Source organism: Lepus europaeus, chromosome 1, assembly GCF_033115175.1.
Source record: "Lepus europaeus isolate LE1 chromosome 1, mLepTim1.pri, whole genome shotgun sequence".
Taxonomy (NCBI): Eukaryota; Metazoa; Chordata; class Mammalia; order Lagomorpha; family Leporidae; genus Lepus; species Lepus europaeus.
This window is the reverse complement of record NC_084827.1, coordinates 10,495,920-10,619,266: the sequence shown is the minus strand read 5'-3', so window position 1 is coordinate 10,619,266 and position 123,347 is coordinate 10,495,920. Positions and strand designations below refer to the sequence as shown.

The following is a 123,347-nucleotide window of genomic DNA, read 5'->3' as shown; positions in this document are numbered from 1 at the left end:
TAGAACATAAAGAAGGCCGGCGCCGCGGCTCAATAGGCTAATCCTCCACCTGTGGCTCCAGCACACCGGGTTCTAGTCCCGGTCGGGGTGCCGGATTCTGTCCCGGTTGCTCATCTTCCTGTTCAGCTCTCTGCTGTGGCCCGGGAGTGCAGTGGAGGATGGCCCAAGTCCTTGGGCCCTGTACCCCATGGGAGACCAGAAGCACCTGGCTCCTGGCTTCGGATCAGCGCGGTGCGCCAGCCGTGAACCAACGGAAAAGGAAGACCTTCCTCTCTGTCTGTAACTCTACCTATTAAAAAAAAAAAGCATCCCTAGGATCTCACCAGGAGTAGTCCAATACAGTAAGGATTACAAATTACGAGTAAACTGTGACCTTACAAAAGTTAATGTACAGCCGGCGCCGCGGCTCACTAGGCTAATCCTCCGCCTTGCGGCGCCGGCACACCGGGTTCTAGTCCCGGTCGGGGCACCGATCCTGTCCCGGTTGCCCCTCTTCCAGGCCAGCTCTCTGCTGTGGCCAGAGAGTGCAGTGGAGGATGGCCCAAGTGCTTGGGTCCTGCACCCCATGGGAGACCAGGATAAGTACCTGGCTCCTGCCATCGGATCAGCGCGCTGCGCTGGCCGCAGCGCGCCTACCGCGGCAGCCATTGGAGGGTGAACCAACGGCAAAAGGAAGACCTTTCTCTCTGTCTATCTCTCACTGTCCTGTCAAAAAAAAAAAAAAAAAAAATTAAAAAAAAAAAGAGTTAATGTACAATGTAAACAGTCTGGAAAATAGAAAATGATAGTATTTAACAAACTCTGCTCAGAAAATATTTAAAATTTTTTCTTATTGTCATTTTATTTGAAAAGTAGAGAGTCAGACAGCTCTCATAGCTGGTTCACTCCCTAAATGTGGTCAACAGCCTGGGCTGGGCCAGGCTGAAACCAGGATCTTGGAATTCAGAGTCTCCAGTGTTGGTGGCAGGAACTCGAGTACTTGAGCCATCATCTGCTGCCTTCAGGCTCTGATCAGCAGGAAGCTGGCTTGAAAGCACAAACAGAACTAAAACCCGGGCACTTTCTCACAGGAGATGCAGGCATCCCAAAGGTTCTTTAACCACTGCACCAAATACCTGTCCCAGAGCCTGACATTCTGACAGCTGGTTTCATGGGGAAACAGTTTAAATAAGTGGGACTCAAGTTTCAGTGTACATCACTCACCCGGGAAGTTTCTTAAAAAGAGTCTGGACAGGGTGGGGAGGTTGGGGATTGGCACTTGTAAAATATTCCCAGGAGATACTCTACTGGCCTGGGAGTCAGCTTCCCACAGCTACTTTCCACTTCCATGCTCTGATTTTTTTTTTTTTAAAGGATTTATTTATTTGAGAGGTAGAGTTACAGACAGTGAGAGGGAGAGACAGAGAGAAAGGTCTTCTTTCTGCTGGTTCACTCCCCAAATGGCTGCAATGGCCAGAGCTGTGCCAATCCAAAGCCAAGAGCCAGGAACTTCTTCCAGGTCTCCCACGCAGGTGCAGGGACCCAAACACTTGGGCCATCTTTGACTGCATTCTCAGGCCATAGCAGGGAGCTGGATGGGAAGTGGGGCAGCTGGGACTCGAACCGGTGCCCATATGGGATGCCAGCACTGCAGGCAGCGGCTTTACATGTTATGCCACAGCACCAGTCCCCATTCTCCTATCCTTAAAGGGCAAGTTCAACAGTCACCTCTCAAAGCTTTTGAATTCTCACAGGCATTAGCCTCACTTAAGACATATACTTTATCTTGTACTGGCTCCCTTTTACAGCCTGCAAGTGCCCTGACTTACCCTTGTACCCCTCTGAAGAGCTTTGCACACAGAAGATACCAGGTATCTGTTGGTGCACAAACCCTAGCACAGAACAGAATACTGGGCCAGACTAGGGAAGTGCTGTGCAAAGGTGCAGCAGAGGAAAAGGATTTTGACTGAAGAAAAACTCCACTAGAGCAAGATCTTTGCATCATTTACGGATGTATCCCCAGTATTCGAAACAGTGCCTAGCAAACAGGTGCTCAATGAAATGGATGAGGAAAACTTTCACTGAAGAGGCCTGCAAATCAAAACAGTGAACAGTGTTGTTTCATAGAGAATATTCCTGGGAGAAAGCAATGCTTATTCAATACATGACAAGGCCACGTGGCAGAACGTAGAAAGATGGGTGCTCAGCGTCCTGAGTCCTATACTAAAAAGTGTGCTCTTTGTCAGCAGTTGCAAATGCTGCTGCTAGGTTTTGGGAAAAGCCCATCTTCAGTTATATACTCTAGGGCGGTAACACTGGTAGCAAAAACAACATTGACAATCAGGTGGCCAGTTAGATTACCAAGTAGTTTAGGTGAGTGCCAATTAGGACGCTAATTGTGAGAACAGAAAGGGGCAAGAAGGCAGGACACATTAGAGGCACTGTTTGGTGTTTCCCTCTTCCCTGTGTGTTGACCAGATTCTAACTTGACCATCTCTTTCAGACAGTCCGTTTCCTGTTTTCTTCTCAGCAATCAGCGGAGCAGCCTTTCAGTGAAGGACCAGAGTTAAAGCAGACAAGAGGCTATTTTGTTGTCATTAGGATAGTGGCTTATGCATCACTCAAGATCTTGCTAAAATGCAGATCTGGATTCAGGGGCTGAGGTGGAGTCTGAACCTGCCCTTCCCTCCGCTCTAGAAGATGCCAATGGTGCTGGTACAGAGACTACACCTGGCTATTGGGAACTCAGAATCCAATCTTGACCTTGCAGAAACAAGAGCACCCCAGGGTGAAGTGTGTTCACTCTGCTACAAGGTAGTCTGGGTTCATCCCCTCTGCTGAACCTCACTCCTCAGGTCTCCTCCACAGCTCTTCAATAAAATGGGGTGAAGTCATGGAGTTGTGTGAAGACTAGTTTTTATGTAAAGAATGTAAAACAGTGCCTAACACAAGTGTTCAACAAATGTTGGAAGTGCTCCAATTATTTAATACAATTATTCCCTCACCCCAGGGCAAACAACCTGACTGCAGAAGCAGGAGCTTATCTTGGACTTTTTTTCTCCCCCAAAGCAAGGTTACATTAGAGCGCTCAATAATTGGGAGATATGCATAATCAAAGATGGGAAAGGATATCTGCAGTATAAAGGCTTGGGAGTAGGAACAGACTGTCGAAGGAATTTAGAAAAGCAGCTGCAGGGGTTTCCTATTCACCGTGAGGTTTTACACCTCACACAGTGCCTGCCCAGGACAATCTTCCTCCAAGTTCCATTTCTCTAACAACAAGACAACCCCATACCTTACAGTAACCACTTTCTTTTTATCTATTTATTTGTTCCTTTGTATCACCATATCTTACTCACTGTCCCCACAGGCAACTATAATGTCTTTAATGTATATCTTTTGGTCCCTAACAAAATGTTTGGTGGATATGTATTTTAATTCACACATATGGTGTTATAGATCTGTGTCACACTTTCTACACAGATTAATACCACATTGGCTACATGTGCATCTAACCCAATGTTTCCAACAGCTGCCTAGTACTCCCTTGTATATCTCCCGTACCTTTGGGAAGGAGAAAAGGGGCAGGATGGAGAGAAAGAGACAAAGAGAGCAAGTGTTCCCCCAACCCAGCCACTGGCTCACTCCTCAAATGCCTGCAATGGCCAGGACTGGGCCGAGGCTGAAGCAGGGAGCCAAGAACTCAGTCCAGATCTTCCACATGGTGTCAGGAACCTAATTACTACTACTTGACCCATCACTGTTGCCTCCCAGAGTCTGCAGCAGCAGAAAGCTAGAACCAAGAGCCAGAGCTGGGTTATCAAGTCCAGGGATCTGATATGATACATAGGTGTCTTAACAGCTTGGATAGGGGCCGGCACTGTGGCTCAGCTGGTTAATGCCCAGGCTTGAAGTGCCAGCATCCTATGTGGACACCAGTTCGAGACCTGGCTGCTCCACTTCTGATCCAGCTCTCTGCTATGGCCCAGGAAAGCAGTGGAAGATGGCCCAGGTCCTTGGGCCCCTGCACCTGTGTGGGAAACCCAGAAGAAGCTCCTGGCTCCTGGTTTCAGATCGGTGCAGCTCTGGCTGTTGTGGCCAATTGGGGAGTGAACCATCGGATGGAAGACTTCTCTCTCTCCTCTCTCTCTCTGTAACTCTGACTTTCAAATAAATAATAAATCTTAAAAAAAAAAAAAGAAAAAAAAAACAGCTAGGTTAAATGCTTATCCCACTTATCTGCCATATTTTACCTAGCCATTTTTACCTCCCAATAACCAACATTCATATTATCTCCAGCTATCCATCACCACAGAAAGAATCCCCTTAAAATTCTCATCTATACCCTCTTCTTGTCCTAAATTTAAGTCAAAGTGCAGATTAGGCTTAGGCACCTCTTCCTTTTAGCCCAAGGAGAATGTTCTTGACAAATAGAGAAAAACAACAGATATGTATCTTTTTTTTTTTTTTTTTTTTTTTTGCTAGTAGCAACTTTTATTCTAGGCAATGGCAAATCATCCAAGGGGATGCTCAAATGTGATCCAAGAACCCATTCTCATCTCCCTAGCAACAGCAGGGAAGGAATTCAACACTCCTGAGACAAGCATCTGTATGCTTTTTCTCCATCATTTCTGGCACAGATTTGGCAAATGTAATCTGAGCAACTTTAAGTGAGGACTGCTGTAATAGGAACAAATGTCAAAAACAAACAAAAAAACACTGATACAAGCTGAACAAACAAGTAACAAAGTAGTCTTCTACCCCAGGAGGCTGTAGAACCACAGGACTGGGTTGGTAGAGGAAGAGAAGGGTATGATGAGACTTGGAGACTCATCAAAACTCCCACAAGAATGGGACCCTCAGCTACTTTATAGGAATTTTTACTCTTAGCAGGGGCTTTGGGTTTACCCATGCTACTCTCTTCCCCTTGGTCCTTTAGAGACAATTAGCCCCATTTAAGAGCACCAAGCACCCCGAGAAGAGAGAGCCCAGCACTGTGTCCCCTGTTCTCTGGCCTAAGAAGGTGTGGGTGGGCTAAAAGAGCCCCATAAACTATTCCCTCCCAGAGGGTAGGCCTAGTCCCCATGTTAGGAACAACTTCTACAATTTCTCAATTTAAAGTGTTGGGATATATATATATATATGTACATATATATATATATATAGTCAACTAAAATCTAATTCCAAAAAATGGTCATTAGAACAAGGGACGCTGTTCATTTAAATTATTTCTTCTACTTATTATTAACAGAGACTACAGAAGAGGAGGAAATGGAGGTTAATGCTTCCCAGAACTCTTCCACGCCATCTGCCCACTCCTGTGGCCTGATTCAACCTTGCAGGAAGACAGGAAACGCTGGTATAGGCCCTAGAACTGGCCACCAGTCCCCATGGGGTCAAAATGCCAACTCCAACCCATGAGTGACAGCCTGGAATCGCAACCAGAAACCTGAGGAGCCCAAAGAGATAGCAACTCCGGCAGCAGGGTCAAGACAGCAGGGAAAGGCCTGGCCCTAGACTCCTCTTCCACCTGGTTTTCACCAAAGCATTTAGGTTTGGCCTGGTTTTGGTTAGGGAAGGCAAGTCAGAAACAACTCCCTTTAGGAAGGAGTCAGTCCTTGATTCTGCAGTGTCTCTTGGGGGGACTAATGCCACCCCCCTCCGCCCCCCAGACGGGCGAGGGGCTGGCACCCTTAAAGCAGGCCATTGGGCCTTCCAGACTCCAAGGCCAGCCCACCCCGCTCCCGCTGATGGATCTTCTGGTGCTGTAGGAGGTGCTGTTTCTGGACAAAGCTCTTCTCACACTCGGTGCAGCGGTAGGGCCGCTCCCCTGTGTGGATGCGCTGGTGCCGCACCAGGTCAGATGGGTGGCTGAAGCTCTTGCCACAGTAACCACAGATGAGGGAACTCCGGCTTTTCCTCCAAGGGATGTGACCAGGCAGGGCAACCAGGCTGTTCGGGGAGAACCTCTCCTGGATGTACTGGCTAGCACTGGGCCCCTCCTGCAGGTGGCAGCGCTGATGGGTCACCAGGCTCACCCTACAGCTGAAGCTCCTCAGACACACATCACACTGATGCAGCTTTGCCTTCTTGGACTGGGGTTTGAGGCGTGGCCTGGGCCGAAGGCTCTCCACTGGCTCTGCAGCTGTATAAGACTCCCACCCTGAGTGGCTCCGCAGATGAGTGGCCAGCTGCTGCTTGTAGCGGAAGCTGAGCTCACACTCTGAACATTGATAGGGGCCAGAAGCATCCCTTTTTAGCTTCAGGCCCTGCCCACATTCCTGACCCAGTTGCACCTGCCTATGAGATTTCTGCTTTGGGGGGCAGCCCAGAATTCTGCCACTGCTGGGGTCTCTACTGCCGACAGGCTCTTCTAGATTAGAGTCTCCAGGGCCTGATTCCAAGAAGACAGACCCACCCTGACCGTCCCAGAGTTCAGTCTGTTCTGGGTTCAGGAAAGCCTGCTCTTCAGCGACACCCGAGAACTCTCCAGGAAGATCTGCAGAGCCTTCCTGCTGGTATTGTAGCTCCTGTCTGAGCACGATTCCGTCTGCTGCAAAGCAAAAGATCAACATTTAAAAAAGATCACATTCTAGCACCGTTGGTTTCTCTGAAGCCAAGCAAACACCCATGAATTTCAGAAGAGCTCAAACCAAAGCACCCCAGGAACAAGTGAATTAGGACAATCTACACAGGGCTGACTTGGTTCCAAAACTCATAAAAAACAAAACCTGCACTTGTGTGTGAGCAGACATGTGGACTAGAGATCCAAGTGTACCACTCTTATAGAATGTTTTAAATGATAGTTCTCCAGGCTTGTCTATAAATATGTGTGAAAAATAACAAAATATACTATAACAACTATACTAATTTGAGGTAGTGTTAAAATAACAAACTTGAATGCTTAAGGGAAAATAAATTAGGGCATACCTTATGATTTCATGCATCAAGCTCTGTTCTTCCTGCATATTCTCCACAAATGAACTGCTTCCAAACACTTCCCCTGAATTTCCTTTCCTCCCCACACTCTGACCCACCCATTCTCGGTCCCAGCAGGCTTTGACTGCAGCATGTTATGCACTCTGCTTTGCAGGGTATGCAGGGTGATACAGTCATTAGTCTTAAAGACCCCGGAGTGGCAGAGTTAAGACAGACACAGAAGTGGTGAACTGATGACACAAGCAAATGCCACAGATTATTGACAGTAGGTATTTGGCAGTTTAGCAGTGGGAAAGTGGACTATAGCCTATAGGGAGCTATGAGGTAACTGTGGGATAGGGAGATAGGATAAGGTGGAGACACTCACCTGGGTGCGCACCACCAGGGCCTGCTTCTTCCAAGTCACCCAACATCTCTGTACCCAACTCCGCTTCTCCCTCTGGCTGGCCAAGGACCTCTGGGTTGAAAATGGTACAAGTTAAGTCTAGGAGAAAATAAAAGCTCATTCATGCTGGTTAGCGGCCGATGAACCAGGTGACCAATGGCAGGGAGTAGATAACTATAACTTCCAAACTTCAACGGCTACGATTCTTGCAACTTTCCCCTATTAGAAAATACTGGCTGGGGCCAGTGTTGTGGTCCAGCAGGTTAAGTTGCCACTTGTGATGTTAGTATCCATTATTGAGCACTGATTCATGTTTTGGCTGCTCTACTTCCAAACCAGCTCCCTGCTAATGTGCCCAGGAAAAGCAGCAGAAGATGGCCCAAACACTTGGGCCACTGACATCCACACAGAAAACCCCGATGGAGTTCTTAGCTTCTGGATTTGGCTTGCCTCAGCAAAGGCCATTGCAGCCATCTGGGGACTGAACTAGCACATGGAATCTTTCTCTGTGTCCCTTCCTCTCTTTTTGTGTCACTCTTTCAAATAAATAAATAAATCTTTATTAAAAAAAGAAAGAAAGAAAGAAAGTTCTGGCTAATTCTAATGAAGAAGTCGCTGCTGCTCCTCCATTAGGGATACCTCTGATGGAGGGAGACAGACTGCCAAGCAGTTCTCCTATCCCCACCAACACCACCACTATCTCTCCACATGTACTGGCGGAAGTTCAGTCAATGCTTCCTTTCAGACCTAACTCCAGGCTTGCCAGGGCACTATAACAAGGTAAAGTAAGTACTGTGACAGACAAGGAAATAATCAAGGTCACACTCTCCTCTCTGGCCCATTTGCTACTTCCCCTCACTCTGCTCCTGCCACATTGGCCTTCTTGACATTCCTCCATGGACTTAACATTTTAAAAGATTTTGTGTACCAAGCAAAATGTATTTATTATGTAATAGATAATACTTCACATATAAAAATTTAAATCTATTAGGCAGTACTTTTTTTTTGGAAATATTTGTGTTTTTGAAAGGCAGAGTTACAGAGAAGCAGGGGCAGAGAGAGAGAGAAAGAGAGAGAGAGAGAGAGAGAGAGAGGTCTTCCATCTACTGGTTCACTCCCCAGATGGCTGCAACAGCCAGATCTGGGCTGATCCAAAGCCAGGAGCCTGGAGCTTCCTTCAGGTCTCCCACATGGGTGCAGGGGCCCAAGGACCTGGGCCATCCCCCACTGCTTTCCCAGGCCATAGCAGAGAGCTGGATCAGAAGTGGAGCAGCCAGGACTTGAACTGGCACCCATATGGAATGCTGGCACTGCAGGAGGCAGCTTTACCCACTATGCCACAGCACCAGCCCTGACAACACCTCTAATCAACACAAAAAACAAAGGAGTTCCTATCAAACAGACATAAATATTAAAAACAGCATAAGGAACCCCGGTAATATTACACCACAATGCATGAAAATATTAGTAAGTACTCTCCAGAACTGACTGCAACAGAGAGAAGAAATACAAAGGCACAAAACTGAGGCCTTTCCAAACTTCTCTGTAAGTGAGAGGACCGGAGATGCCTATTTCTCCACTTGGCACAGGCCAACAGATGATCCAAAGCCAGCTAGAGTCACAGGTATGGTCTAAGTCACAAGCTACCCACCAGGAATTTCAGGGTATCTGAAAGAGCGCTCTAGAGGGAAACCTGCTACTCACTCAGAGAGACTAGTGTCTCGTAGTTGCTCTGCATTACGTTTCTGTAGAGTTCCTTCTGCCAGTCTTCCAGATTCTCCCACTCCTGCTCAGTGAAACAGACACCATCATTCTCAAGCGACCTGGACATCTGAAATCACAATTGGCACACAATGAGCACCTTGACTCACATCCAGGAAGGAAAAGCCAGCAATTTATAAACTTGGATAATAAAGGCCTGGGTTCCCTTCTTGGCTGACTTTTTTTTTTTTTTTTTTGACAGGCAGAGTGGATAGTGAAAGAGACAGACAGAGAGAAAGGTCTTCCTTTTTGCCATTGGTTCACCCTCCAATGGTCGCTGCGGCCGGCGCATTGCGCTGATCCAAAGCCAGGAGCCAGGTGCTTCTCCTGGTCTCCCATGCGGGTTCAGGGCCCAAGCACTTGGGCCATCCTCCACTGCACTCCCGGGCCATAGCAGAGAGCTGGCCTGGAAGAGGGGCAACTGGGACAGAATCCGGCGCCCCAACCGGGACTAGAACCCGGTGTGCCAGCGCCGCAAGGCGGAGAATTAGCCTGTTAAGCCACGGCGCCAGCCTCTTGGCTGACTTTTAAGAGTTAATGAAGCTACCTTGGGGGCTTCCCCCTTGCTGCCCGGGGGCAGCCGCAGGACCCAGAAGTTCCTGTTGCGCAGCAGGTTCTCCACGTTCTCCAGGCGCCGCTGCAGCAGCCCGTACTCCTGCAGCAGGGTGCCCAGCACAGCCCACTTGCCCTCCAGCTGGTTGCCGAACTCCACGGCCGTCTTCTCGCAGTCGGCCAGCTTCTTTTCGGCTGTGCCTGTGCGCCCCTCCAGGCTCTGCAGCCGGGCAGCCTGGGACTCCATCTTCTTCTCCACGGCCTGAAGAGCAGCCACCACTGTCCAGAGTGAGATCTCTGTGGTCTGAAAATATGAGCTTTTCTCTGTTGCTTGTGAAGGAGGTGTGGAAGAAGTTAAAGGAGTGGAGCGTCGTTTTCTCCTGTGCTGAAAGATCAAAGATATAGGGTCAAAGTCATTTCCAAATATCAAGTATAGAAAGCATGTCCAAGTCCAGAAGTGCTCACAGCTATCACGTTTCTTGCCTTTTTTTTCTTTTTTTTAAAAGCATGTTCTTTTTAAATTCTGATACTGAAAATTATATGTGCACTGTAATGATTTTAGAAGATACCAGGAGCTGGTGCTGTGGCATAGTAAGCTAAGCCTCCATCTGCAGCTCCAGCATCTCATATGGGCACCGGTTCATGTCCCAGCTGCCCTTCTTCCAATCCAACCCTCTGCTATGATCTGGGAAAGCAGTAGATGATGGCCCAACTTTGGGCCCCTATACCCACGTGGGAGACCTGAAAGCAGCTCCTGGCTCCAGATCGGCCCAGTTCCAGCCGTTGCAGCCATCTGGGGAGTGAACTAGCAGATGGAAGATCTTTCTCTGTCTTTCCCTCTTTCTGTCTCTCAAACAAATTAAAAAAAAAAAAATCTTTAAAAAAAAAAGATACAAAAAAGTAAAAAGAAAAAATTATGTAAATAATCACCATCGGAAATCAGCTGTTAAAACTTTGGTGTACTTCCTAGAAGCTTTTTTCAACAAAATTGAAATCATATTGTACATTTTTATACAAGTCTATTTTTAAAAACTGCCAGATAATAACTGTCCACTTTTACGGGATACAGTGTGATGTGCTGGTGCATTCACACCATGTGTACTGATGGACTCAGGGTATTTAGGTTACCCACCGCTCAAACATTTATCACTTTGTAATGAGACCTTTACATGTTTTGTGCCATGTGTTTCACACTTAGTACATTCTATGAGATGTGTTCATTTCTTTCAGTCTGTTTCTACTTGCTATTTTGGACGATTTGATAAACATGTAAATCCCTACCAGGCTTTACTGCTGATCATGTCCCCTCTGATGAAAATCTTCCAATGGCTCCCAATAAAGACAAAATTCCACAACAGGACCAACCTACAAGACCTAACTCATTCTTTGCACCCTAGCGGCTAGCATAGTGAATAACACTTAGCAAATCATTAATAAACATTTACTGTAATGATCTGACTAAGCCTACTGACATTTTCCTTCTGATTCTAATTTTTATGCTCTGTCCCAGTGCGGTTAAAGCTCAAAAGTACTAAAAACCAACACTGGGGCTGACTTTCCAAAGCTGCCCTCTCACTCTCTTTGCCCTCCACACGTTCATGTCATTCATATTCCTTCATATGGCACACACTGTATTCAAGGCTGCTTCTCTATAGTAAGGACACTGAGACCAATACCCAAGAGGAAATATCTCTGCAAGAACTGCTGGGGCCAAGCATCACGGTCTTAGAGAAACATGGGACAAATGAAATCAACTAGAACAGAACGGAACACTTAACGTTTGATCCTGACCTACTCAAGTTACTCAGTTAATTCACCGTGGAACATATGTGACAAAAGCTCGCATATCCCCCCCTAAAAAGATTTAATTTAAAATACAAATGATACAACATATTAGATTGGATAAACTTATTGTATCACATTTATTTTGCTTTTCACTTGAAGTCTCTAAGTCTCATTTTTAAGATTTTCCTTTTATTTATTTGAAAGGCACAGCCAGAGAGAGGGAGAGACGGAGAGAAAATGAGGGAGAGATCTTCCATCTGCTGGTTCACTCCCCAAATGGCCACAAAGGCTGGGGCTGGGCCAGGTTGAAGTCAGGAACTTCTTCCAGGGCTCCCACATGGATGCAGGGACCCAAGGACTCGGGCCATACTCCACTGCCTTCCCAGGCACATTAGCAGGGAGCTGGATTGGAACTGGAGCAGCCAGGACTTGACCTGGCACCCATATGGGATGCTGGCATCATAGGCAGCAACTTAACCCACTATGCCATAGTGCTGGCTCCGTCTCCAGCTTTTCAAAGAGTCTCCTTTTTTCTGTTACTTGCTAGCATTTCTTTTCCAGATAGGCAGGTAGATCAGGATCTGAGCAGAGGAATAATCTCTCTCCTCTTCCACACAAGAGGCTGAAAAGAATGGGTCAAGTAAGTTTCTTTTCTCTTCTGTTCTGAGTTGTCTAGCATGATGGAAACAATTTAAACGTCCATCAATGAGTGAATGGCTAAACAAATTACGTCCACCCATATGTTTTCAGTTGAACTATGTCATTTAAAAAGATATGCTGAAGATCCATCTTTCAGTCTCTCAGAATGTGACTTCATCTAGAAATGGGGTCTTTCTAGAACTAATCAAGTAAAATGAGGTCATTATTGTGGTGGGCCTTACAAAACAGGGAAAAATCTAGACACAGACACAAAGGGGTAAGATGATATTAAAACAAATGCAGGAAGTAGATGGCCAAATGAAGATGGAGTCAGATTGGAGTTATGCTGCCACAAACCAAATGCCTGGGGCCACCAAAAGCTAGGATAGAGGAATGAACCTCTTAAAAGGCATGAACTTTAACCCTGCAGACACCCTGATTTCAGATTTCTATGCACTAGAACAGTAAGACAACACATTTCTGTTGTTTAAGCCAACAGTATGTGAATACACAACACAATAACCTACTACTCAACAATAAAATGGAACTACTTAAAATGCTAAGTGAATAACATGCTACATGAAAGAGGCCAGACAAAAAAGGCCACATAATGTATTTCATTCCTCAGTATATGATACAGAGAAAAAGGAGAACTATAGATCAATGGCTGCCAGGGCCCAGGGATAGGAGAAAACTGGTTATAAAGGGGCACCACAGAACTTTCTGGGATGATGGGAATATGCTCTATCTTTGTAATATGATGGTTAGAACTATAGTAATATGTGGCATAATGCAGTTCAGCCAGTGACAGATCACATAGATGATGGCTGTTCTGTATGATATGCCCACGAGTGAATGTTCAGCTTAGTGGTTAACACAACATTTGGGACACTCACATCTGCTCTGCTCCCCATTCTAGCTTCCTGCTAATGCACACCCTCGGAGGCAGTGGAGACGGCCCAATTAGCCCTGGCACCCACAAAGGAGAAGTGAACTGAGTTCTGGGCTCCCTGCTTCAGCCTGGTTCAGCCCCAGCTGTTCTGGACATTTGGGAAGTAAACCAGTAGATGGAAGATACCCTCTCCACCTCCCCACCACCCTGCTTTTAAAATTGAAATTTTAAGAAAGATTTTGGGGGGGCCAGTGCTGTGGCAAAGCAGGTAAAGCCACTGCTTGAAGTGCTAGCATCCCATATGGGTGCAGTTCAAGCCCCGGCTGCTCCATTTCCAATCTAGCTCTCTGCTATGGCCTGGGAAAGCAGCAAAGATGGCCCAAGTGCTAGGGCCCCTGCACCCACGTGGCAGACCCAGAAGTTCCTGGCTCCTGGCTTCAGACTGGCCCCACTCCAGCTGTTGCGGCCATTTAGGAGGTGAACCAGTGGATGGAAGATTTCTCCTCTCTGTAACTCTGTCTTTCAAATAAATAAACAAATATTTTTTTAAAATTTATTACAGCACTATTTCTTGAATAGCCCATCAGTTGTCTATTGATTTAAATGACAATATTTTACATAGAAAACATTTGTATTTTATACATGGGTCAGTTTCTGGAAAACTCTGTGTCTTCTGGCTCTATTTATCATTTTTTTTTCCTCCCAGAAACTTTTTATTTAAGGAATACAAACTTCATACATTCATAAAGACAACTTTAGGAACATGGTGATTCTTCCCACCGTCCTCCCACCGACTTTCCCACCCCTCTTTCTCCTCCCTCTCCTGTTCCCATTCTTATTTTTTTGCTAAAATCTATTCTCAATTAATTTTATACAAATGTGATTAACTCCATGTTTAGTAAAGAGTTCAACAAATAGCATGGAAAAAAAACTGTTCCTCAATAGTCGAGACAAGGGCTGTTTAAAGCCATTGCTTCTCAAAATGTCAATTTCACTTACACAGATTACCTTTGAGGTGCTCTATTAGTTATCACAGCTCAGGGAGAACATATGGTATTTGTCCTTTTGGGACTGGCTTATTTCACTGAGTATGTTTTCCAGTTTCATTTGTTTTGTTGTAAATGACCGGATTTTTTTTTTTTAAATTCATTTATTTATATGAAAGTCAGAGTTACACAGAGAGAGAGAGGTCTTCCATCCATTAGTTCACTCCCCAATTGGCCGCAATGGCTGGAGCTGTACCGATCTGAAGCCAGGAGCTTCCTCTGGGTCTCCCATGCGGGTGCAGGGCCCAAGGACTTGGGTCATCTTTACTGCTTTCCCAGGTCATAGCAGAGAGCTGGATTGGAAGTGGAGAAGCTGGGACTTGAACTGGTGCCCATATGGGATGCTCACGCTTCAGGCCAGGGCGTTCACCCACTGCGCCACAGTGCTGGCCTGAATTTTTTTTTTTTTTTTTTTTTGACAGGTAGAGTGGATAGTGAGAGAGAGAGAGACAGAGAGAAAGGCCTTCCTTTTTGCTGTTGGTTCACCCTTCATTGGCCGCTGCGGCCGGCGCATCATGCTGATCAGAAGCCAGGAGCCAGGTGCTTTTCCTATGCGGGTGCAGGGCCCAAGCACTTGGGCCATCCTCCATTGCCTTCCCGGGCCACAGCAGAGAGCTGGCCTGGAAGAGGGGCAACTGGGATAGAATCCGGCGCCCCAACCGGGACTAGAACCTGGTGTGCTGGCGCCGCAAGGCAGAGGATTAGCCTGTTAAGCCACGGCGCAGGCCGCTGGCCTGATTTTTTTAACTATTGTATAGTATTCCATGGTGTACATATACCATAATTTCTTTATCCAGTCTTCAGCTGATGGGTATTTGGGTTGATTCCATGTCTTAGCTATTATGAACTGAGCTGCAGTAAACATGAGAATACAGATACCTCTTTCATATGCTGATTTCATTTCCCTTTCATAAATTCCCAGGAGTGGGATGGCTGTGTCATATGGTAGGTCTATTAAGATTTCTGAGGTATCTCCCTACTGTCTTCCATAGTGGTTTTACTAGTTGACATTCCAACCAACAGTGGATTGGGGTACCTTTTTCCCCACATCCTCACCAGCATTTGTTATTTGTTGATTTCTGTATGAAAGCCATTCTAACTGGGATGAAGTGAAACCTTCCTGTGGTTTTGATTTGCAATTCCTTGATGGCTAGTGATCTTGAGCATTTTTTCATGTGTCTGTTGGCCATTTGGATTTCCTCTTTTAAAAAATGTCTGTTTAAGTCCTTTGCCCATCTCTTAAGTGGGTTGTTTGTTTTGTTGTTGCTGAGCTTCTTGATGGCTTTATATATTCTAGTTATTAATCCTTTATCAGTTGCATAGTTTGCAAATATTTTCTCCCATTCTGCTGGTTGCCTCTTCATTTTGCTGAGTGTCTCTTCTGCAGTATAGAAAGCTTCTCAATTTGATGTAATCCCATTTGTCAATTTTGGCTCTGATTGCCTGTGCCTCTGCCTCTGGGGTCTCTTCTAAGAACTCTGCCTATGCTAATGTCTTATAGGGTTTCCCCAATGTTGTCTAATAATTTGATGGTATCAGGTCAAAGATTTAGGTCTTTAATCCATTTTGAGTGGGGTTTTATACAAGGTATAAGGTAGGAGTCTTGCTTCACACTTCTGCATGAGGAGATCCAGTTTTCCCAGCACCATTTGTCAAAGAGACTGTCCTTGCTCCAGGGATTGATTTTAGCTCCTCTGTCAAAGATAAGTTAGTTGTAGATGGGTGGATTGATTTCTGGTATTTCTATTCTGTTCATTGGTCTATCCATCTGTTTTTGTACCAGTACCAGGCTGTTTTGATTAGAACTGCCCTGTAGTATGTCTTGAAATCTGGTATTATGATACCTCCAGCTTTGTTTTTGTTGTATAAGATTGCTTTAGCTATTTTGGGACTATGTTTCCATATGAATTTTACCATCATTTTTTTTTCTATATCTGAGAAGAATGTCCTTGGTATTTTGAATGGGATCTCATTCAATTTGTAAATTGCTTTCAGTAGTATGGACATTTTGATGATATTGATTCCTTCAGTTCATGAACATGAAAGAATTTTCCCTTTTTTGTGTCTTCTTCTATTCTTTCTTAATGTTTTGTAATTCTCATTGTAGAGATCTTTGATGTCCTTGGTTAGATTCATTCCAAGGTATTTGGGTTTTTTGTTTGTTTTTGTAGCTATTGCTAATGGGACTGATCTAAGAAGTACTTCCTCAGCTGTGGCAATGTCTGTGTATACAAAGGCTATTGATTTTTGTGTGTTGATTTTATTTATTTATTTATTTATTTATTTATTTATTTATGACAGGCAGAGTTAGTGAGAGAGACAGAGAGAAAGGTCTTCCTTCCATTGGTTCACCCCCGAAATGGCCACTACAGCCGGCGCACCACGCCGATCCGAAGCCAGGAGCCAGGTGCTTCCTCCTGGTCTCCTATGCAGGTGTAGGGCCCAAGCACTTGGGCCATTCTTCCACTGTCTTCCTGGGCCACAGCAGAGAGCTGGACTGGAAGAGAAACAACCAGGACAGAATCCGGGGCCCCAACCGGGACTAGAACCCAGTGTGCCGGTGCTGCAGGCAGAGGATTAGCCAAGTGAGCCGCGCATGTGTTGATTTTATATCCTGCCACTTAACCAAACTTATCTATGAGTTCCAACAGTCTCTTAGTGGAGTCTTTCAGATCCCCTATATATAGAATCATGTCATCTGCAAATAGCGATCATTCGACTTCCTCCTTCCCAATTTGTATCCTTTTATTTCTCTTTCTTGCCTAACAGCTCTGGCTAAAACTTCCAGGTCTATATTGAATAGCAATAGTCAGAGTGAGCATCCTTGTCTGGTTCCAGATTTTAGGGGCTGGCACTGTGGCATAGTAAGCTAATCCTCTGCCTGCAGATTCACTTCCAATCTAACTCCTTGTTAGTGTGCCTGAAAAAGAAGTGGAAGATGGCCCAGGTGTTTGGGCCCCTGCACCCATGTGGAGACCTGGAAAGCTCCTGGCTTCAGATTGGCTCAGCTCTGGCCACTGTGGCCATTTGGGGAGTGAGCCAGCGGATAAAGACCTTTCTGTCTCTGTCTCCTTCTGTTTATAACTCTTCCTCTCAAAGAAATAAATAAAATCTTTTAAAATAATTATTTATTTGAAAAGCAGAGTGATAGAGAGTTGGAGACAGAAAGATGGATCTTCTATCTGCTGGTTCCCTCCCCAAATGGCTGCAATGACTCAGGTTGAGTCAGGCTGAAGTCAGGAGTCTGAAACTCCATCCACGTCTCCAACATGGGTAGCAAGAGCCTACACACCTGGGCCACCTTCCATTGCTTTCCCAGGCACATAAGGAGGAAGCTGGATCAGAAACGAGAGATCCAGAACTCAAACCTGTGCTCTGATATGGGATGCCACCATCATGGATGGTAGTTTAACTTGCTGTTCCACAATGTCAGCTCCTATATATGTGTGTGTGTGTGTGTGTGTATATATATATATATATATATATATATATACATATATATATATGCTGTTGGTTCACCCTCCATTGGCCGCTGCAGCCGGCGCATCGTGCTGATCAGAAGCCAGGAGCCAGGTGCTTTTCCTATGCGGGTGCAGGGCCCAAGCACTTGGGCCATCCTCCATTGCCTTCCCGGGCCACAGCAGAGAGCTGGCCTGGAAGAGGGGCAACTGGGATAGAATCCGGCGCCCCAACCGGGACTAGAACCTGGTGTGCTGGTGCCGCAAGGCAGAGGATTAGCCCGTTAAGCTATATATATATGTGTGTATATATATATATATATATACACACACACACACATATATATATTAAAGATTTATTTATTTATTTATTTGAAAGGCAGTTACAGGGAGGCAGAGGCAGAGAGAGAGAAGTCTTCCATCCGTTGATTCACTCCCCAGATGGCCGCAACAGCTGGAGCTGTGCAGATCTGAAGTCAGGAGCTAGGAGCTTCCTCCAGGTCTCCCATGTGGGTGCAGGGGCCCAAGGACTTGGGCCATCTTCTACTGCTTTCCCTGGCTTTTGGCTTCAGATCGGCACAGCTCTAGCCATTGCAGCCACCTGGGTTGTAACTCCCTCTCATTGTCTATAACTCTACCTCCCAAATAACTACATAAAAATCTTTAAAAAAAAAAAAGATGTAAAAAAAAAAAAAAAAGAAAAAGATACCATAAAGAAAATCTAAAAACAAACAGGGAGATAATATTTCTAAATAGGATATAAGGGGCCGGTGTTGTGGCTCAGTGAGTTAAGTTGCCACCTGTGATGCTGACATCTCATACCGGCACTGATTCATGTCTCGGCTGCTCTACTTCCAATCCAGCTCCCTGCTAATGCACAAGCGAAAGCAGCAGCAGATGGACCAAGAATTTGGGTCCCTGTACCCACGTGGGAGATGCAGATGAAGCTCCTGGCTTCAGCCTGGCCCTGCTCCGGCCATTGTGGCCATCTCAGGAGTGAGTCAGCAGATGAAAGATCTCTATCTCTGTCTCTTCCTCTCTCTCTGTAACTCCGCCTTAAAAAAAAATCTTATTTAAAAACAGGATAACAGGATATAAAGTGAAAAAAAATAAATAACCCAAAAATAAAACTGTGGACTAGAAATCATTCATGAAAGTAGAAACAGAGGAAATTTGATAAACAATGGAAAGATAATCAGTGAGGAATGTATACAAAACCAAGTGACTTTTTTTCTAAAAAAAAGTATTTATTTATTTATTTATTTGAGAGGCAGAGTTATAGACAGAGAGAAGGAGAGTTAGTGAGAAAGTCCTCAATTCACTGGTTCACTCCCCAAATGGCCACAATGGCCAGAGCTGGTCCAATCCAAGCCAGAAGCCAGGAGCTTCCTCTGGGTGTCCCACATGAGTCCAGGGGCCCAAGCACTTGGGGCATCTTCTACTGCTTTCCAGGCCATACCAGAGAGCTAGATCAGAAGAGGAGCAGCTGGGACTAGAAACAGTAGCCATATGGGATGTCAGTGCTGCATGTGGAGGCTTAGCCCACTATGCCACAGCATGGGCCCCTGAAACAAACTTTTTAAAAAAATATTTTATTTATTCAAAAGGCAGAGTGACAGAGAAGAAGAGACAGAGAAAGAGATCATCCATCAGCTGGTTCACTCCCCAAATGGCTGCAACAGCTGATTCAGGCGGAGCCAGAACTCCATCTAGGCCTCCCACATGAGCAGCAAGGCCCAAGCTCTTGAGCCATCTGCTGCTTTCCCAGGCACATTAGCAGGGAGTTGGATCAGAAGCAGAACAGCTAAGACTTGAACTGGTGCTCCCATATGGAACGTCAGTGTCACAAGCAGTGGCTTAACCTGCTGTGCCACACGCTGACCTCTGAAACTAGTTTTTACCCAACAGATTGACCAGCATGAAAGATAAAGACAAGAAGTAACATTCAGAACTGATCCTGATGTGGTAAACTGACATTTTCATAACACTCTTAGGGAAGGTAATTCAAAAAGTCATTAAAGGGACCGGTGTCCCACATGGGTGCCAGTTCAATAGGGGCTGCTCTGCTTCTGATCCATCTCCCTGCTAATGCACCTGGGAAAGCAGTGGAAGACGGTCCAAGCCCTTGGGCCCCTGTACCCATATGGGAAACCAGAAAGAAGATCCTGACTCCCAGCTTCAGCCTGCCCATCCCCAGCTGTTTCAGCCATTTGGGGAGTGAACCAGCAGATGGAAGACTTCTCTCTGTTTCTTTTTTTTTTTTTTTTTTTTTTGAATTTATTAAACTTTTATTTAATGAATATAAATTTCCAAAGTATAGCTTATGGGTTACAATGGCTTCTCCCCTCCCACAACCTCCCTCCCGCCCGCAACCCTCCCCCCTCCCGCTCCCTTTCCCCTTCCATTCATGTAAAGATTCATTTTCAATTCTCTTTGTATACAGAAGATCAATTTAGTATATATTAGGTAAAGATTTCAACATTTTGCCCATATAGCAATATCAAGTGAAAAAACTACCATTGGATTACTAATTATAGCATTAAATAGCAATGTACAGCACATTAAAGACAGAGATCCTACATAATTTTTTTTTCAAAATAATTAATTTTCTATGCCATTTCCATTTTAACACCAGGTTGTTTTTTTTTTTTTTTTCATTTCCAATTCTCTTTATATACAGAAGATCACTTCAGTATATAATTAGCAAAGACCTCATCAGTCTGCGCCCACACAGAAACGCAAAGTATAAAAATACTGTTTCAGTACCAGTCATAGCATCACTTGGCTTTAACTCTGTTTCTACATCTCCCTCTAATGCTTTCAAATAAATAAAATAAATCTTTTAAAAAGATTTAAAAAGTCATTAAAAATGCTTTCATTCGTGGGGTTAACACTGAGGCCCAGTGGATTAAGATGCTGTCTGCAACCCTGACATCCCATATCAGAGTGAGCCCCAGCTGTTCCACTTCTGATCCAGCTTCCTACTAACGAGCTTGGGAAGGCAGTGGAGGATGGCCTATGTACTTGAGCCCCTGCCACCCATGTGGAAGATGAAGTTCCAGGCTCCTGGCTGTTGTAGTCACTTGGGAATTTAACCAGTAGATGAAAGGTCTCTCTCTCTCTCTCTCTGTACCTTTCAAATAAATAAATAAATATTTTTTAAAAAGAAAAAAAGAAAAACTTCTTAAACCTAGCAATCCCAGTTAAGGAATTTATTACAAAAATAACTGGTATTAGTACTTAATGGCACTCATGAAAAGATGATTACTGGTAATACTTTTTGGAACAGTCAAAACCTGGAAATAACTTAGATTTATTTATTTATTTATTTTTTTTGGGACAGGCAGAGTGGACAGTGAGAGAGAGAAAGGGCTTCCTTTTCCATTGGCTCACCCTCCAATGGCCACTGTGGCCGGCGCACTGCACTGATCCAAAGCCAGGAGCCAGGTGCTTCTCCTGGTCTCCCACGTGGGTGCAGGGCCCAAGCACTTGGGCCATCCTCCACTGCACTCCCGGGCCACAGCAGAGAGCTTGACTGGAAGAGGGACAACCGGGACAGAATCCAGCGCCCCAACCGGGACTAGAACCCGGGGTGCCGGTGCCACAGGCGGAGGATTAGCCTATTGAGCTGCAGTGCTGGCCTAGATATCTATTAATAATGGAATGGTTAAATAAATTATGACACAATCAAGGACAGCATTATACAATCACTTAAAAGACTGAGTTAGGGGCAGGCTTTTAGCCTAGCAGTAAACATGCTTTGGTCTCATGCTGGACTACCTGCATTCAATATAGGGCTCAGTTTCTTAATGCAGCTGCCTGCTAACGCACACTCTGGGAGGCATCAATGATAGCTTAAGTAACTGGGTTCCTGCCATGCACATGAGACCTTGACTGAGTTCCCAGGGCCTAGGTCAGCCAGCCCAGCCTAGCCTTTGTAGGCCATTTAGGGAGTGAACCAGTAGTAAATGAGAATGCTGTCACGGATATACACTCTTCCTAAATTTTAAAAGAATGAATTATACCTGTATGCTTGGCTTGGAAAAGCATTCGTCATATATCAATAGGTTAAAACTATCAAACTTTTAGAGAAATTTATTTTTCATTATGATCCAGTTTTCTTAAAGAGAAATTTTAAGTACATATGTTTTTTTTTTTTTTGAGGGTTAATGATCATTTAATACTGTAACATTTTCACTTATAAATATACAAAAATATGGAACGTTTCACGAATTTGAATGTCATCCTTGTGCAGGGGCCATGCTAATTTTCTCTGTATCATTCTAATTTTAGTATATGTGCTACCAAAGCAAGCACAAGCACATATGTTTGTTTCAGCATACAGAAAGGTTTGGAGAGATATTTACCAAACAATTGTTAACATGGGATACATTTAGGTGAATGGGAAGGCGACAGATGTATTCTATTCTTTCATTAAAAACAACTGGGGAAGCTGGTGCTGTGGTGCAGCAGGTAAAAGTTGTTGCTTGAGACGCTGGCATCCCACATGGGCACTGGTTCAAGTTCTGGCTACTCCACTTCCGATCCAGCTCCCTGCTAATGCACTTGGGAAAGCAGCCAAAGATGGTCCAAGTGCTTGGGCCCCTGCCAATCACATGGGAGACCCAAATGAAGCTCTTGGCTCCTGGCTTCAGCCTGACCCAGCGCTGTCCTTTGCAGCCATTTGGGGACTGAAACAGCGGATGGATGATCTCTCTCCGTCTCTCTCTCTCTACCTCTCTCTCTGTAACTCTTTCAAATAAATAAATAAGTGAATCTTTTAAAAAAAAATAACAAAAATAACAACAACAAAAAAAAATCAACTGGAGGTGGACATTTGGCACAGTAGTTACGATGCGCTTGGGATCCCTGCATCTCATACCAGAGTGCCTGCGTTTGGGTCCTAGTTCTGCTTCTGATTCCAGCTTTCTGTTAATGCATACCCTGGGCGGCAGCAGGTAATAGGTTCCTCCAATCATGTGGGAGATCTGGACTGAGGTCCAGGCTCCAGGCTTCAGACTGGCTCAGCCCCTGGCTGTTGTGGGCTTTTGGTGAGTGAACTAACAGATGAAAGATCCCTCGCTCTGCCTTCCAAATAAAATTATAAATAAATAAATGCTTTCTAAAAATAACTATTCGGGCTAGTGCTGTGGTGTAGTAAGCTAAATTTCTGCCTGCGGCACCAGCATCCCACATGGGTGCCATTTCAAGTCCCAGATGCTCCAGTTCCAATCCAGCTCTCTGCTATGGCCTGGGAAAGCACTAGAAGATGGCCCAAGTCCTTGGGCCCCTGCACCAGCATGGGAAACCCAGAAGAAGCTCCTGGCTTCAGATCAGCCCAGGTCCAGCTGTTGCAGCCATCTGGGGAGTGAATCAATGGATGGAACACTTCTTTCCCTCTCTCTCTCTGCTTCTGCCTCTCTTTAATTTTGCCTTTCAAATAAATAAATAAATAAATCTTAAAAAAAAAAAGGAATACTTATAACACATAAAATGTATACTGATAACTGTTCATGTAACCACCATTCAGTTTAAAATATATATTTTTATATATATTATATATATAATCACTGAAGTCCTTTATGTGACCCTCTGAACTATTATTTTTTACTAGTAATTGCCTTTTTCCATGTTTTTACCACATTTACGTAACAACATATTCTTCCATTTTGCATGTCCTAGGACATTTTATGTAAATAGAATCATTCATCCACAACTCCTCGAAATATTTCGTTGTTGACTGTGGCTGTAATTAACTAATTTCCACTGCTCTATAATATCCATTGTACTGGTGTCCCATAATTTGTTTCTATTGCACCATTTCTTGTCATTATTTACAGTGCCAGGATGAACAGGATATGCATGGTTGCTAGCAGACACAAACTGACAAAGACGTTCCAAGAAGGAAACTGTTGAGTTACAGGGTATGCATGCACCATGACCTCAAGTGGATAATGCCAAACATAACATCTTTATGTTTATTGGTCCTTCTAATTTCCATTTGGTCAATTATCTGCTCAAGTATTTTATCCATATGCCTTTGGGTTACTGAAAAATATCTTCTTGGGGCTGGCCCTGTGGCATAATAAGTAAAGCCACCACCTGCAGTGCTCCACTACCGATCCAGCTCTCTGCTATGGCCTGGGAAAACAGTAGAGGATAGCCCAAGTCCTTGGGCCCCTGCATCTGCGTGGGAGACCCGGAGGAAGCTCCTGGCTTCAGAGCAGCACAGCTCTGGCTATTGCTAGCAATTGGGGAGTGAACCAGCGGATGGAAGACCTCTCTCTCTCTCTCTGCCTCTCCTTCTCTCTGTGTAACTCTTTCAAATAAATAAATAAATCTTAAAAAAAAAAAAAAAGAATAGATATTTGTGTGCAGAAAACTCCATCATTTACTCCCTATCAATAATGTTATTTATCTTTTGTCATGAATCAAGTTTCATACTTAGCTTGTCTCTGGCATTTTTAATCTGTTTTATGTGTCAATTTTTCTGTTACTTCAATTTTTTTCTGATATCTTAATGACTACAATTTTATGATCATTACTGATATGTGGTAAAGCAAGCCCCACTTTCTTATTTACACATGTTTCTTGACCAGTTTTTGGCCCATTGTTATTCTACAAACTTGAAGAGTTTTCCTAAAATATCTTTTTTTTTATTTTTATTTTTATTTTTTTTATTTTTTTTTTTTATTTTTGACAGGCAGAGTGGACAGTGAGAGAGAGAGACAGAGAGAAAGGTCTTCCTTTGCCGTTGGTTCACCCTCCAATGGCCGCCGCGGTAGCGTGCTGCGGCCGGCGCACCACGCTGTTCCGATGGCAGGAGCCAGGTGCTTCTCCTGGTCTCCCATGGGGTGCAGAGCCCAAACACTTGGGCCATCCTCCACTGCACTCCCTGGCCACAGCAGAGAGCTGGCCTGGAAGAGGGGCGACCGGGACAGGATCGGTGCCCCAACCGGGACTAGAACCTGGTGTGCCGGCGCCGCAAGGCGGAGGATTAGCCTGTTGAGCCACGGCGCCGGCCAGTTTTCCTAAAATATCTTTGGAGTTTGTCTGAAATTGCATCAAACTGACAGATAAATCAGGGAAATGACATCTCTAGGATAAAATGTTTCAATCCGTACACATAACATGCCACTTCATTTAAACAGTATTTTCAGTATCTTTCATTTTTAAAAATGTTTATTTATTTGAGAGGCAGAAAGAAACAGAGTTCACATCAGTTGGTTCACTCCCAAAGTGTCCACACTGATCTGACCTGGCTAAAGCCAGGAGCTGAGAACCCTATACCAGTCCTTCCACAGGGACAGCAGTGAGCCAGCTACCTGAGCCATCCCCTGCTGCCTCCCAAACTGCACATTAGCTGGAAGTTAGAATTGGGAGCAGAGCCAAAACTCAAACCCAACCAGCATCCTAACGGCTAGGCCAAATGCCCACCTCACCTTTTGATATTTTACACATTCCCTAGGCAACTGTTCTAACCATCCTCTGCTATTTAACAACTAATCACAAAATATAGTGGCTTTAAGACAACAATAGTTACTTTGCTCGTGAATCTGAGTAAAAAGAGGGTCTGGTAGGACAATTTGTCTCTGTTCTACTTTGTGTCCAGTGGGGCAAATCACAGGCAGACTGGTACTGGAATCTCTTGAGGAACCCCCATCCACCTTTGAGGAGCTACATGGAGGTATTCTGTTCAGGAATTCCACCTAAGGTCCCAGTCTACAGCCAGCATCAATCAACAGATATGTGAATGAACATACCATCATTCCCAACAGGTTTTTTTTTGTTTCTTTCTGTTGTCTTCACTGTATATTTATATACTGACATTACATATTGATAGATACATGGATAAAAAATTAATCATCTCTTCTGTACCTGTGTTTCCAACATAATGGCCACTAGTCACACATGGTTGTTTACATTTAAATGAATTAAATATTTAAAATTCAGTTCCTTGGTCATACTAACTACATTTCAAGTGTCCAACAGCAACATAGTACTAGTCAGAAGAGAATATTTCCATCACCTCAGAAAGCTCTGTTGGGAAAAAAAAAAAAAAGAAAGAAAGAAAGAAAGAAAAGAAAAGAAAAGAAAAGAAAAGAAAAGAAAGCTCTACTGTATATGCTATCCCCTTACTAATTTTTTCTGCTTGAAAAAATACCAAGGTTGTGTTAAAATCTTCTATTATGTTGATAGCAGATGATGGCTCAAGTACTTGGGTCCCTGCCACCCACATGGGAGACCATGATGGAATTATTGGCTCCTGGCTTTGGCCTGGCCCAGCTGTGGCCATATTTGAATAGTAAATAAGGGGATGGAAGTGCTCGCTCTCTCTCGCTCGCTCTCTCTCTCTCTCTCTCCTTTACAAATAAATAAATAAATATGGCCAGCACAGTGGCTTAACAGGCTAATCCTCCGCCTGCAGCACCGGCACACTGGGTTCTAGTCCCGGTTGGGGCGCCGGATTCTATCGCAGTTGCCCCTCTTCCAGGCCAGCTCTCTGCTATGGCCCGGGAAGGCAGTGGAGGATGGCCCAAGTGCTTGGGCCCTGCACCCGCATGGGAGACCGGGAGAAGCACCTGGCTCCTGGCTTCGGATCAGCGTGGTGCGCCGGCCGCAGCGGCCATTGGAGGATGAACCAACGGCAAAAAGGAAGACCTTTCTCTCTGTCTCTCTCTCACTATCCACTCTGCCTGTCAAAAATAAATAAATAAATAAAAAATAAAAATAAAATAAAAATAAATACAAATTTTAAAATATAGATAGCCTCCAATACAGAGAGTATGTGTTTTCCTTCTGGAATACCAATTAAACGAACATCAGACTTTCTCACTCCATTTTCCATACCTCTTACTTCTCATGTTTTCCATCTCTCTCTCTTTTATTCAGGGCTGCTTTCTGGGTAACTTCTTTAGCTCTACCATCCAGTTCACTATTTATCACAATATATCTAAAGTGTTGATTAAGGTTCCCTGTCTTTTATTTTTTATTTTTATTTTGACAGGCAGAGTGGACAGTGAGAGAGAGACAGAGAGAAAGGTCTTCCTTTTCTGTTGGTTCACCTTCCAATGGCCACTGCAGCCGGCGCACCACGCTGATCCGAAGCCAGGAGCCAGGTGCTTCTCCTGGTCTCCCATGGGGTGCAGGGCCCAAGCACTTGGGCCATCCTCCATTGCCCTCCCGGGCCACAGCAGAGAGCTGGCCTGGAAGAGGAGCAACCGGGACAAAATCCGGCACCCCGACCGGGACTAGAACCCGGTGTGCCGGCGCCGCAGGCGGAGGATTAGCCTATTGAGCCACGGCACCGGCCTCCCTGTCTTTTAAATTTTTTTCCTACATTTTAAATTTTAATTCTTTTTTTGCTTCTTTCATCTTACAACAATGAAAAAATGTTTTTTCATTACTACAGTCTCTTGGCCTTTATTATACTTTTCATTCTTTCATTTATCTTTAAATATACTAACCATAGTTATTTCAGGGGCTGGTGCTATTGCACAGTGGGTAAAGCCGCCACCTGCAGTGCAGCATCCCATATTGGTGATGGTTCGAGTCCTGGCTGCTTCACTTCTGATTCAGTTCTCTGCTATGGCCTGAGAAAGCAGTGCGCCTCTGTACCCACGTGGGAGAACTGGAAGAAGCTCCTGGCTCCTGGCTTTGGATTGGCGCAGCTCTGGCCATTGTGGCCATCTAGGGAGTGAACCAGCAGACAGAAGACCTCTCTCCCTCTCTTTTTGCCTTTCTGTAACTCTGCCTTTCAAATAAATAAATAAATCTTAAAAAAAAAAAAAACATACTTAGTTCATATTCTCTGCATGATAATTCCACTATCTGAAATCTCTGGGGGTCTAATTTCATTGTCCATTATTTTTACTGGCTTTTCCTGGTGATTTTTCTTGCTTGGTAAGTTTTTTTTATTGTGAACTCATACTTTTTTTTTTTTTGACAGGCAGAGTGGACAGTAGAGAGAGACAGAGAGAAAGGTCTTCCTTTTTGCCGTTGGTTCACCCCCCAATGGCCGCCGCGGTAGGTGCGCTGCGACCGGCGCACCGCGCTGTTCCGATGGCAGGAGCCAGGTGTTTATCCTGGTCTCCCATGGGGTGCAGGGCCCAAGAACTTGGGCCATCCTCCACTGCACTCCCTGGCCACAGCAGAGAGCTGGCCTGGAAGAGGGGCAACTGGGACAGGATCGGTGCCCTGACCGGGACTAGAACCCGGTGTGCTGGCGCCGCAAGGCGGAGGATTAGCCTAGTGAGCCGCGGCACCCGGCCTGTGAATTCATACTTTTTGAAACTTTATCTGTAGTAGTTGAAGTCTGAGTTAGATGACAATTCTTTGTGTTTTTTATGTTTATTAGTGAATGGCTCTACTTTAAACCCTTGGCTTGAGGTTTCTTGGTCTATTTAAGAAGTGTGAATTCAGGCAACAAACCCACAAGAGGCTCACCATGATTTCTCAATGGGCACCTCATACCCATCTCTCAGTATCAAATTTTTTTTTTTTTTTTTTTTTTTTTTTTTTTTTTTTTTTTTTTTTTTTTTTTTTGACAGGCAGAGTGGACAGTGAGAGAGAGAGACAGAGAGAAAGGTCTTCCTTTTGCCGTTGGTTCACCCTCCAATGGCCGCCGCGGTAGCGCGCTGCGGCCGGCGCACCGCGCTGTTCCGATGGCAGGAGCCAGGTGCTTCTCCTGGTCTCCCATGGGGTGCAGGGCCCAAGCACTTGGGCCATCCTCCACTGCACTCCCTGGCCACAGCAGAGAGCTGGCCTGGAAGAGGGGCAACCGGGACAGGATCGGTGCCCCGACCGGGACTAGAACCCGGTGTGCCGGCGCCGCAAGGCGGAGGATTAGCCTGTTGAGCCACGGCGCCGGCCTCAGTATCAAATTTTAATACAATTTTATTTACAATCACCTGGGGTAAGTGCTTACTTTCAGTTCACCCTCACACAGAATGCTGCCTTTTGAAGTCTCAGCTTTACAGGACTGGGGCAGCGGATTTCTTCTTGGACTCTCCACCCTATGCTCTGAATTTTGTCTTCTATTTTCTAGGATGCATGACGTCATAAACACCAAAGATGAATAAATGTTCAGCCAATGTTCTCAACGATGGCTTCAGAAATCTGCTTAGCTTTTTTTTTCTTTTTTTTTTTTTGAAAGGCAGAGTTACAGAGAAAGGTCTTCCATCCACTGGTTCACTCCCTGAAATGGGTGTAATGGCCAGACCTGGGTCAATCTGAAACCAGGAGCGAGGAACCTCTTCCAGGCCTCCCATGTGGGTGGCAAGGGCCCAAACACTGGGGCCATCTTCTACTGCTCTCCCTGACACATCAGCAGGGATCTGGATCAGAAGTGGAGCAACCAGGACTCGACCGGAAGCCCATATAGGATGCCAGCATCACAGGTGGTGGCTTTACCCACTAGGGCACAATGCGAGCCCCTATACTCACTTCTTGAGTTCCCTCATTCACTTAGCTTTTGTGCTCCAAGTATTCTTTAAAACATACATCTAAAATACATTTATGTGGGTTTTTTTCTGAGCATTTTCAATTGTCTCATCAGGACACCTACTTGGTCATACAGTTAAACGAGAGGTACCTGAATCCTTATCTGAAGAAATATTGCCTGACAATAGAAATATTTTTTAAGAAAGGCAGGCATTTGGCCTTGCACATAAGATGCCCACATCCCATATCAGAGAGCATGGGTTCATTTACTGCTCTGGCTCCTGATTCCAGTTCCCCCAAAGGTAGCAGGTGGTGGCTCAAGTGGCTGGGTCCCTGCCAGCCATGTGCATGATCTGAATTGAGTTCCAGGCTCCCAGCTTCAGTCTGCCCAGTCCTGACCATTGTAGACATGTTGGGGAATGAGCCAGCAGATGGTCTCACAATCTCTCTCTCCGTCTCTAAAATATTTTATTTAAAAACAAACAAACGAAGATGTATACTTAAGAGGGGCCGGCGCTGTGGCACAGCAGGTAAGGCTGCCACCTACAGTGCCGACATCCTATATGGGCACCAGCCAGTTCAAGTCCTGGCTGCTCCACTTCCCATCCAGCTCTCTGCTATGGCCTGGGAAAGCAGTAGAAGATGGCCCAAGTCCTTGGGCCCCAGCACTCGTGTGGGAGACCTGGAAGAATCTCCTGGCTTCGGATTGGCCCAGCTCCAGCTGTTGCGGCCATTTAGGGTGTGAACCAGCAGATAGAAGACCTCTCTCTCTCTCCCCCTCCCTCTCTGCCTCTCTGTAACTCTGCCTTTCATATAAATAAATAAGTCTTTAAAATATATATATACTTAAAGACTTAATTAAATTCTACAGCGACAAACCCATAAGTTATTTAAGGTGTAATTTTTTTTTTATTTCGGTGGATTTTTTTTTTAAAGATTTATTTATTTGAAGGGCAGAGAGAGAGAGAGAGAGAATATTCCATCCATTAGTTCACTCCCCAAATGGCTGCCACGGCTGGAGATGGGCCAGGTCGAAGCCAGGAGCTTCTTCCCTGAGGAATGGGGCCGGTGCCCACATAGGATGCCAGCACTGTAGGTGGTGGCTTAATCGCTAAGCCACAGCACTGGCCCCATTGGTGGAGCTTTAATGCTTCCTCTTAACTGACATGTAGGTGGCTTAAGCTGTCATGTAGGTGGCTGTGAAAAAATCACTCTAGTAGGTTCCTCCTGCCACACCCTGGCATTAATTTGGTCTTAGGGAAAAGCCAACTCTGACTTCAAAGGAGTCAGATGAAGTAAATATTGCCAACCCCTGTGCCTTGTCTTCCCAATTTAACTGGTAAATTCCTTGAAACCAAACACAGTTTTCTCTAGGTCTTTCAATCCCTCACTTCCCCCCCCCCCCAAAATCCCTTACTTCTTACCCACTTCCTACAAGAACCAAACACAGCGCACCTTCCTCATGGTAAAGTGTCCACCATCTCGGCACCCACCGTTTTCACAAAGACCCCACATGCATCTGAAAGTGTTTCTGCATTAGCACAGTTCAGTTCCACCTGCCCTCTCCATACCCGATCCTCCTGCGTTATTAACCACTCTTCTGGAAGACCGAGAACGCCAGGGCTGGAGGGAACCTCAGGCACCATCAACCCAACACCCTCCAGTCACCGTCAGGGACGCAGAGGGCCAGAGAGGGGAACACGATTGCCTAAAATCGACCCGGAGTTTACAGCCCGCGCCACCGCGCCCGTCTGGAAACGCGCTCTCTCTGGGCAGCGAGGGACAACGTGCGGGCGGTCACAGGTAACGCGGAACAAGCCTCGGAGAAGGTCCTGCGCGAGGGCGCGCGGCGTCGAGGCTCGGACCCCGCACCAAAGGAGCCCGGGAGGAACAGGGCAGAGCCCGAGGGCGGCGGGGACGAGGGTCTGTGCTCCCTCTCGGCAGCCGGAGCCCCCCTCGCCACCCAGTCCGCGAGTCCCGACCGCGGAGCCCCACCCTGGGCAAGGCGTCCGCCATCCCGAACGCGCCTGCGCATCGGTGTAACGCGGCCTCCTACCCGAGCAGGTGCCGACTCCGCCATGGCTCCAGTCGCCTCTCAAAGCCCCGAGCCCCGCCTGTTAGCCCTCAGGCTGCGTTTCAGTCAGCGAGACGGCCCGGACGCCCCTGGAAGTCGCCGCAGCCGCCGTGTTGACACAAGGTGCATTCTGGGAGCCGGGCCCTCCCCGGCCCAAGACCGGCTTCCGCCGCCTGTGCTCACCGCGCTGGAGTTGCATCGCGCCCCCGTGCGGCCGGAGGGCGGAGAGCATCGTGGCGCAGAACAGAGGACTCAGACCCTCAAACTCGAAGGCAAGTTGTGAATTCAGGACAAACCCGCTAGCCTGGACTTCCACTTAACCAGGTATGGGCCGGGAGCATGCCTTGAGCTTCTCGGTGCTGCTGTCTCCTTGTTGTTAATGGGAAATAATAATCATACTTAGCTCACGGAGATGTGCGGACACGATGAGCCATTTCAAGTCAAGTACTTAGAACAGTACCTGTGCGCGAGTGAGCGCGCAGGGAGTGCTCATGTTCATTACTCTCTTTGAGTGCCAGCTCCGTCCCTCACCAAGCCCCTCACCAAGCGTGTGGCTCAGGATTGCTCTGCCTCAGTGTCCTAGTCCTCCGGCTGAGAATGGGAACACCTCACCCTTGGGGTGTTAATGGGACTGAAGGAACTAATTGGCATAAATTGCTTATGTAGCTGAGTGCCTGGGGTGAGACAAGCCCTCAGTGGCTGGAAATCTCTTGTTTCTCTCTTGCATTTGCAAGGTCCAAGTCTTGTACTACCATGAATTCACCAAGACCAATGTCACTCTGTGGGGCTCACAGAAGCCACTGATTTGTCTTTTTCCACTAACACGAATCTTGACATAGACATTAAAAAAAACAAAAAACAAAAACAAAAAAAAACACCTTTATCTCAGGTTCACAGTTAGTCCCATAGGTTGTAGTGGAATCGGACGAATCAAGAAAATAGACAGCCTCAGTATGTGCTTGCTATCGCCTCCACATCTCTAGACCATAATTGCAGAGCTGAGAGGGAGCCCAGACATCATCCATCCCCACTCTCAATTTTTTTAACGATTTATTTATTTATTTGAAAGTCAGAGTTACACAGAGAGAGGAGAGGCAGAGGGAGAGAGAGGGAGGTGTCTTCCATCCGTTGGTTCACTCCCAAATTGACAGCAATGGCCGGAGCTGTGCTGACCCGAAGCCAGGAGCCAGGAGCTTCTTCCAGGTCTCCCACATGGGTTCAAGGGCCCAAGGACTTGGGCCATCTTCTACTGCTTTCCCAGGCCATAGTAGAGGGCTGGATCGGAAGTGGAGCAGCCGGGTCTTGAACCGGCGCCCATATGGGGTGCTGGCACTGCAAGCAGCAGCTTTATCTGCTACGGTACAGTGCCGGCCCTTAGATACTTCTTTTTTTTTAAAAAAAAAAATTATCTATTTATTTTAAAGGTACAGTAAATGAGAGAGAGAGAGAGAGAGACTTCCATTTACTGATTTACTTCCCAGATGTCCACAACAGCCGAGGCTGGGCCAGGTCCAAGCTGGGAGTCCCAGAGTGGTTAGGGAATCTTTAGGGAAAAGGTGGAACCAGAGCTGGGGCTGGAGAGACCACAACTTGGATACAGCTTGGATTCCACAGCCTGGGATCCCTTGGGAGCAAATGTGGGAATGACCATGGTGTGATTTGGAAACGGTCACGAGACAGGTCTGGCTGAGCACTGGCAGCAGGTGGGGGCCAGGGGCAGCAGACCAGCCCAACTTCCACTGAACGGCTAAGTGCCTGTGTTGTCACCACCGGTGCAGTGAAAGAGAAGCAGCTGCTAGGGACACGGCTGCTGGGGGCAAGCATTGTGGTTTAGTGAGTTAAGCTGCTGCTCGGGACACCTGCATCTCATATTGGGGTGCCCGGTTTGCATCCTGGATGATGGCCCAAGTACTGGGTCACCGCCCCAAGTAGGAGACTGGGATGGAGTTCTAGGCTCCAGGTCTCGGCCTCACCCAGTCCTAGCCATTGTGGGCATTTGGGGGAGAACTATTAGATGAAAGATCTCCCTGCCTTTCAAATAAATAAATCAATATATAAATCTTTTCTTAAAAAAAAAAATACAAGGCGACCAAAAGAGAGATGGTGAATAAAGCCCTTCCATTCAACTAACACCCTGCAGCTGGAAAAGGAATGAGGAAGTGTCTGACTTCCTGTTCAGAATGGTCTCCCAGATGCCTTAAAAAAGAAAGCAGCTGCGCCTCTTCCCATCCAGCTCTCTGCTGTGGCCTGGGAAAGCAGCAGAAGACGGTCCAAGTCCTTGGGCCCCTGCACCTGTGTAGGAGACCAGGAAGAAGCACCTGGCTCCTGGCTTTGGATCAGTGCAGCTCCCGCCATTGTGGCCATCTGGGGAGTGAACCAATGGAATACTTCTCTCTTTGTCTCTCCCTCTCACTGTCTATAACTCTACCTCTCAAAAAAATAAATAAAATCTTAAAAAAAGAAAGAAAGCAAAATTCAGACCAAAGTATACAAGACTACTTCAAAAACTTCATGGGAAAATGGAATTAAACTATAAAGGGCTTTGTGGCACAACATACTCCTGAAATCATACATATTTTTCATAATATACATTCTTCATGAATTTTTGAAGATACCTTGCATAACACTGAGCCATCTCTGCAGAAAAATGAGATAATTGGAACATATATTTGACTGCATTTATAGAAGGAAGGACAACTTGGATGCTGCTACATAAGGGTCCTGGGTGACTGGGTGACAAGGAGGTTCTTTTTACCACATACCCTTTTACAGATGTTGAATTTTGATTGTATTGATGTAAAGTCTATTCAAAGTTTAATTAATTCATGAAAAACTGGTGCAGAATTCCTCTGAGGGAAAGAAAAGTGTTTTGTTTATCAAGTGTTTCTTTGTTGTTAATAAACATATTTTAACTCCATTTTAAAAATTTACTTGAAAATTGAGAAAGAGAGGTGGGTAGCTTTCATCTGCTGGCTCACTCCCTAAATGCCTGCAATATCCAGGGCTGGGCCAGGCCAAATCCAGAAGCCTGCAACTCAATCCAGATCTTCCACGTGGATAGCATGGATCCAAGCACTTGGGCCACCAGCTGCTTCCTCCTAAAGTGTGCATTAACAGGAAGCTGGAATCAGAGTTGAGCTGAGACTAGAACCCAGGCACTCTGATATGGGACACAGGCATCCCAAGCAGACCTCTTTTGTTAAAATCTATGTATTTATCTGAAAGGCAGTGTGACAGAGAGACAGGGACACAGAGAGAAAGATCTTCCATCTGCTGGTTCACTCATCAAATGCTGGCAGCGGCTAGGACTAGGCCAAAGTCAGGAGCCAGGAATTCCATCCGGGTCTCCCACAAGGGTGGGAACCAAGCACTTGGGCCATCATTCACTGCCTTCCCAGGCACAGTAGCAAGGAGCTGGACCTGAAGCAGAGGAGCCAGGATTCCCAACAGAACTCCATCGCAAGTGGCGGCCTAACCTGCTATGCCATGATGCCAGCCCCAGGGACCAAGCACATCTTAACTGCCGGGCCTGGTAGAAAGCGTCCTACCTTTCCCCCTCACTCTCCAACACCCAATACCCGGAGACCAGATCTGAGACAGCCAGTTATGCTGCGCGAATCCTTGGCCGTAAACTGTTTACCTGTGGATTTTCCAGTGGCGTCTGGCTTAAATCTGCCTCCTCAGCACCTCATCCTCCCTGACCTGCTCCTAGAGCTGTGTTCTCAGCTTCTAAGGCATTCCACGGGGAGGTGCAGCGCAGTGGGTCTCCCCATGGCCTGCCTAAGCCTCACCATCCAACACTTCACAGTCCCTGCCTCCGGCCATGCGTCCCCTGCCTTACAATCCCGGGTCCTGTCTCCCCACCCCACTCCCTCCGCCCCATCCAACTCACTCCTCAAGCCAATTCCTCTGTGAAGCTTCACCTAACGCTTAGAGTGTGAGCCCCACTCCTCCTCCCATCGACCCCACTGGCAAGCAAACTGCGATGCCTGGGTCTGTCTCCAGCTTCTACCGCAGGTCCCTGCTGCAGTGCGGAACCCTGCAGAGGCCAGCATGCTCTGGGAGCAGAGCTCGCTACAGGTGGAGCCTGTGCTGAGAGCCAGGGAGACTCAGGCTGTAGGCCAGGGGCACCTGCCGCAGCAGAACCCACCGGACTAGAAGGCAGGAAACTGGACGCAACCCTGGCTCTCCCACTACTCAGGCACTAAAGCTCTTTGGGAAATCAGCTGCCTGAGGGTAAAATGAAGGGAACAGACTTAGGCGATGTGCTCAAATATTTCAAATCTATGTCTCAGTAGTGATTTCTCCCTCTTCCTTATACTCCCGAGGGTGAAAAAAAAATAAAACTTTTATCTTTTCCATGATTTGGATTATAAAAAGATTTTCTGCATATGCCCATCAGCTCCCTCCTGACCACCCCTGAACCAGAGGGTCCCCGCTTCTAAGACACCACCGAATTTTACTCGTGTTTGATTTCCCATCCCAACTTGCTTTCTTATACTTTGCAGAACAGGGAAAAAAAAAAAAAAAAGCCCAGTTAATTGGATTCCAGTTCACGGAGGCTTTACTGTAGGAAGCCACGCTGGAGAGCCTTCCAGCTCTCGGAACATGCAGTCTGCAATCTGGATACCTTTTATTTAATTTCAAGAATTCCCTTTGCACGGCAAAAAGGGGTCTGAGAAAGCAGAGCAGCGCAGATGAGGGGCGGGGCAGAAGCAGAGCGCTCACAGAAGAGGTGGTGCCGAGTGCGGGCTGCCCACCGTGCTCCCTGGCTCGGAGGGAAGCGGGATCCACGGGGAGAGCAGGAAGTCGTTTTGGACACGAACAAGGGTCCTGGGGCATGCCACCCCACCCGGGTGCCTGGCCATGCAAGACGCTGAAGTGGAGACTGCGGCCCCTGTGGGCGTGGCGCCCGGAGCCGGGGAGCGACGCACCAACGTGAAAGCAAGTCCTCTGGCGCTTCCTAGGGCGCCGGCAGGGTTGGTGCATAGTAGGGTCTGTGTCCATGTCCATGAGCACGGTCAATTAACAGATAGCACCAATTGGGAGGCCCAGGGCAGGAGAGACTGAGGCTAAGGCTCTAGCACCCACTTGCCAGGCCCTCCTGGGAAAAGACTCACTTCCTTGACGGCTGCTCTTGCAGCCCAAGAATCCCCCCAGCCCTCTGCCCTGGGGAGGTGAAGCAATCGTGAGTGAGGTCTGATCCAGGGCACCAGCTGCCTCTGGAGGGCCAGGCCACCAAGTGTGCAGGGAGAAGATGCGCTGCACCCGACTGACGGGTGCGAGGTGCAGAGGACTGGCTGGGGTGAAGGGGTACCACCCAGGAGCCTCCCGTGGGAAGAGCGGGCCAGACACAACCCAGGGCATTTCGTAGCCAATGTGTTCCCTCTTGCCAGTCACCCCATGAGTTGGCCCCCCGTAGCTTCCGATTTGGGGGTGGGGGCATGAGGGAAGGACAGGGAGAGCGCGGGGACCAGGAAGGCCAGGCCGGGCGGTCTCCCCGGCGCGGAGGTAGGCAGTGTGTGCGGCGGGGACGCCGCGCCGCAGTGTGCAGCTCTGGCGCCGCCAGCCCACGCGTGGCTCTTGCGGTCGTGGGTAAACCATCTCACCTGTGTCACTTCCCTCAGGTATTGGGCCAGGAAAATCCTGCCCCACCTATCTCAGAGGGATAGGCTAAGGGCGAAAACAGATAACGGATAGAAATCGCTTTTTAGAGAGTATAAAGCGCTACTCCAATGCGAGGCAGTGTTGTCACCATTGAGGTGGTGCCCTTAGCCCATCCCTCAGCTCACGTCCCGCCTTGGCCTCCTTTCTCAGGGCGCCTCCTGGGGGCTCACTGCCTTATCTCACGGGGGTGCCAGGCTCCTGGCCACTTCCCTGACCACGACGTGCGGCCACTGGGCACACTGGGTGGTCCGGGGCAGGTGCCAGGGACTCCTGCGCCCGTGCTGTTCTTCCAGCCCCTTCCCCGGCAGCTCGGTCCACCCTCGGAGCTGAGCTGGGCTCTCCACTCAGGCCGGACAGAACTGGGGTGCCCCCGTCCAATCCTCGAGAGACCCTGTCTGGAGTGCAATTCTCGTGTCCGATTTCTGGCAGGTGGAGGGCGGAGGGCGGGAAGGTGCGCCGAGAACCACAGGACCGGGCGGTCGGGCCGCTCCTCTCCTGGCTCCAGTGCGCCCCCCTCCCCCCAGCCCAGTCCTAGTCTCGCTCGGGCGGCGCCTGCTGCGGCCGCGGTGCGCCGAGGCCCGGGCCGCTGCTGTGCACGCGCAGGTGGTCCTTGAGCGACTCCTTGTAGCGGAAGCTCTTGCCGCACTCGCCGCACGTGTAGGGCCGCTCGCCCGTGTGGATGCGCTGGTGCTTGAGCAGGTTCTGCTTGCGGATGAAGCTCTTGCCGCACAGCGCGCACTGGAAGGGCCGCTCGCCCGTGTGCAGCCGCTGGTGGTTCTGCAGGTGCTCCTTGCGGCTGTAGGTCTTCTCGCACTCGGAGCACTTGTAGGGCCGCTCGCCGCGGTGCGTCATCTGGTGGCGGATGAGGCCCGAGTGGCAGTTGAAGCTTTTCTCGCACTCGGCGCACTCGTATGGCCGCTCCTTGGTGTGGCTGCGGTGGTGGATGATGAGGCTTTTGCGCACGCCGAAGCTCTTGCCGCACTCCGGGCACGAGTAGGGCTTGCTGCGCGCGCCATGCAGAAGGAGGCTCCGCCGCAGGCCGCCAGGGCAGCAGCTGCCGCAGCTGCCACCTGCAGGGGCACCTGCGCCTGCGCTCGTGCCGCCGCCGCCGCCTGCACCACCCTCCCCGCCAGGCTGCGCCTCGCCCCCGCCACGCTCTGCAGGGAGCACGGGGAAGTCATCCTCCAGCAACCCGCGGCTCGGGGGGCCACCCGGGTTCTCGGCCACAGGGAGGGAGGGCAGGCTCTGCTGATGGGGCTGCGGCTGCGGCGGCGGCTGCGGCGGGGCCGGGGCCGGGTTCTTCACCAGCAGCAGGCTGTCACCTGTAGGGTGGAGACATGAAGTGACATGTTGACAGCGCTCTCACCTAGGACTCCAACCTCCCTGGGTGGGGGCCCAGGTCACATGCTAGCTGGGGCCTCAGCGTCTCTAAAACCAAGGAGACTGAACAAGATCATACTGCCCAGAGGGCCAGCGCTGCAGCGTAGTAGGCTAAAGCCTCCACCTGCAGCACCTGCATCCCATTTGGGCGCTGGTTCGAGTCCGGGCTGCCCTTCTTCCAATCCAGCTCCCTGCTGTGGCCTGGGAAAGCAGTGGAAGATGTCAAGTCCTTGGGCCCCTGCACCCACGTGGGAGACCTGGAAGAAAGCTCCTGGCTCCAGGCTTCGGATGGGCCTAGCTCCGCCAGTTGCAGACATTTGGGGAGTGAACCAGCGGATGGAAGACCTTTCTCTTTGTCTCTCCCTCTGTCTGTAACTCTATCTTTCAAATAAATTAAAAAATAAATCTTAAATCAACCTGGCCAACTGCCTGGCTCTCTGACCTGCCCTACGCCTACAGGGGAGCAGCAGAGGCTGTCAAGCAGCTAACAGCACAAGGGACGACAGGGCACCCCTCAGAGTGCAGACGAGTGGGGGGGGGGGGCTTCAGCTACCTGGAAGTCAGAATTTCCCGGACAGAACCAGCTCGATTGCAGAATCCTTGCACCCGGAGCCTCTGGCCCATGAGCCCACGGCTATCCACTACTCTGGAGTCCCAGGGGGACAAGGCCCAGGCTCTAAGCATTGGGAATACTGAAGGCCTGTCGCTCAAGAGTTCTGAGTGCTGCCGCAGGTGCCTGGCACACACAGATGACATTCAGGAATCCTCCTGCGCCTCCACGCACCAGCCTCCTCCACTCTCCACTTCGCACTTCCTCCTTCCCCCATATAGGGGCAGCCTGTGTACACGCAGGTGGTCCTTGTGAAGAAGGGGACGTTTGCTTCTGCCCACCTCTTCTTGACAGCCCTTCCTCCCCTCTGTGCCCTCCCCCCCACACACACACCTCTGCTGGCCTCTGGAGGCCACTTCTCAGGCTACCCTGCCCTCGTTTCCACTCAACCGTTCATCTCCCTGACCAAGGCCTGCCATTGAACAACAGCTTAAACAGACTGGGCCCACCTCGCCCTTTTGTCCCCATCAAAACTGACCAGGCAGAGAACCATCTTCCTAGACCATTGGCCAGGGGCACAGGCCAAAATATTCCTCCTCTATTCAGGACGCTTTGGGAGGGCTCTCCCAGCTCCAGAGCATCCTGTGGGGCTGGCTGTGGCCGCTGGGGGTCTCCCTCTACCCAGGACAGCTACTCAATCTTCCATAGGCCACAGGCGTTATTCCCATGAGGAGTAGATGCACAGAAACCACATGCATGGACAACTCCCTGGAGGCTTCCCAGGAACCCATCCTGACAAAGCCCAACTCTGACAATTCTTCCAGCTCAGCGAGAGCATCAGGCCCCTACTCCCAGCCTCCTTCCTCTCTGCCTGACTCAACTTGGCTTAATGAAGCAGCACCATTAGCACTTGCTGGCAGGTATCCTTATCCTCTATTCTCTCTCCTGGGCTCTGCTTGCCCTGAGAACCCCACTCCTGCAGCTACACTGCAGCAACTGGATACTAATGCAAAGAACTGTACAATCACACAAGGGCCCCACACAACCCAGCATCTGTTTTTTCACTCTGGAACTATAACATCGTAGTTTCTCCTCTAGCTCCCACCCTACTTCATGCATGGCCATGGGGGCGTCTCATGTCCAGTTAGTACCGGTAACTGGGACACGAGCCTGTGACCTAGTTCTGGCCAAGTGTGCAGACGCTTCTGGAAAGGTTTCCTCACTCCTTGGAGCATGCAAGAAAAGATGGACACCTCCCTTCCCACTGGGTCTCTCTGTGATGTCGGGAACTGCTGCAGCCTTCATGCTGCTGGCCTAAGGATGGAGCCACGCCAAGTTGGCCAGGTAAAACATTGGAAAGAACCTAGGTCCTTGAAAACATAGCTGAGACCTTGAGTCAACTAAGCCTGAACCTGAGCTACTTTAGGACTTCTAGTTTCCTAAGAGAGCAAATTTCTTTATTCCCTAAGGCAGGTTGAACCTGGACTGCAAAGCAGATGAGAGCATCCTATCCACTACAATGGTGTAGTCATCTCCCAGCTTAAAGGAACGCCTGCCTAGACCCCACATGACCCTGCCCCAGGTACCATCTCATCTCATTCCTCTGCCTTTTCATAGCAATCTTAATCAAGAGCTATCTTTACTTGCCCGAACCCTTCTTCACCTCTGTTCTTTTTTCCAACTATTAGGTTGGCATCTGTCCCCACCACTCCACTGAAACAACTGTCACTACCTCCAACTGGCCAAAACCAACAGGCTCTTCCCTGTCCTGCACACTCCCCACTCTTCCCACCAGTCTCCTCTCCAGGTCTTGGTGAGGCTACCTTCTTGTGCTTTTTTGGCCACACTCAGACCTGTGGTCTCGTTCATTCTTTGTCTGCACGGTCCTCAGAGCTCATAGTGCCCTCAGTATTAACCGATGTGTTAACAATTTGATTGGCCCTTGTCTCTGGCATAGTAGCCTTCCAATCTTTGGAGTTGCTTAAGTGATAGGAGTGTCTTTGCAATTGATGGTGGGCCCCTGGACAGTTTAAGCTGATGAGATGACTCCGGATGGCCAGGTCTGGGCACGTCAGAAAGACCAGCCCCATCATTAAAGGGTTGGGGCTTTTGAGTCCAACCTGCAAGGAGGGGATGGGGAGCTGGAGATTTCTCATGTTGAACTTCAGGGTCAACGATTCAATCAACTGCATCCATGTCAAGAAACCTCAATAAGAACTCAGGACTCTGAAGCTCAAATGAGCTTCCCCGGTCGGTGATGCGCTGAGTGTTGGCACACACTGACAACGCGAGGGAAGGGAGACACCCTGACTCCACAGGGAAAGGACAACAGAGGCTTTGTGGTTAAGAGCCGCCTAGTCCTGGCCTACAAGTCTCCTTTTGGCTGATCCTGATTTGAATCCTTCTGCTATCATCAAACTGTAATTATAAGTACAGCACTTTCTGGTGTTATGTGAGGCATTCCATCAATTTCTTGAGTTTGAGGAGGTAGTGGACACCCATGAATTTACAGCCAGCTGGTCAGAAGTGAAGGTGGCCTGAGACCCCCAGACTTGTCTGTGGCTGTGCCTGGTCTGAGAGCAGTCTCCCGGATGAGAGTGTCTTCAATCTGAACTGTGGCTCGATTCCAGCAGAGTGGCGCTGGAGGGCACTGCTTAAACCTCCCAAACCAATCTAGCCCCAGGCTCTCTCCTCAACTTCAGTTCCCTAGGTTCATCTACTCCTGCATAGCACATAACAGTCAGTAAGCAAATAGGTGTTAGATAAGTAGAAACTAAAACGCTTGCAACCATTTTAACCTAAGGTAGTGAACAATGTGGCAATTTAAAGAGAATGATTTCAAATCACATTCTGTGGGTGGTGGGTGCTGCCATCTGGGTGGAGAGACCCAGCTCCAGGCTCCTGGCCCACCATTCGCTCCGGAAGCATGGGGTAGCCACCGGACTGCACAGTCTTACCCATACTTCTTGCTTCAACAGACCCCCATGTGTATTAACTTTGAGTGAGCTGGATTTTTTTTTTTTTCCTGTCTTACACAAACTTTCTGAGGGCAGATTCCCACACTGAGATCTCTTTTACTAAAATGCAGTGTCCACTTAGTCTGCCTTGGAGTCACACAGGACTCCAAGACCAGTTCTCCTCTCATGCCATCCCAGCGCTGGGGAAGGATGCTGGCAGGGACAGGTGTCACACATTTCTGCATTTATTTTCTGTGCCCACTACCCTCTCCCCTCCAACCCCTCTCCTGAAGTTTCTTCTAAATAATTCTGTGTCTTACCAAAAGTCCATCCCGTTGTCCCTGGCAACCAGAACACTAGGTTGGTTTTAAACATCAAAGAAACAGTACACAAGATACTGATTTCAAATTCCAACGATCACTAGGAGGCAGGCTCACTTGGGAGGAAGACCAGAGGCCCTAGTAAGAGGTTGTTGTGACTGGGCAGGTGGGAGACGTCTCCCAAATGCTGGGCACTTCCTCCCAGAGATAAAACACCATGAGGCAAACCATGCCACGAGTGATCTTATCCAGACTGGGGTAGCAGAACTACTCCAGTAGGTTTGGTCCTGTGCAAAGCCTGGCAAATTTCCCGGATACCTTCCCAGATCTGTTACCACGATGGCACAGGTCCCAGGAAGAGCTTCCTCCAGGCCCATGCTCTCCTAGTTGGCTTGGAAGAATCACAAGGTAGCACTCAGAGACTGGACTGGGAGAGAATTTCCTGGCACAGCAGCCGATGAGCTGGTTCTCGTGCCTTCAAGGCCAGAGCTAAAATCGGAAGCCCAGGGATTGTTGAGTCGCCTGCTGCCATGACCTCCTGTACTCACGGTCAGTCTCCTGGCTTTCTCTTGTACACCACCATGCCAACAGGTTGCAAAGAGGACTCCTTTAAGTTCTATTTTAAGCAAGCACATATGCTGGTCCTCTCCTGTCCCCTGTCAACTCCTCCTGTCCCCCCTTACTCTTCCAGAACTGCACTGGAAGAGTGTGATCTGGTCGTCCGAGTTCAGAGCAGTTCTGCAGATTCAGAAGTAAGTACGTCCTTGGCTCTTACGTGGCTACTTAGCTCCTCCAGGCTTCAGGAGGCTGGACACAGAGAGTGTCGCGCCCTCTCGTAAACACTGATCAACAGAGGCACCAAGGTGATGGTACTGGGTCTACCAAGGAATGTTAGCCTGATGCTCAGAGTGAAACAATCCACAGACACAGGCCTAGGTCATCACGTGGACTTTCAAAACACCCAAGAGACTCAGGTCTAGTGAGACATTTGATTCCATATCTGTTGGGGGAGGAAAAAAAATCCCCTCCCCCTACTTGAGCCTTAGTGCCTTTACCAGTTACTCTGGAATGTCAGCCCAGGGCCCTGGGTCCTTCGGCTGTTTTTTTCTAGCATTTGCGCCACATGCTGCTTTCAACTGTGCCCTGGGCACTCTGGCCCTGTGGGCCACTATCATTCCCTGCTGCTATAGGCTGAACTTTGCCCCCCCCCCCAAAAAAAAAGATGTTAAAGCCCTAAGCCCCAGTATCTCAGAATGCAACCTTATCTGAACATAGGGTGATTGCAGAGAAGTTAGTTCAGATGAGGTCATCCTAGAACAGGGTGGGCCCCGACCTGACACACTGGTATCCTTACAAGAAGAGAGAGAGGTGACCACACAGAGACCCTGAGAGAACAGATCACCATATAAAGACAGAGGGCTAGAGGAGTAAAGCTAAAGCCAAGGGATGCCAAGGGTGGCCAGCAAGCCGGAGAGGCAACAGGGCTCCACACAGGTTTCCGAGCAGGGGCCCGACCCCTTCCTTGACTTTCCATTTTTCACTTGGAGAACACTGAGGTAATACATTTCCCCTGTGTGAGCCACCCAGTCTGTGAGACCTTCTTCTGACAACCCTAGGGAATTCTCCTATAGCAAAGGGACAGGGCCAGCACTGTCGCATAGTAGATTAAGCCTCCGCCTGCGGTACTGGCATCCCACATGGGTGCCAGTTTGAGTCCTGGCTGCTCCACTTCTGATCCAGCTCCCTGCTGATGGCCTGGGAAAGCGATGGAAGATGGTCCAAGTGCAGAGGCCCCTGCACCCACGTGGGAGATCTGGAAGAAGCTCCTGGTTCCTGGATGGCCCAGCTCTGTGTGTTGCAGCCATCTAGGGATAGGGAATATACCAGCAGATGGAGGACCTCTCTCTCTGTTTCTCGCTCTCTCTGTAACTTAGTCTCTCAAATAAATAAATCAAAAAAAGGCAAAGGGATAAGTGCTTTGGAACAGACCTTTGAAAAGTGACCACTGAGCGAACCTCACTGCGGAAGGGCTGGCTGAGGCGAGCAGCCATCGCCATATCCAACCCAGGACAAAGCGCCCAAGGGTCCTGGTGGGCACATTACTCACTGGGGCCAGAGTCCAAGCCGAGCTCTCCTTCCACAGAGTCGCGGGGGCCCCACGGGTACGGTTGCTCCTCCTGCTTGATCCAGGATAAAATGTCATGTGCTGAGATGAGAGATTCTGGTGTCATGGAAAGAGGCAGTGTTAGACCCCATTCGTTTCTCCTCAGCATCCCATCAAGGGTCTGCAGACCACCGCACACCAAGGCACCAGGCAGGGCAGGTGGCGGTCTGGGCAGCTGTGTGGCATTTAAGCTCAGATGAGCCTCAGAAGAGCCCTCCTAATCAGCAGCTCACTGCATTCCAAGGTGGCCAGAGAGGAGACCCACACAAGTCTGAGCAAAGGACCGGGGGTGGAACGGGTCTGCCAGCTCTGTCTACTGAGCCCATGGGGACCCACGGGGCCCGGCCAGAAGCTGAGCTCTGACAGCCATGGCATAGGGCTGCCTGAGAACTCAGCCACGGCTACTGCGGCAGTGATGCCTGGGGACGCCCTGCCTGGGGACACCCTGCCTGGGGACGCCCTGCCTGGGGACGTACTGCCTGGGGACACCCTGCCCACCCTGTCTGGGGACACCCTGCCTGGGGACGCTCTGCCTGGGGATGCACTGCCTGAGGACACCCTGCCTGGGGACGCCCTGCCCACCCTGCCTGAGGATGCATTGCCTGGGGACACCCTGCCTGGGGACGCCCTGCCTGGGGATGCACTGCCTGGGGACGCCCTGCCAGGAAGACTCTGCTTTCCTGTTTCCCTGGGTCCCTTGAATATCTCTGTGTAAAGGTGACAAGCGATAAGCGGTCCCAGACTCACTCCAGTTCTCACCTTCTCTTCCTGCGACAGGCTGTGGCATGGGACACTGGTACCCCAGCTACCAGGGGGGATAACACTGCACTCACCCAGCTCTGCAAACACTATGTGCAGACCTGGCCTAGACAAAGGATGCCCCCCTATTCTTTTACACTTCCCTGAAAGCCTGGAGTCTCCCCAAAAGTTTGTTGAGACACTGAAGTAGTTTTCACTCAAGAGAAACTCCAGCGAACATAAACTCCCTCCTGACCTAGACAGATGTGCAGCTCTTAGAAGCTTTCTGGTTCTTTCGAGTGTTTCTCAAAATCAGTGCTGGGTTAACGTTAGTATCAGTTCCACTGAGACAATAAATTATGGTTCCTTTTTGAAAACGGCTGGGTGCCCTCTGCGCGCCTTCTGGCACCTTCTCACCTGAATTGGGGTCCGTGGGAATATCTCTCTCGGCCAGATCTTGCTGATCCCATACACACTGGTGCTCCTCCTGTTTAATCCGGGACAGCAGGTCCTGGGCAGAAATCGGGGAGTCTACTTGTGGGAACAAGAGCAGCAAAGGCATTAGAGGGCAAGGAGCTGCCCGCACGTTTGTGTTTTTGAGTAACTCGCTGATGTCATGCAATTATGTTTCCCCTAAAAATCAGGCATAGGTGTAACTAAATTAGTCTCATTAACCAAAGGTTGAAGTCAGCTTGCTCCAATTAGCTTCAGGGGATGCTACAGTGACACAACAGTGGCTTTCAGATAGAGTCTTTCCATGCTCAGGGACTTCAATCTCCCAGAATGAGGTTCCCCTCTGGTGCTAAGACCACTACAGAATGAAAGATTTTCCGGGGAAATGACACCTGCCAGGAAGCCTTCTATCTCAGTCATTTGAATGGGACTTTGCTAAAACGCAAGAGAAGATCCTACATTCTCTTCTTGCTACAGTCTACTGTATTTATTGCCTTCTTCCCTCTTAAAGATCTCTGTCAAGATAGTAAAACTGGATGCTTTCAAGGGACATGCCTGAGGACAAGTGAACAGGTGTCCCTCTACCCAGACACTCTAGTCACTTACCTATGGCTTTGAGGCTTTGACTAAGGGGGATGAGGTTTGTGGAGCTCTAACCTGAGATAAGTAAAGAGCTGCAGTATGTTAACGCATCTTGTGATGGTTAATTTATGTATTGACTTGGCTTGGCCACAGCACCCAGATATCTGGATAAACATTATGCTAGGTGTTTCTATAAAGCTTTTTTTTTTTTTTTCAATTGAGATAACTTCTAAATCAACAGCCTTTGACTAACACAGCCCACCCTCCAGGATGGATGGGCATCATCCAATCAGAAGGCCCTGACCTCTCCCAGGGAAGAGGGGACTCTGCCAGCCTCCAGCTGCTGTCACCTAGGTCTCCAGCCTGCTGCCTGCCCTGTATGTTTTCCACCTGCTGGCTCCCACGGCTGCAGGAACCATTTCTTAATCTCCCCACCGTGCACGCGTGTGTGCACATGTAAGGCCGTGTGTCTCTGCAGAACTCTGACTCACACATGTGCTCTAATAGAGACCTCCTCTCCAGTAGGGCAGCTGGCAACACCATCTAAGAGGAACTCCCTGCAGGCACAGCGCTCACAACTCTTGTTTCCAACAATGACAGCTCTTCCCAGCCAGGGAGCAGGTCTTCCTGGCCAACACATCCCCAGCCCGCGGAGCCTGGTGCAGCACCTATTACTGAGGAGCACTAAGTACTGCTGCCATGATAGTGGTTTCAAAGGGAGGCCGGGAGGGTTCAGACCAGATTGATACAAAGAAGAGAGGAGACAGAATGACCGTCAATGCCGCGTGTCACGTCTGCACCCTGGAGAAATCCCGTCTCAGCTCAGTCCTGGACTAGCTCTCATCTCTAGCTCAGCTTCTATCCTGGCGTACACAGCAGACACCCCTGGGGCCTTGCAGGCCATGCTGAGCCTCCCTCTCCCTCCTGGGGTAGGAGCTCACTCACCAGTGATGGATTCCGTGGGGATGGCTCTGTCCTCCAGGCCCCGCTGGCCCCGGACACACAAGGCTTCCTCTCGCTTCACCTGGGAGGACGTATCCTGGGCGGGCACCAGGGGCTCTGCTCCTGGGGACAGAGTCACATCACGTGACGCCTTCTCTGCATGGCGGTCACCAGTGTTCAGGGCTCAGGAGGCACGCTGTCAGCACTTGCCAGGGGAGGGGGCTGGGGTCTTGGGTTCATGTTGAAGCCATGGGGGACCCTAATCCAGGAGAGGCTATGAGCGTGACCTCTATGGAGGGGTCAACTTGTCCTAGTTTTTCATCTCATTCAGGAAAAGTTGGCCTGGCTGTGGCCAGACAGACACACACACACACACACACACTATTAGCAAGAAATTAAGCTGGGGGCCGGAGCCATGGCACAGCAGTTAAAGTGCTGGCCTGAGGCACCGGCATCCCATATGGGTGCTGGTTCTAGTCCCGGCTGCTCCACTACCCATCCAGCTCTCTGCTATGGCCTGGGATAGCAGTAGAAGATGGCCCAAGTCCTTGGGCCCCTGCACACACATGGGAGACCCGGAAGAAGCTCCTGGATCCTGGCTTCAGATCAGCACAGCTCTGGCCGTTGCAGCAATCTGGGGAGTGAACCAGCAGATGGAAGACCTCTCTCTCTCTCTGTCTCTACCTCTCTCTGTAACTCTTTCAAATAAATAAAATAAATCTTTAAAAAATAAAAACAAATTAGGCTGGGGGCCGGCATTGTGGCATAGCAGGTTAAGCTGCTGCCTATGATGCCAGTATCCCATATGGGCGCTGGTTCAAGACCCAGTTGCTCCAGTTTGATCCAGTTCCCTGCTAGTATATGTGGGAAAGCAGCAGCCGATGGCCCAAGTGCTCGGTCCCCTGCACCACATGGAAGACTTGAAAGAAGCTCTGGGATCCTGACTTGGGCCTGGCCCAGCCCTTGCCATTGTGGCCACTTGGGAAGTGAACCAACAGATGGAAAATTGATATCTCTCTCTCTCTCTCTAACTCTGTCTTCCAAATAAATAAAAAATAAATAATTAAAAAAAAGAAAGAAAGAAAGAAATTAGGCTGGGCCAAGAGACATAACCAAGCCCTATTCTTGGCCGGATCACGCATCACATCCTTATTTCCAAAAGACAATGACACATCTTTACATAGAACCCCAAGACGTGGGACTAGAACCCTCGTACCTCCACCCCAGGGAAAGCGAGAACATCATACTTGGTCTGCAGGGTGTGTCTGCATGTAAGGGTGTGTCTGTGTAAGAACAAGGTGATGACACTACAGACTGTAACCAAACAGTGGGCCAAGGCAGCTCGCGCATCCATTAGTCTCTTTTTACCTCCTCTGTCAACTCCCTGAACCTGAGCTGGGTGTGTGTGTGTGGGGGGGGGGGTCTTCAGTCACTGCCAAGCCCAGGTCCTCAACAGGTCTGAAAGGTGTCACATCTCCTAAGCCATTCCTCACACATCTCTCCACCCAACCTGCCTGTGAGTGCAGTGCCACAAAGATTTGATAGAACAAAAGGCAAATATGCATGATGTGGTTTCTGGCCCTCTAAGTGAACATCAAATTTCAACGATGGCAGAACTGGTCCCCAAGAGCAACTCAAGAGATGATCCCTCTTGAAACAAGCATTAGGGGCCTGGCACTGTGGTGTTACGGGTAAAGCTGCCACCTGCAGTGCCAGTATCCCATACAGATGCTGGTTTACTTTCCGGCTGCTCCACTTCCGATCCAGCTCTCTGCTATGGCCTGGGGAAGCAATGGAAGATGGCCCAAGTCCTTGGGCCCCTGCATCCACGTTGGAGACCCGGAAGAAGCTCCTGGCTTCAGATAGGCACAGCTCTGGCTGTTGCGGCCTTTTAGGGAGTGAACCAGCAGATAGAAGACCCCTCTATCTCTCTCTCCCTGCCTCTGCCTCTACCTCTGTAACTCCACCTTTCAAATATATAAATAAACCTTAGAAAAGAAAGAGGCAGTAGCACCCCCAGCACACTGGGCAGGTGCACTGCTCTCTGCCTGCCCTCCCTGGCATCCTAGTGCCATCTTCAGCTGCCGTCACCTGTGTTCGGATCCATTGGGACATCTCTATCTTCAGGGTGGCGTTGCTCCCACACGCAAGGTTCTTCCCTGGGCTCCACCTGGGCCGGAGCGTCTGGCTTGGGCACTGAGCCCTCTGAGTCTGGAAGACAATTGGGAAGGAACCAAGAGCTGAGTGGGGTTGACTGATGAATCCAGATCGAGGGTGAGGGGAGTGCTCTGTCACCACAATTCTCCATCCCCCCTACATGCCCCTCTACGTGGTAAGTTATGCACGTAAGGTAGCTAGGTCATCTCTTATAGGAACCCCAGATTCCTAGTGTAGAAAGAGCTGGTCCCTGGAAGCCAACGTCAGCTGTGGCTTTGCCCAGACTGTTGAGATGCGCTGAGAGTGAGGTACAAATGGTGCTGTTATGCTGTTGTCCAAGACAGCAGTACTGTAATGTTGACACCTACAGTGTTAGGCCTTGTTACTGGAGTTCTAATTCTTAATCTCACTATAAGTTATTCTACCTCCCTAGCATTATAAGCAAATCATTTCTTGAGTTTCCACCAGGTGTAGATATGAAACACCTTGCCCAGGAAGTATTAACATGGGTTAATACACATTTCATGGCCCTCTCCAGACACCACTCGCCAACAGAAGAGCAGGCGTCCTTACCCAGCGACATCAGGGTTTTGTAGTTCTCCTTGACGAGGTTGTTGTAAAGCTCCTTCTGCCATTCATCCAAGTTCTTCCACTCATCCTCAGAGAAGTAAACAGCAATGTCCACGAAGGTCACGGGAACCTGGGCCAAGGAGAGCTTTAGTCTGTGCCTCCTGCTTGCTCCTCCCCACACCCTTCACTTGCAGGCCATAGGAGCCATCCTAGCTCAGGGCCTGGCCTCCCTCATCCCAACCTCTGCATTCTAGCCATGTGGCTAGAAGCTTTAAAATAATAAAAGACTTATTTATTTATTTGAAAGGCAGAGTTACAGAGAGAGAGAGAGAGAGAGAGAGAGATCTTCCATCCACTGGCTCTCTTCTAAAAAGGCTGCAATAGCTGATGCTGGGCTGATCCAATGCCAGGAGCCAGGGGCTTCATCTGGGTCTCCCACATGGGTGCAGAGGCCCAAGCAACTTGGGCCATCCTCCACTGCTTTCCAGGTACATTAGCAGGGAGCTGGATCAGAAGTGGAACAGCTGGGACCTTGGGACCCATGTGGGATGCTGGCGTCGCAGGAGGAGGCTTTACCCGCTGTGCCACAGCACAGGGCCCCAGATCATCTCAATAGGGTCAGTCCTCTCTACCCCTGAACTCATGCTTTCAATAACAGCGATGGCCATGCTGCCTTTTCTCTTTTTTCTTAAGGCTTTCACCACAACTGAAAGCTGATGAGCTTCCTTCAGCATTTTGGGCGCAGGAGATGTGGTAGGTTCTCAGCAAGCAGAGCACAGTAAAACCCTGTGATGAAACCTGTATTTCAAGTCAGACCACCTCTGTGTACACAGTGACATTTTCCCCATGTGCTCATGTTCCAGGAGCTTATGTTTTGTAGTAGAAAGTTCCACTGTGGCCTGCGTCATCGCCCAATGTCAGCCACTTGCAGCCAGGGTATTCTACTCAGTACACAAAGCTGCTGCTACAGTCTGACAAGGATCCTGGTCTACACTCATTTCAGCAGCTCCCCAGCGAGACCTCACCTTGGACCAGGTTGTTCCAAGTGGCTTCACCTGCATGACTTTAATAACCCAACCCCGCCCTGCTTCACCACTTCCAGATCCACACCAAGGACGCTTTCACTCTCATTCAATTACCCTCTTCTCTTCATCCATTAGTCCCTGCACCTGTACAAGGTCAAAGCTGGCCTGCCTTGCACCTTGGGACCAATTAGGAAAAGCACAGTCAGGCACACAGCTGCTGGGACAAAGCCGGATGAGTGGGCGGCCCCTTTACACTTGTCAGCCTCTGAGCCAGGTGCACCTGATTCCAAGGGCACCCTTCACAGGTGCAAGGCGCACACTTGGATGGGGTGGTCCTGTCCCTACCCATAAGAACCATTCACCTTTAGAACTGGAACCAGAACGTTCAACTCCTTGGACCTTCCATCAGACTCTGGCAAAAGAACACCAACACAGCTCCCTGTCTTCATAAAATGTCCAGGATCTTGCAGAGAGCATCCACCATAAGTACACAAACACCCCTTGTCTCGCCTTTTGTTGATCTCTTGTTGAAGAGGCTTGTTACACACTTTTCTTTTGGGAGGGTGGGGAGGTGGTAAGAGGAAAGGGTTTATTTCAAAAAGGCAGCAGCCTTGGGGAAAGAGGGCCTCAGTCCAAAACGAGCTCCTTTCCCTGTTAAAATTCTCCCTCCTCCAACCCTCTATGGGCCTTCCTATCTCTGATCTCAGGCCGACGCTGGCAAGCCCCTCCTTGCCCGTCCTCTTGCCACCACGACTGCCGACACGTGCCCTTCATTGCTGCGCCGCTGTCTTCTCCTCCACCCTCAGGTTCTCCCTCTCTGCTGGCTCTTTCCCTAGAGACATCCCAACCCAAGAAAATTACTCAACTCTGCTATCTCGAGTTACCCTACTCTCTCTCTTCACTTGAAACATCCTGAGAGAGACAGTCTGCTTCTCCTTCTCCACACGCTGTGGATACTTTAATCCCTCAGAATCCATGTGCCCCCATGCTCTGAGACCACACCCCGGAGGATCATCAGCCACCTCTTGTCATCCTTGCCCCTTCACAACTCTGAAAGGACACACTGCCTTTCTAGAATTTTCTCCTGCTTGCGTCCCATTCATCTGGCGCATGTCCTCTTCACTGTTTCCTCTTCCTCTCCCAAGGCCACAGCTCCAGCCTTCCCATCAACATTTGTTCCTTTTACCTTGGCAATTTCATTCTTTGTTCAACGGCTCCCCTTTGGAGATGACACTCTTCAAATGCCTCGCTCCCTTCAAAGTCAACAGTCTTCCAAGCAGCTCCATCTAGTCATCTTTAAGGACCTCAAACTAAATGCATCCAAAATCAAATTCACTGTCATTTCCAACATACCAACGCTTCTTCCTCACTTCACATTTCTGCGGAGGATTAAAAGCCGGGAATCTTATTCTCATAGCTGGAAATAGATCTCTTTCCCAAAATTGCACTGTGACAGGATACAGCAGAAGCCTAAGACTGGTCTGAGACTGCAGGGAGCTGGATCAAAAAGACTACTTATGCATTAGCTAGAATCAATGAACATATTTAAAGGATCTGAGAGAAAGCATCCTTCCTTAAATCTGACAAATGAAAAGAATGCGCCTGTGGCTAGTATGCTAAAGACCTGTTGCTGGCAACATTGATTACCAGTTTTACGGAGCTTTCTGTTTGTGATGGCTTTAAAATACATCCACAGATTCTTTGTCCCTTCAAGAGGTAGGCCTAGGGCCAGCTCTGAGGTGTAGCTGGTAAAGCTGCTGCCCACAGCAACAACATTCCATATGGGTGCCGGTTTGTGGCCACCTGGGGAGTGAACCAGCAGATGGAAGACCTCTCTCTCTGTCTCTTTCTCTGCCTCTGCCCCTCTGTAACTCTGCCTTTCAAATAAATAAATAAATCTAAAAAAAAAAAAAAGAGGTAGAGCCTAATTCTTGCTTCTAACAAAGAAGTGACAACAGACAACTTTTGAGACTAGGTCATAAAGGACATGCTGCTTTCATTTTGGTCTCTGTCTTGGAGGAGAGAGCTGGCATGTCACCGGGATGCTCTAGCATCCCAAAGGGGAGTCCATTTGGTAAGGAACGGAGGCCTTCTGCCAAAGCCAGATGAGTAGGGCATCTTGGAAGTAGATCCAGCAGTCCCAGTCAGAGCTTGACTATAAATTCATGACACTGAGCCAAAATTGCTCAGCCAAGCTTTCCTTGAAAACGTGAGAAGATAGCTATGTGATTACACCATAACATGTTAGGCTCATTTGTTACATAGCGATAGGTAAGTAACACAATGGTCTACAGAGTGTCTTCCCAGAGACAAAATCAATTAATCCACACAATCCCATGAGGTGAGTGTGCTATCAACTTCATTTTACAGAATACTGAAACTCAGGGACCTTCCTGCCAGGAATTTAATTTATACCACACTTCTTTCAAAAAAGAAATTGAGGAGGCTCAGAGACAATGAAAAACATACTTGATCAACAGCAGGAACATCAGTATGTGGCAAAGTCAAGATTCAGACCCCAGGTCCTCCTCTTTCTGTGAGGGCATCTGATAACTCAAGACTCCTGACATCAAGGTTGACATTGGAGCAAAGCTGGATAACCTACAACTTACAATGCTGGCATCCTACATCAAGTACCAGTTCAAGTTCCAGCTACCGTGCTTCCAATCCAGCTTTCTGCTAGTGAGCCTGGGAGAGCAGCAAGAATGGCCCAAGTACCTGGGTCCCTGACATCCATGTAGGAGACCAGAATGAACTTCCCGTCTCCTTGGCTTCAGTCTGACCCAGTCATGGCTGTTGTGGCCATCTGGGGAGTGAACCAGTAGATGGAAAATCTTTCTGTCACTCTTTCAAATTAATGAATTAATGAATTTTTTTTTTAATTTAGAAAAAGGACTCATTTAAGGTACAGGACACACACAGTCCCATGTGAGGAGACAGCCCTGAGTTAAAACACACAGCACAGGCAAGAGAGAAGGGCAGGGTAGATGCTGACTGTGCTAGACAAACAGTATAAGCAAAACCATATTCACAACGAGTCTCTGTGGGCTGCAGTGGCCAGGGAATGTTTTGTGCAGGAATCAAAGCCATTCTTGCAACTCAGTTCTGTGCAGCTTCAATAAACCATGTCAAACAACTCCTCTGGCAAAGTCACTGGGTTGGCTGCCTCAGCAGATACAGAGACAAGTAAGACCCACTCCCTTCTATGGAGCCGTCAGTTGTGCAGCTGAGCATCGGCAATTATCTCTTGTGCACCAACCCTAAGCCAGGTGCTGGTATAGGCACAGGGACATTGCAGTGAACCAAGCAGAATTCACATTCTGGGCAGGGAAAGCCATCCAGGAAGACAAAAAAAGAAGTAAATGTTTAAGATACCCATGACATAAGTGCTTTGGAGAAAATTAGGGCAGGAATAGGGAACAAAGAGTGCGGGGGGTGGGGGGGTGTACTTGGTTCTTTTCCATAGAGTGTCTGTGGAGGGACACAGTGGCCAAGTGCCAAGTGAGCAGATCCCTCATGGAAGGGGGTAGCCACGCTGCTATCTGGGGAAGGGGCTTCTCAGGGAGGAGCCTGAGGTGGGAGCTGTGAGGCCCACTGGAGCACAGCAAGAGGCCCATGTGCTGAAGCAAGAGGGCAAGGGAGCACGGTGGAGACGCTGCCAGCAAGGACAACAGGCAATGTTGGAATAAGACGGGAAACTACTGGAGAGGTTTAGCCAAAGGCGTAGGGAGATGAGTCATATTTTCGAAGGACCACTCTGCTGCTCTATTGAGAACAGCTTATATGGAGTGGGGAGGACAAGATGGCAGCAAGACCAGTGAGGAGGCCACAGCGACAAAATCAGGTAAAAGAGGACAGCAGCTTGCAACAGGTGATGGCGAGTGGGAGTGCTGAGGGGTGGGCAGATTGTGGGTTATTTATTTATTTGACAAGCAGAGAGAGTGAGAGAGAAAGGTAGAGACCTCTCACCCACTGGTTCACTCCCCAAATGCCCACAGTGGCTGGGTGTGGCGGAGGTCAAAATTCCTAGGCTTTGTCCTGGGCAACTGAAAAGCTGGAACTGTCGTCAGTGGAGACCAGGACAGCGCGGGGAAGGATGTGCTGCAGGCAGGAGATCTGGAGCTCAGTTTGCTCATGGTAAACCTAAGACAACTTGCTGATACCCAATGGGGACATGCTGAACTGACAAGTGGGAATGTGAGTCTGGCATTCAGGAAGAAAGCCTGGATGAGAGAGAGAGAAATAGAACATGTTCGGGAGTTGACAGCATAGACTGCATGTAAAACCATGAGGCTAGGGGCCCGCTGCTTGGGATGCCCACACCCCATATAGCAGTGTCTGAATTCAAGTCCTGGGTCCACTCCTGCGTCCTGCATCCTGCGTCCTGCGTTCTGCTAATGTGTACCCTGGGAGGTAGCACACGATGGCTCAGGCAGCTGGGAGACCTCAATTGTGTTCCTGGCGCCAACTCCGGCCTGGCCCAGTCCCGGCGACTGTGGCATCTGGGGAGTGGATGAGCAGTTGAGAGCTCTGTGTGTCTCTCTCTCTCTGAGCTCTGTCTGTCTCTCTCTGTCTTTCTACCTCTGAAATAAATAAATAAACCATGAAGCTGGATGATGTCACAAGAGAGGGAGTGTAAATAAAGAGCACAAAGCTGAATGTGAGCCCGCAGACCGCTGTGAACACTTACAAATGGAAAAAGAAGGCAAAGCCTGAAAAGAAAATGGAGACAGAACAGCCGATGAGCTGGGTCAACAATCAGGACAGGGAGGTGTCCTGGAAATCGCATGGAAAGGTATCTCAAGGAGGGCACGCAACACCGCTGACAGGGCCAGGAAAGGAAGACCGTAAACGACCGTGGGCTTTAACATTAGACATTAGGAGGGCTTTGGCAAGACAACAGGATGGAGGGTGGGAGCAAAAGCCTGATCAGAGAGGGCTCCAGAGAGAGCGAGATCCAGTCATCCACTCACCGGGATGGAGAACAGAGGAGCATGACCACAAGGGGTGCAGTCAGCAGACACTGGACAGGACAGATGGCTCAATTCCCTCCACAGATAAATTGCAAGGAAAAATAAGAGACAGAGGACGATCTTATTGTTAAAAAACAGAAAGACTTCAGGGACATACCAATCACAATGTGTGGGCCTTATTTAAAACCTGATCCAAGCAAAAAAAGAAAAAAATGGAAGAAAAATGCAAACAGCTGAAAATTTGAAATCCAATTGTATATTTGAGTAGATGAGGCATTTACTGTAGTGATGGTGGTAACATGGAGGTTACTATATTTTAATAAAAGATTTATGGGCCGGCATTGTGACACAGTGGTAATGGTTAAGCCAATGTCATGCTGGCAGATACAAGACCTGGCTGCTCCAGTTTCTATCCAGCTTCCGACTAATGCAACTGGGAAAGCAGCAGAAGATGGCTTAAGTGCTTGTGCCCCTGCACTCATGTGGGAGACCCGTCAGAAGCTCCTGGCTTTGGCCTGGCCCAGCCTTGGCTGCCGTGGCCATTTGTAGAGTGAATCCGCAGGTGGAAGAGCTCTCTATTTATTTATTTATTTGTCGGAAAGGCAGAGAGAGAGAGAGAGAGAGAGACAGAGATCTTTCATCTGTTGGTTCACTCTCCCAATGACAATTGCAGCCAGGTCTGGGTCAGGTCAAAGCCAGGAGCCAGGAACTCCAAACTACATGGATGGCAGGGGTCCAAGTACTTAGGCCATCTTCCACTGCCCTCCCAGGTATTAGGAGGAAGTAGGATTGGAAGTGCGACAACCAGCACCTGGACATGGGATGCTGATGTCACAAACAGTGGCCTAACTTGCCGTGCCACAATACCGGCCCCTAAGGAAACAAGACCAGCCAAGAGTTGACAACTGTTGAAGCTGATGACCAGCACATGGAGTTCATTATACTATTCTATTACTTCTGTATACGTTTAATAAAACAGGGAGAAAGTGAGCAAGACAAGAGAGAATTGGAGATAACAAGAATCAACAAGTCTTCTAAGGGACCGTGAATCAGAGGAGGCACTGATAGACGGGAAATACAAGGTTGAAGGAGGTTTTGTTCCAGAGTTGGGCAGTGGTGCAGAATGTTCACCCCCTGTTGGGGATGAATGAGAATGAGAAAGGGGAGAGGTGTTAGGGTGAACTTCTGGACAAGAGCAAGGAGGCAGACATAGCACGCAGCAGGAAGTGGTAGACACCCTGCCACGGGAACACGGGAAGGCTGAGTCAGCAGTGGGCATGAGGCCGACAAATGAGCTGATTGTGCCTGGAAACCTCTTTTGGGAGACTCCACTCCCACAGTGAAAGCAGGGCCACAGAAGAGCCGGGGGGGAAGAGTGGGAGAGTGAATGGAATGGGAAACAGAGCGTGAATTCTGGACTTTGAGACATTCCTGCCCGAGACTAGTGAGCAGGACTTGAAGGTAGTTCCAGTCAATGGGGTTGTGGGTTGGTTTCCAGCCTCCTTGTGCACGCAAGTGTATGCAGAGATGAGCAAGGACACATGGTCCCTGTTCAGTTGCATGTGGAAAAACCAAGCAGTGAGGAGCTGCAGGAATCTTTAGACCACCAGAAAACTCAGGGAGGGCCTAGAAATCGCAAAAGCAAAGGCTCCAAGATCAGACTCGGGAACATTCATGAGAAGGGCACGTTGAGTGGAACAGACTCAAAGAAGACACCAAAGTCAGACAACAGGGTGCCCGAACAGTAGGGGAAGGAACGGCAAATCAAGTTAGACGTTTTGTTCACCAGCACAGCTCCTCCAGCCCTGCCCCTGCAGACCACCTCATACCTTGGGGGCTTCCCCCTTGCTGCCCGGGGGCAGCCGCAGGACCCAGAAGTTCCTGTTGCGCAGCAGGTTTTCCATGTTCTCCAGGCGCCGTTGCAGCAGCCCGTACTCCTGCAGCAGAGTGCCCAGCACGGCCCACTTGCTCTCCATGTGGTTGCCGAACTCCACGGCCGTCTTCTCGCAGTCGGCCAGCTTCTTCTCGGCTGTGCCTGTGCGTCCCTCCAGGTTCAGCAGCTGGCTGGCCTGGGCATCCACCTTCCTCTCCACGGCCTGAATGGCGGCCACCACGGTCCAGAGCGAGATCTCCGCTGTGGGCAACTGGGGCTCTCGCATCATGCGGTCAGGGAAGACAGGGGCCCTGTCTGGGAAGGGTGGGAACTGAAAGGGCATTGGTCGCCGGGCATCCATGTCCCATTCTTGAGCCTGTGTGCAGAGGGAGAAAGTGACAGCCTGGGGTGAGATCCTACAGGAGGGAGAAAGGTGGCCTGACAACAGGTACAACCAGCCCAATGCCACAGACTGACTCTGCTTCACTCCCACCCCTCAGACTACGGGGCTCTTGGGCACCCCCAGCAATTGCTAGGGCAGCCACCCACCCACTCAACTAAACACTCTCCCATTCCCTGCCTCTGGGAGTCAGGACGGTCACTGGTTCATCTACCTTGACCCTTGGCAAGTCAAGGCCACGAATCTTTGCCTAAAATATCTCAGGCCACTTTCTCTGAATAGACCAGCTGCTCTCTTTCCAGGCCAGACTTTCGGACAAACTTCATGTTTGCCTCATGTATTTCTGTTGTTGTTGTTTCAAGGTAAGAAGTTTCATGTAAGCTATCTGACGCTAATCTTCCCAGCAATCTCTCAGCAGGTTAGGGCAAGACTGATTATCTCTGCTTTAGGGATGACGAAATCGAGGCACGCAGAAGCAGCTGGTCATTCCACAGTGCCTCCCTATGCTGCCAACTGGGGCAGCTCCCAGTGCTGTGGGTCACAAAAAACATGCTTCGGGCAGGTGCCACTGCCACCATGCCTGCCAGGCCACCATCAAGAGACAGACCACAGCCCAAGCTCTCTGATTAGACCAGAGCTTCTTTCCCCCCAATACACAGCCGATTTTTTGGTAAATATTTTCTAGGATGAAAATAGGTCTACCAAAAATGTCACTCATTAGAGGAGGGCGAAGAGGAAAAAGAGAAGCTCCAGGCTTGTTCCCTGCTTCCTGGGGAGGGGGAGCCCCCTGGCCCAGGGAGGGTGAGGCTGGCAGGTGAGGGTCGGGAGCTGAGTCTTAGGTCCAAGACTCAGTTACTGTTCAGGGGGAATCTGGGAACAGGTGCCACATTGTGCCAGCGCGTAGAGCTTGCTGGAGGGCAACCAACTCTTTGCCACGTGAGAAAGGGAGAGGTGTGATTTTCTGTCCCCCCTGTCGTTGCTGTAGAAGCCCTGGGAATGAGGAAAAGTGGAGACCTGCTGCTGTGAGCTGAGCTGGGCAGGCCAAGGACACACAGGCCAGCTCCGCTCCCCAGTCCACGCCGTCGGAACAGCCTGCTGTCCTGAGAACCCCTCCAACCTCATGGGGGAGAGGGGCAGGGCCCTGGGCACGCCAGCCCCTGCTGAGTAAGAGGTGGTGGTATTTCCAATCCCCTGGGCTTCCCGGAGGGCCTGGTCCACAGGCAGGGACAGGCCCAGCGGCGGGAGTTTAGGGAGGCTCCCCGGCTAAAGCTGGAGAATGACCAAACAACCCAGCAACTCCTGGCTAACTTGTTGGAACCCGGCTGAGTGCAGCCCGGGGCCAGCTCAGACAGCCATCTGGGAGCCTGTCCGGACCCTTCGGAGCCCACCTCGCTGTGTGCCCCCTGCCGAAGCCCTGGTCCCCAAGCCGGTTGCCCGCACCCTGGGACGGCTGGTGGAGGGAGGCCCCTCTCGCGCTGCCTCCGAGCCAGCCGCTCTGGGACGCGCGGCGTGGGCAGAGCTGCTCCCGGGGTTCCCACGTCCAGCCAAGTCTGCCAACCCGAGGGGACACAGTCATCTCCCCGGGCCCCGGCGCGGGGGAGGCTGCACTTGGCGAGAGCTGGCGGTCAGTCCGTCGCAACATCTCGCCGCGCTGGCCGCCGCGTAGACACGGTCGAGCTCCTCGTCCCTGCGGCCGCCCAGGAGGGCTGCGCGAACCCTCCGCCGCCGGGCCTGGGCGAGGGGGAAGGGGTCGCGGCCCCGTCAGGTCCCAGGCGGCCCCGGCCCGGCCCCGGCCCGGCAGCCGCGCGCGGGCCCTCGGCCCGGATCGCCGCTGGGCCGCCCGGCCCGGGCCTGCCGCCCAGGGCCTGCGTCGGGCCCGGCCGCCCGGCCGCCGCGGCCCGGTCTCGGCGCGGGCCCGACGCGGGCGCCGCGAGGCTCCGTGAGGCCGGCCCGGCCCGCGCCCCGCCCCCACGGCCTCGGCGCGGCCATGGCGCCGGCGGGGGCTGCACCCACCTGCATGGGCGGCATTCCCTCGGCCATTTCCCCGCGCAGCGCCGGCTCCTGGTGACAGACCTCCTCCGGGGGCAGAGCCTGGGCCCAGCTCCAGCTCCCGCTGTCCAGCCCCAGGCCCTGGATGCCCAGCTGCTGAGGCTGCGGCCGTGTTGACACAAACTGCATCCTGGGAGTGCTGCTCCCCGCTCGGGCCGGCCAGGGAGAAGAAGAACGTTTTCAGGCGCCTTCCCCCTCGCCGGGGCCGGACAGCTCCATCTACAGCCCGTAGGAGCAAACAGTCCCCTTCGGCGGCGCTCCCCGCCCTCCGCAGCCCGCGCGCCAGCCAATGGCCTCGGAGCTGCTGCCTGCCTGAGGGGCCGGTCGGGGCCACCCCGGGCTGGGGCCACGGCCGCCCCCCAAAACGCCCGGGCCCCCAGCGTGGGAGGGCCTGCCTCGAGGTCCCTGCCACGGCCTGGCTTTCTGTCCACTCCACAGATGAACTGGGCACCCCGGGAGAAAATGTTGCCTGACCCTTGCGAGAGTAATGCCTGTGCTCACTTTCCCCTTCCCGCGCCCCCTCGTCCCAATCCCGATTTTTCCTGGGCTTGTCCCAGGCCCTTTGCACTAGTATGGGTGATAAGACGATCCGTGCTCACGTGTCGGAACATTTGCACAATGGTCACTTCGAAGACCTTTAACTGCGGGTCAATTTCACTTTGAAACCAGGCAGCCAGAGGAGGACCAGGGAGAAGTCAGGGTAGACTGAGAGAAAAGGTAGGACCACGGAATTCACTCATTTCGCAGGTATTTACAAGGATTCTGTGTGCCAGGGACTGTTTGTGCAGAAGGTGGACTTTGAGGTTGCATTCACCAGCAACCCATAAGGATGCCCATTAAGGGTCCCGGCTGCTCCACTTCCTATCCAGCTCTCTGCTAATGTGCACGGAAAGATGGCCCAAATGCTTAGACCCCTGCATCCACATGGGAGACCTGGAAGAAGCTCCTGCCTCCTGGTCAGATCAGCCCAGCTTCGGCCATTGCAGCCATTTGGGGAGTGAACCAGCAGATCGAAGACCTCTCTCTCTCTCTCTCCTCTCTCTCTGTAAACTCTATCAAATAAATAAATCTTAAAAAAAAAAATAGAAAATATCTTCCATCTGTTGGTTCACTCTCCAAATGCCACACCATCTGGGAGCCTGGAACTCCATCCCGGTCTTCCACATGGACGGCAGGGGCCCAAACACTTGAGCTGTCATCTGCTGCCTCCCAACATGCATGAGCAGGAAGCTGGAGCAGAAGCAGAGGTGCTAGAAATCCAACCAGCACTGGATACAGGACGTGTAGTTACCAGAGCGGCTTAGCCCGCTGTGCCCCTACTCCCCCCCCCCCCCACGTTTATGTTATAAAAGCTAAATGAGACAAGAATAGTGCCTGGCACACAGTAGGCATTCAGCAAAGATAGGAACCCCACCACCACCAAAGGTGTCTACTTTGTCTTTTGAATGACCAGTCCCTACCTTGATAAGGCTCATCACCCTGCAAAGAAGCAGACCTTGGAGTTCCAAGGGAGACCGTGCTAAGGCACCCCACACAGAAGGACCACTATCAAGTACATAGAAAGGAATGTTTCACAGCCGTGGTGCTCAGGAGCTAGTGGAGGTGATGTCCCACCAGTCAGTGCCTTCCTTCCCTCCCCAGTTACAGACATGTCCACTATTACTACGGGAGCCAGGTAAATCAAGTCTGAAAAGCTCTAGATAAATTCATTTCCACTGGCAAACCCCACTTCAGAACCTACAGATTATCAACCGTCTTCCTCTTTCCTAGAGGTGGAAAAGGGTGGAATGGGTTAGTTCCAAGCATTTAAGTTATCTTTCCAGGATTAAGCACTGGCAAGTACTTCCCTTCCTGAGGCTTTAATGAGTGTCCCACATAATTAGACACTGCCGTGGTGCATCAACTTCATGTTTCTCCTTTACAGTGAATGGCTTTTCATCCACTGGTTCACTCCCCAATTGGCCACAACGGCCAGAACTGCGCCGATCCGAAGCCAGGAGCTTCTTCTGTGTGTCCCATGCTGGTGCAGGTCCCCAAGAATTGGGCAATCTTCTACTGCTTTTCCAGGCTATAGCAGAGAGCTGGATCAGAAGTGGAGCAGCCAGGACTTGAACTGACGACGCCCATATGGGATGCTGACACTGCAGGCTGCAGCTTTAACCACTACTGGCCCCAACCATCAATTTTTAGACACAGATTTGTTTACTAAAAATGGTCAAAATCCATTCAAAATAAAGTCTAGTGCTCATGTAGAAACATACTGGTTTTTCTAAATGCAAAAAAAAACCCAAAATCAAAAATACAAAATTAGGTGTTAAAGCCATGTGCTGGTGATGATGTTACTAAAGTTCGCTAGCAAACCCAGCTCTTCCCAGGAGCTGCTGGCCTCACCGTGACGGAGGTGAGGAAGGGCCACAGTAGACACAGCTGAAGCGAGTCCTGCTTTTCCCAGAGCTTCTACACCACCTAACTACTGAAATCAGTCAGAACTTTTTGGACTACCATTCCCAAATCCTAATTTCCTTCTGAGTCCTGCCTTTGGATTCAAATTATGACTTCCTATTGTGGATTCAGACGCTTTATTGATCTCAAATCCACAGCTCCCTGCTCTAGTCAAGCAGGCTAATGGGCCATTTCCAGACCAATAACTCACTTGCTATAATCTTTTAAAGCTCACTGCATATTAGAACTACCTCGGGGAACTTTCTTTTTTTAAGACTTTATTTATTTATTTGAGAGGCAGAGTTACAGACAGTGAGAGGGAGAGACAGAGAGAAAGGTCTTCCTTCCATTGGTTCACTCCCCAAATGGCCGCTACGGCTGGAGCTACACCAATCCGAAGCCAGGAGCCAGGAGCTTCTTCCGGGTCTCCCATGTGGATGCAGGGGTCCTAGGACTTGGGCCATCCTCTACTGCTTTCCCAGGCAATAGCAGAGAGGTGGATAGGAAGAGGAGCAGCCAGGACTTGAACCAGCACCCACATGGGATGCTGGAACTGCAGGCGAAGGATCAACCTACTGCACCATGGCGCTGGCCCCTCAGGGGACTTTCTAAAACAAAATATTGAAGGTCCATCACCGACCAACAAGATCATGCCAGCGTGGCCTATGGCCTATTTTCTAAGCTCTCCAGTTATTCTACTGCTCAGTTGAGAACAAATTAGTGGGCCGGTGCTGTGACACAGCATGTGAACCTACCGCCTGCAGTCCGGCATCTCATATGGATGCTGGTTCAAGTCCTGGCTGCTCTATCTCCAATCTAGCTCCCTGCTATGGCCTGGGAAAGCAGTAGAAGATGGCCCAAGTGCTTGAGACCTGGAAGAAGCTCCAGGCTGAGGATTGGCACAGCTCTGGCTGTTGCAGCCATTTGGGGAGTGAACCAGCAGATGGAAGACCTCTCTCTGCCTGTGCCTCTCTGTAACTCTCCCTTTCAAATAAATAAATAAATCTTAAAAAAAAAAAAAAAACAAAACCTAGTGCCAACAGTCTACCTGTATTCTTATCTCTTATCTTGGCTTTACAAGATCATCTGGGGAAACTATTGTTTATTGTCTATCCTGCTGGTTACTAAATGAGGTTGACTTGTAGATACCTTCTTATGTAAGTTTTAAAAATTATAAACTCAAGGCTAAGAACTGAGTTGATATACATAAGCTTATGCACTTACACATGTTTAATTTTGAATTAGGCTTATTTAATTCAGCCTCTCATGGAAAGTGCCTGCTGCTCTCCGAATGTTATAAGTCGTCAAATGCACAAACCTGATTATCTTATAGTTGCTGGTGGAAGTCAACACATTATCTAACATTTGTTGTAATTAAACTGTTTTCAATGTCTTCCTGCTCTTACTTCAGCTTCTCCCAATACTCCCCAAATCGCAAAAAATCTCAGGCTAGTTTTTCCTCAGCACAGGCAAGCTGACTGGAAATGAAGGAACTACTACTGTCCAGCCTTGGATGAAGAAAAGCATCAGTACCATCCAGGAAATTGCTTTCCCGGCCAACAAGTGATTCTCCTGCACTTCCTGTATCAATACTTTCTTCTGCTGCTTGCAACGTTTCACCACACTTTTAAATCTTTCCTTATTTGATTCTCCTGAGAGCTTTGTAAACTTGGTATTATCCTCACACCATGAATGACTAAACTAAAACAAAGATTAAAACTCTGGCTTCCTGACTTCCTCTCTAGGACCTTTTTCATTATAATCCCCATTCTTATAAGAACCATTAAGGTTTTTTACACAAGGGGCTGGCTTCCAGGCATAGTAGGTAAAACCTTTGCTTAGAACACTGGCATCCCGTAAGGGCACTGGTTCATGTCCCAGCTGCTGTACTTCCAATGCAGCTCCCTACTGATGGTCCGGGGAAAGCAGCAAAGATGGCCCAAGTGTTTGGGCCCCGCCACCCACATGGGAGACCTGGACGAAGCTCCTGGCTGTTACCTGGTTCAGCCCTGGCCATTGTGGCCACTTGGGAACTGAACCAGTGGATAGAAGCTCTCTCTCTCAAATAAGTCAATTAAAAAAATGTTTACATTATATAAAATTTCCAGGGAAAAATCACCGAATGACCCTAGCACAAGCAGTTTTTGTTTTTATTGTCCTATGCTTTAAAATTGCAGCTACATATATAATTTGTAATCAACTGAAACAAAATTTTATGGGGCTGGCACTGTGGAAAAGGTGGTAAAGCTGTTCCCTGTGGTGCCAGCATCCCATATGGGTGCTGGTTGGAGACATGGCTGTTCCACTTCTGATGCAGCTCCCTGCTACTGGCCTGGGAAAGCAGAAGATGGCCCAAGCGCTTGGGCTCCTGCACCCACATGAAAGACCCAGAAGCTCCTGGCTTCTGGCTTTGGATCAACCCAACTGTTACAGCCATTTGGGGAGTGAACCAGTGGATGGAAATCTCTCCCTCCCTAATTCTGCCTTTCAAATAAACAAGTTTTTTTTTTTTTTAATTTATACTTTTGCAAAAATCTGGTCAGTTTGTGTGGTTCCAGAGTAATAATATGGTTAGAATTACTCTTTATTCTCAGTGTTTATTCTGCTGTATTGAAATCACTTGGACAGGATCTGGGAAGAAACCAGCCAAGGAAAGAGGAAAAAGAAGTAAACTCTTAAATTCTGTAATTTTTTAATAGATTTCTTTGAGAGGCAGAGTTACAGAGAGAAGGAAATACAGAGAAAGGTCTTCCATCTTCTGGTTCACTCCCTAAATGGCCACAATGGGCAGAACTGGGCCAATGCCACTAACTTCTTCCAGGTCTCCCTTGTGGGCACAGAGGCCCAAGCACTTGAGCCATCTTCCATTGCTTCCCCAGGCCATAAGCAGAGAGCTGGACTGGAAGAGGAGCAGCTGGAATACAATCCGGTGGCCACATGGGATGCCGGTGCTGCAGGCAGCAGCTTAGCCTACAATGCCACAGCACCAGCCCCTGTTAATTTTAAAGTCTGAAGGGAACTTATATTACCATCTCATCCAATTTTCACATTAGAACTAGGAAAATGAGATATTCATAAATTAGCTTGCCCCATATAGAGAATGTTAGACCAGCACCAAGATCCAATTTAACAACTCCAGCAAAGTCTTCCCACTACGTAACTGTTCACTGAGCATCCATGTGCCAGACAGCGTGTGGCACTGTGAGGGCTACAAAACATGGCCTCTGTCCTTGGTGAGTCAAGTCAGTTTCAAGATTTTAAAGACTGGCTTTGCTATTAAACACACATAGCTCAAGGGGGGTGTTGAAAATACTTCATTTGAAATGGAACCTGGCAGTCTTTGGAGCAATGCAGCTCGTTGCTTTTGGGGCTTCTCTAACTTGGTTCTATCTTTCTCCCTTGTTTCATGGGTTGTTGGTCTCAGGGGTGAAATAACTTTTTTTTGTCTGAAAAGGTAATTTAACAAGTCATTGTGTATGTGCTTGTGTGTGTATCATCATGGCCAGTTACTTGTTTGAAAACAAACTGAAGCAGAACGACGAAGAAGTAATACCTTCCTTTGACTCCCTGTGACTTCAAGTAACCAATGCCTCTTTTTTTGCAAGTTGCATAACACCTCCCAGGTTCTTTATGCAAGGGATAAAACACCATGTTCTATAATAGTATTGTGAAGTATAAGCCCCCTCCTCCTTTTTTTTTTTTTTTTTAAAAAAAAGATTTACTTATTTATTTGAAAGGCAATTACAGTGAGGTAGAGGCAGAGAAGTCTTCCATCTGATGGCTCATCCCTCAAAGGGCTGCAACGGCTGGAGCTGTGCCTATCCAAAGCTAGGAGTCAGGAGCTTCTTCCAAGCCTCCCACATGGGTGCAGGGGCCTAAGCACTTGGGCTGTCTTCCATTGCTTTCCTAGGCCATAGCAGAGAGCTGGATTGGAAGTGGAGAAGCTGGGTTTCAAACAGACGCCCACATGGGATGCCTGCACTGCTATGCCACAGTGCCAGCCCCACTGAAGTATAAATCTTTTAAGGAACCCTGATACAGGCTAAAGAGATTCTATCTTGGTAGACTGAAAATGCCATATTGTGCCATTGTTTGCTCATTCTCAAGTGAATCTATCAGTCCCAAAAATCCTAGTGCAGGAGCCACAGGCCATTCACTACTACCTCCAGCTGACTGAACGATGCAAGTCATGTAATCCAAGGAGAGCCAATGCAAGGCTTGGTTGGGAATTTCTGCATTCCGATATAGAAAGAAGGGCTGGGCCAGATTCTTCAGTGTAGAATCTGAACTGGGAGAAACAAGGGAGTCAGAGCCACATGATGTTATGCCACACAGAAATTTACAAGGGCTGGACAGAAAGAACAAGTTAAATGCAAGCAAAAGGAGAGAGACAAAAGCCGAGACAACTGGTGATCGTAAGCTTCTAGAAAAAACTGCTACCTCCAATTCAGGCTGACCTTATGATCTCTTCTGGTTGGTCCTGTCAAATCTTTTCAGACAGCAACCATTCTGAACACTTTGTATGTGTCAAGCTCTATACTGAACATTTTACATAGCTTTCCTCCTAAGCTTTAACACCCCTTGAGATTCCATTATCCCTGTTTCACAGATAAGGAAACTAAATCTCAAGACAGCAAAATAATGGATGTCACGCTATTTCTGATGTCAGGACTTGAATCTAGGTCTAACTCAAGTCCTTGCTTGTAACTGATAAGCTGTACTAATCCACATTTCCTGCCAACAATTGGACCAAATTTGAGCACCATTTGCTTGTAAAAGCCTGCAAAGAATGCCCTCTGTAAGAGCATACTGCTCCTCTGCTGGAGAAGCAGAGTGAAGAGAACAGGGGAAGAAGCATCCCTCACACACACACACACACACCCCTGTGGCCATCAGAGGTCTTCATCCGTGAGCCTGTTATTTATTTTTGGGCTGAGCAGGGAAAGTAAAGATTTGCTTTTCCTTCTTGTTACTGAGCAGCCTCCAGGCAACTGCGGGAATTTCCTAAGACATGGATATCCTCCCCCGCAGAGGAAATCCGAGCAGAAATTTGGGATTTCCATCCTATTTGGACTGAATAGATAAAGGAACATCAACGAGGCAACCGTGGTCTGAGATAGCGAGCACCTGTCACTGCCCAGTAAGCCACAGGGTCTGGCCCTAGATAAGATAGGCATGGACACCTAGCTCCCAACGGGGACCAGCACTGTGGCATAGTAGGCTGGGCCTCCATCTGCAGCGTTGGCATCCACAAGGGCGTCAGTTCATGTCCCAGCTGCTCCACGCTGCTGGCCTAGGAAAGCAGAAGATAGTCCAAGTGCTTGGGCCCCTGCACCCGCGTAGGAGACCTAGAAGAAGCTCTCGGCCTCCGACTTCGGTTCAGACCAGCTCTGGCCATTGCAGATATTGGGGAGTGAAGCAACGGATGGAAGATCTGTCTCTCCCTCTCTCTGTCTGTAATTCTACCTCTCAAATAAACAAACGCTCCCAAGAGAAGCCTGGCACTGTCCCCCAACAGGAGTTTTGCGGACTTCACTATTAATGAGAAAAGTTATGTAGAACACTCCTCTAACTAGAGCCCAGCTAAGACATTTTCAACACCAGATGTCCAGCGGAAAAGGATGAGTCATCTTACTTTACTTTCTAAAAATCAACTGTCATTTATTTTCACATCTGTGGGTGAACCAGAGGCTCATCCAAAGGTAGCAATGAAAATCCTAGTAAGCAAGGAGTGAATCTGGAGGGACCTGTGTATGACAGTACTGATGTCTTAGTTCACAGGGTAGACAGAGAAGAGCCCATTTCTGGGTCTCTCCTCTTCCCTGTCTGGTCATGACAACTTGTCCTCAAGTATTTCTTTAACTGCAGAGGTAAATGCGTGGTTTTTCTCAGGAGCACCTGAGAGGCCAATGGTTTCTCCTCATGCTGAAGCTTTGCTGGACTTTACCACTAATCCACTGTACTTAACCACTTCTGAATCTTGGCAAACCAACTCTAGGAGCTTACCTGGAGTTTGACCTGGTAGGGAACTGATTAAGGAACAGAACAGAATGTACAAGAGCTGAGCTTCCTACTTTGTACCATGGTTGAAGATTAGGATCCCACCTTCCATCATTTTGGAATGACATGCACATTTCCTTTCATTCAGCTTTATGGTTTTTGCTCCATTAGTATTTGACCTGTGCTGTTTTGGCTGAAGTTTATGTTCCTGCTGGCTATATTTCCTTATGGAAGGAATTACGAACTCCAGCTGCAACATTTTATGCCATAGGTCTTTTTCATCAAAAACCTGTGTCCTCAGCAAATATTTGAGTTAAAAAAATTTTTTTAGATGTGACCTACTCCCTCATTACACCTAGTAGGAATCCACCCTGCAGCATATTGTGGCAAATACTCAAATCCATTCAGGAAAGGGAGTTCACCACCTCAAGATAGTACCAACTCTCCCCCTTTTCACTGGGGAAATCAAGGTGTGAACTGAAGCTGAATCTCAAAGTTCCTCAGGGGTCACAAATGAAGCTAGAACTCTGGCTTTGGGATTCCCATGGTGTGGACCTAGATCCTGGCTACAAAGTTCCTTATTTCAACATTGCCTGTCACCTGTCTTGTTCTGTCCCCTTGGACTTTTTCATTGCCTGCCGGCTGTAAGTTAAGACAGCAAGTTAGGTCTCACACACATGCTTATATCTCCTGTTGCCCCTGTACTATGAATGTCACAGAGCAGATCCTTCATAGACGGGATTATCCTAACGAGCAGCAAGTGCAGACAGGATGAGAGCTAGCTGGGCTAACACCTTTTCCTAGTGTAGCAGGGAGAGTGAATGGTGAGCTAGGTGATAAGGAAAAAAAATGGGTCTTCCTTACCATTTCATCAAGAAAGTATCCTATCTAAATATTCTTAAGTCTTGTTCCAGGCATCTTGGAAAGATTCAGGGGAAATAAGAGAGTGCAGGGTTAAATCATTTTTCTGCCCAACACACAGGCTTCTCCATACTCTGTCTTCTACCTACTTCAGGCTGCAAGCAAAACAACAAATCAAATTGATTTCAGTCAAGTTTCAGCAAGAAATTCTCTGCTTTGATTTTGCTGTTTTATTTGGCTTTGTGTGGACAGAAGCCAAAGATACAGACAGAATTTTGGCAGGAGAAGGAATGTATCACAAGGTTTTCTTTCTTTTCAGTTTCTAAAGGTTCATTTCTTTGCTTTCAACAACCTCATTTTGCAAGTCAAAAATTGAGATCTCTAAAGGGAAAAGAACTTATACCCAGATGCAAAGTCACTTAGGAATAGAAAAAGGTTCAGACGCTCCCAGGTGATTGAATGCCCCAGAGAAAACACATGGTAGCCAAGATCCCTAAAAGCAAAACAAGCAGGCACAGGCTGTCCTTATCTATAGATGGTGCTTAGCTCTCAGTGGTCTAGGAAGTTCCTCAATCTACTGCCAACAGGGCAGAGCCAGATGGGGTGAACACACACTCTCTATACTGGCTCAGGAAAGCTGCATTTCAACACCATTATCATCTCACTACCGAGGAAGTAAAAGCTGAAGGTTCACTGGCACTTTCTGAAACCCCGTAATACTTTTAGAAAGTGCTGTGATCTTTGTTGCTGAGGATTGTCAAGAATATCAAAGAGCAAAAACGGAAAAGCAAGCTCACAGGCTTGGAAAAGATAAGGGAGAAGTTGACATAAATGACTCTAAAAACACGGTGCAAGCACAAATTTTAGGCTGAGCTGCCATTGCTATGCCAGCTATTCCTCTGGGCTCTCCAGCTTTTAAAGACAGGGCTGAGAACGCCGCTCCCAGTTTTTAAACAGGACCTTGGCAAAGCTTTCTAGCAGATGAAATGCAAGTGCAAGAAACTACAAGTTTCAATTCCAGCCAGTAAAACAACTGATCCCCTTGCTTTTAAAGTCAAATTTCTTTTTCACCCAATATTAAATACAATGGATTAGAAGAATTAATTTAGGAAACCTAGGAAAGCAGTCTTGAGTTATTATATTTCAGCAAAGGCAGCTACAGGGATGTGTGAACAGATCTTAGCTGGTTTTGAGATAGGAAACAGTAACATGAATGGTGGTTTAAGCATTTTCTCCCATTAACCATCTTACCTATCAAGGAATGAATGAAAGGATTTTAGTTAAACATTCTCATGTCTCATGATGGGCTTTAAGCTTTGGAGGTGCTTCCTCTGCACCTGTCTATCTAGAGATGCAAACTATTATTAATCTGTTACTCAGTGGTAAAAGACAACAGGATAACCAGAGGCCAAATCTTGCTTTCCAAGCTCTCTGCAACATTCTAACTTCTGCTTCTGTAGCATCTTTGAAAAGACGAGGATGTTGGGCTCCTTTCCAGGTCTTTCTGGGTTTCAAAACGTGGTTTCTTGTAATATTGTGAAGTTCTGAGACAAGTATGCTTCTAGTCAAATGTAGAGGGCCCCAAATTCCTTCATGCACTCAATAGCATGGGTGACACAGGCGCTCCTGGGCCTTCTCTTGGGTGTTCTGCCCTGCTGTGAGTACAGATAACCATGAAGCCACAGAGGCTTACAAAACTCCCCCTCCACTTCCTTCCCCATACCACTGGTTGGTCTCTAGACCCTCGGTGTTAACGCCTAGGCCAGAGGTTTCCAGCCCAGGTAAAAGGGGACCAGGAGGGTCGGGCGGTTGCCCAGATGGGTCACTATCACCTCCGCAGCCTCCACTGTGGCCTGAACGCAGGTGGTCCTTGAGCGTCTGTTTGTAGCGGAAGCTTCTGCCGCAGTAGGAGCAGGGGTAGGGCCGCTCGCCCGTGTGGATGCGCTGGTGTTTCATGAGGTGGTGCTTGCGGATGAAGCTTTTGCCGCAGTGAGCGCAGCTGAAGGGCCGCTCGCCCGTGTGCAGCCGCCGGTGGTTCAGCAGGTGCTCCTTGCGCATGAAGCTCTTACTGCAGTCAGTGCAGGGGTAAGGGCGTTCGCCTGTGTGAATCATCTGGTGGCGGATCAGGGCCGAGTGGCCATTAAAGTCAATGCCACACTGAGGGCAGGAGAAAGGCCGCTCCTGTGCATGGCCGCGCTGGTGGAGCAGGAGGCTGATCTTCAGGCTGAAGCTTCGGCCACACTGGGTGCAGCGGAAGGGCCTCTCGCTTGCATGAGCTCGTCGGTGGCTGGTGAGTCGGGCCTGGTCGGCAAAACGCTTGGGACAATCAGGGCAGGGGAAAGGGCGCTCAGTGCTATTGTGAACCCGAAGATGGTAGGTGAGTCGTGATGGGTGAGTGAAAGTCCTCGCGCAGTGCGGGCAGGTGGGCGGCGTCTCACTGGCATGGTCTTGGGAGGTGCTACTAAGGTCAGCCTGAGGGGGGAAGTGCTTAGGGCACTGGGCACAGGGTAAGGGGTGCTCACCAGCATGGCTACACTGGTGCGTGAGCAACATGTCTTGGCTGAGGCTCTTGCCACAGTGGTGGCATGAAAACACCTGCTCCCCCACTGGGGGTGGGAGAGGGTAGCTACCCAACTGAGTGAAAGTCACTTGTCCCTCAGAGGCCTCAGGCAGGTCAGGGGCTGGACGTCCAAAAGGTGCCACAGGTGCAGACTGCTGGTGTTTGAAAGCCCCCTCTGAAAAAGCATCCTTTGCTGCCGGTGGTGGTGGAGAAGAGAAGGTGACTGGGACCTCAGGGCACAAGGAGGCTCTCGCAAGGCCTTCAGCTTTGATGACAAGCTCTTCATCTGAAAGAAAGGACGGAGAGTTACACCTATCAACACCTGTTTTACTAGCAGCTCTCCTATGTTCCTGCCCAGCTCCAACAAACTGCTCGAAGCTCTTAATTTGGCTCAGATAAGAAACTCAGTGGAGGGTGTGATAATTATCAAGGCATCTGCAGTCCCTGCGGCAAGTCCTCATAGTATTTAACAGTGTACCTCTTTGATGCTACCTGCTTAGAAAAGGAAAAACCTTGGCACCAATCTTCCCACATTACATTCATTATGTTTTGTCTCTGCTCAAGAATTTTGTGTTGCCTGTTGTGACAAAGCCTCAAATCACACATTTCTTTACTCCAGCTTCTTGCTAGTCTACCAGTTAAATCCTTCCATGTAATCAGCTGGCTCTAAATTCCCCAATTAACAACATAATTCTGCTTCTGTGTCTTTGTTCATTCTGCCCTCTTTTTTGGAGAATGCTTCCCTTCTTTCCCTGTCTTCCCAGATTATACCTGACTATACCATATCAATCGTCTAAGACCTAAGTCTGTCTTTAATTCTTCCTTAGGCCTTATCTATATATCTAAATTAAAATAAGATCCATTTCACTCACCCTTGACACTTAACAGACATGCTTATCAATATATGTGTTCCCAGTGCAAGTTTCTTGAAAGACAAAAATTATCTTATTTTTCATTTTATTTCCTAGAGTCTAGGAGAACATAGGGCATGGAAGATATGAAAAAGACTGCCTTAAGTTGAATAAGTGATAAAGGATTGAGTCCCTTCTGACCTTGAGATTCTTTTCTGTAACTCAACTGTCAACATATAGATGGTACTAAGATATGTCTGTTTCTTCTGTCTTTCACTAGGAGGGCTCGGAATTAACATTCCCAATCGTGCCTCCCCAATGCTGTTCTTGTTTCCACTGCTTGTCTCTCTCCACCCCACTCCTCATTTCTGTCCTGTTCTCTTCCTATGTCTGTTAAATGTTCTTCTGTTTTTCCCTATCCTCATACTTTTGTCCACCTGTAAGCACTTATTTTTCTTCCTTTAACAATTCTTAATTTGAGTTTGCACTTAAAAATGTGTTTTTTCACTTAGAATTTATTTTAGTGACATTTTTAGTTTTATTTCTAACTTGTCTGAGCATGTCTATTTTTTTTCTTTCTGATTCTTCTCTCACATTTTTGCCTCTCCAAGCCCATGTATTTCATATGCTTTTTCAGTCATTCCTAGCATGGCCTAGATCTGCATGAACATCTCATCAAATGATTACTCACCAGCAAAGGTGCTTTTGTATATGTCACTCTCCTTGGTCTCCTGTGGGGCCCCAACCTGAGGATCTTCCTCTTGTTTAATCCAAGACAGAATATCTGAGGTTGAAATACCAGGCTCTATGTGTGAGGAAAAAGGAGAATGGCCTTCAGGGACTTGAATCTGAAGGTGAAATAATTACGTTGGTTTGTAAAACACTAAAATGTGCCCACATATTTACTTTTAACTATCAAACTAAACCAATCTTTAAAAAATGCATATAAACTGCAGAACCAGTTAAAAATGACACTAGATTTATGTATTTTCACATGTTATACTCAGCTTGATCCTCTATTTCCAGTGAGTTCCTTAAAAACAAATCACCATCATGGGAGACCAGGAGGAAGCACCTGGCTCCTGGCTTTGGATCGGCGCAGCCATTTGGGGGGTGAACCAATGGAAGGACCTTTCTCTCTGTCTCTCTCTCTCACTGTCTAACTCCGCCTGTCAAAAACAAACAAACAAACAAACAAACAAACATATCACCAGGGCCAGCATTGTGGCGCAGTGGGTAAAGCCACCGCTTGCAGTGCTGGCATCCCATATGAGTGCGGGTTCAAGTACTGGCAGCTCTACTTCCAATCCAGCTCTCTGCTATGGCCTGGGAAAGCAGCAGAAGATGGCCCAAGTGCTTGGGCCCCTGCACCCATGTGGGAGACCTGGAAGAAGCTCCTGGCTTCAGATTGGCACAGCGACGGCTATTGTGGCCATCTGGGGAATGAACCAGCTGATGGAGGACCTCTCTCTCTCTCTGCCTCTCTGTAACTCTGCCTTTCAAATAAATAAATAAAACTTTAAAAACAAACCAAACCTGCAACTGCCACCAGATATCCTCTTCCAACAACAGCACCAGTACAATTAGACTATGGGATTCATTTGTGACAGATGCAGAAAAGGACAGGTAAGAGAGGTCACACAGCTTCTGGTATTTACACAGCAGCACAGTCTACAGCTTAATGGCTAGGATCAGAACACAGTTCCTGTTTCTCTGCTTACTTTCTTCAGAATGGACTCAACCTGGTGCCGGTACTGAGGCATAGTAGGTTAAGCCTCTTCCTGCAGTGCCAGCATTCCATATAGGCAAGGGTTCAAGTCCCAGTTGCTCTACTTCCAATACAGTTCCCGGCTAAAGGCCTGGGAAAGCAATGGATGGCCCAAATACTTGGGTCCCTGCACCCACGTGGGAGACCCAAAAGTTTCTCCCTCCTGCCTTCGAATCTGCCCATCTCCGGCGGTTGTGGCTATTTGGGGAGTGAACCAGCAAATGGAAAATCTTTACCTCTCTCTCTCTTCCTTTCTCTCTCTGCTTCTGCCTCTCAGTAACTCTGCCTTTCAAATACATAAATAAATCTTTTTTAAAAAATCAGTAAGATTCTAAAATGTGCATGAGCAAAATGCCACATTACTTTCAGGGGATCTCCAATTAGACTCATGGCTGACTTCTAGTCAGAAACCCTACAGGCTAGAAGGGAATGGCAAGATACAGTCCAAATCTTAAAAGAGAAACTGTCAATCCAGAATACTGTACCCTGCAAAGCTCTCATTTATGAATGAAGGTGAAATTAAAATTTTCCATAACAAATGGAAATTGAAAGAATTTGTCACCACTTGTCCAGCCTTACAAAAGATGCTTAAGAATGTGCTACACACAGAAACAGAGAAAGATAGCCATCATTATGAAAGAATGAGAAGGCAGAACATCCCCCAGTAAAAGTACAAAGGAAATCCAAAGTAAACAATAGGAATACTTATGGAAAAATGGCAGGGCAAAGTCATTACTTATCAATAGTCACCTTGAATGTAAATGGCCTCACAAAAATGACCTAAATGAAAGATCTCTATGATAAGAATTACAAAGCACTAAAGAAAGAAGACATTTTAAAAAATGGAAAAATCTTCCATGTTCATGGATTGGAAGAATCAACATTATCAAAATGTCCATACTACCAAAAACTATTTACAGATTCAATGTAATCCCAATCAAAATACCAATGACATTCTTTGCAGATCTAGAAAAAATGATGCTAAAATTCATATGGAAATACAAGAGACCTCAAATAGTTAAAGCAATCTTATACAACAAAAATAAAGTCAGAGGCATCACAATACCTGATTTCAAGACATACCACAGGGCAGTTATAATTAAAAGAGCCTGGCACTGGCACAAAAATAGACGTGTAGACCAATGGAACAGAATAGAAACTCCAGAAATCAACCCATGCATCTAAAACCAACTTACCTTTGACAAAGGAGTTAACATCAACTCCTGGAATAAGGACAGTCTTTAACAAATGCTGCTGGGAAAACTGTATCTCCACGTGCAGAAGTATGAAATCAGCCGCTTATCTTATACTTTACACAAAAATCCACTCAAAATGGATATAAGACCTAAATCTATGACCTGAAATCATCAAATCATTAGAGAACACTGGGGAAATTCTGCAAAACATTGACATAGGCAATGACTTCTTGGAAAAGACCCCAGAAGCACAGGCAATCAAAGTAAAAATTGACAAATGGGATTACATCAACTGAGAAGCTTCTACACTGCAAAAGAAACACTCAGCAGTGAAAAGGCAACCAACAGAATGGGAGAAAATATTTGCAAACTATGCAACTGATAAAGGGTTAATATCCAGAATCTATAAAGAACTCAGCTGGCGCTGCAGCTCATTAAGCTAATCCTCCGCCTGTGGCGCCAGCACACCGGTTGGGGCGTCAGATTCTGTCCCAGTTGCTCCTCTTCCAGTCCAGCTCTCTGCTGTGGCCTGGGAAGGCAGTGGAGGATGGCCCAAGTGCTTGGGCCCTGCACCTGCATGGGAGACCAGGAGAAAGCACCTGGCTTCTGGCTTTGGATTGGCACAACGCACCGGCCATAGCGGCCATTTTGGGGGGTGAACCAATGGAAGGAAGACCCTTCTCTCTGTCTCTCACTGTCCAAAAAAAAGAGCTCAAGAAATTCAATAACAACAAAACAAACAACCAGTTAAGAAATAGGCAAAGGACAGGGCTGGCGATGTGGCACAATGGGTTGACGCCCTGGCCTGAAGCAACAACATCTCATATGGGTGCTGGTTCGAGACCCAGCTGCTCCGTTTCTGATGCAGCTCTTCTCTATGGCCTGGGAAGGCAGGAGAGGATGGCCCAAGTCCTTGGGCCCATGCACCAATGTGGGAGACCTGGAAGAAACTCCTGGCTCCTGGCTTTGGATCAGCACAGCTTTGGCCATTATGGCCAACTGGGGAGTGAGCCATTAGATAGAAGACCTCTCTCTCTCTGCCTCTCTTCTCTCTGTGTAACTCTGACTTTCAAATAAATAAATAAATCTTTAAAAAGAAAAAAAGAAATAGGCAAAGGACTTGATTAGACATTTTTCAAGAAAAGAAATTCAAATGGCCAACAGACACTTGAGAAAATGCTCAAGATCACTAGACATCAGGGAAATGCAAATCAAAACCACAATAAGGTTTCACCTCACTCCAGTTAGAATGGCTTTCTCATAAAGAAATCAACAATCGACAATGTTGGCAAGGATGTGGGCAGAAAGGTACCCTGGTCCACTGTTGGTGGGAATGTAAACTGTGGAAGACAGTATGAAAACACTTCAGAAATCCAAATATAGATCTACCATATGATTCAGTCATCCCACTCCTGGGAATTTACCCAAACCAGAAGAAATCAGTACATGAAAAAGTGATCTGTACCCCATGTTCACTGCAGCACAATTCACAATAGCTAAGATATGGAATCAACCCAGATATCCATCAACTGTTGACTGGATAAAGAAATTATGCTATATATACACTATGGAGTACTAATCAGCTGTTTAAAAAAAGAAAAAGAAATCTGTCTTTTGCAACAAGATGGACGCAACAGGAAACTACTATACTTAGTGAAATAAGCCAGTCCCAGAAAGACAGATAGCATGTTTTCCCTAATCCAAGGTAACTAATAGAGTACACGAAGTGTAATGTATTGGATTGAAATAGACATTTTGAGATTTGATGATTGTTTATAGCCTTTTCTCTTCCACTGAAGAACATTTTTTTTCTTCATACTATTTATTGAACTCTTTTACCTAGAGTAGGGTTAACTATACGATTATTAAGTATACTTAAGACAGATCTATGTAAAAATTAAGAGTAGGGGCCCGGTGCTGTGGCACAGCGAGTTGACACCCTGGCCTGAAGCACTGGCATCCCATATGGGCGCTGGTTCAAGACCAGGCTGCTCCTCTTCCGATCCAGCTCTCCTCTATGGTCTGGGAAGGCAGTAGAGGATGGCCTGAGTCCTTGGGCCCCTGTACCCGTGTGGGAGACCTGGAAGAAGCTCCTAGCTCCTGGCTGTAGATCAGCACAGCTCTGGCCATTGTGGCCAATTGGGGAGTGAGCCAGCAGATGGAAGACCTTCTCTCTGTAACTCTGACTTTCAAATACAATAAATAAATCTTAAAAAAAAAAAAAATTAAGAGTGGGAATGCAAGGGGGAGGGAAGGGAAGGTTGGCGCATGGGCAGGAGGGAGGGTGGGGGGGAAGTGCCACTATGTTCCAAAATCTGTATATATGAAATACATGAAACTCATATAACTTAAAAAAGAAAAACACTTTTTATTTCAGAGTTGATAGTCTAAAATAATATAGAAATAATATATCTTTAACTTCATTAGCACTTTTTTAAAAGATGTATTTATTGGAAAAGCAGAGTGACAGAGAAAGAGATCATCCCTCCACAGATTCACTCCCCAAATGGCTTCAATGGCCGGACTGAAGCCAAGAGCCAGGAACTCTATCTGGGTCTCCTACATGAGTGGCAGTGGCCCTAGCACTTGGGTCACATTCTGCTGCTTTTCCAGGCACATTAGCAGGGAACTGGATTGGAAACAGAGCAGCTGGGACATAAACCAGCATTCCAATATGGGATGCTGGTGTTACTATCAGCAGGTTTTTTTTTTTTTTTTTTTTTTTTGACAGGCAGAGTTAGAGAGAGAGAGAGAGAAAGGTCTTCCTTCCGTTGGTTTACCCCCCAAAATGGCCGCTACGCTGTGCCGATCTGAAGCCAGGAGCCAGGTGCTTCCTCCTGGTCTCCCATGTGGGTGCAGGGCCCAAGCACTTGGGCCATCCTCCACTACCCTCCAGTGCCACAGCAGAGAGCTGGACTGGAAGAGGAGCAACCAGGACAGAACCAACACCCCAGCCAGGACTAGAACCTGGGGTGCCGGTGCCGCAGGCGGAGGATTAGCCTAGTGAGCCGCGGCACCAGCCAGCAGTTTAACTCTTATGCCACAACATCTGCCCCATCCACTAATTTTTTTTAAAGATTTATTTATTTGAAAGGCAGAGTTACAGAGAGAGATACAGATTGGGGCGTGGGTGGGGGTGGGGGTGGGGAGGGGGTTATCTTCCATCTGCTGGTTCACTCCCTAGATGGCTACAACGGATGGCCGGGCAAAGCCGAAACCAAGAGCCCAGAGCTTCTTCCACGTATCCCACAAACATGCAGAGGCCCAGGTATATGGGCCATCCTCTGCTGCTTTGCCAGGCACATCAGCAAGGAGGAGGATTGAAAGTAGAGCAGCAAGGTCTTGAACTAGCGCCATATGGGATGCTGGCGTAGCAGGTAGTGGCTTTACTTGCTATGCCACAATGCTAGCAGCCCACTAACCCTCTTAACATTTAAAATATTTTCACTTTTTTCTCTCACAGTTAGTTTATGAAAAAAGGAAGCAGAGAATATTTATTCCATTTAAGTAATGTGGCATACAGAGTTTAAATAAATTGTCAGTGAGGAAGTCCTTGCAATAAACACCCATGTTATCAAAGATTGGCTTTAAAATACACCAGCAAATAAGTCAAAAACAGTTTTGGAATTACAAGGCTAAGCCAGTCTGAGCACAGAACCCGATCCCCAGAAACGTACTCTTCAGATTCCCAGGCCTGGGCGCTTTCTAAGAGATCATATTATTCTGCTTATTAAATAAACACGGGGAAGGGAAGAGAATAGTATCTGGAAGTCCTTCAGGACGTGGGGATTCTCTTTCAAAGAAAAAATGCACAGCCTCCAGAGGCTTTACAGAGAAACAGCTGTGCTTGCCAGGCCAGCCTGGACCTACACTGCTTCCTACGGCTTAAAAGGACAAGCTGGCAAGCTCACAAGGCCCAGGGAGTAAATTCAAGTTCTCACGTGATTTCTCAAAAAAGCCCTGAGGCATGGTATGGTTTTATTCCTAGCAAATGTCTTTTAAATTAGAGAACATGGCAATCTAAAGGTGCACCCAAAGCAGAAATAAGATACTAAATAAGACCAAAGTCCCAAAGACTGGCAGGCTATGGAGAGACTGGAAAGTACAGATGGTGGCAGTCTGCCTTCACAACTTCCTACTCTGAGCTCCAAGCAAGACCAAACTGTATGAAATGTAGTCCAACCTTTGCCTTTGTCCAGACTTTATATACACAAATACTAGTATATGTACAGAAAAAGGCAGAGGGGAGACATTATGTATCTGGAAGAGGACTTTTTATAAAGCTTTTCCTTAAAACAGTGGCTTTTATTTATATAAAGGTAACAAATTTCTTATACATAGTTCTAAGACTATAATGAGGCCAGCGCCACAGCTCACTTGGCTAACCCTCTGCCTGCGGTGCTGACACCCCGGGTTCTAGTCCCAGTTGGGGCACTGGATTCTGTTCCAGCTGTTCCTCTTCCAGTGCAGCTCTCTGCTGTGGCCCAGGAAGGCAATGGAGGATGGCCCAAGTGCTTGGGCGCTGCACCTGCATGGGAGACCAGGAGGAAGCACCTGGCTCCTGGCTTTGGATTGGCATAGCGCGCCGGCCGTAGCAGCCATTTGGGGGGTGAACCAACGGAAGGAAGACCTTTATCTCTGTCTCTCTCTCACTAACTCTGCCTGTCAAAAAAAAAAAAAAAAAAAAAGGACTATAATGATACTTCCCACCTTACCCTCCCTCTTTCTTCCTTTCTTATAGGCTTTTTTAAAAAAAGATTTATTAATTTACTTTAAAAGTCAAGTTACAGAGAGAGAGGGAAAGACCAGAGATCTTCCATCTGTTGGTTCACTTCTTAGATGACCACAATGGCCAAGAGCCAGAAGCTTCATCCAGGTCTCCCTCATGGGTGGAAGGGGCCCAAATACTTGAGCATCTTCCATTACTTTTCCCAGATCATTAGCAGGAAGCTATTATCAGAAGTGGAGAGGCCAGGACACAAACCAGCACCCATATGGGATGCTGGCATCACAAGCAGCTATGCCACAATGCTAGTCCCTCTTATAGGATTTCTTAACACACATTTAGAAGATGAATGTTCCAGCCATCAAAAGTGACTTAGGGGCCCGTGCTGTGGCATGGCAGGTAAAGCCGCCGCCTGCGATGCCAGCATCCCAAATGGGTGCCAGTCAGAGACCCAGCTGCTCCACTTCTGATCCAGCTCTCTGCTATGGCCTGTGAAAGCAGTAGAAGATGGCCCAAGTCCCTGGGCCCCTGCACCCACATGGGAGACCCGGAAGAAGCTCCTGGTTCCTGGCTTCGGATTGGCACAGCTCCGGCCATTGGGGCCATCTGGGGAGTGAACCAGCAGACGGAAGACCTCCCTCTGCGTAACTCTTTCAAGCAAAATAAATAAACCTTAAAAAAAAAAAGTGACTTAAAATATAACCTGTTTCTTTTCAATAATTTTCTGAATGAGTTAATGCTCTACCAACAACCTTCAAATGTGACTTCAAGTGGTTTTGACTTTTCGTACTGTTTATCACAGAATCTTATATATTTGATTAATTTCAATCCATTGCAGTTACTTTTTTTTTTAAAAGATTTATTTATTTGGGGCCGGTGCTGTGGTGTAGCCAGAAATCCCACCCAGGTTGCTCATGTGGGTGGCAGAGACTTGAGACTTGTGCTATCTTCCACTGCTTTCCCAGGCACATCAGCAAGTAATTGGATCAGAAGTAGAACAGCAGCATGGGGCTGGCAATGTGGCACAGCTGGTAAAGCTGCCACCTGCAGTGCCGGCATCCCATATGGGCGCTGGTTTGAGTCCCAACTGCTCCACTTCTGATCCAGCTCTCTGCTATGGCCTGGGAAAGCAGTAGAAGATGGCCCAAGTCCTTGGGCCTCTGTACCCAAGTAAGAGACCCAGAAGAAGCTCCTGGCTTCAGACTGGCGCAGCTCTGGCTGTTGTGGACAATTGGGGAGTGAACCAGCAGACAGAAGACCTCTCTCTGCCTCTCCTTCTCTCTCTGTATAACTCTTTCAAGTAAAATAAACACATTCTTAAAAAAAATAAAAGAAGTGGAACAGCAGGGACACAAATCAGTGCTAATGTGAGACTCTGGCATTGCAGGTGACAATTTAACCCACTATACCACAACGCTGGCCCTATAAATCCTGTTTTCATATATGTATCTATTCTCTCTTAACTCCCATAATATTGATTCCTAATGACATTAACATAATATTTGCTTTATCTGAATATGTACTTCAAAATAATATTATATGAGTAGGCATTTAGCTTAGCAGCTAAGACACTGGCATCTCATACTGTAATGCCTGCCTCTGGGTCCTGTCTCCAGATTCCTGCTGAAGCAGACCCTGGAAGGCAGTACTGATGGCTAAAGTAACACGGGAGACCTGGATTGAGTTCACCATTCCCTGCTTCAATCCCAGCATGGGTCCACTGCAGGCATTTTGGGAGTGAACCAGCAGCAGTTGGGAGCTTTTAAGTAAATAATTAAAAAATAAGTATGTGAAGTAATATATATATTAGAAAAAATAGCAATATCACTGACAAAAATTTGAACTCAAAAGTTTCTGTGGTTCTTCTAGTTTTTAAGATATATCCTCTAGGGACGCATAGTTAAAACATGTTTGAAAGACATTTCAAATGAATCTTCTGTATGCATTTATGTCTCCAGTCCCTTACAAATTAGGTTTAATTGTTTTAGCAGGTGTTTCATTTATAAGTGTTATTGTTTCTTAAGTAAAATATTTACAGATTCTAAAATCAAAACTAAAATAAGTATGTTTAGGAAAGTCTAGCTTCCATCTCTGTTCATTCACTTCCTGGATGGGTAGCCATATTGGTTTTTGTCTTAATCTTCAATTATTTCTTTGCAAATACATAAATATATATACATATATATTCACATAATGTGGCACACTATACAAACTTCTATACCTTGGTTTTCCATTTAACAATGGGTTCCAGAGACCTTTCTAGAGCAGTAAAGAGCTTTCCCACTCCCTTTTGATAGTTATACTATACCATTGTTTATTCAAGAGTCCCAATTCATGAGCACTTGTATCCTTTCCAGTCTTGTGTTACACCAGTGCTGCCAATGGTAAAAGCTACAGAAAGCTAAAACAATAAGCCAGTCCTAAAGAAATATAAATGGCTGTTATTACTAGAGTCCACTGGCTAAGCATATCTTACTGAACTTGGGAAACCCCCAAGAAGTTAACACTTTCTTTTACATTACAAGGCTCCCCTAAATAACTAGAGGAGCTAGTGTTGTGGCACATCCGGTTAAGCAGCCACTTACAACACTGGCATCCAGACTGCAATACCAGTTGGAATCTGAGTTGCTCTGCTTTTGTTCCACTATCTGCCAATGCACCTGGGAAAGCAATGGGAGACAGCCCGAGTGCTTGGACCCCTGCCACCTACATGGGAGACCCAGATGGAGTTCTGGGCTCCTGGCTTTGGTCTGGCCCAGCCTCAGCCATTGTGGCCATTTGGGGAGTGAACCAGCAGGTGGAAGATCTCTTTCTCTGTCTCTGCCTTTCAAGTAAAATAAATCTTAGATAATTAGATCAATACAAATAAATATTTTATTAAATAATTGATTCTCAGCACATACACAGAATACTGTAGTGTCTACTACAATTTTGTGAGAGTGGCGGAGGTAAGGAGCTGGAGAATTTGCATACAGACACCAATATATGATAGTATGGCAACTGCTGTCAGTACACAGTGGCCCTGGAAACATTCTTCACAGGCTTGAGGAATTCCAACGATGCATAATTAAGAAGACAGGAAATGAAAGTAAAATCTGGTTTATTTAAGCAGCTGGCTTTGGAGAAAGAGAATAAAGGAAAAAAAAACATAAATACTGATCAGATAAGAGGAACTGAGTAAATGCTAAGTTTAGGTTTGAAGGTGGTAAAAAGTAGAAAGGTTGATTAGAAGAATTATATAAAATTTTAATGGCTATATTATTTAAATGTTATTTATTAAGTATAAGTATATACAGACTCATGCTTTCTGAAAAGGGGCTGGAAATTTGAGGTTCTAGGATTTCTGCAAAGCTCTTATAAGCTGAGTTACAACTCAATGGTGACCTGACTTCTTAAGGTGACAACATACTGCTCCCAGGGCAGGTGTTTGGCCTGTGGTTAAGACATGGGCATTTCACATTAGGGAGCCTAGGTTCAGTTCCAGTTCTGACTCTGGCTTGCTGGCAATGCAGACCCTGTGAGTAGTAGTGATGGCTCAAGCAACTGAGTTCCTGTCAACCACACGTGCGGTTGGATTGTGTTCCTGGCTCCAAATTTTGGCTTCAGCCCAGCCCCAGCCATTTAATCATTTGGGAATAAACCAGCCAATGAGAGCTCTTTTTTCCCTCTGTACCTCTCAAATAATAAAAACTAAAATAATGGATCCCAACACAAAGAAATTGTATATGTCTGAGGTGACAGATACTCTGATTACTCTGATCTGATCATCACACATATATACAGTATCACAATAAATATGTACAATTACTGTAATTTAAAAATTAGAGTAGGTGCTGGTGTTATGGCACAGCAGGTTAAGCCACTGACTGCAATGTTGGCATCCCATATGAATACTGGTTCCAGTCCCAGATGCTCCATTTTTTTAAAAGATTTATTTATTTATTTATTTATTTATTCGAAAGGCAGGGTTAGAGAGAGGCAGAATGTGACAGAGAGAGGCAGAGGAAGAGAGAGAGAAAGAGAGGAAGACTCCCATTCACTGGTTCACTCTCCAAATGGCCACAACAGGCAGATCTGTGCTGATCTGAAGCCAGGAGCCAGGAGCTTCTTCTGGGTCTCCCACATGGGTGCAGGGGCCCAAGGACTTGGGTCATCTTCTATTGCTTTTAGAGTCCATAGCAGAGAGCTGGATCAAAGTGGAGCAGCCAGGACTTGAACCGGCACCCAGACAGGATGCTGGCACTCCAGGCGGCAGCTTTACCTGCTATGCCACAGCTCCATTTCTGACCCAGCTCCCCGCTAATGTGCCTGGGAAAGCAGCGGAAGATGACCCAAGTGGTTGGACCCCTGCACCCCTGTGGGAGACCTGTATGAAGGTTGGCTCCTAGCTTTGGCCTGGGCCAGCTCTGGCTCTTGCAGCTATTTGGGGAGTGAAACAGTAGATATAAGAGATCTCTCTCTCTCTCTCTCACAACCAGTGGATATAAGATCTCTCTCTCTCTCTCTACCTCTCCCTTTCTCTCTGTAACTCTGCCTTTCAAATAAATATTTTTAAGTCATAGAAATAAAAATTTTAAAACAATTTTTTTCAGCAAACAGAAAATAATCACTTTCCAACTCATTTTAAGAGAACATTACCCTGATAAAAAACCTAATGAGTACAAGGAAAAAAAAAAAAAATACAGAACTATAGTCCTAATTAGTACAAGTAGAAAAACCTTTAATGAAATATATGGTAAATCAAATCCAGAAGAAAAAAAAAGAATCACTATCCTTCTCTTCTGTGTACCTCTCTACTGTTGGGATTTATAATATCGTGAATTCTCATGCTGATAATTTTCACTTCTGTATGACTCTCTTAAGCATTCTTGCAGGGCCTTACGGTGATACATTCTTTCAGTTTTTGCTTAACATGGAAGTTTTTTTTCCTCCTTCAATTCTGAAGGATCCTTTGCTAAGTATAGTATTTTTTGCCGGCAAATTTTTATTTCAGGCCTTAGTATTTTATCTCATGTCTCCTAAAGTTTCTTGAGAAGTCTGAAGTTAATCAAATGAGATTCTTTTTTTATTTGACAGGTAGAGTTATAGACAATGAGAGAGAGAGAGAGAGACAGAGAGAAAGGTCTTCCTTCTGTTGGTTCATCCCCCAAAGGGCCGCTAGTTCCAATCCAAAGCCAGGAGCCAGGTGCTTCCTCCCAGTGTCCCGTGTGGGTGCAGGGGCCCAAGCGCTTGGCCCATCCTCCACTGCTTTCCCGGGCTACAACGAGAGCTGGACTGGAAGAGGAGCAACTGGGACTAGAACCCGGTGCCCATATGGGATGCTGGCACTGCAGGCGAAGGATTAACCAAGGGAGCCATGGCGCCGGCCCCTGGAGATTCTTTTAAAAGTGACTTTATGCCTTTCTCTTGTTTTTAGATACCTGTCTTGTATTTTTGACTGTTTGACTCAGTACGCTTCAGGGTTTTTTTGGTCAAATCTCAAGAGTCCTTTGAGGGGCTGGCAATGTTGTGCAGTAGGTTAATCCTCCGCCTGTGGCGCCGGCGCCCCATATAGGTGCCGGTTCTAGTCCCGGCTGCTCCTCTTCCAGTCCAGCTCTCTGCTATGGCCTGAGAAAGCAGAAAGCAGTAGAAGATGGCCCCAGTCCTTGGGCCCCTATGACCACATGGGAGACAGGGAGGAGTTCCTGGCTCCTGGCTTTGGATTGGTGCAGCTTTGGCCGTTGAGGCCATTTGGAGAGTAAACCAGCGGACAGAAGACCTTTCTTCCCGTCTCTCCCTCTCACTGTAACTCTACCTGTCAAATAAATAAATAAATAGATTTTTTAAAAAAATAAAAATAAGCCGGCGCCGTGGCTCAGTAGGCTAATCCTCCGCCTTGTGGTGCCGGCACACCGGGTTCTAGTCCCGGTCGGGGCACCGATCCTGTCCCGGTTGCCCCTCTTCCAGGCCAGCTCTCTGCTGTGGCCAGGGAGTGCAGTGGAGGATGGCCCAAGTCCTTGGGCTCTGCACCCCATGGGAGATCAGGAGAAGCACTTGGCTCCTGCCATCGGAACAGCGCGGTGCGAAACAACGGCAAAGGAAGACCTTTCTCTCTGTCTCCCTCTACTGTCCACTCTGCCTGTCAAAAAAAAAAATAAATAAAAAAAATAAAAATAAAAAAAGAATCCTTTGAGCTTCCTGGATGAGAGTATCTGTCTCTTTCCTAAGATTTGAGACGTTCAATAACTACTTATTGAAGGGGTTTTCTATGCCTTTTCCTTTCCTTTCTCCTTCTGGAACATCCATAATATGAATGTGACCTTAACGTGTCTGAGACTGGGGATGAGGTGGTACGGACAGTCCCTGAGTCATCTGGCTAACATGTTTCAAGACTCAGACCATGGGTACTAGCCTGGGTCAGGGACCATGATATTCTAGGTTTTACTATAGAAGGCTTGGTACTGGGCTGGGTTGTAAGGCCTGGACTTAATTCCCCCTTCCTCACTCAAGAAGAAAGCATCTCTATACTCTGTGTTGTCTGGAGCTGGCACATGGATGATACAGGAACTCTTTCCTTCCTGCCTTCTTCAATGCATCTTTGATTATTATTACACTAAACCAGCCACAGTGGTCTCTCACCTGGCTTTCCCAGCTCTTGTAAAGGTAGTTTGGCATGTGAATAGCTGTTCAAATTGATGCCTCTATGGGGAGATGAGCAGTGGAGAATCTTACTCAGCTACCAGCTCCCATTGTATGTTCTCAATTAAAATGCACAATTAATTCTCCCTAAAGTTCTAAATGAAATAATACAATAATATATTATTGATTTTATTTCATAGGAAATATGGACAAAATCCAGGTATATTTTAGAAAATTACAAAGTGTATCAATATTCCAAAACAAACACACTGGTCTAATAATTACATGATATTTTAAAACATTTAAGTTGGCCTTGCATTAGTGTCCCCCACCTAGAACTTGTGCTGAACAAGCTTTACGCACCTTAATGATCCGATAATGATTAAACACTATTTTCCACTGAAAGGAACCAGGACTCCCTTAAAGTGTTAGGAGGAAAATTAAAAACAGGCTTGGGACTGCCTATCCTGAAATCTGCTTACAGGATTAGCCCTCGGCTGGCAAACTCTCCCCTACACTGATATAAACTTTTCCCTAAATGATAAGGCGGCTCACTATGCCTAAACTATTTGTCAGGTAGTAGCTTTACACGCTCCTTCTGGGAGTCTGGAATTTGGGTATGTGCTAGGCAGGAGGTGCTGGTAACCAGCACCCAGTAAAAAACTCAGGCACTGAATCTCTAGCAAGCTTTTCTAGTAGACAATATTTTGTAGGTGTTGTCACAACTCATAGCTGAAAGAATTAACTGTGTCCTGTGAGACTCCTTTGGAAAGGACTCTGGGAAGTTCTGATTGATCTGATTCCTTCCAGACTTCCCGCCATGTGCCTTTTCTCTTTGCAGATACTCCTTTGTATGATTTTGTTGTAAGAAATCTTAGCCATTAATAGACCATCTGCTTAATCCTGTGAATCCTCCTAGCAAATCAACAAACCCAACAGAGGTCTTGGTGACCCCCAACAGACCCAGGAACACATGTTCTTAAAGACAATAAGTACACTATTGAGACCATAGTGGAAGGGTGCAAAGGCCAGTTTAAAGTCTTCTCACTTTCCAAGTTGACAATGTGCACAACCAAAAGAAAACTGAAATAAGTGAATATATAATCAAACCTTAAAGGGGAAATACAAAGAATTCTAAAGGGTAGATACAATTTTGTTGTTATTGTTTTAAATGCTATAAATTAACTAGCCCAAGTTATAAGACTCCTCAAGTTCCAGCAAACACTGAGGTTGATAATTACTAATGTACACTAAGACTGTAAAGGACAAAATCAGAGTATTAGATAAATTCAACACTTAATTTTCAGTAAAAATAAAGTATATAGGTTGACTTAAAATGGAATTCAAGAAACCAAGGTAAAAATAAACAAGATGGTAGCTAAATGAAACTCTGATACATGCTTACAAAAGCAAATTATTTCTTTTTTTATCCATCCCCCAAAATGAAAACTCTAATAATGTAAACCATAAAGGTATTTCCAATAAGGAATCTTTCTGCAATCAAATCACCCATCCTTACTGGTATTATTATTTTAACTTTATTACATATATCCTTGATATAGAAATTAATAAAATTCAACCTGCTGCACTGCCTAACGTAATCAAACATTCTTAATAATATAATGTATGGCAGATATATGCTTGATTGAAACTCAGAATATACACTTTATATTTTAACATTTCAGGCTGGTGTTGTGCTGCAGCAGGTAAAGTCACGGCCTATGATGCCGGCATCCCATATGGGAGCTGGTTTATGTCCTAGGAGCTCCCTTTGCCATCCCTGGCTAATGGCCTGGGGAAAGCAGTGGAGGATGGCCTGTGTTTGGGTCTCTGCTACCTATGTGGGAGACCAGATAATACTCTTGGCTTTTTATTTGGTGTAGCACTGGCCATTGTGGCCCTCTGGGGAGTGAACCAGTGGATGCAAGACCTCTCTCTGAGTCTGTCTCTCCATAACTCTGCCTTTCAAATAAATAAATAAGTCTCCTTTTCTTAAGATTTATTTTATTTGAGAGGCAGAGAGAAGGAGAGACAGAGAGAGAGATCTTCCATCGACTGGTTCACTCCCCAAATGGCCACAATGGTCAGAGCAGTGTCATTCCAAAGCCAGGAGTCAGGAGTTTCTTCCAGGTCTCCCACCTGGGTGTAGGGATCCAAGCACTTAGGCCACCTTCCACTGCCTTCCCAAACTATTAGCAGAGAGCTGGATTGGAAGAGGAGCAACAAGGACAAGAACCAGTGTGCAAATGGGATGCCAGCACCACAGGTGGACGCTTAACCTACTATGCCACAGCACTGGCCCTGTAAATAAATCTTAAAAAAAAAAATATTGGGGGCAGGTGTTGTGGTGTAGCGGGTAAAGCTGCCGCCTGAGACGCTAGCATTCCTTATGGGTACTGGTTTGAATACTGGCTGCTCCATTTCTGATCCAGCTCCTTGTGCCTGGGAAAGTAGCAGAGAATGGTCCAAGTGCTTGGGCCCCCACACCCACATGGGAACCCAAAAAAAAACTCCTGGTTCCTGGCTTCGGATCAGCCCAGCTCTGACCACCGTGGCCATTTGGAGAGTGAACCAGTAGGTCAGAGATCCTTCTGTCTCTCTCTCATTCTAACTCTTAAATAAATAAATAAATCTTAAAAAAAGTAAAAAAAAGATTTGAACATTTCATTGCATGTAAAATTTATCTTAAAAGAAAAAACATAAACAAATAGGGACTCTTTGAGGCCGGCGCCGCGGCTCACTAGGCTAATCCTCCGCCTTGCGGCGCTGGCACACCGGGTTCTAGTCCTGGTTGGGGCACCAATCCTGTCCCGGTTGCCCCTCTTCCAGGCCAGCTCTCTGCTGTGGCCAGGGAGTGCAGTGGAGGATGGCCCAAGTCCTTGGGCCCTGCACCCCATGGGAGACCAGGAGAAGCACCTGGCTCCTGCCATCGGATCAGCGCGGTGAACCAACGGTAAAGGAAGACCTTTCTCTCTGTCTCTCTCTCTCACTGTCCACTCTGCCTGTCAAAAAAACAAACAAACAAACAAACAGAAAAAAAAAACAAATAGGGACTCTAAGTTAATGACATTCATGCTGAACTATTTAAAAGGGAATGTACTGATGTCTACTGATTTTATTTTACATTAAAAAGATTTATTTATTTGAAAGGCAAAGTTACAGAGAGGCAGGGGCAGACAGAGATCTTCCATCTGCTGATTCACTCCCCAAACAGCTGCAATGGCCAGCACTGGGCCAAGATGAAGCCAGAAGCCAAGAACTTCCTCTGGGTGTCCCACATGGGAGCAGGAGCCCAAGCACACGGGGCACCCTCCACTACTTTCTCAGGCACATTAGCAGGGAGCTGGATCAAAAGTAGAGCAGCTGGGACTTGAACCGGTGCCACATGGGATGCTCGTGTTACAGGCAGCAGCTTTACCTGCTCCGCCACAATGCTGGCCCTTTTTAAAAGATTGTTATTTATTTATTTCTAAAGTCTGAGTTACAAAGAGAGAAAGAGAGATCTTTCATTCACTGGTACCCTTCCTAGATGGCTGCAATGGCTAGAGCTGAGCCAGGCCAAAACCAGGAGCTTCATCTACGTGTTCCATATGGGTGGCAGGGGCCCAAGCATTTCGGTCATCTGTTGCTTTTCCCAGGCCATTAGCAGGCAGCTGGATTGGAATTGAGGCAGCCGAGACATGGTGCCAATATGGAATGCTGGTGTTGCAAGCAACAGCTTAACCTTCTATGCCCCAATGCCAGCCCCTCTACTGATTTTAAAAGGCATTGGCAATAAAATGGATGATGGATGGATGCAGAGATGGATATAGGCAAGGTAAGGATGGTAAAATGTTAGCAGTAGAATCTAAGTGCTAGATATATAGGTATTCACTGTAAAATTGTTTCAAATCTGGGGCTGGTGCTGTGATGTAACAGGTAAAGCCACTGCCTGTAGTGCTGGCATCCCATATGGGCACCAGTTCGAGTCCAGACTGCACCACTTCCAATTCAACTCCCTGCTATGGCCTGGAAAAACAGCAGAAGATGGCCCAAGTCGTTGGGCCCTCTGCACCCATTTGGGAGACCCAGAAGATGCTCCTGGCTCCTGGTTTCAGATCAGCCCAGCTCTAGCTGTTGCAGCCATCTGGCGAGTGAACCAGTGGATGGAAGACCTCTCCCTTTCTCTGCCTTTCTGTAATTCTATCCTTCAAACAAACAAATAAATCTTTAAAAAAATTATTTCAACTTTTCTGATTTAAATTTTTCATAATAAAATGCTAGAAAAAATTAAAGTACATGAGATGAGGTGAGTTATATAAGATGTCAAGGAAGAAATTTTTGTAAGTTTCTATCCAGCAAAAAAAAAAAAAAAAAAAAAGTCTAAGAATTTTTTAACAGCAACAGCGGAATGTGAGAGAAACAATACAACTAGATTTTAGCTAGCAGTCTTTCCCACACAATATTAAGCTTTTCTCCAGACCTGACAAAAGCCAGCTGCCACTAGTCAAATGCACAGTGGGGGAATCACAAAGATTCATAGTCCTTTTTGTACTTTGGAGGGGCCATGTATACATTTACCTCATGCCACTGTACTCCAGATGAGCAGGACTATGTCCTTTTAATAAAACATGTTTATTTTACCAAATAGCTAATACCTCTGTCAGAGAATGTAATTAACAGTCTTTTCCACAAGATTTACTTGAAAGGCAGAGCAACAGAGACAGGGAGATATGAGAGATCTTCCATCTCCTGGGTTACTCCTCAAATGCTTGCAACAGCCAGGGCTGGGCCAGACTGAAGCTAGGAGCCAGGACCTATATCCCAGTCTACCATGTGAGTGGCAGGAGCCCAAATACCTGGGCCATGGTCCACTGCCTTCCCAGGGATATTAGCAGGATCAGAGCAGAGGAGCCAGGATTCAGGTTAGCACTCTGATAGGGGATGCCGGCTTCCCAAGTGATGCCACAACACTTGCCCCTTAATAACCTTAGATGTGTGCTACTGATACAGTGAAAGCATTTAACAAGATGATCCCTCACTCCTTTTTATATTTAAATGCTTGATGAACCATTCAGAATCTAGGTGTTCCATATGTTCCTGCTTACCTAGTCCCAAGATACTTTTCGTGCCAGAAAAGGGAGACACACGGTGGATCTAGTCTCCACTTACCTTCGCTGGGGTCTGCAGGAATCTCACTTTCCTCTGGCCCTGCCTGATCCTCTGTATTATGTTCTCCCTCTGGTTGAATCTGAGATAAGACATCAGGCTGATTCATGGCATAATCTAGGAGAAGCAAAAGGGATGTGAGGTTGACAAAGAGATAAATGAGTTTGACAAACTAATGGTCATCAAAGCTTAGCTCAATCTTTGAGGTTCACAGTGCCAGGAAAGTTTTTTTAAGATTCCACATCACTTCACCCATCCGCCTACCTCCCACCATGGTTGATATCAACTCAGGAAAGGAGATAAAAGATGTAACATGTGGGAAAAGTCCAGGTGCTACTGGCACTACTCACTTGTTCCTTCCATTGAAAACGCAGTGTGCCTCGTGGGGAAGCATTAAACTCTACTCAAAAGTGAAGGTTAACCCATGAAAACCACCACGTGGCACACTGGACTTCCTTTTTTTTTTTTTTTTTTTTTTTCTGACAGGCAGAGTGGACAGTGAGAGAGAGAGACAGAGAGAAAGGTCTTCCTTTTGCCGTTGGTTCACCCTCCAATGGCTGCCGTGGCCGGCACGCCGCATCGCGCTGATCTGAAGCCAGGAGCCAGGTGCTTCTCCTGGTCTCCCATGGGGTGCAGGGCCCAAGCACTTGGGCCATCCTCCACTGCACTCCCTGGCCACAGCAGAGAGCTGACCTGGAAGAGGGGCAGCCAGGACAGAATCCGGCGCCCCAACTGGGACTAGAACCCGGTGTGCCGGCGCCGCAAGGCGGAGGATTAGCCTAGTGAGCTGCGGCACCGGCCTGGACTTCCTTCTCTGTCCTGTGACCTGGCAAAGGCAAGGTGATTATTTCCTATTTGGCAACTGTGAAAGGGTCATCTTTGGTCTGAACCAGAATCAGAAGTATGTGAGGACAGAGAATGAGGAGAAGGGACTGTGTGGAGCCCTCTTGGAGTTGTTGTCACTTCATTCAAAGAGTGCCAACTCAGCCTCACCCATGGAGATGAGAGACTCGTAGTTGCCCTTCATGATATTCTTGTAAAGTTCCTTCTGCCACTCTTCTAATTTTTCCCACTCTGGAGTGGAAAAGTAGATGGAGACATCATCAAATGCCACAGGCACCTAAAATTACAATCACAGGGATTAGTGCCTCCCATTACAACCCAGTCATTCAGTAACTCTTTTCCTCCATAATTAGTCCCTTTTATTTATTTATTTTTTTTACCTTCTCAAAAAGCTGGTAGAAAATATTCTAAATATCTCTAAAACTGCTTCCTTTAATGCCCACTTGCCACTAATACAATTCCAAAACCCTAACATTCAGGCAATATTGCCTGCAGCTGGTACCTTTTCTTGAGGTGCATCCAAGTCTTGGACAACAGTAAGAAAGTACGTATGTAAATACCACATGATTTCACTTGTATGAACTGCCTTTTCTCCAAGAACATCACTCCCCAGGAAATCTCAAGAGTTGTTTTCTTTGTATTGTTTTTAGTTCTTCTACTAGGCTGTCAAATAGAGACAGTTCCCTTTGATGTCATTCCTCCTCCGTGGAGCAGGAAGGGACAGTTCCATGGTAGGTGACTGAAAGCTAATGGGATTGATATTGGAGGAATGTTAGGAACCAAAATTAAACTTCAAAATTCATTTTGTCTTCTCTGTATATCCATCTTTTTGGAAGCTTTGTTTACACATTAAACGGGACATTTTGCCTATTTAACACCTGATTTCTGTTCACCAATTCTTCTCTATTTGCCTACAAGACTTTTACTTTCTCCTGCAATCTTCTCAATGTGTTTTTTTTTTTTTAAGATTTATTTATTTATTTGAAAGTCATACTTACACAGAGGAGGAGAAGCAGAGAGAGAAAGAGAAAGAGAGAAGGAGAGGGAGAGGGGGAGAGGGGGAGAGAGGTCCTCCCCCCGCTGGTCCACTCCCCAGATGACTGCAACAGCTATAGCTGCAGCTGCACTGATCTGAAGCCAGGAGCCTCCTCCGGGTCTTCCCACAGGGGTGCAGGGGCCCAATGACTTTCCCAGGTCACAGCAGAGAGCTGGATCAGAAGTGGAACAGCTGGGTCTCGAACCGGCGCCCACATGGGATGCCAGCACTGTAGGCAGTAGCCTTACCTGCTACGCCACAGTGCCAGCCCCTCAATTTGTTTTCATAGAGATTTTATTTCTCTGGGATATGCAGCTCACTGCATTTTCAATCTTTAGCTTGAATGTTTGGTTTCCTGTGTGATACATTCATGAAGCCTCTGCTTTTCTTCCAATTACCATTTTTGTTCCTCTTCTAATGCATTTTCTTTCCTTCTTTTTCTTTTTTTAAAAAAAGATTTATTTACTTATTTGAAAGTCAGAGTTACACAGAGACAGAGAGAGAGGGAAGAGAGCGAATTCTTCCATTCACTGATTTCACTCCCAAGATGGCTGCAACAGCTGGAGCTGCACTGATCCAAAGCCAGGAGCCAGGAGCTTCTTCCAGGTTTCCCATGGGGGTACAGGGGCCCAACCACTTGGGCAACCTTCTACTGGTTTCCCAGGTTATAGCAGAGAGCTGGATTAGAAGTGGAGCAGCTGGGACTCGAACTGGTGCCCATATGGGATGCCAGCACTGCAGGCAGCGGCTTTACCCACCAAACCACAGTGCCTGCCCCTAATGCATTCCCAACTTCTAGCTGTGCTATTTCAGGTTGGCTTCTTAAATTTTGGCATTCCTGTTAACCTCTCCACTATTCAGCATTTGGCTTAAATCCAACAAGTCATTCTCTGACCATGAAAGATTTGCAAACTGCTGATTCGCTGTTTCAGAACACAATTTTTTTCTCTACATTTTCAAAATTCACAATTCGTTGATGTTTTAACCTAATCTCCTGAAGTACTCTTCTGTTCAATTCTTCTGTCACTTGTGAAGCCCACAATTCCTCTCCCCGTGATCCTTTCAGACTGCTTCTGAACATCATGTTCCATTTTTATTTTTTCTAAATCTGCTAATCTAGAACTCTGAAATTCTAGATTTTCAACTTGTATCACAACTTTTTTGTAATCATCTTCCTTGAAGTGTGTACGTTACATATTAATTAACCAATTCACCGTCCTTTTCTATTAAGCACTTTGTAGTGTGCAACAGCTAATTTGAGAATTTCATTGTCTAAGCCACCAGTTCATTTTGAAAGTTATTTCTTTTTCTAGCTCACTCAGCTTTTGCTGCCTCCAGTTTGATGTCTGTTAATTCTAGTTTGCTTGAATGTTCAAATTCTTTTACTTTACTTGTCAATGTATGTCTTTCTTATTCAGATTTATGCAATTTACTAATTAAAAGAGATTTTGTTCATTGCTTGATTATAGCCCTTTTTCCAAGCATTTGACTTGTATAGCTTCTGCAGAACTGACTGTAGCCTAAGCTCAGCCAACTGCCACACTTGTATTCTTTGGACATTTTCTGTTTGAGCTCCATAATTCTTTTTTAGCCCTTAATTCTGCTACATCTGAATATCTTAATTTCAGAAACATATGAAGTTTTTCTAACAAGCTGCTTCACTTGTTTGCTGTCCTGTCACTTGTCTTGTGCAATCAACACCAAACAGCTGCCTATGTAGTTCATCTTTCTCCAGTCTTGCAATCTGTGATTAATATTTTAATCTTCTAATTAACATTTTCTTTTAATTAATATTTTCACTCTTTTCTAAAGTATATGCAAATTCTTTCTGGTATCCAAATTTCTGATTTGGAAATGCATGTTCATGGAGAAACTTATATTTAGTCCTATACTTTTGAACTTTTTTACCCAGATTCTGAAAACACTCTCATTGTAGTTTCTAATTTTTTGTCTATTTGGGCTCTTAACAATTCTAGTTGTTGTTTTTTTTTTTAAAGATTTTTCTTTATTTATTTGAGAGGTAGAGTTACAGACAGTGAGGAGAAAGAGAGAAAGGTCTTCTGTCTGTTGGTTCACTCCCCAATAGATCAACGGAGCTGCGCTAATCTGAAGCCAGGAGCTTCTTTCCATCTCCCACATGGGTGCAGGGGCCCAAGAACTTGGGCCATCTTCTACCGCTTTCCCAGGCCACAGCAGAGAGCTGGATTGGAAGAGGAGCAGCTGGGACTAGATCTGGCACCCATATGGGATGCCGGCACTGCAGGCGGAGGATTAACCTACTGCACCACAGTGCCGGCCCCTAACAATTCTAGTTTTTAAGGCATTAATATTGGCAGCTTATTTCTTTTAAATCTTTAGTAGTTTTCTTCATTAATTCTTGTTTTAGATTTTCAAGCAGCACTAAGATTTTTCCTGGTGAGCTTGATTTTCATTGACAAGGCACCTGAGTTCACTTTACCACTCTATGTACTCATCCTACAACCTTGTGTGTGCTACTTCCAGAATCTAATAACCAGTTTTATGATGTTCACAACGTTACCTTTCATCAATGAACATTATTTTGAAACTCAGATTGAGAACTCCTCAGCCCACTGTTTCCACCAGGAGGAAAAATGTTGGAGAAAATGTCCATATTGTAAAGTGAGCTGACAATCATAGATCTGGAGATGAATGGGGGTACTGTGTGCACAACTTAATGCCACTGAACTACACATTTTAAAATGGTTAAAATAGGGACCAGCATTATGGCTCTGCAGGTTAACCCATGGCTTACAGCATCGGTTTCTCATACCAAAGTGCTGCTCTGCTTCCAATCCAGGTTCCAGATAACAAACCTGGGAAAGCAGCAGGTACTCAAGTAGCTGAGTCCCTGCCACCCATGAGGGAGACCAGGATGGAGTTCCTGGTGCCTGGCCCAGCCCTGGCCATCATGGGCATTTGAAGAGTGAACAAACAGAAAGCGCTCGCTCTGTCACTCCGTTTTTTGAATAAATAAATATATTTTTTAAAAAAATGTTAGGGCCGGCACTGCGGCTCACTTGGCTAATCCTCCACCTACGGCGCCGGCACCCCAGGTTCTAGTCCCGGTTGGGGCGCCAGATTCTGTCCCGATTGCTCCTCTTCTAGTCCAGCTCTCTGCTGTGGCCCGGGAGGGCAGTGGAGGATGGCCCAAGTGCTTGGGCCCCTGCACCCACATGGGAGACCAGGAGGAAGCACCTGGCTCCTGGCTTCGGATCGGCGCAGCGCTGGCCATAGCAGTCATTTGGGGGGTGAACCAATGGAAGGAAAACCTTTCTCTCTAACTCTGTTTGTCAAAAAAAAAAAAAAAAAGTTAGAACAGGGGCCGGCGATATGGCACAGTGAGTTAAAGCCCCAGCCTGCAGTGCCAACATCCGATATGGGCTCCAGTTTCAAGTGCTGGCTGCTCTCTTCTGATCCAGCTCCCTGCTGACGTGTCTGGGAAAGCAGCAGAGGATAGCCCAAGTTCTTGGGCCCCTGCACCCACATGGGAGACCCAGAAGAATCTCCTGGCTTTGGGTCAGCTTAGCTCCGGCCAACCACTGCTACCATTTGGGAAGTGAGGGAGCAGATGCAAGACCTCTTTCTATCTCCTTCTCTACCTCTCTCTGTAGTTCTTTCAAATAAACAGAATAATTTTTTTAAAAAAATAAGGTTAAAACAGTAAATTTTATGGTATGTATTTTGTCACATTACTTTTTTTTTTAAAAAAAGGAGCAACCTGTATTATTTATTTATTTGAACATTAGAGTTACAGAGGGAGAAGGAGAGTAACAGAGATTGGCCCGTTCCCCAAATGGCTGCAACAGCCGAGGTGAGGCCAGGCCAAGACAAAGCCAGGAGCCAGGAGCTTCCTCCAGTCTTCCATGAGGGTGGCAGGGGCTCAAAGACTTCTACTATCTTTCCTTTCTCTCCCAGGCACACGAGCAGGGAGCTGGATTGGAAGCAGAGCAGCCGGGACCCAAACTGGTTCCCACATGGGATGCTGGTGCTGTAGGTGGCAACTCAATCTGCTGCGCCACGGCACCACTCTCTTAAATATTTTTAAAAAGATTTTTTTCAGTATTTTTTCTCCTTAAAGATTTATTTACTTGAAAGGCAGAGTTACAGAGAGAGGGGGACAGGTACATAAGAGAGATCTTCTGTGCACTAGTTCACTCCCCAAACGGCCACAACAGCCAGGGCCAGGCCAGGACAAACCCAGGAGCCAGGAGCTTCATTGGAGTCTCCCAGGTGGGTGGCAGAGCCAAGTACTTAGGCCATCTTCTGTTTTCCCAGGTGCATTAGCAGGGAGCTAGATTGGAAGTGCGGCAGAGGGACTGGAACTAGTGCCCATTGCCATCAATGCAGGTAGCGACTTAGCCTGCTCCTCCACAATGCTGACCCCCCAAAAAAGAAGTTTTAAGGAAAAATTATTTTTGATCTGGAATGTGGCATTCAAATAAAAGGGTATTTTCAATAAAGTAAAGACACAAAAATTTATTTCCATATTTCAATCTAGTAAATATTCAATCTTTGGTTAGAATTAATTGCATTTTAATTTTATAAAGAAATCTTTAAGAGAAATTTTATATATAAACATGGAGTTTAAGATGGAAAGTTAATGTTTTCCATTATCCAAGAAAGGCAATAATTTTAATCACCTTTACTGCTATTCTTTTTAACAAACACTAAATTTAAATTATCCCAAATAGCTTATAGAGGGGCTCCAGGTACACAAAGAAAACACACCTTCCACCTACTTCCTCATCCTCTGCTCCTCCCTTAACAGAAAAACCTACATCATCACTCTAGTTTCTCTCTTCTCAACCCACTCCATTCAATCTTGTCTCCCCACCACTCCACTCAAACAATTCTTGTCAAGATCACCAGTGATATGTGTGTTACTCACTGCCCTCATCATTTTAGACTTCTAAGGAACATACCTAACCCAAATGACAACTCTCTCCTTGAAATACCTTTTTCTTTCTAGCCCTGTCACACCACACACTTTTCTGTGCTTTTTTCCTATCTCACTGGACTTTCCTTCCTAGTCTTCTCCTAACCCTGGAGCTTGGCCCTTGGACCACTTCTCCTGCTTATATCCACTTTCTCTCCCAAGATAATTACTTCCAATCTTATAACTTAAAATATCATCTCTACTTCAACAACTCCCAAGTATTTCTCACTCCTTTGAACTTCAGAGTTCACTTAACATCTCTCTTGCATGTATCCCAAGCATCTGAAACCTAACTCTACCAAAGGAAAACCAATTCCGTCTCACTCCCAAGGCCATCCCTCCCTCCCCAAGGTATTCCTTTCCCTCAAGGAAATGCCAACACCATCCATTCAGTTCTTCAAACCTACAGCCCGAGACTCAGTGACTTAAGGTGGTTAAGAGCATATGCTCTGGAATCAATTAGGTTAAAATACAAATACAACTCTGTCATGGGCAAATTAGCATTAGAATCCTATGCCTTAAAATAAGTAAAGCATTTAGACTGTAAATTGCCACACAGTAATTTTTTTTTTTTGACAGACAGAGTGGATAGTGAGAGAGAGAGAGACAGAGAGAAAGGTCTTCCTTTACCCTTGGTTCACCCTCCAATGGCCGCTGCGGCCGGCGCATCTCGCTGATCTGAAGCCAGGAGCCAGGTGTTTCTTCTGGTCTCCCATGGGGTGCAGGGCCCAAGCACTTGGGCCATCCTCCACTGCCTTCCCGGGCCATAGCAGAGAGCTGACCTGGAAGAGGGGCAACCGGGACAGAATCCGGCGCCCCAACCAGGACTAGAACCCGGTGTACCGGCACCGCAAGGTGGAGGATTAGCCTGTTAAGCCACGGTGCCGGCCTGCCACACAGTAAATTTAACAATGACTGTTGTTCCTAATTCATCATGTCCCAATTCTCATTAGCAAATTCTATCATCAATTTTACTGTCAAGACATCCTGTATCTGTCTACTTTCTGCCTCAACTACTGCTACCTTCATCCATGCCACGCTCATCTCTTCTACCATCATAGCTGCCTTATTATTTTCTACCAGCTTCTTTATTTTTTATTTATTTATCTGAAAGAGTGCTCCCATCTTCTCATTTACTCCCCAGATGCCCACAATGGCCCAAGACAAAACCAGGAGCCAGGGAACCCATTCAGATCTCTTACATGGATGGCAGAAACCCAATTACTGGAGCCATCACTGTTACCTCCCAGGGTCTGCATTGGCAGGAAACTGGAGTCAGGAGCCTGAGCCAGGATTCAAATTCAGGTCCTCTGAAGTGATACGTGGGTTCCTTAACCTGAGTATTAACCATTAATCACTAGGCTAGAAGGTCTTTATCTGAGTCTTAACCACCTGTCCTCCTTGCTTGTGTTCTTGCCCCCTTAATCCATCCTCCACAAAGCAGCCAAAGTGATTATTTCAAAATACAAACCGAATATTCCTCCAATTTCTTCTCATTACACTTAGGTTAAAAATACAAATTCCTTTTCTTGGTCTTAACTGTCCTACCTCAATGGCTCACAACCCTCATCACATATCAGAATCTTTCTTGGAGTTTAAAAATTATTCATACTGGGGCTGGTGCTATGGCATAGCGGGTAAAGCCACTGCCTGCAGTGCCGGCATCCCATATGGGTGCTCCACTTCCTGCTCCCTGCTAATGTGCCTGGGAAAGCAAAGGAGGATGGCCCAAGTCCTTGGGCCCCTGTACCCACATGGGAGATCCGGAGGAAGCTTCTGGCTCCTGGCTTAAGATCGGCTCAGCTCCAGCTATTATAGCCATTTGGGGAGTGAACCAGGGGATGGAAGACCTCTCTCCCTCTCTCTGCCTCTGCCTTTCTGTAATTCTGCCTTTCAAATAAATCAATAAATCTTTTTTAAAAAATTAGTCTTACTTAGGCTCTATCCTGAACCTGTTATCTCTGAATCTCTGTCATACCCACCAAATTTTTACTTACATACAGCATGGGCTGAAAAACACTGCCCTAAATGATCTGATCCTCTGCCCGTTCCTCCGAGTCCCACTCCCACTCATTAATGCACCCCAGCGAACTGGCCTTTTGCTTTGCCTCAGTGTTCCAAATGTGTTTGTGCCTCAGGGTCTCTGCCCTAGTCACTCTTTCTGCCTGCAAACTCTTCTCAGACCTTCTCACAGCTGGGCTCTTTCTCATCCTTCACTTTCAGCTTAAACAGCAGCTATTTTATGAGAACTTCTCTGACAAACAATTGAAAACAGATAACCAGGTAGCAAAATAGGCATACATGGAAACTAGTTGCCTCACGGTCGTCTTCTACAGCTTCAGAATAATGTGCATTTCCTTTTGATTATGGCCTCTTTCCTCCAGGTTAGGGCCCTACAACCCAGCACACTCATACAAAAGATGCAAAGTACAGGTTCCACATAAGTCCTAGACCTCTGGATAATCTCAAACCTCATTATACATTCCTGAATATACTTTATACATTATACAAACCTGATTACACATTCCTTCTTTTGCCCTCCCTCTTTTTCACCAAAATGAACAAATCCAAATTCACTGATTTAAATGAGAATTTAGTCTCCTCACCAAGTTTCTAGCAGACATTTAATAATTAAAAGTGACTCGTGGATAACAGGTTAGAATAAGCAAAAAAAAAAAAAAAAATCCAACTACCAAATAGCCAATATCGGTTTGGAATGAATTTTCCAATACGAAGCTTGACCCTCTAAATGAGCACTAAACTGAAAAGAGAATTCTTCCCAAATAGATAAACATGAAACACCATCAGCCTAAGACACTTTAGGAAATTTTAAAAGGAAATAAAAATATCTAATTAACTGGCCAAGACTACCTCTTGTTACTGGTGTAAGGTCTAACGGTACCACTTTACACACAGAAGTGAGGGTATTACCTTTGGGATATCTCCTTTAATACCTGGAGGGAGCCGCAGGATCCAGAAGTTCCTGTTGCGCAGCAGGTTCTCCAAGTTCTCCAGTCGCCGCTGCAGCAGCCCGTACTCCTGCAGCAGGGTGCCCAGCACGGCCCACTTGCCCTCCAGCTGGTTCCCAAGCTCTGTCACTGTCTTCTCACAGCTGGCTAGCTTCTTTTCTGCTGTCCCTGTCCGGCCTTCTAGGTGTAGGAGTCGCCGGCTGTGCACGTCCACCTTCCTTTCTATAGCCTGAACAGCAGCCACCACTGTCCACAGGGAGATGGCTGCTGTCTGCAAGTGCGCTTCATTGGCCGCTGGGGGTGTGGGTAGAGGAAGGGGCTGCAGGGATGTAAGGCACTCGGAGTCCCATTCAGAAGTCTGTGCAGCAGAGAAATAGGACAAGACATTGGGTGTTAAAAGGAACACTAACACCAAACTAAAATCAAATAAGGACTGCTTAACTGTCCAGCGGAAGTTAATCTAAACATAGTAGTACTACTCTGATAACTCAGAGGATGGATTTGGTAAGACAGTGAATGAATAAAACTGGCTCTTTAAGAATCAGTCTGACGAGCCAGTGTTGTGGTTCACTGATGCCAGCTACCCATATCAGAGGGCAGGTTCGAATGCCAGCTGCTCTGCTTCTGATCCAGCTCCCTCCTAACGGACTTGGAAAAGCAGAGAAAGATGGCTGAAGTGCTTGGGCGCTTGGCTTTGGCCTGGCCCAGCCCTGGCCATTGCAGCTATTTGGCGAATGAACCAGGAAATGTAAGATTTCTCTCTTGGTCTCTCCCTCACTTTCTGTAACTCTCTCTGCCTTTCATCTAAATAAAATAAATCTAAAAAAACCAAAAAAACAAAAAACCTAGATTGGCATCTTTCCCCTGATATAGGGCCCAGAGGCTCAGGCTGCTGCCACATGCTCTCTCTCTGAAACAGGCAAAAGTACACAAGGCCCTTTCCAGGTTTTACTGAATTCAGTGCCCCGTGACAAATCCCTTACAGACATGATCTGGCCTTGTCCACCATGCTGTTTTCAAACCACAACCATGTCATTCAGTAATAGCTGAATAAGTTGAGTCTGGAGGAAATATGACAGATGTTTTCAAATATTTGAGGGTTATAAAATGGAAGGGAGAACATACTTGTTTAACCTTAGAATGTGTTATTCCAAAGGATGGGCAGAATGAGAACGGACAAACAAAAATTTTCAAATTTTGGCCCATAATATAACTTTTGAACTAGATCTTTCCAAGAAATTGCAGGACATCATCACTGAATGTGTGTGTGTGTGTGTTTTAAGATTTATTTATTTGTTTGAAAGGCAGAGTTACAGAGAAGCAGAGGCAGACAGACAGAGAGAGAGAGGTCTTTATCTGCTGGTTCACTCCCCAAATGGCCACAGCGGCTGGAGCTGGGCCAATCCAAAGCCAGGAGCTTTCTCCAGGGCTCCCCCATGGGTGCAGAGGCCCAAGGACTTGGACCATCTTCACTGCTTTCCCAGGATATAGCAGGGAGCTGGATCAGAAGTGGAACAGCCGGGACTCACACGAGATGCTGGCACTGCAGGTGGTGGCTTTACCTATGCTACAGTGCCAGCTCCTGCATATACTTTGAAACAAAGACTGGTAGAAAAAAAAAAAGAGAGAGAGAGATGCCTAGAAGGAGGAGGTAGCATTAGGATGACTTCTATAAAGCTGTCTGTGAACTTGATAAGTTACTCTCTGGCTACAATCTCCCATCTTTAACCCACTACCTTATTCTCATTTACCTGGCCTGCAATTTCTGCTTTATTCTATCTGCTCCTAGTTTATCTGCCTGATCCTAGTTTTGCTTTCTTTTCTGGTTGATCATTTCAGCTACTCCCAAACCCTCTTCATTCAAGTCTTTCTGCCTCACTTGCTCAGCTAACTTCCATTCAGCCTTAAATTATTCTCACTCTGTTCCTGTAAGCAGGCCAGTGAGCCCTACTAAAAGGAAATCGCTTAACTTGGTAAACTGTCATCATACACCAACAAGGCCTCTAGCTTATGATGGAACTCTACACGGCCTGATGCCCTCCTGACTTCTTTTTTTTTGGACAGGCAGAGTGGATAGTGAGAGAGAGAGATAGAAAGATCTTCCTTTTTGCCGTTGGTTCACCCTCCAATGGCCACTGCAGCCGACTCATCGCGCTGATCCAAAGCCAGGAGCCAGGTGCTTCTCCTGGTCTCCCATGCGGGTGCAGGGCCCAAGGACTTGGGCCATCCTCCACTGCCTTCCTGGGCCATAGCAGAGAGCTGGCCTGGAAGAGGGGCAACGGGGATAGAATCTGGCGCCCCAACCGGGACTAGAACCCGGTGTGCCGGCGCCGCAAGGTGGAGGATTAGCCTGTTAAGCCACGGTGCCGGCCCTGACTTCTTTTTCTATTCCATAAAGTGGTTACCACAAGCCGTTGGCTACTCCTTCAACTTACAGTAGTTAGCCCCAAACTAACAGGCGCAAGAAGCATTTGGAGATCTTGTTAAAATACAAATTTTGATTCAATAGTTCTGGAAGGAAACTGATATTACATTTTTAACAAGCTCACGGTTGGAGCTGACATTGCTGATATAGGAAACACACACTACGACTTGTCCAGGGCAGGTGTTTGGAACAGTGGCATGGACACCATTTGGGATACCCACATCCGATGTCATGATTTGAGTTCCATCTCTACTTCCAATTCCAGTTTCTCACTAACATGAACCCTGGGAGGCAGCCAGCGAAGGCTCAATTACTTAGGTACCTGCCACCCACATGGGAAACCTGGGTTGAGTTCTGGGCTCCTGGCTTTAACCTGGCCCAGCCCCAGCCACTGCAGGCATTTATGGGTAAGGAAGCAACACATGGAAGATCAATCTCTGCCTTTCAAATAAATAAAAATACACAAATAATTTTAAAAGACTTGTCCACCATAGCCCCTCACTCTCAGGAAAGACACAACCTTCTACTTAAAGAAAAAAATTAGACCTAAACGCTTTTTCTTCCTGTATACTTCTTCCTACTTTAGAGTTACCAGTAACATAATCCGTGCTTGCTTTCCTTTCCATGGGAAAAAGTTTCGTAACTTAAAGCTCACCTCTCCACTTATACTCAGGCCAATCCCTTTCACTTTTTTAAGTACATTGTTCCTTTCTCTTTTATCACCAATATGTCAATCTTCCCTGATACTTCTTGTCAGACAGACTTGCACTGTTCGGCAGGGTAAGCTGCATGTGGCCACTGAGCATTTGAAATGTACTCAGTTCAACTAAGATGATAAAATTGAGTATAAAATTCACACCAGATTTTGAAGACTTGGTATGGAAAAAACGTAAAAATCTCATGAATAATTTTATAATATCGATCGCACGTTGAAATATTTTAATACATTGAGCTAAACACAGTAGACACCATTAAAATTACTGTCATCTACTTCTTTTTAGTTTTTATACCTGACTACTAGAAAATTTACATGCATGTGTGGCTTTCATTAAACTTCTATTAAACAGGACCGGCGCAGATACAAAGCCGTCCCTAATATCTTCTAAAAATAAAAATAATAATAATAATAAAGAGTGGAAAAGGAAAACAGGTCCCAGAGTGGAGACAGCAGTTCCCTGAACCCTCTTCCCCCTCCATCGCTGCTGCTCTCTCCTCAGTGGGCCAGTCCGGCTCCTGACCCACTAAAATGGCCCTCCTGGAGGCTGCCCGAGTCTTCTCAGGGATGCTTCCCAGTCCTGTTCCTCCTCCGGTGTGCAAGCCCTGTTCGGTCTCTGCAGCTCTGGCAACTGATGAGACGGCTGGGCCCATGCAGGCCTTCGGCGAACACACGCAAGGCCAAGCGCAGCTCGGACCGCACCGGTCATCGCCCCGGCAATGTTTCCGCAGGGCCTCGGCGGTGCAGCGCGGCGAGCCTCCGGGCGCCACGCAGCCCGGCGCGGGGACGCCGCAGCACACCGCGCCCGCACCCTCGGCCGGGCCAGGTAGCCGGCCCGAGCAGGACGTGGTGGCAGCACTGAGAACGGCGGGCGGATTACAAAACCACCCCAGCCTCACTTCCCCGTTCCTGGCAGCTGACACAAAGCGGGCGGCCCCTCTCGGCTGGAAACCTGCACCTGGGGGCTCCCCGGGCCTCACCCCGGAGCGCGGCAGGGACGCGTGCGCTCAGACCTGCGCTCCCTTCTGGAGTCCCCGGACGCGCGGCCTCACGCCCGGCCGCTCCCGGCCCTCGGCGGCCGGAAAGCCCAGGGCCACAGGCGACGTGGCCGGTGGGGCCCGGAGCAAGGCGCCCGTGCGCGGCCGCTGCCGGCGGGCCTTCCCGCCCTCCTTCCTCCCTCGGGGCCTGGGTCCCAGAGACCCTCCCGGCTCGCAGGTCTCGCGTGCGCCACCCTTACCGGAGCCGGGGCCGCCTCGGCCATGGCTCTGCGCCGTCTGGCGGGGCTGGGCAGCCGCCGCGCGCGGCCCCACGCAGGCCCGGCCGCTTGGTCCTCGCTCAGCCGGCGGCTCCGGCCCGGCACGGTCGTGCGCGGCGGCCCGGCCTCAGCGCGCGCGGGGAGGCGACGCGGCGTCCGGGACTGCGGGCTCCAGGCAGGCTCGGCCGCACTCGGTCCGCAGCAGCCCCTCAGCCGGCGCTTTGTGGGGAGCTGGCGCAGCGCGAGCGGCACCGGCCTAGACGCGCCGCAGCTCCCGCCGCCCGCGCGCCGTGGCCAGCGCGCCCCCTGCCGGCCCCCGCGGGCACCGCCGCCCCGCCCGCCTGTCGGCTCGTGCGCGCCGGGGTTGTGCAGAAACCCCAAGGGAGTTCTCTTTCTCCTACCCCGACTTGGCAATTGGAGGCCCAGCCGCAAATCTGAGCTCGTTCTGGGGAGCGTTTTCCTTCTTGGAGGTCCGGCTGGCCGGCAGCGCCTGAGAGGGAGCGCTTCTGCGGGAGAGGGCCCGGTGCGAGAGTCAGGTGCGAAGCTAGTCCGGGGTAGACCCGCGCACATTTGTGGTACCGAAGAAGACTGTCATCTGCAGAAATTACAAATGTGGCTGCCTAGGGGAAGCGCGTCTCCGCTTGCTTGGAGAGGAACCAAGTGCGAAGAGGAAGGGGTCTTCAAAAACAATCGATGGAAAATGAGTATTATGAGAACTGCATGGATTCCAAAATTAGTTTGCACCACAATAAACTTTTCTTTAAACTTCTGGAATACACTCATATTAATCTATGGTCTCCCTTAGATTGCTTGTCCAGGGCCAAGCCCGGAAATGAATTCTTGAGATCAGCAGAGATAAAGCCCGAGGTTCTGCTTTGCTGGGGCTGCGCTGCAAGACAGGCGACCTGGAAGAACTGAGTGTTATCTGCAGAGGCTGTGTTTTTCAGGTCAACAGAGTGAGTGTTATAACCATGCAAACCTGCTTTTCCACTACAGTCTTAATTTTATGCATACAATCAAAATCTCCTCAAACTTGTATTTCAACAAATGGATCAAGTCAATGCCAGTAACAGTAAAAATGTCTACAAGTCACAAATCCTGTTGGGGCACCTGCTCTTGAGCAAATAAGTTACTTGTAGATTGTAGCTGATGGAACAAAGAAGCCTTAGCCATTCCCCTCATTGCCCAAATGAGATAAACCCTGGAATGTATATTCCTTGTCCTAGAACCTCAGTTGGGTCTCATACACTATTGTCTTCATACCCCACCCCACAAGGCCACCTGAAAGACCAGTTGCTCTAGTTTCAGGAAGTCTGCCTGCTGCCCCTTACCCCCACCCCCATCCCTAGCCCTCCTGAAAAATAAAAAGGACCTGCCGCTGGGGGTCAGGGCCTTCTGCCCTGTGTTCCAGGTCCCTATTTTTTTTTTTTTTTTTTTTTTAATTTCAAAGACAGAGTTGTAGGAGAGGTAGAGACAGAGAGAGAGAGGTCTTCCATCCGCTGGTTCACTCCCCAGATGGCCACAACAGCTGGAGCTGAGCCAATCTGAAGCCAGGAGCCAAGAGCTTCTTCCGGGACTCGAACCGGCGCTCATATGGGATGCCAGCACTTCAGGCCAGGGCTTTAACCCGCTGTGCCACAGCGCTGGCCCCCGTTCCATTATGGTTCATGGGGACAGTTGGTCACCTACCTCTATGGATTTATTTTCTCTGGATAAATTCGGTCTGGCTATAAATTCATGCACTGCCTCCTCTCTATTCTGCGCCTCTTTTCCTAACATTTTGGTGCCCCTTGTGAGGAGGCACCAATCTGCAACTCTTTTACTAACAGTAGCTACACATGCAGTATGGCATATGGGGTCTATTGAAACATATATTTTGGCCACATGGTGATTGTCTGAAAGCTAAAATTGCCATTCTCTGATTCAAAAAATCACCATAGGAGCCGGCACTGTGACACAATAGGTTAATCCTCTGCCTGCGGTGCCAGAATCCCATGTGGGCACCGGTTCTAGTCCTGGCTGCTCTTCTTCCAATCCAGCTCTCTGCTGTGGCCTGGGAAAGCAGTAGAGGATGGCTGAAGTCCTTGGGCCCCTGCACCTGCATGTGAGACCGGGAAGAAGCTCCTGGCTCCTGGCTTTGGATCGACGCAGCAATGGCCATTGCGGCCATTTCGGGAGTGAACCAGTGGAAGGAAGACCTTTCTCTCTGTCTCTCCCTCTCACTGTAACTCTACCTCTCAAATAAAAAAACAAAAACAAAAAATATCACCATAACAGAATGATGTATCTTTCTTCTAAGATACAAGAAAAAATTTAAATTACTTAATACTTTTATTATTAAAAATGTAGCAGGTACAACTTTTAAAACTGATTCTAGGGCCGGTGCCGTGGCTTACCAGGCTAATCCTCCACCTTGCGGCACCAGCACACCGGGTTCTAGTCCCAGTTGGGGCACCAGATTCTATCCCGGTTGCCCTTCTTCCAGGCCAGCTCTCTGCTATGGCCCAGGAAGGCAGTGGAGGATGGCCCAAGTGCTTGGGCCCTGCACCCACATGGGAGACCAGGAGAAGCACCTGGCTCCTGGCTTCGGATCAGCGAGATGCGCCGGCCGCAGCAGCCATTGGAGGGTGAACCAACTGCAAAAAGGAAGACCTTTCTCTCTGTCTCTCTCTCTCTCACTATCCACTCTGCCTGTCAAAAAGAAAAAAAAACAAAAACAAAAACCTGATTCTATACAAAAGTTGCACTTTGTAAATTCACATTTATGAAATAAAAAAAGAAAATAAATAAATTTAAAAATCAGATTTTTTTATGAATATATATACAAAAAACTGATTCTATAAGGCCAGAACAGTAATTTCTCAGCCTTGTCAACTGTTAGATGCTGTTAGTAGGAAATTTGCATAAGACATTTTTCACAAGAGCTCTGTGAAGCAGCAGGTTCTACCTGTATAATATAGTAATACTGTTAGGAAACTGGAGCAGTTTTATCTGTGGTGCGATCTATACCTTGATTTACATCCTATTCCCCAGCCCCCACTGCCATTGCTGGAAGCCAGGTGGCCACCCGGCCCACCCCATCCTAATTCGATTGGCTGTTCCTGCTTCCCTGCCCGCCCTTGGGCAAAGTTTTAAAAGGACCTGTTGCTGAACATGTGGCTCTCTTGGCTCTTCTCTCCTGCTCTCTTGGCTCCTCTCCTCTACTCTCCTCTCCTCCTCTCGTCTCTCTTCTCTCTGCTCTATCTTCTCTCCTCACTAGCTCCTCTCCTCTGTCTCTCTCATACTCTTTCTCTCTCTTATCCTTCTTCGTCCCTCCCCTCCAGTCTGCTGGGTTTTCCTCAATAAGCCCTTTCCCTTACTCTGGTGTTTGGTGTGCTTTGTGATGGCTAACAAATACTACTGCCAAATTATTAATCCTTCTTTGGATAGGAACAGATTTTGCCTATTTAATTCTTGGCCTAGGTCAGTGCTATGGCCTAGCAGGTTAAAGCCACAGCCTGCAGTGCCGGCATCCCATATGGGCACTGGTTCAGGTCCCGGCTGCTCTACTTCCTACCCAGCTCTCTGCTGTGGCCTGGGAAAGCAGTAGAAGATGGCCCAAGTCCTTGAGACCCAGCATCCACGTGGGAGAGCCGGCAGCTCCAGCCATTGAGGCCAATTGAGGAGTGAACCAGCAGATGGAAGACCACTCTCTCTGCCTCTCCTTCTCTCTATGTAACCCTGACTTTCAAGTAAATAAATAAATCTTTAAAAAAAATTCTTGGCCTTAAAGAGTTTTTTTTTTTCCCTGGATGGTGATAGCATTTCATTAAACTGTTTCACTGCCTGAAATTTTGGATACTGCATTAAGAAAATGCAATATTTTCAGGCTGTGCTCAGTTATATTTTAAATTTCTAGTTTCTAATATGCATATTCACTAGAGAAAAATTTTGTTCTTAAAGTTTGGAGCTAGAAGTGTGATAGTGAGGGAATTTAATTGCTTTTCAAGTTAACAAAACACTCATATTTTCCATCTGTAACTTAGCTTTCTTAGCACGCACACCTATTTTGACATTCCCCTTGAATCAAATCAGAGGAAGAGCTCTTCAGCAGGAAACCCAGAAAACATACTTGCACTCAGAAGACACATCCATTTATTCTGCAAGTTCTGACAAGCAACCTGCTCTGTCTACAAGCAAACACTTATTAGTAAATCTTGCTACCTCGGTAATATTCTCTGGAAAATCCAAAATTGAAGCCCTTCGATCAGCCTTTGAAAGATGCAATAACTGCTATGGTTACACGGAAAGGCAGCAAAGAGATGGCCTTGGTTCCTTGTCTCACAAAAGGAGAATTACCAGGAGGACACAGCAGCGAAAGTAAAGTGGATTTATTTAGGTTGGAAGCCTGCCAGAGCGGCAATGAGGGGGGTTCCAAGAGAGGAAGACCCAAAGGGGCCTCGTGGCAGTTGGCTTTAAGTACAATTGCGAAGAAAAAAAAAAAGGAATCAATTTGGTATTCAGTTACCAGGTGGAGAAAAAACCATCGAAAGACCTTATTTACAATTCTCAGTTCTGCCTGGCCTGCTAAGGGTGGGGTAGATAACTTGTTTTCGCAATAAGCTGTGAGCTCAGGAGGAGCTTCCTAGCTATTTCATGATAAATTTGGAGAATTTGGAGGAAGGAGGGCGGCCTGTTCTTGCTAAAGTTTTAGGGAAGGAAGCAAATATTTTAATTTTTTATTTTTTATTTATTTATTTTTTATTTTTTTTGACAGGCAGAGTGGACAGTGAGAGAGAGAGACAGAGAGAAAGGTCTTCCTTTGCCGTTGGTTCACCCTCCAATGGCCGCTGCGGTAGGCGCGCTGCGGCCGGCGCACCGCGCTGTTCCGATGGCAGGAGCCAGGTGCTTCTCCTGGTCTCCCATGGGGTGCAGGACCCAAGCACTTGGGCCATCCTCCACTGCACTCCATGGCCACAGCAGAGAGCTGGCCTGGAAGAGGGGCAACCGGGACAGAATCCGGAGCCCCAACCGGGACTAGAACCCGGTGTGCCAGCACCGCAAGGCGGAGGATTAGCCTGTTGAGCCACGGCACTGGCCTGCAAATATTTTACACCCCAAATTCCATTGGGGTCCCCTATCTACTAACCCATCTGACTCCTCACACTATTCCATCTTTTTTTTTTTTTTTTTTTGACAGGCAGAGTAGACAGTGAGAGAGAGAGAGACAGCGAGAAAGGTCTTCCTTTACCGTTAGTTCACCCTCCAATGGCCGCTGCAGCCATTGGAGCAGGAGCCAGGTGCTTCCTCCTGGTCTCCTATGCAGGTGCAGGGCCCAAGGACTTGGGCCATCCTCCACTGCACTCCCGGGCCACAGCAGAGAGCTGGACTGGAAGAGGAGCACCCATGACAGAATCTGGTGCCCCAACCAGGACTAGAACCTGGTGTGCCGGTGCTGCAGGCGGAGGATTAGCCTAGTGAGCTGCAGCACCAGCCACTATTCCATCTTGTTTAAATAGCTTCCAAATGTACATAAGACCATTTCAAAATCTCTTGGGCATCATTTAATTTGCTTTAGCTGAAGGAAAATTGTGGAGGTGGTCTACAATGTTTCTGCTCATGGCTGGTAAGTTTGTATCACAACATTGGAAGCTCGATATTTTGTGAATACACAGCTGAAGGTATGAACAGACTATAGTCTCACGTGCTCATAGACTTCACCATATCAGGGCAGTGAGATTTTCACGCATTTCTGATTTTACATTCTGTAAGTGTTTCTCAAAGTCAGATATACTATGTGTGAGAGGCTCACAGATCTTTCATTAAATAAAGAAAACAGAAATACAGTGAACTAAGCCTAAAAAATTAAGGTTAATTCTTCATGCCCAAATGTTTCATAGACCTGATATTGTAGAATCAGAATCAAAATGGAGCGAGTGTGGCTAAAAGCTAATTGCAGACCTATTCCTTCTGTACATATTAGCTTTGCTTGCTAACGGCTAAGGGTGTATCTTGTGAAACTATGTGGGCCCAAATTCCCAGGAACTAGGTTGACCAAAATGTGTTCTTCACTGTTATCCTACAACCACATCTTGGATCAGTTATTTTTACCTGTTATCTTACAATCATATTCTGGTTTTCCTTTTTATTGTTCACTGCATACCAGGGGTCTGGTTCGAAATTGTGAGCCCTAGTGATATTGGAGACGACTCCCCAAAATCTATACGAAAATGTGGCCCCTTACAGTTCCCCAGAAACTCATTAAGGGGTAGCAATTTAGCTCATGAGATTTTTTTTTCAGACTTTTTTATTTTTTATTTTTTAGACAGGCAGAGTGGACAGTGAGAGAGAGACAGAGAGAAAGGTCTTCCTTTTGCCATTGGTTCACCCTCCAATGGCCACCGCGGCCGGCGCACTGCGCTGATCCGAAGGCAGGAGCCAGGTGCTTATCCTAATATCACTGACCATCAGGGAAATGCAAATGATTTTGAGACACCACTACAAATTTATCATAATGTCTAAAATTTTAAAAAACACAAGGGCCGGCATTGTGGTGCAGTGAGGGTAAGTCACTGCTTGTGATACCAGCAGACCAGACTGGAGTGGTGGTGTCAGTCCTGGCTGTTTTGCTTCTGATCCAGCTCCCTGCTAATGTGCCTGAGAAAGCAGTGGTGGATGCCCCATGTGCATGGATCCCTGTCACCCATGTAGGACCCAAGGATGGAGTTCCTGGCTCCTGGTTTCAGCCTGGCCCAGCCCTAGCTGCTGTGGCCACTTGGGAGTGTGAGCCAGTGGATGGGAAAAAAAAAAAAATCTCTCTCGAATTCTGCCTTTCAAGTGAATAAAAACACTGGCAATACCAAGGGATGACAAGGGTGTAGAGCTCCTAGAATTCTCATATATCCAAGAGGGGAATCCATATGAATGGTACTGTCACTCTTTGAAACAGCCTGACGGTTTCTTGTGAAGTTAAACATTTACCATGTGACTCCCTAGTCCCACTCATGGGTGTCTACTCTCAAGAGTTGAGATTTATGTTCACACAAAAAGCTCTACACAAATGTTTCTATCACCTCTATTCACAATAGCTACAACTTCGAAAAAACAACACAGCCTTCAATAAGTATATGAGTAAGCACACTTCAGACATCCATACTGTGGAATATATTCAGCATCCAAAATAAATGGGGTGGACGTTTAGCCTAGTGGTTAAAATGCCAGGTAACAGCCCCTGTGCTATATCGGAATACCCGGGTTTGACACCCCCCTCTGACTCCTGTCTCCAGCTTTCTGCCAGTGCACTGGGAGGCAGCAAGGATGGTTCAACTAATTGGGCTCCTGCCATCCACCTGGGAGACCTGGATTGAATTCCCTGTTCCCAGGGATGGCATCATGGCATAGTGGGTAAAGCCACTGCAACATCCATGATGGGCATGGGGTCACATCCCAGCTGGTACACTTTTTTTTGACAGGCAGAGTGGACAGTGAGAGAGAGAGACAGAGAGAAAGGTCTTCCTTTGCCGTTGGTTCACCCTCCAATGGCTGCTGAGGCCAGCGCACCGCACTGATCCGAAGCCAGGAACCAGGTGCTTATCCTGGTCTCCCATGGGGTGCAGGGCCCAAGCATTTGGGCCATCCTCCACTGCACTCCTGGGCCATAGCAGAGAGCTGGCCTGGAAGAGGGGCAACTGGGATAGAATCCAGCGCCCCAACCCGGCTAGAGCTGGTGCACTTCTGATCCAGCTCTCTGCTAATGGCCTGGGATTGAGGCAGCAAAAGATGACCCAAATGCTTCAGCCCCTGCCACCCACATGGGAGATGGGGAAGAAGCGCCTGGCTCCTGGCTTCAGCCTGGCCCGGCCCTGGCTATTGAGGCCATTTGGGGAGTGAACCAGTGGATGGAAAATCCATCTCTCTCTCATTCTTTCCTCTCTCTCTCTTTCTCTCTCTCCTGCCCCCTCTTTAAAATAAATCAATAAATCTCTCCCAGTTTCCTGCTTCCGCTCTAGTCCAGCCTGTTGTAGGCATTTGGTGAGTAAACCACATGATGGGTGCTCTCTCCCTCTCTCTCTGCCTGTCAAATAAATACAAATTTTTAAACAACTAAATAAGCTATTGTCACACTCAACAATGAAGAGGAATCAGAAAAGCATGATATTTTGAGAAGTCTGATAAGGAAATTTACAGACTGTATGATTCTATTTATGTGACATTTTTGAAAAATAAAAACTATAGTGACAGAAACAAATCATTCCTTTCTAGGGGTTACAGATGTAGAAAGGGAGGTGGATAAAAAAGAAAAAGGACATTTTGGGACAGAGATGAAATCTTCAATAGCCTGATTGCATCTGTTACACATACGTATTCATGTACTAAAATTCCTAGTGCTATGCACCAAAAAAAGGTCAATCTTATTGTATCATTTTTAAAAGTGAAATACTATAAACAGCAAGGTATATGTGCACAGTTCCATACCAAGCTATTTCACTATTCCATACCAAACGGAGGTATGTGCACACACTCCAACATACACACCTCATTTCATTACTGTTTTATTTCTACTCTAGGTGCCCTCCCTCGAGCTACAGCCCAATGCCTAAAATACCACTGGGATAGAATCCGAGGTGGGCTTCCTGGGGACAACTGCCCCCCGCCTCTCCCTCTCATCTTTTTCTGTCTCGCTCTCCCTGGCAGCCCCTCCCTGGGCCCCTCCATCTCTCTCCCCGTTTCTGACTGTGTTCCTCATTCTGTGTCATGTTCTGCACCTCTTTGTCCTGCTGTCTCCCCATAAACTGCCGGTGTTCCCCTTGTCCCCTGAGCCGGCCTCAGGCGCCTGCAGGTGCACACGGGGGCCCACACAGGCCCACCTGCCCCCCGGGGACGCCCCTTTCCCGTCCGGCCTCCTTTTCCCGCTCATTCCTGGGCTCACCTCACTGATGAACCCTTCCTTGCCCCGCACCTTCGGCTCAGGGTCCACTTTGAGGAGGAACCAAACCCTCCCTCCCTTTTGCTCTCTCTGATTCTGGGCAGAGCGCGTCTCCCTGCCTCCGTCACTTCCCTCTCCACCTCCACCTCTCTCTCCGGCTCTCCGGCTGTCTGCCGCCCTTGGCCGCTCCGGACAGTCCGAGCGTCCGTCCGTCCGGGACAGGCAGGCCGAGGCCGCCGGCCCCTGCAGGCCGCACCAACGCCCCGGCCAGCGCCTGCTCCTGCCGCCCGCAGGGGGCGCTGTGGCTCGGAGCGGTCGCCGTCCCAGCACGCACCGCGCCCAGGCTGGCGCTGGGCTTCGGGGGCTGCCTGAGGTGCTGCCTGAGGGTCGGGGCCGAGCCGGCGTCTCCTCGCAGTGGGGCCGATTGCTGCGGAGCCGCGATGGCCGAGCCGGCCTCGGTAAGAGAGGCCGTGGACGAGGCGGGCCCTGCCGCGGCTGGAGCGAGTCCCGTTTCGCCTCGAGCGGTGCGAGCCCGGGCTGGGGCGGGGCTGCCGGGCGCCGGGCCGGCTGAGGAGAACGCGCGGGTCCGGAGCGCTCGCTGGCCGGGGCGGCCGGGGGAGCCGGGCGGCGTCCGCGCTGCGGGCCGTCGGCTGCCGGCTCGCGCCTGTGCGGGCTCTGCCGCCGAGAAAGCTGTGGCGCAGCCCGCTTCCTCCGGAAAACCCGCGAGCAGTTGGAGTGGTCCTCCTGCGGGACACCTGCGTGTAACGGAACCTCGGGGCCCTGGTTTAGGGTTTAAGAGGCACATCCTGGGGCTGAATCCAGGAAACTGCTAGTTCAGTTGACTAGGACCTGCTTAGGTAGGCAGGTGTGCCTCTGCCCTCACCAGGGTTCCGTACCCTTAGCCAATGCGATGCTCTCTCGTTGCGTTTTATTCTTCCCTTCTTTATGCTCCCTTTCCCAGCCTCGCCTGGCCAGTACGGATTCTGTGCAGACGTCCCTAAGCCCTCTCAGTGGTGTGAGAGTTGGTGGTTGGTGGTAGTTCTTTGGTTATAACTTTGAGTCCATAGAAAATGTGATGTCGGCTTCTTGGTTCCTGTTTTATTTGGAATAGGCAAAAAGAAATAATTTTCTCCGTTTTAAAAAGAGCAGTACACTGGTAATGGTGAATATCTTCACAAATGAGCCTCTTGTAGGTGACAAACACGGGAGTGAGGTACGGAAACAGGTGGAGTGGGCACAGCTGGTTAAGCCACCAACTGTGAGGCCACTGTCCCGTATTAGTGACTGTTTGTGCCCAGGCTGCTCCACTTCTGAGCCAGCTCCCTGCTAATGCGCCCGGGAAAGCAACGGAAGATGGTCCAAGTGCTTGGGCCCCTGCTACCCATGTGGGAGACCCGGGAGGCCTTACCCAGCCCTGTCCATTGTAGCCATCTTTGGAATGAACCAGCAGATAGACGATCCTTTGTCTTTTCCTGTCTGTCTGTGACTGTGCCCCTTTTTTTCTTTAGGATTTATTTATTTATTTGAAACGCAGAGTTACAGAGAAGCAGAGAGAGAGAGAGAGAGAGAGAGAGAGAGAGAGAGAAGTCTTCCGTTCATTCACTGCATCTCTCCCCAGATGGCTACAACAGCCAGAACAGGGCTGATCCAAAGCCAGGAGTTTCTTCCAGGTCTCCCACATGGGTGCTGGGGCTCAAGTCCTTCTTCTACTGCTTTCCCAGGCCATAGCGGAGAGCTGGATCGGAAGTGGAGCAGCCAGGACTCGAACTGGTGCCCATATGGGATGCCAGTACTGCACATGGCGGCTTTATCCTCTACCACTTCTTCTAGGTCTTCCAAGTGGGTGCAGGGGCCCAAGCATTGGGCCATCTTTGGCTGCTTTCCCAGGTGCTTTAGCAGGGAAATAGATCAGAAGTGGAACAATGGAGTCTTGGAGCAGCGCGTATATGGAATGCCGGGGTCAGCAGGCAGTATCTTTACCCAGTATGCCACAATGCCAGCCCCATGAAAGGGACAGTTTCAATTAGGTCTTACTCTTCCATTAAAAATCATTATTTATTTATTTGAAAGGCAGAATAAGAGAGAGAGAGAAAGAGAGAGAACTTCCATCTACTGGCTCACTTCCCAAATGTCTGTAACAGCCAGGGGCTTGACCAAACCAAAGCCAAGAACCAAGAACTCTATCTGAGTCTCCCAAATGGATGCCAGGGACCCCACGCAGGCCGTGATCTGCAGCCTTGGGAAGATGGATTGGAAGTAGAGGCGGGACTCAATCCCAAACATTCTGACATGGGGTGCAGATTTCCCAAGTGGTGGCCTAATCTGCTACGCTACAGTACTGGCCCCTATCTCTCTTAACTTTTCTCTCCAGAATCCAACTGTCAAATAGCCTTCGTTCTCGGGTACCCTAGATTTTCCTAATAGGAACATCTGCTTTGAAGTATTTTTGACCAGCATTTTTTATACACTTGGGAAGAGCTCTGTCTTTTCAAGATGCCTCCTGGTTTCCAATTTCTCTTTATGAACTGAACATACCTCAATATGAAACATAAGCTAAAAAACCTGTAGAAGATAACAGAGAAGAAAATCCTTGGGACTTAGGGCATGTTGAAGAGTTCTTAGATATATAGTTTGTTACCAACAAAGTAACAAACTATAGGGGTTGGTGTGATGGTTAAGCCATCCCTTGCAACCCCAGCTTCCCACACGGGAGTTCTGGTTTGAGTCCTGGCTGCTCTGTTTCCAATTGCATCCTCCTAATGCATCTGGGAAGGCAGTAGAAGATGGCCCAAGTACTTGGGCTCTGCCACACAAGTGGGAGACCAGGATGGAGTTCCTGGTTCCTGGCTGGGTCTAGCCCAGTGAACCAGCCAATGAAAGATCTCTGTCTCTCTCTGCTGCTCTGACTTGCAAATAAATATATAAATCTTTTAAAATAAAACCATAACTTATAAAGGAAAAAAGTGATAAACTGGACATTTCAAAATTTAAAAAACGATGTTCGGCATCATTTCTCATTAGGAAAATACAAATTAAAGCCACTGAGGTATCACTATGTACTTAGAATAGTTAAAAATGAATGAAAGGATCTTATGCTGTGTGAAAAAAACAAACCTCAACAGGTCACATGCTGTAAGATTCCATTTATACAGATTCTTAAAATGGAATTGTAGTGATGGATAATAGACTTTAGTAGATGTGGTTATAAATGGTTGAAATAAGCTCTTTATAGTGATGAAATAGTTTTGTGTCTTTTTTTTTAGTTTTGTTTCTTGATTGTAGTGGTGGTTACATGAATCAGTCCATGTGATACAATCACATAGAGTTGTACAAACTGACTTACTGATGTCAGTTTTCTGGTTTTGATATTGCACTATAGTAATGTATAGTGTGACCTTTGGAGGAAGCTGGATAAAGGGTACAGGAGATAGATTCAACTTCCTGTGAATCTGTAATTATTTTAAAATAAAAAAAAATTTTTTAATAAACATGAACCTATGCAGCAAAACTGGGCTGTCTCTATAGTAACTATTGGTTGCTCCTAAGTAAAGAATTCTGCTTTAGATAGTGCGTGTGGCAAAGGCTTACCGTTCACTCGTGCGCTTGGTTCCTGTGGGAATATGGGACCCCTTTATTATATCGCTCATTGTATTGTATGGCACTATACAGAAATAACAAATCTCTTTCTGTCTCTTAATAAAGTCATAGACATTGAAAAACAAAGTGGCCTCAGAGTGAAAATGTATGTATATCTATTTGTGACTCCAGATAACCATGACGTTTGATGATGTGGCTTTATATTTTTCGGAGCAAGAGTGGGAGATCCTGCAGAAATGGCAGAAGGAAATGTATCAGCAAGTGATGAAGGCCAATTATGAGACCCTTGACTCTTTAGGTAAGAGTGGGCTGCTGCCTAATATGAACAGGCTTCCTTCCAGCTGCTGGCTGGTTGGATGTGACGCTGTACCTAATTTACATTCATAATGTCTTTTTTTTTAAATTTTTTTTATTTTTTGACAGGCAGAGTAGACAGTGAGGACAGAGAGAACGGTCTTCCTTTGCCGTTGGTTCACCCCTCAATGGCCTCTGCAGCCGGCACGCTGTGGCCGGCGCACCGCGCTGATCCGAAGCCAGGAGCCGGGTGCTTCTCCTGGTCTCCCATGCGGGTGCAGGGCCCAAGGACTTGGGCCATCCTCCACTGCACTCCCTGGCCACAGCAGAGAGCTGGCCTGGAAGAGGGGCAACCAGGACAGAATCTGGCGCCCTGACCGGGACTAGAACCCAGTGTGCTGGCACCACAGGCGGAGGATTAGCCTATTGAACCGCGGCGCCAGCCCATAATGTCTTTTTACCTTCCTATAAACAATATTCAACTTTTCCCTTCTTATCCAGAGTATCTATGTCTTCAGTATTTTTATGAATTTTTATGAATTCAGTATTCTGAATTCTCTGAGTCCCACGCCAGTCCTTCTCTCTGTCTCCCAAAGCTAAAATTGCTAAGCAGTCTGATTGCCTCTCTTTTAAATGCGTTCTTTGATTTCTGAAACTAGTTCTTTTATTGTTCATTGATGTTGCTGGACTCATAGGAATTTTTCCATCTTCAGAAGATCTGTGGTTCTCACGAAGGAGACATAGTTAACTAAGTTAAAATGAACTGGGATACAACACAGTGTTCACTGTGTCTACAACAGGGAAGAAAGGTAGCCTTAGTAAAGCAAGAGAGAAAAGAGCAGTGGGATGGGACATGTAGGTAGCCAAGAAAATACTTAGGAAGTAAAGAGAAATTTGGGGAAATTATACTGTACTCCTTACCCTGTTCACTCTAACTCATCCTTGAATCCTTAAAAGCATTTCCACTGGCATCAGTTTAATAAGTGATCTCAGTTTAGCCTGAAGCATTTATTCCGTTTTTTGGGGGTTAAAACTTCTCTGCTTGAGATATGAATGACAAGGAGTCCGCCATGTGAAATCCAGGCAGAGGTTTGATCTAGTGTAAAGGCCAAAGGTAGGAGTGAAGGAGTTCAAAGTGTCGGGAACCACAAGGAGACTGTAGCACATGCATAGAGGGAAAGTGATGCCAAGTTGGGAAGGGTCCAAGTAAGGAGTTGGATTTTATTCTAAATACAAGGGAATGATGATGGGAGGATTTAAACAGAGAGGAGTGATATGATATAATTTTCCAATGATTACTTGGATTGCTATTTGGAGAGTGAATGGTACAGGACAGCAATGAACGGAGACCAGCCAAGAAGATCCTAGCAGTACTGCTATGATTTTGTGCTTACTACAACAGGTAGATAGTAACAAAGATAGAGAAATGGGTAGTCTATAGATAGGTTTTATAGGTAGAATACCAAGTTTTGCTGATGGATTGGGTGTGGAATTTAAGAATGAAAGAAATGGGGCCGACACTGTGGCACAACAGGTTAAAACCCTGGACTGCAGTGCCAGCATCCCATAAGGCACTGGTTCAAGTCCCAGCTGCTCCACTTCTAATCCAGCTTCCTGCTAATGTGCCTGGGAAAGCAGTGGAGGCTGGCCTAAATTCATGGACCCCTCCACCCTTGTGGGAGACCCTGAGGAAGCTCCTGTCTCCTGGCTTCTGACTTCCGATGGACTCACTCTGGCCGTTGCAGTCACTTGGGGAGTGCACCAGGGGATGGAAGACCTCTCTCTTACTTTGGCTCTACCTCTCTCTGTAATTCTATTTTTCAAATAAATAAAATAGTTTTTTTTTTTTAAGAGTTAAAGAAGAAATAACTTGTAGATTTTTGGTTTGAGTAACTTGCTGGCAGATGACTTTATTCGCTGACTAAAGGAAGGCTTGGGGAGAGAGCAGACTTTGGTTAAATTAAGTTTGAAAGGCTTATTAGGCTTTTCTGTGGAAATAGAAGTGGGTATGCAAAACTGGAATTCCAAGTGAAGGTGAGGACTGGATTTACACATTTAGGAGACGTATAAGAATGGTATTATAAACCATGAGGCTCATTGGGATCATCTAGGGAGAATAGTCAGCTAGAGCAGAGAAAGCCTTGGAACCCCCCAAGCTGAAGAGACTGAGCTCAGTGGCCAGCAAGTTAGGAGAGATGAGGGCTCTGTACTGATGACCCAATGTTAACTTTTTTTTTTTTTTTTTTTTTTTGAGATTTATCTATTTATTTGAGAGGCACTGTTACAGCTGGAGAGAGGGAGAGACAAAGGGGTCTTTCATCTGCTGGTTCACTCTCCAAATGGCTGCAACGTCCAGAGCTGGGCCAATCTGAAGCCAGGAATCAAGAGCTTCCTCCAGGTCTCCCATGAGGGTCGCAGGGGCCCAAGCACTTGAACCATCTTCCACTGCTTTCCCAGGCCATCAGCAGAGAGTTGTATCAGAAGTGGAGTAACCAGGACCCGAACTGGTGTCCATAGGATGCTTAATCTACTATGCCACAGCGCCAGCCCCTCCAATATTAACTTTTAAGTTGCCACAATTAGTGTCCTTGAACTTGGAAAAATCAGTCTGATTTTCCCAAATTCTAAAAACCAAATGGTATTATTTGCAAATGATTTTCTCTATAGAAAGTCCAAATCCCTACCCCAGAGACTAGGATTTAGCAGGGCCAGGCCAAGGCCCAGGGATCTACATTTTTAACAAGCACTTGAGGTACGGCTAATGCTATGGTTCACAGTTCACTTTGACAACTATCTATCCCAAGGCTCAGCCTTAGATAATGCCACCAAAGGCTTTTCGAGGAACCACTCCACTGGTTTATTTTATTTATTTATTTTTTTGACAGGCAGAGTGGACAGTGAGAGGGAGAGAGACAGAGAGAAAGTTCTTCCTTTTGCCGTTGGTGCAATGTCCGCCATGGCCGGCGCGCTGCAGCTGGCACATCACACTGATCCGAAGCCAGGAGCCAGGTGCTTCTCCTGGTCTCCCATGCGGGTGCAGGGCCCAAGGACTTGGGCCATCCTCTACTGCACTCCCAGGCCACAGCAGAGAGCTGGCCTGGAAGAGGGGCAACCAGGACAGAATCTGGCGCCCTGACCGGGACTAGAACCCAGTGTGCCGGCGCTGCAGACGGAAGATTAGCCTATTGAGCCGCGGCGCCGGCCTCCACTGATTTATAAAGACTCTTTCTTCCCTTTAGGCTTAGGCTATTAGACCTCATTACTCTACCCGTCATTGCAGTCTTTTAACAACTCCTGTATTTTTCAGTTTATCAAGAATTTTGGAACTTCAAAAAAGTGTAGTGATTGAGATTTCCTACTTAATTCTATGAAGAAAAAAGGGATTTTTTTTTCTAGTCACATAGTTCTGATGATCACTTTTGAAAATTTTGGGTCTCAGACCTTTTTAAAATCCTCATTATCCTTAATTTCTCTCCTTCCTTTTATTTTATAAAATATTGAAGAAAATATTTAATCTGACTAGTCTTGGTTAGGTTGTATTCTGTTGTCTTCATGTAATTTCAAAGGCTTTCATCTCTTGACCTCACTTTGGTGTCATGCCTCCTGGAATTGTTATTTTGTCATGTATTCAGCTAACCCATACTGAGCCTGGGTGGACTCTCTTTGCAGGCTGTGTTTGGTCCAAGCCGGTTTTGATCACCTCTATAGAACAAGGGAGAACGCTATTAATCAGAGATCAGGGAAGCTTAGACAAAACAAGAAAGACAACTAGCTCTTGCACTGATGACCTGTTGGACTTGAAGAATACTGGAAAGCTGCCATGTCTTGGTGAGTAAAATGGATCTAAGGTCCATTTAATCTTCCTAGCCTTATTTCCTGATTCTTTCTGGGTTGTTGGCTATTCCTCACCATTAAAAACCATTGCTTTGATGGAGAATGTTAGTTTTCTTAACTCAGTGGTTAGCAGATCTGAGATTCTGCTACTTTTATATTCTCTCCATATGTATGTATTTTAAAAGATTTGTTTATTTTGAAAGTCAGATATATATATACACATATATAATTTAAGACAAAAGAAAAATCCATAAAACCTGCAAAGATGGGAATTTCTTATAAAAAAAAAAAACAAAGAATCCATTTGTCAAAACCCTGAAGAAAAAAAATCACCTCCCTGTCACACCATCATGTCCATGTGTATGTAGAAAAATGGAAAACCTTCCAATTTTGTATAATATTTTTTATTGTACAGATTTATAGAACTTGAGTTTTGTTATTCCTTTTGAAGGAATTTCTTTTATAATGAAGAAAACATTTGAAATATCTTAAAACTTTTAGTATTTAAATGTATGTCAAATACTTAATATTTTACTATAAAAATGAAGTCCTGTTTTTAAAAAAACAGTGTTTAAAATGTTTTATGTTTCCTCTT

General features: G+C 47.3%; 4 protein-coding genes, 1 non-coding gene and 1 pseudogene across 7 annotated transcripts in view; 1 reads left to right on the top strand and 5 right to left on the bottom strand.

Moving 5' to 3' along the window:
* Window positions 1-4,187: 4,187 nt before the first annotated feature.
* On the bottom strand, window positions 4,188-31,065 carry ZNF212 (zinc finger protein 212). The gene is made up of 5 exons (XM_062193228.1): window positions 30,935-31,065; window positions 9,612-10,001; window positions 9,008-9,134; window positions 7,286-7,375; window positions 4,188-6,532 (listed from the first exon to the last, which is right to left on the bottom strand). The coding sequence occupies exons 1-5, from the start codon at window positions 30,956-30,958 to the stop codon at window positions 5,673-5,675; spliced, it is 1,491 nt and encodes a 496-aa protein (XP_062049212.1). The 5' UTR covers window positions 30,959-31,065; the 3' UTR covers window positions 4,188-5,672.
* LOC133768445 (U6 spliceosomal RNA) lies at window positions 21,647-21,753 on the bottom strand. The gene has a single exon (XR_009866967.1). It is a non-coding gene; the product is annotated as a U6 spliceosomal RNA (small nuclear RNA).
* Window positions 31,066-35,105: 4,040 nt separating the features above from the next.
* Window positions 35,106-59,967, bottom strand: ZNF282 (zinc finger protein 282). 3 transcript variants are annotated; one of them, XM_062192990.1, is made up of 8 exons: window positions 59,717-59,967; window positions 57,260-57,679; window positions 49,436-49,562; window positions 48,797-48,916; window positions 46,709-46,828; window positions 45,146-45,262; window positions 43,934-44,047; window positions 35,106-37,941 (listed from the first exon to the last, which is right to left on the bottom strand). In XM_062192990.1, exons 1-8 carry the CDS (start codon window positions 59,879-59,881, stop codon window positions 37,151-37,153), a joined length of 1,974 nt encoding a protein of 657 aa, XP_062048974.1. In that variant the 5' UTR covers window positions 59,882-59,967; the 3' UTR covers window positions 35,106-37,150. The 3 variants fall into 3 exon arrangements, with proteins under 3 accessions (XP_062048974.1, XP_062049096.1, XP_062049028.1); XM_062193112.1 differs by lacking the exon at window positions 59,717-59,967 and adding an exon at window positions 59,144-59,272; XM_062193044.1 differs by having other exon boundaries at window positions 35,108-37,941; window positions 45,146-45,259; window positions 59,717-59,966.
* Window positions 59,968-65,926: 5,959 nt separating this feature from the next.
* On the bottom strand, window positions 65,927-106,200 carry ZNF398 (zinc finger protein 398). Its single transcript, XM_062192857.1, has 6 exons — window positions 106,105-106,200; window positions 101,690-102,085; window positions 92,916-93,042; window positions 91,926-92,039; window positions 73,158-73,271; window positions 65,927-71,901 (listed from the first exon to the last, which is right to left on the bottom strand). Exons 1-6 carry the CDS (start codon window positions 106,126-106,128, stop codon window positions 70,745-70,747), a joined length of 1,932 nt encoding a protein of 643 aa, XP_062048841.1. The 5' UTR covers window positions 106,129-106,200; the 3' UTR covers window positions 65,927-70,744.
* LOC133761698 (centrosomal protein of 83 kDa-like) lies at window positions 93,075-96,687 on the bottom strand (annotated as a pseudogene).
* A 9,175-nt stretch (window positions 106,201-115,375) lies between the features above and the next one.
* ZNF425 (zinc finger protein 425) overlaps window positions 115,376-123,347 on the top strand; it is a 16,400-nt gene continuing 8,428 nt past the window's right edge. Inside the window, exons 1-3 of the mRNA XM_062192719.1 lie at window positions 115,376-115,485; window positions 118,796-118,922; window positions 122,588-122,746. Coding sequence (XP_062048703.1) covers window positions 115,468-115,485; window positions 118,796-118,922; window positions 122,588-122,746 — 304 coding nt within the window. The 5' untranslated portion in view covers window positions 115,376-115,467. The remainder of the gene's footprint in view (window positions 115,486-118,795; window positions 118,923-122,587; window positions 122,747-123,347) is intronic.

Coding starts and splice junctions, on each gene's coding strand:
- ZNF398 (XM_062192857.1), bottom strand. CDS start 106,128: ATGGCCGAGGCGGCCCCGGCTCCG. Junction 102,086..106,104: donor CCGAGGCGGCCCCGGCTCCG/GTAAGGGTGGCG, acceptor TCTGCTGCACAG/ACTTCTGAATGGGACTCCGA. Junction 93,043..101,689: donor TTAAAGGAGATATCCCAAAG/GTAATACCCTCA, acceptor TTGTAATTTTAG/GTGCCTGTGGCATTTGATGA.
- ZNF212 (XM_062193228.1), bottom strand. CDS start 30,958: ATGGCGGAGTCGGCACCTGCTCGG. Junction 10,002..30,934: donor CGGAGTCGGCACCTGCTCGG/GTAGGAGGCCGC, acceptor TTGATCTTTCAG/CACAGGAGAAAACGACGCTC. Junction 6,533..7,285: donor CCCTGGTGGTGCGCACCCAG/GTGAGTGTCTCC, acceptor TTTGCTTTGCAG/CAGACGGAATCGTGCTCAGA.
- ZNF282 (XM_062192990.1), bottom strand. CDS start 59,881: ATGCAGTTTGTGTCAACACGGCCGCAGCCTCAGCAGCTGGGCATCCAG. Junction 48,917..49,435: donor CAAAACCCTGATGTCGCTGG/GTAAGGACGCCT, acceptor ATTGTCTTCCAG/ACTCAGAGGGCTCAGTGCCC. Junction 46,829..48,796: donor CCCAATGGATCCGAACACAG/GTGACGGCAGCT, acceptor CTCTGTCCCCAG/GAGCAGAGCCCCTGGTGCCC.